This window comes from Capricornis sumatraensis, chromosome 7, assembly GCF_032405125.1.
Source record: "Capricornis sumatraensis isolate serow.1 chromosome 7, serow.2, whole genome shotgun sequence".
Lineage (NCBI taxonomy): Eukaryota > Metazoa > Chordata > Mammalia > Artiodactyla > Bovidae > Capricornis > Capricornis sumatraensis.
In genome coordinates this window covers 94275805-94419983 of record NC_091075.1, presented here as the reverse complement: position 1 = coordinate 94419983, position 144179 = coordinate 94275805, and the positions used below count along the sequence as shown (strand labels likewise).

The 144179-nt window shown below is 42.3% G+C and overlaps 2 protein-coding genes and 1 pseudogene across 4 annotated transcripts; 2 read left to right on the top strand and 1 right to left on the bottom strand.

Moving 5' to 3' along the window:
- Positions 1-25330: 25330 nt before the first annotated feature.
- On the top strand, positions 25331-60682 carry CCNI (cyclin I). 3 transcript variants are annotated; one of them, XM_068975163.1, is made up of 7 exons: positions 25331-25862; positions 32364-32520; positions 47128-47256; positions 50074-50148; positions 50299-50439; positions 51019-51249; positions 58878-60682. In XM_068975163.1, the coding sequence occupies exons 2-7, from the start codon at positions 32407-32409 to the stop codon at positions 59211-59213; spliced, it is 1026 nt and encodes a 341-aa protein (XP_068831264.1). In that variant the 5' UTR covers positions 25331-25862; positions 32364-32406; the 3' UTR covers positions 59214-60682. The 3 variants fall into 3 exon arrangements, with proteins under 3 accessions (XP_068831264.1, XP_068831262.1, XP_068831263.1); XM_068975161.1 differs by having other exon boundaries at positions 58770-60680; XM_068975162.1 differs by lacking the exon at positions 32364-32520 and having other exon boundaries at positions 58770-60681.
- Positions 60683-68414: 7732 nt separating this feature from the next.
- SEPTIN11 (septin 11) lies at positions 68415-116927 on the bottom strand. The gene is made up of 10 exons (XM_068975160.1): positions 116878-116927; positions 116300-116421; positions 104843-105038; positions 96975-97161; positions 92613-92774; positions 90033-90129; positions 86923-87091; positions 78374-78506; positions 76025-76212; positions 68415-72521 (listed from the first exon to the last, which is right to left on the bottom strand). Exons 1-10 carry the CDS (start codon positions 116925-116927, stop codon positions 72506-72508), a joined length of 1320 nt encoding a protein of 439 aa, XP_068831261.1. The 3' UTR covers positions 68415-72505.
- Positions 93636-96077, top strand: LOC138082220 (small ribosomal subunit protein eS24 pseudogene; annotated as a pseudogene).
- Positions 116928-144179: the final 27252 nt, after the last annotated feature.

The following is a 144179-nucleotide window of genomic DNA, read 5'->3' as shown; positions in this document are numbered from 1 at the left end:
TATACAGACTGCTTTTAGTAACCTGATGATCCATGGCCATCTGAGGAATGCAAAGAAAGCAAGACCTCCCCAGTAAAAAACAAAGAAAAGAATGAGGCAAGGTCATTTGCCGAGAGCGATGGAAGAGGATGTGATTGAGTGCTTAGTTGTGACCTTGGAAGAAAAGATATGGAAGTTTTGAGGAGAGTTAGTGGCTCAGCTGGTAAAGAATCCACCTGCAATGTGGCAGACCTGAGTTCGATCCCTGGGTTTGGAAGATCCCCTGGAGAAGGGAACGGTTTACCCACTCCGGTATTCTGGCCTGGAGAATTCCATGTACTGTATTGTTCATGGGGTTGCAAAGAGTCAGACATGACTAAGCGACTTTCACTTTCTTTCTTTCTGTAGAGTTGTGAGAAAGGATGAGAAAAAACAAAGGATGGCACGTTCCCCCAGGACTAGTGGGCAGGAGAACTGTTACCTTTCCCAGGCCTAGAGAAGAGGGAGAAGAGAGCACTTACCCAGAGAGAGCTTTTGGGAGAGGACCCCATGCAGGAGCTGTAGGCCTTTAGGTAAAGGGACATAGCCAACTGGCAGGACTGGTAAGGAGGAAGCTGGGGGTATAAATGATCTGACCTTATTTTCTCTTGCCCTGCAGATTTCAAGTAAAGTTTGAAACCTAACTGGTATCTAGAGGACCAGGGAGCCAGATTGTTGCAATCTCATGGGACAGCTTCTTATGGCACATGCGTATGTACATGCTAAGTCACTTCAGTCCGGTCTGACTCTTTGCGATCCTATGGACTGTAACCTTACAGGCTCCTCTGTGCATTGGATTCTCCAGGCAAGAATACTGGAGTGGGTTGCCATGCCCTTCTCCAGGGGATCTTCCCAACCCAAGGATTGAACCCAAGTCTCTCACGTCTCCTGCATTGGCAGGTGGATTCTTTACCACTAGCATCCCCTGGGAAGCCCTTCCTAAGGCACAGGGGAGGGTAAAGATGGTGGGAAATGGATCCAGTGAGACTTTAAAAAGAGTGGAGAAGGTTTGGCAATGCCACTGTTAGAATGGAGTCGCAAAGAGTCAGATACAACTGAGCAACAAACACACACACAACACTGTCAGAAAAGAGATGGGGAGCCAAGAGATGAAAAAAGAAACTGCCAAGCTTCTCTAGAAGATCAGTTTGGTGGTAGTCAATACTTTAAAATAAAGGTACTTATAGCAGAAATCAACACAGCCTTTAAATCAAATATACTTCAATAAAATAATTTTTAATTTAAAAATGAAATAAAGGTAGTTATTTTTATCTTATTACAAGGATCACATGTAGTCATTGTAAAAAATTTCAGAAGTATTAAAATAAAAAAAGAAAATTAAAATTACCCCAAATCCCACTCTCCAATGGGAATCACTTCTAATATTTTTTGAACATACATCCATTCTTTTTTATATGCACAAAAAATTTTTAAAACCAAAAGAGATTATACTGTATGCCCCTGAAACCATCTAAAGTTCTTTGGAAATAATAATAAGCAGAAATCAAATCAGATCAACTTAAGTATTTATTAATTAAATGTTTATTGACTGCCTACAATGCATAGTGTCTCATAGCATTTAAAAAGATAGATTGTGATTTTATGGAATTTACATTCTAATGGAGAGAGACATTAGTAAGCAAATAAATCATACATAATATTTTAGGGGGTCATGCTGCTGCTGCTGCTGCTGCTGCTAAGTCACGTCAGTCGTGTCCAACTCTGTGTGGCCCCATAGATGGCAGCCCACCAGGCTCCTCTGTCCCTGGGATTCTCCAGGCAAGAACACTGGAGTGGGTTGCCATGTCCTTCTCCAATGCATGAAAGTGAAAAGTGAAAGTGAAGTCGCTCAGTCATGTCCGACTCTCAGCGACCCCATGGACTGCAGCCCACCAGGCTCCTCCGTCCATGAGATTCTCCAGGCAAGAGTACTGGAGTGGGTCGCCAGTGCCTTCTCCTTCAGTTCAGTCCCTCAGTCATGTCTGACTCTTTGTGACCCCATGAATCGCAGCACGCCAGGCCTCCCTGTCCATCACCAACTCCTGGAGTTCACTCAAACTCATGTCCATCGAGTCGGTGATGCCATCCAGCCATCTCATCCTCTGTCATCCCCTTCTCCTCCTGCCCCCAATCCCTCCCAGAATCAGAGTCTTTTCCAATGAGTCAACTCTTTGCATGAGGTGGCCAAAGTACTGGAGTTTCAGCTTTAGCATCAGTCCTTCCAAAGAAATCCCAGGGCTGATCTCCTTTAGAATGGACTGGTTGGATCTCCTGGCCTTCCAAGGGACTCTCAAGAGTCTTTTCCAACACACAGTTCAAAAGCATCAATTCTTTGGCACTCAGCTTTCTTCACAGTCCAACTCTCATATCCATACATGACCACGGGAAAAACCATATCCTTGACTAGATGGACCTTTGTTGGCAAAGTAATGTCTCTGCTTTTGAATATGCTATCTAGGTTGGTCATAACTTTTCTTCCAAGGAGTAAGCGTCTTTTAATTTCATGGCTGCAGTCACCATCTGCAGTGATTTTGGAGCCCCCCAAAAATAAAGTCTGACACTGTTTCCACTGTTTCCCCATCTATTTTCCCCTTCTCCTTAGGGGGTCATAAATGATGTAAAAGAACAAAGCTGGGGCTGGGGCTTTTTTAGTGGTCCAGTGGCTAAGATTTTGCCTTCCAATGCAGAGGGTGTGGGTTCAATCCCTGGTCAGGGAGTTAAGATCCCACATGAATTGTGCCCAAAAAAACAAAACATAAAACTATGAGCAGTACTGTAATGAATTCAATACAGTCTTTAAAAAAGAAATGGTCTGCATCACACAAAAAAAAAATCTTTAAAAAGTAAGTAAATAAAAAAATAAAGCTGGGGAAATTAATAGAAGCTAAATCAGTTGTCCAGGTGAGAAACAGTGGCTTGGATCAGGAAGGAATAAGGGAGGAAGAGCATGAGAGCTGGATTCTGGATGTATTTCCAGCAGAGCAGACGGACTCACTGATGAGGGCACACAGGGAGTCCAACTGTCCCTTCAGATCCACCTGCTTCTCCCTCCTGGGCACCAGTGATCTGACCTCCGTGGACCACACACTTCGATTCTCCTATCCTCTTTTGGTTGGGTTCAGACAATGAAGTGAACTGGAGGGCGGGAGAACAAGACAGAAATGTTTGTTCGCCTGACACCAGCCCTGCCAGGCTACAGTGTGGCAACACTGCCCTTCTCTCCTGTCAGGCAGCTGTCTATGACACCACAGCTCTTGCTGGTTCTGGTGAACCTTGCTCATCCCTGCTTTGTTCCAGCTTCGGGTAGCAGTGGCTTCCCACGGTGATCCCCTTTCGGGTGCTTCATCATTCCTTATTACTTTCCCTGACCACAAGGACTTCCCAGGTGGCTTAGTTGTAAGGAATCCACCTGCAGTGCTGGAGATGCAGGAGACATGGGTTTGATTCCTGGGTCAGGAAGATCCCCGGAGGAGGAAATAGCAACCCCGCTCTGGTATTCTTGCCTGGAGAATCCTACAGACAGAGGAGCCTGGCAGTCTATAGGCCATGAGGTCACAAAGAGTTGGATGTGACTGAGCAACTGAACAACAACACCTTTTAGTGTGCTAACTGTATTCTGCCAGGACTCTGAGTGACACAGGATGTGAGAAAAAAAAGAATCAGAGATGACACCCAAGTTATTGATCTGAGCAGCTAGAAGGAAGAGTTGTCATTTGCTGAACTGAAGGAAAAATTGATAGTGTAAAATGAATTCATGGGAAAGATAGGGAGTAGCTCACAGAACAGAATCAAAGGCAGAAATGCAAAGGAGTGGGTTGAAGCCCCTGGCCTGCTGAGAGCTCAGGATGGAAGCTGGCGATGATTGGTCAGAGCTTCTAAAGGGAAAAGGAGTTCAAAGCCTTTCATTGAAGGGAAGAGGCCAGATGTAGGCTCTAACTGCTTGAAGGTGGGAACAAAACTACTGTTGACTGCTTGCCTGGGCTGCGGCATTTAGCATGCTTGAGGCATCAAGGAAACTAGATACTGCTAAACTTCCTTCAGTGCATGAGACAACTCTTTGACAAAGAATTACTCAGTCTATAGGTTATTACAGAGTCATAAAAAAGCTTAGCTAGATGTATAACTGAATCACTTTGCTGTACACCTGAAACTAACACAATATTGTAAATCAACTGTACTACAATATAAAATTAAAAAAAGAAAGAAAACTTCAAAAATCAAAATAGATGACAATGAAAAATAGATAAATAGGGAATTCCCTGGCAGGTCAGTGGTTAAGATTCTGCACTTTCACTGCTGAGGGCATGGGTTCAATCACTGGTCAGGCCAAAAAATAAATAAATAAAAAGAATTAGCCCAAAGCATCCACAGGGTTCAGGCTGAGAACCCCTTCTCTGTATGAAGGTTGCCAAGGACTGTTTCGGTTCCTTTTTTTTGGCCGTGAGGCATGTTTAAGTTCCTCAGCTAGGTATGGAACTCATGCCCCCTGCAGTGGAAGCAGAGATTTAACCACTGGGCCATCAGGAAAGTCCCTGTTCTTCAGTTTCTATGTCTTAGAAGACAGGTCAGATTATTCTAGATAGAGGGCCTCAAACTATTGGAAACCAATTTTTAAAGTGACTGTGGCAAATACATGGGTACTGTTGAGCAGGCCCAGTAAACAGCTGGAAATTTTTGTCTGAGAGCCTGGAGCTGAACTTGACAACACTATGGCAAGGTGCAAGTGTGCAAACAGACACAAACCTCCTCAGTGTAGTGCTGGTTTATTCATCACTTTAACAGAATTCTGTATGCGCTCAGTTTACAACTGAAATTAATAAGGCTGTAAATCACATTACAGCTTTCAAACTCATGCAGGAATCTTTCCAGGGAGTGGAGAGCTATGGCATTGTCTTAAGACGGGTTTTAAAGCAAGCCTGCAACAAGGCTGCATTCATGGGGCGCAATATGATTTCTGTGTCCCAAGGATTCTCCTGGGACAGCCTGACTTACCTGGAGGAGGTAGACAGACTCACTGGAGAAGGCAGGCTACGCTCCAGACGTGCCTTTGTTCTTAGCACGATGGTAGGTCTGAGAACCTGGGCCTGGCCCAGGGCCAGGGAGGCTCTGAGAGCAGATTAAGAAGGTGCACTCTGCCAACGAGCCTCAGGGCTTAGATGGCTCAGTGGTTTCCTAACCTTCTGGCAGAGAGAAATACTTTTTAAAGTAAGATTTTTTTTTTTTCTTTTTTGCCATTTGGAGCTAGAAAGTTTTCTGTTGAAAATAAACAAGATTCATGTCCCAAGAAAGCTCCGTTCTAGAGAATGCTACAAACTTCCTTGACTGACATATCTCCCCAAACACTTAGAATCTGATTTTCGATTCCCAACTCCGAGGTGATGGTTCTTCCCTTTATTTTCCTGGTCCAGGAAGACCTGAATCCTCAGGAGGAACCAGTGTTTGAGATAGAGAATATGCAGCTGTGTCCCAAGAATTTGAATTCCAATTATTAGAAAAATGTGATAATATGATGGCTTCCCCCCGTCTCATTTTTGCTACCTCTGGAAGTCCCCTAAATTTACTCAAAAGTATTTCCCTGAAGCTATAAGGTCAGGCTTTCCCCCTGCCCCCCCTTAACACGAGAATGTTTTAACTGTAAATATGAATTCTACAGAGATTGTGCTTGAGTACTACAGTTAACCCTGTCAAATTAGTTCTGTAAATCAGTAAACTCCATTAACTGATATTTTTCTATCACAAATAAATATGTAGGTGATTTCTTCAGATATGTATGTTTTGAACTTTATGCACATTAGCAATCAGTTAATGTGATAAGACCATTAATTCACTCACAAAATTGTTCTTAACTCATAAGACTAAGCAAAGTTTATTTATACTATTATTAAACTGCTGTGGGTGTGCATGTATTATACATATACATAAAAATTTGTGAAACACATGTGATAAAGTACAATCATCACAGTATTGGTGTTTTTTTTAACAGTCTCACTTTTTAAAAGTTATATTTAGTATTCATATGTTTACTCTTATTTTATGATATGGAAAAATGACATCCTTGGGGCATTTTCTCCTTCAAATAATGTAAATATCCTGTGAAATATTATGATATTCATTATTATCTTTGTCAGCTTCTGGTTTTCCTTCTTTACATTGGTTTATTCTTTCTGGTTACAAAACAGCTAAATTAAAATATAAGTTGATGACAAATTTCTATTAAACCTTGTATACAAAATTTGTAGTCTTTCTTTCATACAGTAAGAATAACTGAAATTCCTAGTAAATGCACACACAAAAATATGTCATTAAAATCTTATTAATTCACTACAATAGTCACTTCGTTCATTTCAAAATGCGGCCTTCAAACTACCAGAGGATGCAGGTGCTAATATGTAGGTTTAGAAACTTACCCCAGAAATTTTGATTTAGTTGCTCAGGAATGGACCCAGGAATTTGCTTTCTTTTTTATTTTTTCTCTCAGTGTGCTAAGTAGCACTCTTACAATATCTTTTGTGTGTGTGTGGGTTTTTTTCTAACTTAATTGAGGTATGATTGACAAATAAAATTGCAATGCATTAAAAGTACATAATGTGATTTGATTTCACTTTAATTGTGAAAAGATTCCTACACTCAAGTTAATTAACACATCTGTTACCTCACAGGGGCTTCCCAGGTGGCGCTAGTGGTAAAGAACCCACCTGCCAATGCAGAGGACCCAGGTTTGATCCCTGGATTGGGAAGATCCCCTGGAGGAGGAAACGGCAACCCTCTCCAGTATCCTTGCCTGGGAAATCCCATGGCGGGCGACAGTCCATGGGGTCGCAGAGAGTCAGACATGACTGAGCACATACACACACGGCTTATATCACTTAGCATAATTCCCTTCAGGTTCATTCACGCTGTCACAAAAGGAAGGATTTCCTTCTTTAAAAAGGCTGAATAGTATTCCTGCGTGTGTGTGTGTGTGTGTGTATGTGTGAGTATCACATTTTCTTTATCCATTATCTGTTGTTTAGACTCTTAGCTTGTTTCCATACCTGGCTATTGTGAACATTGTTGCAATGAACATTGCTCTGGCTAGGATTTCCAGTACCATGTTGAATGAAAGTCGTGAGAGTGGGCATCCTTGTCTAGAAATCTGTATTTTAAGAAAATGACTGCATTGTATGCCCAATGAAACTTAAGTACCATTTATTTAAAAGATTTCTGTTGTGTTCCTTTGGTCATTTGAAACAGAGAATTAATTTCATACCTAATTTTGATAACTTAACTTTATATTCTTATGTTTCTTCAAAAGAGTTTCTAAAGCTGTATAGATTTCAAGCCCACAGAAACCTCAATCTACTCCTGCTATAGGTAAGTTTGTAATATATACTTTTGTGTTTCTAAATAATATCCATGGGTAATTTAAGAGAACATGATGGAAAACACGAGAGATTTCAAAAGGAGATATGAAAAAGCAGTGTCCAAAATAAGAAATAAGCCAGGGTTTAAATGTACCACATGTCCAGAAGCTGATAACCATTTATAAGGATCTACAGCTGCCAATTCTTGAACATGAATGTATGAAAGCAATAGGCAGCAATTATCTGGTCAGGGGAGCAGGTGACCTAATTCCTTTGAAGGATCATCCCCGGGTACCAGTTATGGTAGTTGGTCAGATGATATTCTGCAACAGATGCTTAACTCTCATCATCCCAGGACTAACTCTGTTCAGCCCAAATTTGGACTTGAGTTAAAAACATAAAAAAGATGATGTATTTTCTAGACCTACTGGTCACCTTTCCACTCACAATCCATTCTAAGAGACTGCCTTCTGGGCTTTGGTCATGATTATTTCAGATGAATCTACTTTCCTGGTTACAACTGCTTGAACCAGGTAAATATAGGATTCAGACTGAGCTGATTGGATGTTCTCAGTTCAGAAGCTGGACCAAAATATAGAGATTGAGGCTGTTCATATTGTGCAGAGGAGCTCTCAGCTGTGGGAACATCGGTGCAAACATGATGCTGTGGCAAATAGAAGCCTCGTGTGAGAACTGGCAAGGGGGAGTGAACCTCAAAAAGCCTCAGAAAAATCAAAAATGCCTGGAGTAGAGGAGAAGGAACAAATGGATACACCCAGAGAAACAGAGATGAGAGACCATCTGATCCCAGAAGTTACTGGATGACTTTCTCATTCCTGTGAAGCAGGACTCTGTATTCTTCAAAGTATAGATATCCTTCAGTAAATACCCTTTCCACCTCTACTTAAAATGCTGAGTTGAGGGAATTTCTGTTCCCATCAGCAGAGATCCCTCATGGAGACAATGGTATACTTATCAGCCTCCGTTTTCAGAGTAGTTAAGGAAGGAAGCATGCATCCTGTGGAATGTGCTAACGTCTGCAGGCTTCCTGTGCAATGCAAGTAGAGTGCTGAAGCTCGCCCTGATGAGCATCAAAGAAGCAGGAGGTTGAGGGTCAATAGGGCATGAAGCTAGAATAATGAGGACCCCAAACAGGAAGGCTCCCTACCTACAAAAAATAAAGTGAAAGACATTCAAAAGTATGGAGATTTCAGTTACATTAGCAAAGGGACACATTCAGCTTCAGAGTCTTACTTGTATTGGTTATATCTTTAATATGTTATAGTGTTAATGTATTGGAGAAGGAAATGGCAACCCACTCCAGTGTTCTTGCCTGGAGAATCCCAGGGTCGGGGGAGCCTGGTGGGCTGCTGTCTATAGGGTCGCACAGAGTCGGACATGACTGAAGCGACTTAGCAGCAGCAGCAGTGTTAATGTACATTCAAGGTATAGTGGCTAAAGAGTCATAATCTGGCTCTTTGTGACAGTACAGAGGTTACACTTTTTTGCAGGGAAGTCAGCATGGTTAAAACTCAGTATTAAAAAAACTAAGATCATGTCATCTGGTCCCATCATTTCATAGCAAATAGAAGGAGAAAAGTGGGGAGCAGTGACAGATTTCCTTTTCTTGGGTCCTAAAATCACTTCAGGTGGTGACTGCAGCCATGAAATTTGAAGATGATTGCTTCTTGGTAGGAAAGCTATGACAAACCTAGACAGTATGTTAAAAATGTCCATATAGTTAAGGTTATGGTCTTTCCAGTAATCATGTATGGAAGTGAGAACTGGACCATAAAGAAGGCAGAGTGCCAAAGAATTAATGCTTTCGAATTCTGGTCCTGGACAAGACTTTTGAGAGTCCCTTGGACTGCAAGGAGATCAAACCAGTTACTCTTAAAGGAAATCAACCCTGAATACTCTGGGAGGACTGATGCTGAAGCTGAAGCTCCAATACTTCAGTCATCTGATACAAACAGCTGACTCAATGGAAAAGACCCTGATGCTGGGAAAGATGGAAGGCAGAAGGAAAAGAGGGCAATAGAGGATGAGATGGCTGGATGGCATCATCGATTCAATGGACATGAACTTAGGCAAACTCTGGGAAATGGAAATGGACAAGGAAGCCTGGCTTGCTGCAGTCCACAGGGTTGCAAAGAGTCAGACACTGCTTGGCAACTGAACAGCAGCAGCAGCAGCATAGTTATGACTACTGCACCTTGGACTGAGATCAGATCAAAAAGTTTTGCTTTACTTTTTTCTTCCTACCTGCACCCCCTGCTGCTGCTAAGTCACTTCAGTTGTGTCCGACTCTGTGCGACCCCATAGACGGCAGCCCACCAGGCTCCCCCGTCCCCGGGACTCTCCAGGCAAGAACACTGGAGTGGGTTGCCATTTCCTTCTCCAATGCATGAAAGTGAAAAGTGAAAGCGAAGTCTCTCAGTCGTGTCCGACCCTCAGCGACCCCATGGACTGCAGGCTCCCAGGCTCCTCCGTCCATGGATTTTCCAGGCAAGAGTTCTAGAGTGGGGTGCCATTGCCTTCTCTAACCACCCTACTCCAAATACTAGTAAGAGTATCAGGGGAACTAGGATGGACATTATGCATCCGCCAAAATGCCAACTGCTAGCTCTTTTATTTTTTGTTTATATTTTAAATTTTATTTTGGGCTGTGCTGGGTCTTCGTTGCTGCCCTCAGGCTTTCCCTAGTTGTGGCGAGCAGGCGCTACTCTCTAGTTTGGTGTGTGGGCTTTTCATTGTGGTGGCTTCTTTTGTTGCAGCTCTTGGGCTTTAGAGCGCAGGCTCGGTAGTTGTGGCAGCGAACGGGGATAGCTGCCCCGAGGTATGTGGGATCTTCTCGGACCAGGGGTCATACGCATGTCCCCTGCATTGGTAGGTGGATTCTCAACCACTGGAACACCAGGGAAATCCAGCTGCTGCTTTTAAAAAAAATTTTTTTATAGATCTCGATCATATTAGTGTGGGGCAGAGTTTGCTAACCATCTTTTCAATATCCTTTATCTCCCATACTACTGATAACAGTTTAAGCTGGATGCAAACATACCGGAAGACTGCATAGGAAATAGAATATAAGCAGAAGTGATGTACGCAACTTCTGGGCTAGGTGCTCTTCACTCTTTCCCCTCCAAATGGGATGGCTTCAGTGTGTGATTGTGAGCTAGCTAATTCTCAAGCACAAAAATGAAGCTAACTCCCTAACAATGGGAAACCAACAGGATGGACAAGGCGCTATATGATAGGGCCTCTGGTGTTTATATTTTTGAGTATGTTGTTTCAACAGCCTAACCAGTGTCCTAAACAAGACCATCATTATGCAGGCCTTCAGATGACTCTCTCCATATATATTGACACCTGACATAAATCTAGGAGACAAGCACAGAATATTTCTAGAGAGATGACTGACATCCCACTCTACAGTGAGCCTACATCTAGGGCAGTAGACCGAGGTCTGGGAGGTGAGACAGATGCGCTAAGCCTTCCGTAGGATCTTAGAATAAAAGAGTATTTAAGAGTCCTTAGGAAAGTGGGAAGTATGTCCTAAGAATATTTTTGGAAATGTGATAAGAGGTGCAATTTTAAGTAAGTTCAATATGACTAAATAAGGGACTTCCTGGTGGTCCAGTGTTTAAGACTGAATTCCCAGTGCAGAAGGCAGTTCAACCCAGTTCAGTCCCTTCCTGGGGAACTAAGACCCCACATGGAAAAATAAAACAAGATTAAATAAGGAGAATAAGAGAACAAGGAGAGTAAAAGCACAAAATAGTTGACAAGCTACATAGTTTCCTGATGATGATAATTTTTTTTTATGATGTCTTGATTTTCCCCTGGGGGAAGAAATAATTTGGGATTGCCAAAAACGTATAACCTAGTAAAGACTCGGAGAAGGCAATGGCACCCCACTCCAGTACTCTTGCCTGGAAAATCCCATGGACAGAGGAGCCTGGTAGGCTGCAGTGCAGGGGGTCGCTAAGAGTCAGACACGACTGAACGACTTCACTTTGACTTTTCACTGTCATGCATTGGAGAAGGACATGGCAACCTACTCCAGTGTTCTTGCCTGGAGAGTCCCGGGGATGGGGGAGCCTCGTGGGCTGCCATCTATGGGGTCACACAGAGTCGGATATGACTGAAGTGACTTAGCAGTAGCAGCAGCAGTAAAGACTAAAGGCCAAGGTCCTATTAGAAAAGCAACAGGAAGCCTTTGCTTTACTTAGAAAAATTTTACACCAGGCCACTGGAAAATAGTAGACTTGCCTATGAGTTTGGGGCCATTTGCTTCCTTTCCATCTGGTCTACCTCCAATTCTGAAGAACAGTAAGTACAACAAGCCCAGTCCAACACTGGGCCAGATAAAAAAATGCCTTCTGAATTAAGAGGTCTATGACTTCCTGGATAATTTTATTCCAGAGGTATACAGAAATTTCTAGTTTTGTTGTACAAAATATTTGTATAGTTGTTCCCAACTTTCCCTTAAAATCATGATCACTGCATATATCCCAAAAGGCATATACTTGTTTCTGTAACATTATCTCCTGGCTTTGTGGTCAGCTTGATATGTAGTTCAAGGCCTTGTAGAAGGGCTTCTCTGGTGGCTCAACGATAAAGAATCTGCCTGCAATGCAGGAGATGTGGTTTTGATCCCTGGGTCAGGAAGATCCCCTGGAGAAGGAAATGGCAACCCTCTCCAGTATTCTTGCCTGGGAAATCCCATGGACAGAGGAGCCTGGTGGAATACAGTCCATGGGGTCACAAAGAGTTAGACACAACTTAGCCACTGAACAACAAAGCCTTGTAGACAGCTGATGCTCAGTAAATATTCAGCTATTTGTTTACTGAGTCAGAAAGAGTCTCACGTAACTCCAGCTTTTATTAGTAAATGTGGCTGGCAAAATCAGCTGAAACCAGCAACAGTCTATACCATACCATGTTGTGTTTCAATTGTGCCTTTGAGAAATGATTGCATGCTGAGTCTCAAAGAATTTGAAAGGTACTTAAAATTCACTTTTTAAAATGTCTAGTCTCAGAAGAAACAGACTCTACCAAAATGACATCATTTCATCGACTTACCAGCAAATACAACATGGAGTGGTGTTGCTCTGGCCAGGATACTTCATCCCAGGAAATAATTCTTCCCAGAAGCTTCTCTAAGGGTCTAATTTAGAAAAGAGACGTGACAAAAAAGCTACTTTGTTGCTGTTGTTGTTGTTGTTGAGTCGCTCAGTCATCTCCCACTTACCCCATGGACTAGTGCACACCAGGCTTCCTTGTCCTTCACTATCTCCCAGAGCTTGCTCAAACTCATGTCCATTGAGTTGGTGATGCCATCCAGCCATCTCATCCTCTGTCACCCCCTTCTCCTCCTGCCCTCAATCTTTCCCAGCATCAGGGTTTTTTCCAGTGAGTCAGCTCTTCGTATCAGATGGCCAAAGTATTGAAAGGACTATAACACCAGCCAAGAGAGGCCCCCTTCTTCACTTTACACTGCCTTTACCTAGAACAACGTAGACGTTGACCACAAGGGACCTGATCCAACATCAGTCAGCCACTGAGAAGGGACGATTGTAAGTCCAAACTCAGAGACAGTGACCCCGAAGTGTTGTGCTGAGGTCAGTACACATCTGAAGAGAGCCTGCAGGGCAGCTGAGCCAAAGAAACCAAGCAGATAACAGAGATGAAATTCTTCTAAAGACTGTCAAAGAGATCAAGTGAACTCCTCTAGGACCTAACAAGAGAAAAGAAGAATTTGGAGTGCTGGAGAATTGGGGTGCCTCCAATTATACAGGGGGAGCTCAAAGCCAGAAATTACTGTTGTCATTACATTTACCCTCCAAGCTGCTGTGGAAGATAAGGATACACACTAACTGCAGTGTACTTTACTGAATTTGTTTGTTTTTACTGAATTTTTAAATGTAAAACATAGACTTTTACATTACATGTTTATAATAAATGTATACATTTACTCAATACAAATAATAGAGTATTGAGTAGACACTGTACCCCTAAAAATCTTTTGAGAACCTTTCCTATTGTTGGTTTTTATACTAATTTAAGGCTTTTCCGGTGGCTCAGTGGTAAGGAATGCAGCAGCAAAGCAGGAGACGCAAGGAGAAGGATTCCATCCCTGAGCAGGGAAGATCCCCTGGAGGAGGGCATGGCAACCCACTCCAGTATTCTTGCCTGGAAAATCCCATTGACAGAAGAGCCTGATGGACTACAGTCCATGGGATCACAAAGAGTCAGACACGACTGAAGCGAATGAGCATGTGTGCACTATAACTCTTAATGTTAGGCATAATTTTAGTCTTATGATAAAGGATCTTGGCATTGTTAGCATGGGAAATTACATTTTTGTCTCACTTCCTCTGTTTAATGTATACCTAATTTATTGTGGCTCAGCTGGTAAAGAATCTGCCTGCAATGGGGGAGACCTGGGTTTGATCCCTGGGTTGGGAAGATCCCCTGGAGAAGGGAAAGGCTACCCACTCCAGTATTCTGGCCTAGAGAAAGCTGTAACTTTCTACAGTAGAGAATATGGTGCATATTTTATAATGCATGTGGGAGTAGCTGTCAAAGGAAGCCTGTTCTATATTCAACAATTCTGAGTGAAAAAAAAAACTGACGTGGCATTCAAATCAATCTTTTAATATTCATTACCAATTTGTATGTACACTGTAAATTCCTGATAGTGGTCAGGAGGCCAAGTTACAATGGATTTATAAAAATTGATCAGTGGGCCTCTCTGAAAGTCCTGATGGAAGAGTTCTGATGTAGTGGGAGGAAGGGAAAGTCCATAGAAAACTGCAGTTTCTTTAGCATAAAGCTCGATTTCTCTCACAATATTTCTCCAGCATTATTTTTTTCTCCTTATTCAACACTATTCCTAAACATTCAGAAGACATTTTGGATTCAGGAATGGAAATTATAGAGTAGTGAATTTGGGGTATGTAATTTTTAACTCTAAAATGCAGGTGGTTATAAGTATATTATTTATGTCAAAATAAGCTGATCATTTTCTAAGATTTAAGTCAAAATTAGCTGGGTTGATGCAAAGAGTATCTTGTATGGTTAGATCTTTGGGAGACCTGGGTTCGATCCTCGGGTTGGGAAGATTCCCCTACAGAAGGAAATGACAGTGTACTCCATTATCTTGCCTGGAGAACACCATGGGCAGAGGAGCCTAGCGGGCTACAGTCCATAGGGTCCAAAGAGTAGAACACAACTGAGTTACTAACACTTTCACTTTCATTTTGGATCTTAGTTTCCATTATCATGGTTCAAATGAGCAATATATTAAAAATAACTTTCTGAAATATGCAAAGGAACAGAACTAAAAGGGGATCATTCCTTTGGAATGGTGAACTTAGAGAATTTATAAATATACCTCCAGTGGCAATCTTTCAAGGCAAAGTAAGAAAACTATCAATATTTTTCCAAGATGGTTTAAGTATAACTATTAAAAATAGAACGATTACATAAACTATCAAAATCTCCTATCATTGACAAATTTGTGTTGATATAAAAGAAAGGAAATGGATTTTGGTAAAACCTTTATTTGGTCTTTCATGCTATTAATGAAGCCCTTATCTGATGATGGAATTCACACTTGACTGAGTTTGTAGGATGATCAGGATAGCAACAGGAAATAGAGGAGAAAGAGAAGAACACAGAGAAGCACTGATGCATTGAATTTTTCCTTTTTTAGGAAACTAGCTTCTCCTTTGAATGGTGTTGATGTCTTCTTCACTCACACAAAATCTGCTCATCAGCAGCTGCTGCTGCTGCTAAGGCACTTCAGTCGTGTCCAACTCTGTGCGACCCCACAGACGGCAGCCCACCAGGCTCCCCCATCCCTGGGATTCTCCAGGCAAGAACACTGGAGTAGGGTGCCATTGCCTTCTCCAATGCATGAAAGTGAAAAGTCAAAATGAAGTCGCTCAGTCGTGTCTGACTCTTAGTAACCCCATGGACTGCAGCCCACCAGGCTCCTCCGTCCATGGGATCCTCCAGGCAAGAGTACTGGAGTGGGGTGCCATTGCCCTCTCCGGCTCATCAGCTAGAACTCACCAAATCACCTAGTGGTGTTATCCACCCGCTGGGTGTTTTGAAGCTGACAAATTATATCCTGTTGTTCTTAAGAAGGAAAGCTGAAAATGGGCTATTATCTAGAGCCCGAACTTTAGCTCCCAAACTCTCTTACCTTGCTTTATGTTTTACCAGCAGGTCTCAGCTCCTATATATTTTGCAAATCTGGTTCTGCCTTCCTTGCCAACTTGTTGCACCCTTTGCCCTATGGGTGTTCTAGATTTTGCTCTTTCCCAGGTGGCGCTAGTGGTAAAGAACCCGCCTGCTAATGCAGGTGACACTAGAGATGTGGGTTTAATCCCTGGGTCAGGAAGATCCCCTGGAGAAGGGCATGGCTACCCACTCCAGTCTTCTTGCCTGGGGAATCCCATGGACAGAGCAGCCTGTCAGGCTACAGTCCATAGGGTCGCACAGAGTTAGATACGACTGAAGCAAAGCATTCTTCTTCTCTCCTGGTAGGCTGTATCCATAGATTTACACTCCATATCACTTTCAGATGGCTTCATAACACTCTCCAGCCCACTCCTTATCTGTGTCATGTCCTCAGTGGGGACTCAGACTGGAGTAGGTCAAAAGAAAAAGTTAGGACCATTGCACTTTTAAACTCTGAGGCTCCACAAAAAAAGTTTCCTGCTCTATGTTAGTTACAAAGAGAAATATCTCCAGCAGCAAGATTGAAACAGTTTTTCTTATGCATCATCAGCAAAGAAGCGATACTTGAACAATATTTATACCTTTGGAATCACCAAGTCCAGCTGGTCTACAAACTGGGTTCTCACCCTCATTTTTGTCTTTTTTCCTGATGTCACATTTCACTGTGGTAGGAGGTATGACTAAAAGGAAACCTCGACGGCTTCCCTTGTGGCTCAGTTGTGGGGAATCTGCCCGCCCATGTGGGAGATGTGGGTTTGATCCCTGGTCCAGGAGGATTCCACATGCTGAGGAGCAGCTGAGTCCACGTGCCACAACTGTTGAGCATGCACTCTCATGCAGGAGAGTTCACATGCAGAACCTGTGAACCACACTACCGAGTTCATGCACCACAACTACTGAAGCCCATACAACCTAGCGCCCGTGCTCCACAAGAGAAGCCGTCACAATGAGAAGCCCGTGCACCACAACTAGAGCGTGGCCCCTGCTTGCTGCAACTAGAGAAAAGCCTGTGCAGCAACAGAGACCTATCACAGCCAAAAATAAATAAATAAAATTTTAAAAAGGAAACCTTGAAATTAGGCATCAAAGGGAAGAAAAGAGAGAAAAGTCCAAACGGGAGAAAAATACTTCTCAAATGAAAGTCATTTTGAAATATGTGAAAGGCAGACTGAGGGCAGGAGGAGAAGGGGATGACAGAGGATGAGATGATTGGATAGTATCACTGACTCGCTGGACACGAGTTTGACAAACGACGGGAGTTGGCGATAGACAAGGAAGCCTGGAGTGCGGCAGTCCATGGGTCACAAAAAGATCAGACACAACTGAGCAACTGAACTGAATTACTGAAAACACATGGACTAAAAAAGAAAAACACTGAAAGGAAAAAATTTAATGTTAATAAAAACCATATTTGTCAAAACACAATTGAAGATCAAGCATGATAGACAAATATTCCAACATACATTTCCTAAATGAATTACAGTATTTCACGGGAATACCCCATTCAGGATCACATGCTCAAGATTATATTGCTCACAGAGCACTATCGGTTAATCTTCTTTTTTAACTTTTTAATATTCTTTTTTACCTTTTTATTTTATATAGAAGTAAAGCCAGTTAACAATGTTGTGATAGTTTCAGGTGGACAGCAAAGGGACTCAGCCATACATATACATGTATCCATTCTCCCCCAAACTCCCCTCCCATCTAGGATGCCACATAACATTGAGCCCAGTTCCCTGTGCTATACAGTAGGACCTTGTTCATTATCCTTTTTAAATACAGCAGTATGTACCCATTGATCCCAAACTCCCTAACTACCCCTTCCTCCATCCTTTGCCCCTGGCAACCATAAGTTCTTTTCTGTGTCTGTTTCTGTTTTGTAAATAAATTCATTTGTATTATTTCTTTTTAGATTCCAAATATAAGGGATATCAAACAGTACTTCTCCTTCTCTGACTTACTTCACTAGAGTATGACAATCTCTGCGGCTCTCTGGATCCATCCATATTGCAACAAATGGCATTATTTCATTCCTTTTAATGGCTGAGTGATATTCCATTCTATATATGTACCATATCATCTTTATCCACTCCTCTGTCAACAGACATGTAGGTTTGGTTAATTTTCCTAAGTCCAACAAACTGCCTAGTAGTATGACATTCAGGGCCATTGTGATCTGGTCCCCAAGTTGTCATCTTTGTAGAGGGTAGTATAATTTCATGTGTTGATTTCATGTGTCATCTTGGGTCAGCCATGGTACCCAGATACTTGGTCAACAATTATTTTGGGAGTTTCTATGAAGATTTTGTTTGTTTGGGGATGAGATTTAACAACCACGTTGGTGGACTTTGGATAAAGCAGATTACCCTCCATAATGTGGGCAGGCCTTATCCAACCAGTTGAACATCTCAATATGACAAAGGTTGAGCAAGTAGGAATTCAGCCAGCAGACTACATTTGGACTTGAACTGTGGCTCTTCTAGAGAGCTGCAGTATTCCACTGCAAATTTTGGACTTATCAAGCCTCCATAGTCATGAACCAATTTCTTAAAATAAATCTCTCTCTCAAAATCCCTCTATGTATATAGAAAAAGAGACACAGATGCAGCCTCTTGGTTCTGTACCTCTGAAGAACCCTGCCCAATACAGGTAGTGATAAGACTGTAGACTCTATAACTGAAATTATATGGATTTAAGATCTGGCTCTGCCATTTACTAACTGCAGAATATAAACTGGGAAAGTTACTTTACCTCTCTAAGCCCATTTTCTCTTTATAAAAACAGGAATAAAAACAGCCCCTTCAATTCTTTAGCCATGGGCCAGATTACATGTCATGAAACTTAGATCTCTCTACTCTTTTGTTTCTACTGCTCCCTGGCCTTTATAAATGTGTTTCTGTGTAGGGAGCAAAATGGTTACTTTTCCTTCCATACCTGCAGTGGTTTTAAAACTATGTTCACAGATTCTTTGATACTCTTCCCTTCAAGTTTAACTCCCCTTCTCTTTACTACAGGCTGGATTTATTGAGTTGCTGCTGCTGCTTTTTTTCTTTCTAGTATTTATTTAGCTGGCTGTGTTGGGTCTTGGTTGCATGTTGCATCATGTGAGATCTTTCCTTGTGGCACATGGATTCTCTAGCTGTGGCTCAAAGGTTCAGTAGCTGCGGTGCAAGGGCTTAGTTACTCCCGAGCACGTGGGAGTTGAGTTCTCCAGCCAGGGATCAAACCCACGTCTCCTGCATTGCGATGCAGATTCCCAACCACTCGACCATCAGGGAGGTCCCTATTGATTTGCTTCTAGTGAACAGAATATGGCAGAAGTGACAGTAGAACATGTCCCAGATTAAAAATGACTGCAGTTTCCATCTGGGTCTCACACTCCGTCTCTCTCTCACCACCTGTGAGGGGGCAGTCATAGGTGACTGTGGTCACTTGAGCAGCCCTATGGAAAGGTCTAGTGGCAATGCCTGAAGCCTCCTGCCCACAGCCGACACTGAACTTGAAAGCAGATTATCCAGTCCCATGATGACGTCAGCTCCTGTCAACAACTTCATTGCAGCCTTATGAGAGATCCTAAATCATAACCACCCAGGCTAAGGAACTCACAGTTCTTGAGCCTCAAAATTGGTGTGAGATACTACATACTTATTGTTTTACACAGCTAAGTTTCAAGGTAATTTGATCAATAGCAAGTAATTAATGCCACATTCAAGTCTATAAAAGCCTTTCCTGACCAACATAAAGAATTTTTCCTCTCTGTTTCTTCCCTTGTACAAGGCAGGGAGCTCACGGAGGGTAAGCCATTTTTAACTCTATCAAGTGGGAAAAAATAACCAAACTCAATCCTGGCACATAAAGGGTTAGAAAAGTTAAGCTAATAATTAGTGTTTTCTATGTGTCCTATGCTGGTCTAAGCCTATTGTAAACATTATCCCATTTAGTCCTCATAAAAACCTAGGAGATATACTATTATTATCCCGTTTTACAGTTGATGAAACAGGTGAAGTTATAGAGAAGCTGATTAACTTGCTCATGATCACATAGCTAATAAATATTGAATTAAGAAATGAATGAATACAAGTTTCTTACAAACAGGACCACATATGCCTCTTTGAATCTCATACAGTTTCTAGCCCAATATTCAACTCGGTCTCAAATATTTACTCACTGTCTGCTAACAAAAGAAGCTGATGTATGTGAGAAAGAAGTCTTGGAAACCCTGATTGTGGATAATTTAAATTGATTTCCCAAATATAATTATTTTCCTTCAGTGAGAAGAAATAAGGATTACAGTAAATAGATGTTGTGATGAAACTAAAAATACACTTTGGAAGATGTTTACCTGTCTCTCCACACCTCCCACATAAATGCTTCACAAGAAATAATCTGCATTGGTAGTTTGATTACATAAGATATACAAAAATACTTTTTGGTGGTTCAGGATTCAAAACAGTTTGTGAGAGTAAAACGGTGTTATTTTAATGGTCTATTTTCTTCCCAAAAACAACAAGGAAAGAATGTTTCTACTGAAGTCTTTTTGATTTATAAATTTCAAATAGCGGCTTCTGGGGCTCCTTTTAGGAAAGCATGCAACCAATGGTCCCTCCTGGTGAAGTCTTTCTCAATAAGCACTTACATACCAAGAAAACTAAAGCAAGTTTTTATTTAGAGTTGGTCAAACTCTGGAAAGCAGCTTGTGGCTTCCTATTTTAGAACTTTTGACTTGTTTTCTCTGAGCACTTCCTCTATATTCAATATCTTGTAATAACCTATAATGGAAAACAATTTGGAAAAGAATATATATATATATATATAACCAAATCACTTTGCTGTGTACCCGAAACTAACACAACATTGTAAATTAACCACACTTCAATTAAATAATAGTGAGTAGGTGGTCTTTTATATTATTTGGTGAACGTGGATTCCTTTTCTTTTAATGTCTATTTGACAGGTTTACTCCTCTTACATTTTCTCTGTAGAGATTAAAGAAAACAAGTAATTTGGAGGCTGTAAAAAGGATCTTGAAGCGCAACACTAAAGATAAGTGATTATAAGAACATTAAATCACTTCTTTCGTTCTTTTGGGATTTCTCTTATAGGATAGTACCTTCATAAATTGTCTGCTGAAAACATTACCCTAAAATTTCATTTAAGACAAAGGAGACTAGAAATTTCTCTCTTTAAAGATTAAACAAAGCCTTATCTTCTATATTCACAAAAAGGCCTGTTTTTTATTAGCCTGTTTCTAATTATTTTTCTTGAAAGATTATAGATAGCAAACGACTTTGCCCCTCAACTTGTCCTAGATTTCTGGAGAGGGGGGTCTCACTTCACTATACTGCATTTCAGAACAGAGCTTATATTTTGAGAGCACTCTGCTTCTCAGCTTCCTCCTTACTCTGTCACTCTATGCTGGAAGCAAGGCATGTTCCTATTTCAAGATCCCATATTTTAGTCATGAAATAAAACAAATGTAAGAAAATGTTAATAACCTGTTTTCAGGCAGAACTCAACTCTCTAGAGACACAAACATGAACTACTCACTAAAAACTTCTGTTTGGATATTTGTTCTAAGATTAAAGGCAAGACAAAAATAACCAGAGGGTGAGTATTTCTGTTCAGACTTCCACACAAGCCAGAAATACCCGTAGGGGAGGCAGTAAAGACTGGTAACTAAAAACACTTCGGACTTGGGAGTAAGACAAGCTGGAATCCTGGCTGTGCCTCTCCAAGCTGTGTGACCCCTCTTGAGGATTTACTTTATCTCTTATTTTATTATTGCTGTTGTTTTTTACTTTTTACTTTACTTCTTTATCTTCTGAAAAATGGGGATGACGAAAATACCTACAGTAGAGGAGTGCTGTAGGAATAAACACAGCAGAATGCAATAAAAGTGCTCAGTGCAATGCCTCGTACATAGTGAGTAATTGATATATTTTATTTATTAGTACTTAACATGCAGGAGCTTCCCAGGTGGCTCAATGGTAAAGAATCTGCCTGCTAAGGCAGGAGACGAGTTTGACCCTGGGTGGGGAAGATCCCCTAGAGAAAGAAATGGAACCCACTCCAGTATTCTTGCCTGGGAAATCTCATGGACAGAGGAGCCTGGTGGGCTATAGTCCATGGAGTCGCAAAGAGTCGGATGCGACTGAGCACACACACACACACCATGTGCAGAAAGATAGTTTATTATTTGGGACAAAATATTCCTAAAAATTTTTAATTGAAAAAATATGAATTTCCTATCAATACAGTATTAAAGTTTTCTTTATATGCCTTATTTTCTCACAGAATTTCAAAGACTTTTCATGTGTTATAACTGCAATTCATTTTTTAAAAAATGATATTAGTTATTAATAAAAAAGTCCATATTTTTTGTTAGGACAACTGAAACAAGTCCCTTACCAATTAATTACTTATAACTATATTTATAGTATTCTAGATTAAACTGTCACTGGCAATCTCACAGACAGTAAGACAGTTTTATTAAAACTAAGCTTCACAAAGGCTAAGTATGTAATGAAGTGAGAGCTCTTAAATACTCCGGGTTGCATTTTAATTGAGTCAACTCTTCTGCCAAGTACTTTGGCAAATTGGTATACATCAAAAGCCATAAAAATGCAAAGAGCCCAGAAAAAGCTTATACTTGAAGATGTTAATTGTTCTTTTTGTTTTTTCCCTTCGTTTTTTTGGTAACAGCTTTATTAATATACAATTCACATCTCAGATAATTCATCCATTTAATGTGTACCATTCAATAGCTTTTAGTAACTTACTTAGAGTTTGCAACCATCACCCCAATCAACTGTGAAATATTTTCATCAAAAAGAAACCCCCAAACTTTTACTCATCATTTCCCAATCACATCTCCATTCTTAGCCTTAAGCAACCACTAATCCACTTTCTGAGGCTTCCCAGGTGGTGAGGTGAGGTGAGGTGAAGAGGTGAAGTCGCTCAGTCGTGTCCGACTCTTTGCGACCCCGTGGACTGTAGGCTTCTCCGTCCATGGGATTCTCCAGGCAAGAATACCGGAGTGGATTGCCATTTCCTTCTCCAGGGGATCTTCCTGGATCGAACCCGGGTCTCCTGCATTGGAGGCAGATGCTTTAACCTCTGAGCCACCAGGGAAGCTAGTGGCAAAGAATCCGCCTGCCAGTGCAGGAGAGGTAAGAGACATGAGTTTGATCCCTGGGTCAGGAAGCTACCCTGGAGGAAGACATGGCAACCCACTCCAGTATTTGTGCCTGGAGAATCCCACGGACAGAGGATCCTGGTGAGCCATGGTCCAGAGGGTCACAATGAGTCGGACATGACTGAAGCCACTTAGCACCTGCACAATCTACTCTTGTCTATAGATTTGCCTATTCTGAACATTTCATATAAATAGAATCATTATGCTAAGTAAAAGCAGCCAGCCACAAAAGACTGCACATTGTTTACAACGGTTATCCATGTTACACCATATATCAGTACCTCCTTTGGCCAAATATTATTTCATTGTATAGACATTTGACCATGCATTCAGCAGTTGTGTGTGTTGTCTGTGTTGTCTCCCTTTTCGGTCATTATAAATAATGCCCTTATGAACATTTACATACAAGTTTCTGCATGGACATGTTTACATTTCTTTTGACTACACACCTGGGAATGGAATTGGTATTCTTACAGTATTGAAAATCATAAGCAATTTCACTGTCCAACAGAGAATGGTATTATGCAAAATAAATGTTGCCTATGTAGAAGGAAGACCATGCAGCCATACAGACCATGCAAGAAAAAGGATGCATGTGTGCTAAGCCGCTTCAGTTGTGTCAGACTCTGTGCGACCCTATGGACTATAGCCAGCCAGGCTCCTCTGTCCATGAGGATTCTCCAGGCAAGAATACTGAAGTGGGTTGCCATGCCCTCCTCCAGGGGATCTTCCCAATCCAGGGATTGAACCCGGCTCTTCTGTCTCCTGCATTGGCAGGGGGGTTCTTTACCGCTAGCGCCACCTGGGAAGTCCGGGGTAAAAAAAAAAAAAGCAAACTACGACCTTCTTAAAATCCTTTCTGGGTTTCCCATCCCTGATCTGTCATAGGGACATGCCCTCTGCCTCTGACCTCAGAGCTCTCCCCCTCAATTCCCTGAAGACCAGCCACACTGCTTTTAGAAATTTTCAAAATATCTAAGATCCAGAGTCTTTGCATTTGTTTCCTCTGCTTGTATCACACTTTCCCCACTTTGATGACCAGTGGTTTCAAGTATCATCTTAAATGTCTTTTCCTCACAGAAACTTTCTCTGATATCCCTAACTAGTCTAGGATTAGGTGTTTCCATAGCAGCCTGCAATTTTCCATCTTAATACTGCTAATTGTTTAGTCAGTGATCAAGTATTGAGAGCCTTTTACATGCAGGAATAGACGGTAAAATAAAACATGCAAGACCCCAGCCATCCTAGACCTTATATTCTACAGAGGGAATGTAACGTACAAGTAAACAAATCACCCTTTTGGGTGATTTTAGTTAATGATAATTAGCTCCACGGTTTTCCTCTGTGTTTGGATAGTAAACTCCACGAAGGTAGAAGCTATTTGTCTTAGTTACTTCCAGTTTGCTAGAGCTTATTAGCACCTAGCTGGCTGAATAAGCTCAAAACAAATTTAAGTGACTGTTAAAAACAGGCATATAAAAAACAGAAATGGAAAACACAAATGCGACTACTTCTGTAAACAGTTCAGTTTGAGGGTTTTTTTCCTTTTTCAAAACTTTCTGTAATTCTATTCTTTTTATAACTACAATTTAAAAAGATAAGCTAAAAATCACCAAAACCCGTAAAGAAACCCCAAATAAAACACATTTACATGTCATCACACACTCATTAACAGACGTGGTAGTAACCCTACTCTGAAATACTCAGATGCGTTGGTTAACAGTATAGAATTTCCTTGGCGCCTTACCAAGTAGGTTCCCGGCTGCCAGCAATGTAATTTAGTTTTAAAAGAAAAGGTGCTTAAGAATATGCCCCCCGCAATTTCTCCGATTGCTAATACACTTGAGAATCTCCCTCCACCCACGACGTGGCAGCAAAAAAAAAACACCCTGCAATTCTATTTTTATGTCAACGATGAGAAGAGAACACAGAACTTTTTGCGAGGTCAACAAAGAATGCAAGACTTTTACGCAACAGATCGCCGGCTTTTTCCCCTAAAGATCCTTTTACAAGCCCCAAAGACAAAGATGGGCTGGTAAAACCAGGTAGCCCTAGGTTTGGCCAGGAGAGCATCCAGATAAAACCCCACCCCCTAGCAGAGCGCTCAGCCTGGTCTTTCTTTCCTCCGGGCGCATGCGCAGCGCATTCTCCTGCCTCCGCACGCCTTTTCCAGCGAGTCAAGGAGGCGCTTACGTCACCGTGCCGTCGAAGAAAAAACCCTTCCGCTGCTCCATGGAAAACGAGTCCACGCACCTTTAGCTTTCTTTACCCCTCCTTCTACCCCAATGCCAAGGACTTTCCCGGCCCGTTGCCAACAGCCCAGCTTTTTGCCGAACTTCTGAGTACGTTCGTTGGACGGAAAAAGCGGCGGAGAAGGAAAAGTTGGAGGATGTGAGACCAAACCAGGGTTGTTTACGGGGAGTGAGCGAGTCTAGAAATCGGTCCGCGAGGGCGGAGCCGAAGAAGCCGGCACTTCTTTCTCTCTTCCCCTCCCTCCCCAGCCTTCCCCGCGAGCGGACGCGGCATCGCCTCTGTCTCGCTTTTTCTTATTTTTCTCCCCCCTTTCCCCTTCCTTTTTATTTTTTTTTTTATTTTTCCCCCTTCCCCCCCTTTCACCATTTCCCCTCGGAGGCGCTTCCCCTGGGCAGGGGCAGAGCCGGTCTCACCCCCCGCCTCTCCCCGGCCCCCGCCGCCCTATGGCGAGAGGGAACCCCCTCCCCACCCGGGCACAAGCGGCGGCGGTTGGAGGAGCGGGACCGGCGGCGGCGGCGGCGGCGGCGGCCTCAGGTCCGTGGGCGTCATGGAACTAATTCGCTGACCAGCCCACCGGCTGCAGCCGTGCGTCCCGCTCGAGCGCCAGCGCCCGCGCCCTCCGGCCCGCTTCCCCCTCTTCTCCCTCCTCAGTCGGCCCGGTCCTGGTCCCGCGCGTCTCGTCGCCGCGCGCAGAGGAAAATGAGGTGGTAACGGGCCCCCGGATGACCCCTCGTCACCACTTTGAGGTCTACAGTTCTGCCGGGGAGGAGGAGGAGGAGGAAGAAGAGGAGGAGAAGGTGAGGGGCGGGGACGGTCCTCGCGATCCGCGCGCGACCCCCTCCAGCGCCGCGCGCTCCGTCGGAGAAACCTGCCGGACACCCCCCACCCCACCCCTCTCACCAACAACTCGGCACCTGCCCAGTTTGGAAACAGCTCCGCTGGGTTCCCTTTCGGGGCAATTTTTTTCCGTCAGCGCGTAACTTTTTTTGTAGCTGCAGCAAATCGCCTCCTAGTGTGCGTTCTAGGCTCCGCGAGCCCGGGGGATACACAAAGAAGGACACACCCCCAACCCGAGACCTCAACGCCCCCAAGGGACCCGGGGGAAAATCGTTCACTTTGCAAAGTAGGCGGTGCTGGGGACGGGACGGGGTGGGGTGGGGTGCAGATGATGGGGAAAACCTGCGGGAAGGCGGGGGAGAGGAACGTTACTCGGGGTTTTGGGTGGGTGGGGAAGATCTGCCGAAGGAGCTGAGCTTAAGAGTTTGCACCCTAAGGGCAGTAAGACCGAAAAGTTGAAGAGGGCGGAAGGCCCTCTGCCGAGCTAGTGATTCCACTGCAGATCGTTTGGGTAGGAGTTGCGAATTAGATAGCAAAGTAGTGGAAGGGTATCTTTCCGGAGGTAGGATGGCATCAGACTGGAGATCTTTGAATGTCAAAGTATTCAACTTTTATTCTGTCGGTGGGAGCCACTCAGCGTTTGAACAACAGCAGTGTGACATTATGATGTTAATAGTAACACTTGTTGAGGCTTACTATTGGACAGGCATGGTTCTAAGTGGTTTGCAACTTACCGAATCTTCACAGGGGTAGGTGGTTCAGAAACATTTTACAGATGAGGGAAACTGAGGCTCCATAAAATTGATTTTTCCTACTAGATGACAGCCAGGACACGGTGGCCAGAATTCCATCCCAGGCAGTCTGACTGTGCTATACAGTCTGTATCTCGGAAAAAATTAAAGTAGTGTTATCTGCTTCTAGCTTTTCCAGGTCATTTGTGGCAGACAAAGTAGAAGGGAACAGACAAGAAAGAATGGACAAGATTCAGATTTGCTAGTCTGGGACCAGACACATCAGAAATTCCGAGCTGCTGAACTAGAACTTTCTAAATACTGGTGAAGAGTAGACTAGTAGAATCAGCGTGTTTTGGGAAGGTGCACTTGGATGGTTTGCAGTTAAACTGAGTTAAGTGAGTTTTCATGGCAGCGTGACATACTAGTTTAGAATGGAACTCTCAAATGTTTCTTGGTTAAGATTGGAAGCTTAACGGTGTGTACATGTTTTATTCTGAGTGTATGCCACGATCAAAGGTAAAATTATTCACCTTTCTGTGCATGTTTCTTCATCTTTAAAAGAGGCTTAATAAAAATACAAACTTAATAATGTGCTTCCCTGGTAGCTCAGTATGTAAAGGATCTGCCTGCACTGCAGGAAACCTGGGTTTGAGCCCTGGGTCCAGAACATCCCCTGGAGAAGGAAATGACCAGCCTTTCCTGTATTCTTGCCCGGAAAATCCTATGGACAGAGGAGCTGGGCAGGCTACAGCCCATGGGGTTGAAAGAGTTGGACACGACTTGGTGACTAAACCCCCACCACCAAACTTAATACCGTTCTTTGAGTTTGGGGAGTTAATATGGCAGTATTTTGAACAATACCTGGCCAAGTGATAAGCACTTACTATTTCTTAGCTAAGCACTTAACAAGTATAAACTATTATTATTATTTACTTAGCACAGTGCTGAACTCTGGAGAGTGTTTGCCATCAAGGTTAATAGGAGAGACCATCCTACAGATAATCAGTTATCACAGTAAAGTTATCCACTTTAGTAAACTTAACATTGATACTTTTACTTTTGTCATATCTGTTGGAATTCTCATTATGTCAGTTGACCCAAAAGTGACCCTCTCTCTACAGGATCCAGATAATGAGTTTATATCTGATCTGCAGTAGCCAGATCAGATAGATACTGCAGTTTCACTTTTCTGTAGCGTGGAAAATCTAGAACATCCCCACGGATGTCCTCCATGCTTGTATTATTTATATCCCATTTTTTTTGAAGTTTAAGGAAATATGACATCTTTGTTGTTTCCCTGTTGTGTTGTGTGTGTTTGTTTTTTCTGTTGATTTGGTGTAGGGCTTCCCTTGTGGCTCAGCTGGTAAAGAATCCACCTGCAATGCAGGAGACCTGGGTTCGATCCCTGGGTTAGGAATATCCCCTGGAGAAGGGAAAGGCAGCCCACTCCAGTGGCAGAATTCCATGGACTGTATAGTCCATGGGGTTGCAAAGAGTCGGACAGGACTGAGCGACTTTCACCTCACTTTGTGGCGTGTTACATTGATTTCTGCATGTTAAACCAACTTGGCATTCCTGGGCTAAATCCCGCTTGGTTATGGTGTATAATCCCCTTTTTATGTTTTCAGATACAGATTGCTAGTATTTTGTTGATGAATTCTGCCTCTGTATTTAAGAGATATATATTGGTCTACAGTTTTCCTATTGTAGTCTTTGATTTTGGTAGCAGGATTATAACTGGCCTCAAAATGAGTTGAGAAGGACTCCTCCTCTTTATTTTTTGGAAGAGTTTATGAAGAATTTGTCTTAATGTTTCTATAAATGTTTGGTAGAATTCACCAGTGAAGCCATTTGGGTATGGGGTTTTCTTTTAGTTTGTCTTACTAATTTTAGAAAGCTGGCAGATCCTGGTGAGAGTAGCTAAAGGAATGAAATAAGTTTTGACAAGAGTTAATCAATTACTGATTAAAATTAGGTTTAGAAGAAGTCTTAGAACCTAAGGAGTTCAGTCTGCATCCAGTATAGGTATTTCTTCTAAATACCTCTCGACAGGTGATTATCTAGTTTATACTCGTGTTTCTGAGGTTGATATTTATGTTTACTTTAAGTGAAATTATAGTGAGTCTGTTTATCTCAGATTGTGGAGACAAGTACCAAGGCAACAAAATTGGAATCTCAGAACATCTCAGCAGAATATAACAGTAAATGGAATTTAACAAGACAACTTTGTTTAAAGAAAGAATGCATTTAAGGTCCTGAACAAAAATGTAATGTCCTCCCCTACCCCCCCAAAAAGCACCAAAAGCCCTCGCACAATGAGGCAGGGAGGTAGAGAAGTTTGCCTAAGAGTGTACCTTAGAAAGTCTTAGAGTTTTAGCTGAGCATAAATTTTGTCTCGGTAATTCAATAGCCCCTTTTTAAAAAAGTAGCTAATGGTCTTAGAGGGCATTAGTAATTGGTGCTAATTTTGAAGAGCTAAAATCATGTCACATGAGGAACTCTTGAATAGTTTTTCATTTCTGCAGACAATGAACTGATGAGCATGATAACAGCCTTCAAACATTTGAAGGCTTGATCTCTGAAAGAGATCAGACTTGGTTGGGTTTGTTTTGGTTATAGTTTTTTGGTTTTGGCCCCAAGGGTTGAAATGAGCCTTTGATTCTATCTCTGTTTCATCAGGACACTGCTGTGGGCCCTGTGCGTTATGAAAACATGATATGAATGCAAAGGAATTTATAGGGAAGATAGTTCTTGGAAGAAATTACCTTTTAGATGGACCTTTCAGGATGGTTTCTATTTTCCACTCTTAAGTTATTTGTTTCTTAATATAAAAAGCACTTCATGCTTGGTATAAAAAATTTGCAAAAACCCAGAAGTTTAAAGAAGCAAAAAGAAAATCACTGTCCTGTTAATCAGAGGTAGTTTGCAGTAGGTTAAGCAGTAAGTTAGTGAAATATGTGGGGTGATTCATAGGGAAGAGGATATTAGCTAGAGTTGGGGCAGAGGGAACACAGAAATTGAAGATGAGGCTTCTATATTTTGTTTTTTTCAAATATTTTTATAAAAAATTAGGGACTTTGTGTGTTAAAACTAGACATTAAAACATTTTTTAAAAGAATCCCTGGAATCTGAAGCAGATAGGTAATACAGGTATGTAGTTGATAAAATGGAATAGTTATTTGAGGTCTTCAGTGAAAAACAGCATTCCCCTGCTACTTGACTTCCCCACTCTCTTCTCCTCTCATTCTTTAGAGGTTAACCACTCTTAGCTCTTAGCTCTTTCTCTTGTTATTTAAAAATCATACTTTCAAATAACTACTGCTGTTTTTTTGATGTTTGAGTTTTAGATATTATTTATGTTTTCTTCTGAAATATAAAGATGAGGCTCTCATTTTGCCTTCTAACTCCCCTCATCTTGCCAGTGTAGTTTTATCACAGTCTTTGTGTTGAAATCTCTATTCAGTATTTTCATTATTATTGCTTTGTAAATATTGTGGTATATTATTATATTTCAGTTCAGTTCAGTTGCTCAGTCGTGTCTGACTTTACGACCCCATGTACTGTAGCATGCCAGGCTTCCCTGTTGATCACCAATTTCTGGAGCTTGCACAAACTCATGTCCATTGAGTCATTGATGCCATCCAACCATCTCATCTTCTTTCATCCTCTTCTGCTCCTGCCTTTAATCTTTCCCAGCATCAGGGTCTTTTCTGATGAGTCAGCTCTTCGCATCAGGTGGCCAAAGTATTGGAGCTTCAGCTTCAACGTAGTCCTTCCAGTGAGTATTCAGAACTGATTTCTTTTAGGATTGACTGGTTTGATCTTGCAGTCCATGAGACTCTCAAGAGTCTTCTCCAGCGCCACAGTTCAAAAGCATCAATTCTTCGACTTTCAGCTTTCTTTATGGTCCATCTCTCACATCCATATATAACTACTGGAAAAACCATAGCTTTGACTATATGACCTAAGTAATGTCTCTGCTTTTTAATATGCTGTCCAGGTTTTCATAGCTTTTCTTACATTATTATATTTTCTTATATTTACTTTCTTGCATAATCTCTTTTTCTGAGTTTAATAACCTTTTTAGTTGCTTTGTTGTTGTTCAGTCACCAAGTTGTGTCCGACTTTTGCAGCCCCATGGACTGCAGCATGCCAGTCTTCCCTGTCCTTCACTACCTGCTGGAGTTTGCTCAAAAAATCTTATCTGCCAGTGCAGGAGACTCCAGAGATGCAGGTCTATCCCTGAGTCAGAAAGATCCCTTGGAATACGAAATGGCAACCCACTCCAGAATTCTTGCCTGGAGAATCCCATGGTCAGGAACCTGGCTGGCTACAGTCTGTAGGGTTGCAGAATCTGAGCATGCATGCACATACATGTCCATTGAGTTGGTATGCCATCCAACCATTTCACCCTTTGTTGCCCCCGCCCCCTTCTCCTCCTGGCCTCAGTCTTTCCGAGCATCAGGGTCTCTTTCAGTGAGTTGGCTCTTCACATCAGGTGGCCAAAGTATTGGAGCTTCAGTATCAGTCCTTCCAGTGAATGTTCAGGGTTGATATCCTTTAGGATTGACTGGTTTGATCTCTTTCCTGTCCAGGGGACTCTCAAGAGTCTTCTCTGGCACCGTAATTCGAAAGCATCAATTCTTTGGCAGTTAACTTTCATCAAATCTAATTACCTTTTTTTGACATCCTTCCACAGTGTCTCCAGTTTTCTACATACAGTTAAATCTCTGTGGTTTCCTTTTTTTTTTTTTTAGCTTTAATGTAGAAATATCTTCTCAGATGATGCTTTGTGCTGATCTAGACTTTGCATTTTAGACTTGCTCATTTTAGAGTGCCAGTTATCTCGCATGCTAAGTCACTTCAGCTGTGACCAACTCTTTGCAACCCTGTGGATTGGGGCCTGGCAGGCCCCTCTGTCCATGGGATTACACAGGCAAGAATACTGGAGTGGGTTGCCATTTCCTTCTCCAAGGGATCTTCCCAACCCACAAATCAAACCCACATCTCTGTGTCTCCTGCATTGGCAGGTGGGTTCTTTACCACTGGTGCCAGTTACCTTACTGTTGGGCTTTCTAGATCAGCATTGTCAAGTAGAAGTTGCTGCCTTGATAGAAATGTTCCTTTGCCGTACTGTCCAGTGCAGTATTCACTAGCCACATGTAGCTGTTTAGTACTTGAAATATGACTAGTGTGACTGAGGAATTTTAACTTTATTCAGTTCTAATTTTAATATTTACTTGTGTAGCTAGTGGATACTGTATTGGGAAGCACAGTTCAGGATGGTTTCATACTTAAGGGGATAGTTTCATACTAAGTGGAAATGGTTTTGTTTTTTTTTTAAATGAAGAGACTGCTTAGCCCTTATCCAGTTAGATTTTAAACAGGAATATTTGGGACAACTAGTTCTAAAAATTTCTAGTTTAAAAAGCCTATGACTTAGTTTTGACACATTGATGTTTTGATCAAAGATTCTGTCAATTACATGGTCATGTTTTTGTCTCTATAACTGAATTTCAGATTTAAAGGGAGAATGTTTTAGATAACCGATGATTGTTGTAAACATTTTAATACATGGTATTTTAAAGAGTTGTAAAATCCTATATTGCCTCATAACATTTTTATTTTATGAATTGCTTAATAAGTACCAACATATTTATACAATGCTACACCTAACTATATATGTGTAATTAAATATAGAACATTGTTTTATATTTGCTTTTATAGGTAGCTACATCAAGCTGGGTGGCAGGCAGATCCATAGGATATCATGAAGTTTCCAGGGCCTTTGGAAAACCAGAGATTGTCTTTCCTATTGGAAAAGGCAATCTCTAGGGAAGCCCAGATGTGGAAAGTGAGTGTGCCGAAAATACCTACAAATCAGGTAAAGATTTCTCTCTTCACTCTAGATAGGTGGCTTTTATTACCACTATCATATGTAACAGTATCTTGACACTGCATTGGAGAAGTATGTATATAATATATAAAGATATTCTTCATATGAGAAAAAAATGAACTGTTTGCTTTTTTGTTTTATCTGGGTTACACCTTTAGGAACATAGGAGTGTCCCTTTCCTTTCCTTGTAGCAAAATACTTAGAGTAGGAGGCCTTCTCTATTTCTAGATACATAGCTCACCTTAGAGGCTGAACATAATCACATCCTTATCTTTAGTGATCAAAAGCTTGTTCCTTCATAAATATTAGTAAAGAATTACATAACCTACTCAGGTCGTGTCAGTGCTGAAAGCTAGGTAGATAATCACCAGCTTACCTCTTAATTACTGTTGGCTATATGCCTTTTGCTGAGCGCCGAAGAATTAATGCTTTTGAACTTTGGTGTTGGAGAAGACTCTTGAGAGTCCCTTGGACTGCAAGGAGATCCAACCAGTCCATTCTAAAGGAGATCAGTCCTGGGTGTTCTTTGGAAGGAATGATGCTAAAGCTGAAGCTCCCAATATTTTGACCACCTCATGCGAAGGGTTGACTCATTGGAAAAGACCCTGATTCTGGGAGGGATTGGGGGCAGGAGGAGAAGGGGACAACCGAGGATGAGATGGCTGGATGGCATCACCGACTCGATGGACTTGAGTTTGGGTAAACTCTGGGAGTTGGTGACAGATAGGGAGGCCTGGTGTGCTGTGATTCATGGGGTTGCAAAGAGTCGGACACGACTGAGTGACTGAACTGAAGTGATATGCCTTTTCTCTTAGAAATTTCATATAATTAGAGTTTTTATTTTTTTAACAAATAGCTGTGAATATGTCTACTCCCCAAAATTTACTGATATAACATGTCTTTACACATCGTTTATCCCTAGTACCTAGCTCTGTGCTTGGGATAAATAATAATGGCCAATAAATTTTCAGTATGTGTAAGCAAATGACAGTATCTAAGCTTCTCTGGTAGCTTAACAGTGAAGAATCCCCCCTGCATGCAGGAGACTTGGGTTCGATCCCTGGGTTGGGAAGATCCCCTGGAATAGGAAATGGCAACCCACTCCAGTATTCTTGCCTGGAGAATTCCACAGACAGAGCAGCCTAGTGGGCTGCAGTCCATGGGGTCATAAGAGTCGGACATGACTTAGCGCTAAATCACCACACCATAGGTTATTGATATCTATGTGCTTTTTCTAATTCCAGCCTACTTTTATCTTCTTTCCCACAAGCTGAAGAAATACATGTTTTGCTTTTAGTGTTACTTGTCATTTAGGGAATTGGAAAATTAGTTAATTTGAATGAAAGCCTTTTATACTAGGAACATTTGCATGTGTTATCAAATAACATTTAATATCTCACTTGATCCTTTGAGGGCTTCCCTTATATAGTCCGTAAGACCGCACACACTTGATTCTTTGGAAAAAGCAATAGTCCCAAATTGCTCAGGATTTCAACTACTAAGTAGTAGAGTTATAATTTTGAACCTGAGGCAGTTTTCTTCCCATAATACTTTTTATTTTTGTGTGCTTGTGTGATTCAGTCATTCAGTAAATGTTTAAGTGTGATATTCTGAGCACTATTCTAGCATTGGGGATATAATTGTGAGAAAAATAGAAATTTCTGCTTTTTATGTTCTGGCATTCTAATAAGCCTCAAAGCTTTATTATATCTGCTTTTAGGACCATTTTTTTCTCCTGTTATCTCAAGTCAGCATGCAACTAACATGCGTGATAAACTTTTATAACATGGTCTTTGAAGGTGATTTCTATCAAGATTATAGTATATTGCTATATTATCACTTATTCTGACCTATTCTTATAGATATTTTAACAGATATTATTGAGGTGTAATACCAGAGAACAGAACAGTATCGGAACTTCTAAGACGGATCTGTTTAAGGTTTTGTCTTTGTAATGCCAAGTAGATGCTCTACGTAGTGTTAGTCACTCAGTCGTGTCTGACTCTGTGACTCCATGGACTGTAGCCCGCTGGGCCCCTCAATCCCCAGAATTCTCTAGGCAAGAATACCAGAGTGGGTTGCCATTCCCTTCTCCAGGGGATATTCCCAATCCAGAAATTGAACCGGGGTCTCCAGCCTTGCAGGCAGATTCTTCACCATCTGAGCTACCAGGGAATCCTAGAAGCCCCACTTAGTTCTTGTAAAATGTGTGTGGGCGTGGTCTGATGGTGATAGGAAATAAGATAGAGATAGGAGTGAAGAGCTATAGGGGCTTGAGCCACTTGACAGAAGAACCTCAGGGACACTTACCTGTTCTAATTCTTTTATTTTCTTCTGCAACTCTCAGGGACTTCTTTTTCTACTTCCCTTTTCACAATTTCTTCTAACCATGATTTCCCTCCTTTTTCACTCTTCATAAGAGAAATAGTCTTGTCTCTAAACCAACGTTTTTATTTTGGGGCTTTTTTTTTTTTTTGGTGCTGGTTAAAGTGAAAAGATAAAATATTTTTAAGCTTTTTCTCCTCTAGCTTTCTTCACCCCACCTCTACTTTCACCTAAACACTACTACAAGGTCATTTTCTTAAAATTTTCATCTCCTGCCTTGTAGTTTAGGACAGAGTGGTCATGTAAGAATATTAGACATCTATCACTTCCCTTCAGTTGCTTCTACAACACTATGTTCTTCACATATGATAGCACACACTATTATAATTTCCTGACGATTTGACTTAGGTTTTAGTTCAGTCGCTAAGTCGTGTCCGACTATTTGTGACCCCATGAATCCCAGCACGCCAGGCCTCCCTGTCCATCACCAACTCCTGGAGTTCACTCAAACTCATACCTTTCGAATCGGTGATGCCATCCAGCCATCTCATCCTCTGTCGTCCCCTTTTCCTCCTGTCCCCAATCCTTCCCAGCATCAGGGTCTTTTCCAATGAGTCAACTCTTCGCATGAGGTGGTCAAAGTACTGGAGTTTCAGCTTTAGCATCAGTCCTTCCAAAGAACACCCAGGACTGATCTCCTTTAGAATGGACTGGTTGGATCTCCTGGCCGTTCAAGGGACTCTCAAGAGTCTTCTCCAGCACCACAGTTCAAAAGCATCAATTCTTCGGCGCTCAGCTTTCTTCACAGTCCAACTCTCACATCTATACATGACCACAGGAAAAACCACAGCCTTGACTAGATGGACCTTTGTTGGCAAAGTAATGTCTCTGCTTTTGAATATGCTATCTAGGTTGGTCATAACTTTCCTTCCAAGGAGTAAGTGTCTTTTAATTTCATGGCAGCAGTCACCATCTGCAGTGATTTTGGAGCCCAGAAAAATAAAGTCTGACACTGTTTCCACTGTTTCCCCATCTGTTTCCCATGAAGTGATGGGACCGGATGCCATGATCTTCGTTTTCTGAATGTTGAGCTTTAAGCCAACTTTTTCACTCTCCTCTTTCACTTTCATCAAAAGGCTTTTTAGTTCCTTTTCACTCTCTGCCATAAGGGTGGTGTCATCTGCATATCTGAGGTGATTGATATTTCTCCCGGCAATCTTGATTCCAGCTTGTGCTTCCTCCAGCCCAGCGTTTCTCATGATGTACCCTGCATATAAGTTAAATAAGCACGGTGACAATAAACAGCTTTGACATACTCCTTTTCCTATTTGGAACCAGTCTGTTGTTCCATGTCCAGTTCTAACTGTTGCTTCCTGACCTGCATACAGATTTCTCAAGAGGCAGGTCAGATGGTCTGGTATTCCCATCTCTTTCAGAATTTTCCATAGTTTATTGTGATCTACAATAACAGTCAAAGGCTTTGGCATAGTCAATAAAGCAGAAATAGATGTTTTTCTGGAACTCCTGCTTTTTCGATGATCCAGCGGATGTTGGCAATTTGATCTCTGGTTCCCCTGCCTTTTCTAAAACCAGCTTGAATATCTGGAAGTTCATGGTTCACATATTGTTGTATCCTGGCTTGAAGAATTTTGAGCATTACTTTGCTAGCGTGTGAGATGAGTGCAATTGTGCGGTAGTTTGAGCATTCTTTAGCATTGCCTTTCTTAGGGATTGGAATGAAAACTGACCTTTTCCAGTCCTGTGGCCACTGCTGAGTTTTCCAAATTTGCTGGCATATTGAGTGCAGCACTTTCACAGCATCATCTTTCAGGATTTGAAAGAGCTCAACTGGAATTCCATCACCTCCACTAGCTTTGTTCCTAGTGATACTTCTAAGGCCCACTTGACTTCACATTCCAGGATGTCTGGCTCTAATACATTAACTTTGTCATTTTTGTACCATCTGTAGATTTGGTAAATAAATACATCTGATTTGCCCCTAGGTTGTTTTCTTTTTTTCTTTTCCTTAAGTAAACAGTTTCTTAAAGTATATATAGATCATAGAGTGTACAGCTCATAAATTTTCACAAAATGGCACTTAACCACATTACCAGCACCTTCAGAAGCTCTTCTTATGTCTTATATTTACCATCATCTATCTTTTCCCCACAAAGAAACATTATCCTATTATCAGAGATTAGTTTTTCTTTATTTTGAATTATATATGGAATAATAAAATATGTCCTGGGCTGTTTTGCTCAGCATTATTATTTATTATTTTTGGTTTAAGATCTCATCATAGGGATTCATTTATCCATTCTGCTATTGATCGTCATTAGGGTCGTTTTTGTGTATGTCGTTTGGTGAACATACTTGTACATTGCTGTTGAGTATATTCTTAGAGGTGGAATTGCTAGAACCTAGAATATGTGTATTCTCAGGTTTAGCAGATACCACCAATTTTATTACTTACCTGAGTTTGTTATACCACTTTTACACCCCCCTTTTTTTTTTCCTACCCTTTCAGCAGAGTATGAAAGTCCCAGGTTGCTCTGCATCCTTGTGAACCTTGATATTGTCTGTCTTTTTCATTTTAGTTATTCTCCTGAGTGTGTTGTAGTGTCACTTTGGGTTTTAATTTGCATTTCCTGGGTAGCTAATGAAATTCCGCTTTTCATGTGCTAGTTGGCCATTGACTATCTTTTTTGGTGAAATGTGTGTTCACATCTTTCACTTGGGTTCTGTTGATTTCCTTTTTAAATTGTTAGAAGTTTTTTTTTTTTGCAGGCTCTGTGTATTATACATATCTTGAGCTCTGTATATGTTGACTTTTGATAAATAGAAGATCTTGATTTTTAATGACCAAATATCAGAAATTTTTTCCTTTTTGCTTAGTCCTTTTAAAGAAATGTTTGCTTCACCTGGAGTAATAATAGGAGTCAAAAATAATTTTTCTCCATTTAGAAAACCAGTACTATTGGTTAGAAATACTGTTTGTGCCACTGCCCCATAATGTATTTTTGTTATTAATGACTGACTGCTGTATATGAGTAAACACATTTGTGGGTCAGTTTCTTGCTTCTCTTCATTGATCTGTTCACGTCTCTTAAATACCACACTGCCTCAGTTATTGTAGCATAATAATGTCTTTGGTGGCATATACTTTGTTCTTTTTTTTTTTTCTTAACAGTTGCCTTGGCTGTTTTAAGCCCTTTGCTCTTCTATATGTATCAATACTTTTAATACACTTGCCAGTTTTCAAAAAACAAAAAAATTGTGGGGTTTTGGTTTTACTGAATCTGTAGATTGATTTGGGGAAGAATGAACATGTTTATAATGAGTCTTCTAATCCATGAACATAGAGTATTTCTCCATTTTTCTTTAAAGAGGGTCTTCAGTTTCTTTTAATAATATTTGATAATTTAGGTTTATTCCTGGGTATTTGAGACTTGTTGAGGCTATTACAAATGGTATCATTTTAAATTTTTTATGTGCTTGCTTCTATATGCTGGTAGATTTTTATATAGACCATACTAAATTAACTAAGTAGTTTGCAGAGTCTCTAGGATTTTCTGTGTAGTATACTCTGTCATGTCAAATGTGAATAATCATGGTTTTATTTTGTTCTTTCCAGTCCTTACAACTTTCATTTCTCCCTGTTTTTCAGAATTAACTAGGGTTTCCAGAATACTGCTGAAGTCTCCATTTGAGGAGAAAGCTTTCAATATTTTACCATTAACTCTAATAGTTGCTATATATTTTTTAATCTTTATCAGATTAAGAAATTCTTTTCTCTGCCTTGGTTTGCTTGGAGTTTTTTCTTTATGAATAAGTGTTGAATTTTTATACATCATTGGATCTTATTAACATTTTGGCTAGGAGTCTTCCATCTAAGGTCATGGGTAAGATTGGTTTGTAATGCCTTTGTTAGATTCTCATGGTAGAGTTATGCCAGCTTTGTAAAATGAGTTGGGAATTATTCCTGCCTTTTTTCCCCCAGCGCTCTCCATTTGTTTAAATTGATACTGTTTCTTTCTTCAATGTTGGATGGTTTCACTTCAAAGCCCCTGGAGCCTAGAGATTTATTTGTGGATAAGGTATTTACTAATTAGTCTAATATCTTTGGTCAGTATGAGGCTAATGAGGTCTTCATTTAAATGTTATCACCGTTTTACACGACTGAAGTGACTTAGCAGCAGCAGCAGTTTTGGTGAATTGTGTTTTTTAAGGAATTCATTTCATCTACAGTTTCCAGTTATTTGTATAAAGTTACTCAAAGTATTCTCTCTTTAACATGCCCTTTTTTATTTGTCATGTGGTTTTTCTTGATCAGTCTTTCTAGAGGTCTGTCAGCCTTTCAATTCTGTTGATTTTTCCCTATTGTACATTTTTTTTTTTAAGTTTTGCTCTTTTTCCATTATTTCTGTCTACTTTCTTTGTATAGTTTTCTGTTCTTTATCTTGAGATATAGATGCTTTATCTCAAGAGAAATGTTTTCTTTTTTAATTCATTTAGCACTATAAAGCATCGCTGTCTACTCTTGCTGAGTTTGCTGTTTAGATTTCATATTAGGTTCTTAATTTGAGTTGTTACATGTCTCAGTTCTAAAATTTCCCTTTTGGATTTTTTTAATAGATTTCATTTCTTTAGTGAACATTTTCATTTTCTCATCTGTCTTCCTCTCTATTTGTGTATCAAGTCCTTTTCTGATAATGCAAAGACCAAGATCTTTTTATTGTCCCCCTTTTTTTTCTCCCTTGTTTTTGATTACTTGGTTCTTTGTCTTATCATGCTTGGTTATTTTTGACTGGTTGCTGAACATCATGAGATTGTAGAGGCTCTAGATGTTTTTTTTTCTGCAGGAGGGCTCAATCTTCCCAGTGGTGGGCAAACTGAAGAAGAAGCTTGAATCCGTTGAAGGACTGTGCTGATGGGAGGCTGGGTTGCTGTTGAGTATAGCTTCGTCTATTTCTGGTTGTCCCCAACTTTAGAGAGTAGCCCAGGATCCCAGCTGAAAGCTTAGAGTGTTTACTAGTGCCCTCATTCCTGGAAGGGCGCTACACTCTTCCCAGAGTTCATTCTTACTTTTCAGAGACTTTCTGCTTAGCCACTTAGATCCTTGTCCTTCCCAACTTCAGAATTTCATTCAGAAAATTAATTAAGAGGAAAATCAGCTGAGTGTCACATTCAGATCTCTGACCCTCCCTCGTCCCGCTAGGTTCTTGGCTCTTCAAGTCACCAAATTTTAACTCTTGCCTTGTAAGACTCCCCAAAACGCTGTTGGTTTCTTTGCTCATACTTTACACCTCTTGCCACTCACAAGATGGGCAGATGCCTGAAAGGGGAAGCTGTGCAGACTCATCTCTATTCGTTGCCTCCTCTCTGGAATCTCGGCTCCGCAAGGCCTGGCTGTCCTAGCAGTTCTGATGCCTTTCTGTCACTGTTAGGGGCCTTTCTAGCTGTTTTCGGCTAGAGTGTAGGTTTGCTGCTCCCTACTCAGTCATAGCCAAAAGCAGTAAGGTGATTTTTTGAAAAAGTATTGAACAGTTGTGACAGGAGATGATGTGGGAGCACAGGAAAGTACTCAGCCCGATTGGAGTGATCAGGAAAAGTGTCTGGGAGGGAGTGATGGCTGAAAAAGCTCTGAAAGGAGAAATAAAAAAGCAAGTAAAGAGCAAGAAGCGTGTTTCAACCAGAGGGAAGCAGCGATATAAAATAGTGTTATAGGAGCAAGGAAGAAACCATAAATAGGAGTACTGCTCTTACGCATTTTAAGGCAGAAAGGGATGGAAGGTGAGTGAAACTGGAGAGGTAGGTCAGAGAGGGATTTGCATGCCCTGCCTGGGGGATTATACTTCATCTTTTAGGTAGAGACAGAATTTGTGTTTTAATAATCATAATAGCAGAAAGCTCTGTGTTTTACCATGTTGAATCAAACCATTATAAATTCTCTTTGGGATTAGTTGTTCAACCACTATACTGAATTCTCTTAACCCAATTTGAGCAATCCGTATAAGAGAAAACAGATCTCTTGATCAGGAAATATGAGTGAGTCTTTCTTTGCAAACTTATCTTCTGTGGGGATTTTTTGCTTTCTGTTAGTTTTGGCTGGTAATGATAATACTAGCCATGCGAGAATGCTTTCTTGGCTCCATTCGCAGATTTTTTAATACAAAGTATGTTAAAGTCCAAAGAGTGTCATGTTTTCTTTCATAATTATTTGCATTATAATTGGTTTGAAAGAACTATTTATAAATAACAGTCTGTAAATTTGTTTTTTCTGGCATCACAAAGCACTAGGTATTTGTAGAGGAAGGAAAAGGGCAAAACTAACATTTAACTGACGTTTGCATTCTATGTGTTTCACACAAGTTAAATCACTTAGTTGTAGTATGTAAATCTCTAGCTGTGTTCCCGCGTGTTATACCTCTCGTTACAGCGCATTATGTCCTTCTTTTGTGAGACTTCTTACAGTTATATGTTTGTGTTATTTGTTTAATGTCAAACACAGATAGTCACATCATGTAATGTAATCTGTTACTTAGGGATTCCCCCCCCCCCCATATCCAACCTGAAGGTATTGAATTAATGCTGTTTTTGCTCCTTATTGCTCTTCTAGATCATTGTTCTTTCACTTCCCTAAAAGCCTACCCACTTTCATCAGATTGTATCACCATCTGCCTCTCCTTGTATTAATTTATTTCATTGTCATTGAATTGTTCAGATGGCTTAATTAACATTGGTATTTTATTTTTTTTGGCGTTTTTAGATAAAAGCTCCCCTTTGTAGAAATTTAATTTCTCTTGAATGTTTAATTGTCTCCATCTAAAAGTTTTGTGGCTGCTTCAGTTGGTTCTCAGGGACCTTTAGGGGCTCCTGGTCCGGCTCTTAAAAGTAACACCTCACGGCTCTGTGGAGAATGGAATATTTTAAAACCAGTACCCAGGGGCTAGCTGTAGGGCTGTGTCTATTTCCTCCTACCTCTACAGAAGCCATAGATCCAGATAGTATTTTGCTGACGCTTTCAGACTCCTTCTGTGAGAGTGAGGATCCATCTGCTGGCTTTAATATCCTGACTGTAAATAACCTAACTCCAGGTTCCTCTGTTAAGTTGGAAAGTAGTCTCTTTAGGACGTTGTTTTCCTGTTACCCCGTATACCCCAAGCATTTCAAGCCCACAACTTCAGTCCCATGAGCAACTTTATTCTTTTCGATTCATTGAATTGTATCACTAGTTGTCAGAGTATCTGTTCTAGCGGTCTTTCCATCCACCTTGATTTTTATTTGCAAATCTGAGGAGCTTAATACTAGGTTATTGTGTTGACATTAGTCCTGTTGACATTAGTTGACTCCAGGTTGACATCAGTCTTGTCCTTCAGAGTAAAGTTCACAGGTTTAAAATACTTAGTACTTTTCCTTGCCTTGCGAGTGATCACCCCCTGCCCTCACTCTTAAGATACAAGGTAATTGCTGTCTTCTCTCAGAGCCTTTTGTCCTGCTCCCACACTGGGCCAGGCGCCCTTCCAGTGTTCCCTGTCACCCTGTGCATACCTCTGCTCTCATCTTACTGTGTTTTATTAGTGATTTCTGATTGTTTGCCTCATCATGAGGCTTTGCTTTAAAGTTTAAACAGGGAGATTGTCATTCTTCATTGTATTCCCATGGCCTGTTGTATGATCCACACTTTTTGTTCATTAATATGAACTAAGTTAAATGCCTTGAGTATCAGATGTTTTCAAATTATTGTTCATAGTCTTAACACCAGTTTGGTGGTGAGATATTAATATAAAAGGTTGTAAACCATCTTTGTCTCATTTTCTTGTCAGTATTTCTTGTGTAGTATTCTAGAGTCAGTTTTTATATAACAAAAGGAATTGACCAGGAGGCAAATATATATGGCAGTTAACCATCATAAATACCAGTGATAACTGAGTTTAGAGCTAAATATAAAAATTGTGTATGCGTGATTGGTTGGTTTGGCCACAAAGAAATACTTTACTTTTTGGGCCCAAGCTGAAAATTGACAGAAAGAGGAGTTGAAATAAAGGAAACTGGCCAGTGCAATATCAGAGGCTACAAGGAGCGCCTGGCACTGTTCCTTGCAACGCTAAAGAAAACTAAGAGGAAGGAGAGAAGAAATTCTAGCTGAAATGCCTATTTGAGGAGACCCACCGTCAAGATGTACAGCCTTTCATACTTTAATAACTCTTAATGCACCTCTCTGTGATAGAGGAATTAATTTCATAAAGTTGACTCTGAGTGATCAGGAAAAAGGTTTAAGCTGTGGTCTCTATACTTTCTGAGGAATGAGATAAATAATATATTCTTAAAGAGATTTCCATCCACAGTGGTTATGATGGTGAATCCTGCAGTGCTCAGGTTAAACCTTTACTTGTCTGGAACCCTCACATTGAAAATGGTCTTTTCCACTAATCACGGAGGCATTTCTGTACTTTTTTGTGTTTATCTGACAGCAGTGCTTACCCACCCCAGTGTTCTTGTCTGCAGAGTCCCAGGGACCGGGAGCCTGGTGGCTGCCGTCTATGGGGTCGCCCAGAGTTGGACACGACTGATGCGACTTAGCAGCAGCAGCAGTACTTACATATATCTGTTCTATTTATTAGTAGTAAATTAAGTATTACTAGGTTTGTTTTGTTTTTTATGGTTCCTGTAAAACTGAAGAATAAATAAATATTGCTTTAAAGTATGTACCTTTTGAAAATTAAGCCTAAACCCAAAACTTAATATGTAGGAAGATTAAAATGATAATAATCAATGTGTGTGTAGTAATCTCTAATGATAAATTCAGATTAATTTCCCCTTCAGTATCCTTTCATCTTTAAATGTATATTCACCTTTTGTCCCTAGTATCTTTCATTTATTCCTGTTCAGTTTAGTTTTGTTTTTAATGGACTGTCAATCTTTTACATGGCCCATTTAAGATAGCTTAATGTCTGTTTGCTGCCTTAGAAAGAAATTCTCTTATTCTTACTAAATTTCTTATTCTCAGGAATTGAGAAAACTTAATTCCAAAATTACTATTAGTTTGTAACAGTGTTATCTAAACTTTAAAACCTTAATTTGATTATATAGATTTGTGGTGTGATGACATTGTGAAGATTTTATTTAATAAATAAGAGAATATTGGATATTGATATTAAATGCTGTAACTAGTACACCACAGTTCAAAAGAATCAATTCTTAGGTGCTCAGCCTTCTTTATGGTCCTACTCTTACATTCATATATGACCATTGGAAAAACCTTAGCTTTGACTATATGGACCTTTGTTGGCAAAGTAATGTCTCTGCTTTTTAATATGCTATCTAAGTTGGTCATAGCTTTTCTTCTAAGGAGCAAGCATCTTTTAATTTCATGGCTGCAGTCACCATCTGCAATGATTTTGCAGCCCAAGAAAATAGTCTGTCACTGTTTTCATTGTTTCCCCATCTATTTGCCATGAAGTGATGAATCCGGATACCATAATCTTAGTTTGTTGAATGTTGAGTTTTAAGCCAACATTTTCACTCTCTCGCTTTTACCAAGAGGCTCTTCACTTCCTCTTTGCTTTCTGCCATTAGGGTGGTGTCTTCTGCGTATCTGAGGTTATTGATATTTCTCCCGGCAGTTTTGATTCTAGCTTGTGCTTTATCCAGCCTGACATTTCACATGATGTACTCTGCATATAAGTTAAATAAACAGGGTGACAGTAGCCTTGACGTTCTCCTTTCCCAATTTGGAATCATTGTTCCATATCCAGTTCTAATTGCTGCTTCTTAACCTGCATACAGTTTTCCCAAGATGGGTATAAGGTGGTCTGGTATTCCCATCTCTTGAAGAATTTTCCAGTTTGTTGTGATCCACACAGTCAAAGACTTTGGCATAGTCAATGAAGCAAAAGTTAGGTGTTCTGGAATTCTCTTGCTTTTTCTGTGATCCAGTGGATGTTGGCAATTTGATCTCTGGTTCCTCTGCCGTTTTTAAATCCAACTTGAACATCTGGAACTTCTCAGTTCACATACTGTTGAACCCTAGCTTGGAGAATTTTGAGCATTACTTTGATAGCATATGAAATGAGTGCAATTGTGCAGTAGTTTGAACATTCTTTGGCATTGCCTTTGGGATTGGAGTGAAAACTGACGTTTTCCAGTCCTGTGGCCACTGCTGAGTTTTCCAAATTTGCTGGCTTATTGAGTGCAGCACTTTCACAGCAGCATCTTTTAGGATTTGAAATGGCTCAGCTGGAATTCCATCACCTCCACTAGCTTTGTTCGTAGTGATGCTTCCTAAGGCCCACTTAACTTTGCACTCCAAGATGTCTTGCTCTAGGTGAGATCACACCATTGTGATTATCTGGGTCATGAAGATCTTTTTTGCATAGTTTTTCTGTGTATTCTTGCCACCTCTTAATATCTTCTGCTTCTGTTAGGTCCATACCATTTCTGCCCTTTATTTTGCTCATCTCTATAGACTTGTGTACTCTGGACATTACATATAAACATGATCATATAATACATGGTCTGTTGTGACTGTCTTCTTTCAGTTAACATATTGTTTTCAAGGGTGTTCCATGTTATGGCATGTCTGTACTTCATTCTGTTTTTTTTAAAGTATGTATTTATTAAATTTGACTGCTCCAGGTCTCAGGTGTAGCATGTGGGATCTAGTTCCCTGACCAGGAATTGAACTTAGGCTCTTGCACTGGGAGCTCAACGTCTTAGCCACTGGACTACCAGGAAAATCCCAGCACTTCATTCTTTTCCATTGATGAGTAACATTTCATTGTATGGATATATCACACTTTATTTATATCCATTCATCAGTTGATGGGCATTTGGGTTGTTTCTGCCTCTTAACTATTGTGAATAGTTACTGCTGTAAACGTTAGTGTACAAATACTTGTGAACATTACAAATACTTGTTTGAATGCTTGTTTTAAAAACTTTTTGGTATATTCCTAGGAGTGGAATTGCTGGGTCATATGATAATTCTGTGTTTAAACTTCTGAGGAGCTGCTAGATTGTTTTCTGAAGTAACCGTACCATCTTTCATTCTTACTAGGTGAATGAATGAGGGTTCTAATTTCTCTATATCCTTGCCAGAATTTGTTGTTATTAATTTTTTTATTGCAGTCATTTTTGTGGGTGAGAGGAGATACTGCCTTTTGATTTTGATTTGCATTTCCCTGATGTGTAATAATATTGAGCATCTTTTCAAGTGCTCATTGGCGAATTGTGTATTTTCTTTGAAGAAATATCTATTTAGACCCTTTGCTCAATTTACAATTTGGTTTCTGTCTCTGTTAAACTCTCAGGAGTCTTTGCATATTCTAGATATAAGTACCTAATTAGATACATGATTTGCAAACATTTTCTTCATTTTTTGAGGAACCATTTCACTCTTCCCATCATTTACATATTGTTTGCTTTTGAAATGCTGAAGATCAATAAAGATGTTTGCTTAGTTATGACTCTGACAGTAACTAAGTCAACTTTGTACTCCATAGCCAAGTTATACGAGTTTTATATTTTCTATAGTTATACTGGAATGACTTAAATGATAGATTGAGAAAAGAAGTACTTGGGACATTTTTAATTCTCTGATTTCACATTTAAAAAGAGCAGTGCTTCATTTACTTTAAAAATTGTGTGAATGACTCATTTATTTATTTACCAAAGTAGCAGAAGGGTACATTTGTAAAGTAATTTAAAGTGAGCTGTCTCGGGTATCAACTTTCGGGTGATACCTTTTTTTTGCTGGTTGAGATATTTATTACTGTGTTATATCAGCATGGGGTTCTTAACTGGGGCCAGTTTTGCTCACCAGGCGACATTTGGAAATGTCTGGAGATATTTAGGTGGTTCTACTGGAGAAGTATCTAGCATCTACTTAGCTTCGCTGGTGGCTCAGAATCCACCTGCAGTGCAGGAGACCTGGGTTGGGAAGATCCCCTGGAGGAGGGCATGGCAGCCCACTCCAGAATTCTTGCCTGGAGAATCCCATGGACAGAGGAGCCTGGCTGGCTACAGTTCACAGAGTCACAGAGAGTCAGACACAACTGAGCGACTAAGCACAGCACAGCAACTAATACATAAGGTTTTATCTTCCTTTATCTCAAGTTTGTTAGATTTTGAATAAACTTAAAAACATTTTCTAACATGTAAACACATATTCCATAGCATTTGCTAACCTTTTATAAGTGAGAATTGCAAATATATCTTGATGACAACTTGAAACTTGTTCTCTTTTATTTTTTAATTGTTCCCTTATAGAATGTTTCTCCATCCCAGAGAGATGAAGTGATTCAGTGGCTGGCCAAACTCAAGTACCAATTCAACCTTTACCCAGAAACATTTGCTCTGGCTAGCAGTCTTTTGGACAGGTTCTTAGCTACTGTAAAGGTAAATATTCTGGAATATGCTTACATACAACTTCTGTTTTAATGGTTTATATGCTGCACCAGGGGCAATTAGTAAAATATTCTACAAGGTGGAAAGGAATGGAAAACCTTCTAAAAGATAATATATATATCTGTAAGAAGACATGATGTCTTCTGTTATTGCTTTAAGTCTTCAGAAATGTTTCCGATTATATTCTGTAATTTTTTTTTGTCTGTAAGTATTCATAGCTTATACTTAACCAATGAAATTTTTTCTGTCTTTCTTTTAATGCAAACCATATAGCATTGGTAGAAAGTTCAGTCATCTTTTTAACACGTTGAATACTAGTTGTAAACAGTGAATCAGACTAGAAAAGTATAATAAGCCTATTGCATATTTTTCTGTCACTACTTATTTATTGAATCTCTTTTGTCGTTTTCTGAACAGCATATAAGTACTTTGTAGCAGCATACATTTGGAGTATAACAAGATGAAAACTGAACTGTTATACATAACTTTGGTGTTTTTTTGTTCAGTGGCAGCATTACAGATAAGTTTTATGTTATCCCTATTGGTATAATATATCATTGGTTATATGATGTGAAATCAGTCATGGGAGGCCCTTAGCAGATTTAAAGCAGAAAGTCAACATTTATTCAATAGCAAGACATGAAACAAAAAAGCAATTCAGTTATCGTTTGTATCCATAGGAATATATATGTTGTAGGAACTATGGGTTCAGTGCTGAGGGTACTGTATTTTTTGTTATTTGGTATAACAAATAGAAGCCAAAGAATTATGGAGTGGAAGAATTTGGATGGCCACTCAGTTACCTTTTTATGTTTCAGACTTCTACTTTTGAGAGACTCAAATTATGATGATCCTAATTGCCTGAAGTCTGGGTTAACTGAGATGCCAACAGTTATTTCAGCATCAAGCCCTCCTCCCCTCTCCCTGTTCCCCTACTCGAGCTAAGCTCCCTTTCACAGAGAAAGATACCATGGGTCCTGATGTTACTAGCATCAGATGCTTACTTAGAGATGGCTAATCTATATTGAAACAATTCATTTAAAATGTATTCATAGTTTAAAGGTGCTTAAAGCAGGTCACAAAAGGGTTGCAACAAGAATGGAGCCTCAAGTCCAGCTGTGCAGAAAAAGGTGCTATGAACTTTAAAAGGACAGACCCTGAGCCCTATCCCAGACCTACTAAATCTGAATCTCTAGTAGGTGAAAGCTGGACATTTTTATTTAAATAAAGAAACTACATAGATGATTCTGATGTACATCCAGGATTGAAAATTACTGTTTGTTTAAACAAAAAAACCCCCACATATTTGCTGTTGTGGTTCTTTATAGTACTAAGTTATTATTGGTGCCCTTGATTTGGGGATTTCATTGCCTACCCAGAGTTGCTAACTGTTGGACTGTCTGTAATGAACTCTGATTTCCTCAATGATATGGGCTTGATATGTTGTTACACATGGAGAAATAAGAGAACCTTAAAAACTGTCAGAGCCACCAGATCTGACTTGATTTTCTGGATCACTTGTGGTATCTCTGTTAACCTCTGAGACTGTTTTCTCATCTGTAAAGCAAGATGTAACATTTATGGCAATGCTTTCTAAACCATAATATTCTGATTAATATTAATGATTACTTTAAAATACTGATAGAATTGAACTGGCTTTTATTTCTCATATGGGCTTCCTTGGTGGTTCAAATGGTGAAGAATCTGCTTGCAATGCAGGAGAGCTGGGTTCGATCCCAGGTCGAGAAGATGCCATAGAGAAGGGAATGGCAACCCACTCCAGTATTCTTCCCTGGAGAATTCCATGGACAGAGTATCCTGGTGGACTGTACAGTCCATGGGATGCAAAGAGTCAGACATGACTGAGCAACTAACCCTTTATTTCTTATACAGGAAGAGGGATGGAAGATTCCTAGACTGTGCCCCTTATACTGAGGCATTGGTTGTTGGCTGGCCTATTTATTAAATAATTAATCAAGGCTAAACTATCATGATTATTCATTTGGCCACACCATACAGCTGTGGGATCTTAGTACCCCAACCAGGGATTGAACCCAGGACACGGCAGTGAAGGCTCCAAATCCTAATCACCAGACCTCCGGGGAAATCCCTGTCCTGATTATTTAAAACTGGATTGGCAAACTCTTACTCTACCAGTAGGGTAGAAAGTTATTATAGATAAGAAAAACAGGCAAACTCGAACCCTCCTAAGGGTGTCAAATCCAAGATTGATTTTCCCCACCTTGATTGATTCTGTATATATTTGGGAGCCTTTCATTCTTATCATGGATTTGAATTTATACTTTTTTGGGTAGACGTTTAATTAGAAAATTTAATTTGCTAGCATGCTGTCACTTTGTAAAGTATGTAAAATATATTAATAGCCTTCATTTTATATTCCTTTCTTAATTCCCCTAATACCTCATACGTTAATCTTAACTGATACAACAGATAAAGAGAATAAAACCAGCTTTAAAAATACACAAATATATTTTTAATTGGGGGAATTTTATAAGTAAAAAAAGGTCTTCTAAAATGAAGCTTACCTCTGATGGATAGAAATTAGCTTTGGTTAACTAGCATCGGTTGAACTTGGAAGAGAATGATCTTAATATTTCTGTAGTGTGTAATATGGCTAGGGTTATAAGTTATCTCTGATCCTAGAAAGCAGTGAATGAGAGCCAGATTAATTTGAATTCCACAGGGTTGTGTGCATACTTGCCTCGTCTGCATATCTAATTTCAAAAAATAAACTCTTAACTTTTTGACAAATCACTGAAGTTGCTTTTTCTCTCGTCCTTGTTTTAGGCCCACCCAAAATACCTGAGTTGTATTGCAATCAGCTGTTTTTTCCTGGCTGCCAAGACTGTTGAGGAAGATGAGGTAACTATTTTCAAGATTAGTCATGTCTCTTTGTTGAAAGTTTTATCCGTTGATTAGCTTGTTTAGTGTTTACCAAAACAAAAACTGAAAAAATGAGTTAATTTTTTTCTGTCCTGCCCTCCCTGCCTCCTCCCCTTTTGCTTTGTGTAGAGAATCCCAGTACTGAAGGTGCTGGCAAGAGACAGTTTCTGTGGCTGTTCTTCATCTGAAATTCTGCGGATGGAGAGAATTATTCTGGATAAGTTGAACTGGGATCTTCACACAGCCACACCATTGGATTTTCTTCACATTGTAAGTTCACCTGAAGTCTTTCAATTTCCTACTTGAGTATATCCTGTTTTAGTAACTTGAAAAGTAGATTGCCTGCTCTTTTGGCGGGGACGGGGAGCTGCACTGAGTCTTTGTCGTTGCTCCAGCTTTTCTCTAGTTTTGGGGAGCAGGGGCTATGGAGTGTGTGGGCTCAGTAGTTGTGGCTCCTGGGCTCTAGAGCTCAGGCTCAATAGTTCTGCTGCACGGGCTTAGTTGCTTTTATAGCATGTGGGATCTTCCCAGATCAGAAATCAAACCCATGTCTCCTGCACTGGCAGGCAGATTCTTCACCCCTGAGCCACCAGCAAAGTCCTTTTTTTTGTTGTTGTTGTTGTTCTGATTTTAGGAAAAGGAAAATTACTGCAGTTAGCCAAGGAAAAATTAGAAATTAAGATATATGTCAAATCATTGAAGCTAAAATTGCCAACTTAGAAACTGAGTAATACCTGAGGAGGTTACATCAACTTCTGTACATAGCTTATCTAGACATTTAAGTAACTAGAATGATGTTCTTGTGATTTGATTTTAATTTCTCATTTTTATTTATTTATTTTTTTTTAGTTCCATGCCATTGCAGTGTCAATTAGGCCTCAGTTACTTTTTAGTTTGCCCAGTCTGAGCCCATCTCAACATTTGGCATTCCTTACCAAGCAATTACTTCACTGTATGGCCTGCAGCCAACTTCTGCAGTTCAAAGGATCCATGCTTGCCCTGGCGATGGTTAGTCTGGAAATGGAGAAACTCATTCCTGATTGGCTTCCTCTTACAATTGAACTGCTTCAGAAAGCACAGGTAGGTGTCAGTCTAATTAAATGGCATTCATTTGTCTCTTACTGGGAAAACAGGGTTAGCAGATAGTTATAAAACTAAGAGATATTTTAATCTTGTAATGGCAGTTCATTTTTAAGGCCAGACAAAGTATTATTACACACTTTAAATGTATAGGCTAGATGTCTTTTTTTCTCTTTTAAAGCCTAGACAGTATTTGCTCGATTCTTTTCATCCCTCCTTCTGGGTGGTGGTGGTGGTTGTTTAGTCAGTAAGTCATGTCCAGCTTCTTTGCAACCCCATGGATTGCAACACCAGGCTTTCCTGTCCTTCACTATCTCCTGGAGTTTGCTCAGAATTCATGTCCACTGAGTCGGTGATGCTGTCTAACCATCTAACCTAGGTTGCTGAAAACCTTAATCTTAAAAGGTTACTAAGATTCTTGCTAATATATTCCATTGGTTTTGTATGAAGAACCTTCTTACCTATTAGGTTTCATTACAGTACTTCTGTAGTTAACTCATTTTTTTAAAAAGATGAGGCAAAAACATAAACTGTAAGAAGTTGCTTTTTAGACAAGCAGATAATTTATTGTTGGCTAGAGAAGGAAGTATTTGGCAAATAGAAAGTATATTCCTGAAGTTCCAGGACTTTCTGAATTAGTTGCCTAAGGTTGGTGAGTAGCTTTATCTGCAAATTGATATAAAATGTTTGAGGTTGGTTAAATTTTTATCAACCATCTATATAAAAACTAAAAATTTAGTGGAAAAAATTCTCATTCAAATGAAAATTTGAAATTCAAATGAAAAGTTAGTAATGGTTACTCTGTTAGCAGCTATTTGGAGAGGATACGTACTGGTTCTGTTCATGGCACTAAATGGAACCTGTGAGTTTGGGTCTGCTGCAAACAATACCCCTTAACCAAATGAGTCCAAATAAGACTTATGAGCCTACTTTCCCTTTTATATGTCCCTGTTTATTCTCATTTGGCAGTAGTTATTCTGATTTGTTTTATTAAATTTTATTTAGAGAAGAGACTGCTAAATTCTGAGCTTAAAAACATTATGTAATATAAAAACCAACTTCAGCAAACAGCTGCAATCTTTGAGCTGATAAAACTTATTAAAGAATTCTATAAAAGAAAAATGAGAATAATACTTGAATTTGATATTTTGTAGGGCAGTTACAGTTGATAGATACAAACTGTAAAAGCTAACAGACCAAAAAAAAAAGTTAGCAGACATATAAAATATACTTCAGGGCAGCCTCTCAGCTCTGAGAATTTCATGCTTTAATTTGTGAACAGAGAAGGGCTGTCTTTTCATAAAAAGAACGATGATAATAGAGCAATATATAAACTAGAGCTATATTCCTCTTAGATGTGTTTTATTCTGTTTTAGCATAGCCCAGCTTGCTTTCCTTTCCTGGGACACATAATGTTAGTGTAATACAGGCTATTTCTCCATACAAGGAGATACTTTCTTTTACTTGCATTTGTTAGATTGAAATAATTGAGAACTGTTTTTTTCTATTGAAATAATGCTATAATGAAAATAAACCCTGGGAGATAGTTGCTATTTGGTGAGAATTTTTCGAAACTAACATCAAAAACTACCACTTAAGGGAATAGTGTGACACAGAGCACTTACTTTGCCTACCTTGAATGTTGGATAAGGAAGTTGAATGTTAATCATTTACATTAGACTGTGGAAGTGGGGGAAGGGACATTAAGAGAACCTCCTACATTTTTCATCTTTATTGGAATGAAGGACATATCTCTAAATGCCTCCATGACTTTGTCTCTGTGCCTGTTTGCAAGTTAGTGCAGAGAAAATTTGCTATATGAAGAGTTACTAGCACCGAGAAAGGACAAGCTTTGAGCCGTAAATAAGAATATTGTAAATAGCATGTATATTCTGTAGCTTGTTATAAGCTTGGAACTTGAAGGAACCTTCTTAAAAATCAGATCATTCAACTCTTTATTTTATAGCTGCAGCCTAGGGAACTTGGGACTTTCTCAGAGACACACAAAACTTAGTAGTAAAGAAAACTGGAAAAAACCTAGTGCTTTATCCATACCGTAAAAATTTTGAAGATTGTAGTCCAGTGGTTTTCAGAGTTTTCTTTAGAAATAGAACTCTTCCTCACCCCCCTCCCCCCAAATCTTATACACGCACAGTCCCCACATCCTAAGTAGTAAAGTATTACTTTGTAATATGTGTTTGGGCCAGAAGCCTTATCAGATGTAGTCCTATTCAACATGGCCTCTCTCTTTCATAAGCTGTTTGGACATGGTCTGAAAACCACAGTTCCATTTTCTTATATATGTATATAGTTATGTTACATTTATTGAGAAATTTATGGTCAAGGCATTGGGGATACAGTGATTCCAAAAAGTCTCTGCTCCATGTAGTAAAGTTATAATGAAGAAGACAGTTAAAAACACACATAAGATCACAAAACTTCAGAGAGTTTGAGACTTGGTCTTTGCAATTCTCTGAAATCCTAGTGGCCCAACTCTGTGTTTAGTTGCTCAGTTGTCTCCAACTCTTTGCAGCCACATGGACTGTAGCCCGCCAGGCTCCTCTGTCCCTGGGATTCTCCAGGCAAGACTACTGGAGTGGGTAGTCATTGCCTTCTCCAGGCCCAAATATGAGTGGCTCCTTGTTCTTTAAGACTCAGTTATCTTTGCTAAGTTCGCCTCTGTTCACATAGGAACACCAAGTCTAGTATCTTTGTAATTAGACCTGTGACAAAGCCATAGTAACATCAGACACTCCTCCTGGATTTCTGGTTGTTGTATGGGAAGTTCTTACATCAGATTGGTAGGATGGTGCCGGAACTACTTGTGATGTGTTTCCCAGTGTTGTGGTTTGAGAGGACTGCTGTTGATCCATCACAGGCATCCATGCTGTGAGGGGCCCCATTGTCACCAGCTCTGCCTGTGTTCCCTCTGGACTTCAGACAAAGTACAGGGAGTGTTTCCTGGTTTGAAAGGCAAGCTTTCTCTCGTCTCTTCTAGTCCCCTCACCCCGACTCTGCTGTCTCATCACCACCCCTCTTACCTCTTGTGCTGCCTTTTGGTCATCATTCTGAGCTGGCTAACCCTCTTTCTTCTTACTCCTCTCATTGCTCTGTTTCTGTGCCTGTACTCGTGTTCTCCTCTTTCTGATTGATGCAGTCTGCCTTGATTATCTCAGGATGTTAAATCTCCCCAGATTAGCGTGGTGGTCTTCCTGTCCATAGAGCGATAAAGCATCTGCCTGCAATGCTGGAATCCCGAGTTCGATCCCTGGGTTGGGAAGACCCCTTGGAGAAGGAAATGGCAACCCACTCCAGTATTCTTGCCTGGAGAATCCCATGGACAGAGGAGCCTGGCGGGCTACAGTCCACGGGATTGCAGAGTCGGACATGACTGAGCGACTTTACTTTAACTTCCTGTCCCTAACCAAGGTCCCTGGTCAAAGTATAAGTTTACCTCTGTGGTGTAGTGTAAGAGTGTGGAGTTCAAGAAGCAGACCTTCCCCACCAGGGTCTTCTAGTCCTTGAAGGTGCCTCGAGTCTGACTCCTTATGGCACTAGGTGTTTTCAGGGCTTTATGCTATCCACTGAACCTAATGGGTCCATCTGAATCAGTTACATCGTGCTATTCCGATCCCCCTTTTCCCATCAGTAACCTGTTCAGATGTCTGCTCTGTAAATGTTCAAGGCTATTTGCCTCACCTCCTTGGTAAGCTGAATTACAGTTGTTTGTTTTTCTAGCAAGGGATACTTTAAAATAGTTACCGTATTTGAATTGAGGGAGATGGTCGTCTTGAAAAATAACAATAAATGTTCTTTTGACACTGTGCAACTAGAACATGTTCATTTTAAATCATTCTATGAGTTTCATTAGAGAACTTGTCTGGTGTCTAAAGTTGCAGTAATTCCACTATATATGCTTGTTTTGTTTCCTCCACTGTAACTCATCAAGGGCCATATTATTTTCTTAGAACAAACTCAGGTTGCAATAGAAGGAATTTATGTTGGTGAATTATTTTGGACAGAGGATTTAGCTTGGGTAGACCATCATTAGATGGTCTGTGTGTGCTTTCGTGCTCAGTCGTGTCCAGCACTTTCTGACCCCCTGGATATAGCCTGCCAGGCTCCTCTGTCCGTGGAACTTTCGAGGCAGTACTGAAGTCGGTTGCCATTTCCTACTCCAAGGGATCTTCCCCACCCAGGGATCAAACCTGCCTCTTGTGTTTCCTGCATGGGCAGGCAGATTCTTTACCACTGCACCACCTTGCGAAGCTTCATTAGGTGGTATTAGTTTACAAAACCTTCAGTGTCTTTCTAGCCCCGTTTTCTGCCAGTCTCACTAAATATAACTCCCTATTTACTTACTACTTCCACAGAGAAAGTTTTTAGTGACACAGTCTTCTTTTTACTTGAAAAACATGTTTTTCTTCAGGCTTCTTCTGTGATACTATGCCCAGTGACTAAGTTATTAGCATATTTGTGATATTTCTACTTTTCTAGGCCATTAAGTGTCATTCATTTGTTGAAGAACAGCATAGTAAACCGGGTACTTTTTAGAAATAATTTTTTTTACACTGTAGTCTTCTTTCCATGTCCCAATTCCTTTTTCTCTGTTACCTCTCTTTTGGAGGCTATTTGAAGAAGTGGGGTCCTGGCCTAGAGAACCAGGTGCCTTCAAGAACCCTGAAGCCCCACCCCTCTCCTGTGTGCTTTGTTCCACGGTCTTTGTTTTTGTGTTTTAATCTGGCTGCAGTAGGTCTTATTTGCAGCATGTGGGATCTACTTCCTTCACCAGGGGTCGAACCCAGGCTTCTCCTGCATTGGGAGCACAGTCTTTTTAGCCACTGGACCACCAGGGAAGTCCCATTCCACTGTTTTTAGCATGGCTTAGCTGGTTTCACATCCCTGGGACATGATAAGCCTTAGCCTACAGTTATAATCTAAAGTTATTATATAACTTTTTTTAAGAGAAGAAAAGAAATTGTAATACTAGTTAATAATATCTTGCCTGTTAGGGTGTTAGCTAGAGCCTTTCAAACTAGGGGGAAAAAATGGTGAACAAAATAGATGAAAAAAGGTCATTTTCATATATAGTTTCTGATAATTTCAGACACTGTTACATTTGTACATGATGACTAACACTAGCCTTTCATCTTTGTATACTTTGCTTGGTAACAGGTAATGAGTTTATTTTAATGCATTTTATGATTATTTAAAAAATTTTTGGCCACACCACCCTGTGGCATGTGGGACCTTAGTTCCACAACCAGGGACTGAACTGTCACCCCCTGCATTGGAAGGTGGAGTCTTAACACTAGACTGCAGGGGAAGTTCCAGCAAGGAGTATATTTAGAGATAAAAAATTTTGTCACCAAATATGTTCTTTCAGAGCATGTTATTTTCCTTTCTCTGTGGTGTTGCAAAGTCATACTGCGTGCTACAGGGTTTTTTAGGTATGAATAAGAATTGGTTGAGAAATGTCCAAAGATACCTATATATAGAATACATAAGCCTGGAAAGTGATTGCTGGTAGTTAGTCAAGATAGACTTCCTAGTAAGAAAGGGCAAGATTTGTGCAGAGTAGAGAGCATGTTTGTTTGACAGAGCACAAATTGGGATATTTTAGGAGGAAATATGGAGAAGGCAATGGCAGCCCACTCCGGTACTCTTGCCTGAAAAATCCCATGGACGGAGGAGCCTGGTGGGCTGCAGTCCAGGGGGTCGCTAGGAGTCGGACATGACTGAGCGACTTCACTTCCACTTTTCACTTTCATGCATTGGAGAAGGAAATGGCAACCCACTCCAGTGTTCTTGCCTGGAGAATCCCAGGGACGGCAGAGCCTGGTGGGCTGCCGTCTATGCGGTCACACAGACAGACACGACTGAAGCGACTTAGCAGCAGCAGCAAGAGGAAATAAGACTGGAAAGGCTTCCTGGGTAAAGAATATGCCTGCCAGTGCGGGAGACTCAGGTTCAATCCTTGAGTCAGGAAGATGCCCTGGAAAAGAAAATGGCAACCCACTCCAGTATTCTTGCCTGAAAAGTTCCGTGGACAGAGGCCTGGGGGCTACAGCTCACGGAGTTGCAAAGAGTTGGGACATGACTGAGCACACAGCTCACACAAGACAGGAAATGAAGGTTGGGCCAGATAGTGGAGAGCCTTCTTAATACCAAACTAAAGAAGTTAGATTATTTCTGGTAGGCACTTGGGGTGCTGAGGAATTAGATAGAGGAATTAATTTAAATTTGTGTTGTATAGGAATTTTGACTAAAGCTATAATTGAAGGGAAAGTAAGGCAGAAAGAGACTAATTATAATCAGACTCCCACAAGATTCTGAAGGCCTTCCATGTAGTCATTGGTGCTAGAAACTTAAGAAATAAAAATGAATATGATACAGTGGCTACCTCTTGGGATCTTATAGTCTGTAGTAGAAAAGCATAAATGGTTAAATAGATTATTCTAATGGGCTTCCCTGGTGGCAGGTTGATAAAAAAACAGATGATCCTGGGATTTGGGGTTTGGGAGGAATAAGGGAAGTCAGGGGTGGCTTCAAAAAGGACTGATACCTGAATTATCCTGAAGGATAAGAAGGAGTTAGTGAAACTTCCTAATTAAACAAAAATCTTAGCAAAAATGTTTTTTGCTAGTGCTGTCAAGCTTGCTGTTTGCTACAGAAATACAACTTGTCAAAGGTTCTCATTTACTCTGTTTAAAAAAAAAAAACAAGTTGTTCAAAATTTCTTAGCCAGACAGCCTTCCCCGTCCCTTATTTAAATTTTTTCTTGCCTCTGGCTGCTTCTCTAAATTCTTAATGGATTTTGTTTATCTATACATTGAATGTGTTAGTCACTTAATTGTGACTGACTCTTTGCGACCCCATGAACTATAGCCCATCTGGCTCCTCTGTCCATGGGATTCTCCAGGCAAGAATACTGGAGTGGGTTGCCATTTCCTTCTCCAGGGGATTTCTTGGCCCAGAGATTGAACCTGGGTCTTCTGCACTGCAGGCGGATTGTTTACTGTTAAAGCCAAAAGCGAGTGTATGTATATGTGTGTGTGTCTGTGTATATAGACATACATATATAATACATATCTTTATAATATATATATAAAAGGGAGTATATATATTCATATAGTTATCTGTATGTTGGTCTTCACTAAAGAGGTTGGAGGAGGCGAAGAGGGTGAGGTGAAAGGCCTTCTAGACAGGGGCGATAGCCTGAATAAAAAGCAGATGTTGGATAGGTATCAGTGAAAAAAAGAATAATTCCTACTTTCCTGAAGATGTCCAGCATATAATTGCAAATACAGAATTCAAGTTCCAAAGTGGTTTATATTATAAATACAGATCTGGACACATATTCTAAAAATGATGGGTTAGGCTGGAGGAATTAGATGAGTTGGAAGTCAAAGATGTGAGGAGAGAAGCCTTGGGGGGCAGGGGGCATGAGGAGAAAAAGTGGCTAGCAGAAATGACAGAGCCACCTCCATTGATGATTTCTTTTTTCTCGCCTGGCTCAGATGGATGGCTCCCAGCTGATCCACTGTCGAGAGCTTGTGGCGCATCACCTTTCTACTCTGCAGTCTTCCCTGCCTCTGAATTCCGTTTATGTCTACCGTCCCCTCAAGCACACCCTGGTGACCTGTGACAGAGGAGTGTTCAGAGTACACCCCTCCTCTGTCCCAGGCCCAGACTTCTCCAAGGACAACAGCAAACCAGAAGTGCCAGTCAGAGGTCCAGCAGCCTTCTGCCACCATCTCCCAGCTGCCAATGGGTGCAAGTATGCCTCTGCCAAACGCAAAGTGGAGGAAATGGAAGTGGACGACTTCTACGATGGGATCAAACGGCTCTATAACGAAGATAACACTTCAGAAAGTGCGGGTTCTGTGTGTGGCACTGATTTATCACGGCAAGAGGGACAGGCTTCTCCTTGTCCACCTCTGCAGCCTGTTTCTGTCATGTAGCTGCAAGAGTTACCTTCAAGGGCAAACTAGGGTAGACGACTCTGGGGATGGGAGCATGGAAAACCAGAATAGGCTATGTAAGGTATATATCTTTTCAGGCTGATTTGAAATGAGCCAGAGGAAAAAACCCAGTTGATTTGTATGACTAATTATAATTCAACAATATTTAAGCACTTAAAGACCAAAAAAAAGTGTAAAATTAAGGTCAAAAAAATTTTAAGTAAAAAATTCCTTTGTAGTATTTGTCAGTTCTACCCTTTTCTCTGCTAAAATGTAATGTGTAGATTGCCTTGTGTCAGAAACTCACATTCAGTGTTTTTTTTTTTATACCAAAATTCCTAGCTAGCAAACCTTTTCCCAGAACCCTGATTTAATTTTCCTCTTGCCTTTGCTTGCTTCTTTGAATACTAAATGAATTTTATGCATGTTGATCTATGGCTGATGAGGAAACCCTCAAAGTTTATTTTTAGCAATTTAGTGAACAGATTATTTCAGTGTGACAGCCATGTTTAATCCATGATTCAAATTCAAATTAATCTGGAAAAGGTACTTCAAAATTGCCCCATATGAATCAGGTGGTAAAAAGGACTCCTATTACCATTGTTGATTTTTGTCTCCTTTCAGTTTCTATAGTTTGGAAATAAAATCATTTTCAGTTTTTATCTTAAATTGAAGCTTAAAAGTGGCACGTGATTAAGACACTCTTAGGTTTGTTGAAAGGATTTTTGACATTTGTATAAAAATTTGTGATAAAGACTATATCCAGGTGCTCACTAAAGAAACATGTAACAGCTAAAGTTAGGTATTTTAAACTGCTCAGTTCACTCATTTATAATCAGCAGGAGAGACTCTAGATGTTGGGGCAGCTCTGTGATTGGGATCTGTAACATGTATTAATATTAACTGAATTCAGTACCCTAGTTTTATGTTAAGCCATTAGGATTTTTCTTGATCAGTTAACCCCCTACCTCCCCAGCCTACCTGTATTTCTTGATCAGTTAATCCCCCTGCCTCCTCTGATCAGTTAACCCCCTGCCTCCCCAGCCTACCTGTATTTCTCTCAATGACTTCTGGATTCTGAGCTCCCTGTGCAGTCTGAAGAAGGAATTGCAGTCAGAAGCATGTACTGATGATAAAAGCCACTGGTAGCAATAAATGTTGTCCTTAACCTTTTTATCTTTTTTTTCTGCTTGTGAAGAGGTACAAATTCTTGATTGGTTAAGCACTGCTATTTCAGCTATAGAAGATGATAAAAATACTAATACGCTTGCAGAAAATAAAACATAAAGGGGGGATTAAATGTGACTGAGTTTAGGGTTTGACATAATTTTTCCTTTCTAATATTTTCTAACTGGTGGACTGTGTCCTTCCAAACAGTAAATTCTTAGCTTAAGGAACTGTGAGGGCAGGCATTTCCCATGTCTTGATAACCCATCATTTTTAACCCACTGATTTTGCTCTGGTTTAGCAGAGCACAAGTATTCTCCAGTCTGCATTTGACTTTTAAATTCTTGTGGTAGGGTTGGCTACCTGCTACAGTCCAATCAAGGGGGAAATGTCTCCTGACATTGAAGTACAGGGAGTGAAGATAGCATGAGGCTGACTTTGCAAATACACATTAAAAAAAAAAAAAAATCCCACTTATCCTAGCAGTCATCTGGTTCTGTTTCTCAACTCACCTCAGTTGTGGGAGCTTCAAGAAGTCTATAACTACACATGTTCATCATTTTTAAAATGGCATTTAATCCCTCCATCCCCCCCTCAACAAATGAGTATTTTTGTTACATATAAATCTACGGATAACATTGAGTCTAGAATCAGAATATTTCCTTAATTGATGGCAAATCAGTTTGGGGGAAAAGGTGTTGTTTTCATGGGAAACTGGATTGCAATGGTTGGGCTGCCAGGTCTCGTGCCTCAAAGCTTATTTAACCCATATATCAATTAAATGATAGTACTTGGGAGACCAGACCCTCCTGAGCATGCACCCTTTCAGTTTTACGTCCGTGCCACCATCCCGGAGACCTGAGCTACCATGAGCTCTTCTATAACTTTGGTTTTCTGGGACCTGAACTTGTGGATTAAGGCATAAAAAAAGCAAAACGTGCTTGAACAGTGAGGAACTTCTCATTAAGGATGTTCCTACTGTTAGATCCTGTTTTACTGGAAACTCTTATTAGCCTATGCTGCTGCTAAGTCAGTGGTCTCTGACTCTGTGCGGCCCCATAGACAGCAGCCCACCAGGCTCCACCGTCCCTGGGATTCTCCAGGCAAGAACTCTGGAGTGGGTTGCCATTTCCTTCTCTAATGCACGAAAGTGAAGTCAAAGTGAAGTCGCTCAGTCGTGTCCGACTCTTCGCGACCCCATGGATGGCAGCCCACTAGGCTCCTCCGTCCATGGGATTTTCCAGGCAAGAGTACTGGAGTGGGGTGCCATTGCCTTATCCACAGAACCTAAATTTTAGCATCACACAATTCTCTTCCGATATCTGGAAACTTGAGCTTTGGGGAATCACAATTGCCTGGTACCTCTTGGTGGTTAGAAAACTTGTTATTCCATGAAGGATCTGCAAAAGCAAAGGAATAAACGTGATGGGATAAATTAGTTTAATTCTAATAAGTTACTCTCTCATCCTCCAACAGAAGTGAATGTGCATGCTCTAGCTCTTGAAGCTCATACTGGGAAAAGCCAGGTGATTTACTTCATTGTCTTTTGCAGGATTGGTGTTAAATTGGTCATCTGTGAAGAACTGAGTTTTTTTTCCCCCCTACAGATGTCTTAGTGTGGAGGGGAGGGCTGGGAAAGGAGAGTACTCTCAAATGCCAGTTAAAAAGACTAATTCTAATTCTGATTTGTCAGAAATGTCTCTGACCCGGTACCTTTGGCTCTGAAAGCAGCTGTAATATAGCTTCTTGCTTGGCCAAGCTGATGAGAATCTGAGCCTACATTCCTACTGTCGAGAGCTAAGACATTGGTATCTGCCCCTGAAGTATTCTTTATTTTCTCCTATGTTGTTAGAACACAGGAGAAATATGTATAGCATATATATATATGCTCCCTATTTTCTACCTACCTGGGTTTTACTCATTTGAAATTCTTGAAACAAGAAAGTAAGTTGCCCTTGAGCATTACTGCCCAGAACAGCACAATGTGATCAAAGCCACTGATGCTCGGCTGTCATCATGGGGAGCCTTAAGGTAGGTTGTAGTTTTCAACTGGAAAGGGAGATAACTGGCCAGTGCCTTCACAACCATCCTAGGACACAGCAGGTTGAGGATTAGAGAACTGTCCAAGGCCACATGGCCAGGAATTTTTAACAAGGTTCAGCTTCTGACATATCAGATATAAAGCTTTGTGATATCATGAAGTTTTGTCTAACATGTAACTGTAACTTTTAAAGACTCAAATCATTGAAATTAGTCTATAAGCTCTTAACAGGAGAATGTCTCCTAAGCCTGTTAGTATTTTGAGCTTTGGCCACTAGATGGTGCTTTTAGAAAAAACATCTTTTTAAGTTTCAGGAGAAACTGAGCTTACTGTGAGGGAATGAGCAGTTTAAGGCCTCACCTCTTGTTTCTAAACATCAGCATCATGTGCAGCTATGAGTTCACATCACTTAAGCCATGGGAGGCCTGTGCACGTGGGACTGATGGGAAATTACCAAGATCTGCCATGTTGGGACTTAGATGTGGCTAAGTATGTCTCAACAACAAAAACATTCTAAAAATTAAAGATCCTAATATTCGGTTAAGTTGTTTGGTCCTGCACCCTAGAAATACGTTTGGGAATACTTGAAAATAAAGTCCCAAAAGCTTGATGCTTTTGTTTTCAGTTGGATTTGACCGATCATAGGACAGAAGATGGAAGTATAGGCCTAAACGTGGTAAAGCTAGGAACAAGGAGTTAAAATGACAGCTTCTCCTCACCGTATTAAGTTTACAGACCCTCCTCTATAACAGAGTTACATCTTGATAAACTCATAAGTTGAAAATATCCTTAAATCAAAATGCATTTAGTGCACCTAATCTGCTAAACACCATAGCTTATGAACATAGTCCACCTCAAGTACTCAATACACTTAACATTAACCTCCAGTTGGGCTGAATCCATTTAACACAAAGCCTGTTCTACAACACAGGAATCACATATCCTATGGAATTTGTTGAATCCTGTGCTTAAGTGGAAAACAATGGTTGTAAGTCTATCAGCTGTTTCCTTTCATGAGTAGCATGGCTGACTAGGAGCTGCAGCTTGCTACTGCTGCTGCTAAGTCGCTTCAGTCATGTCTGACTCTGTGCGACCCCATAGATGGCAGCCCAACAGACTCCTCTGTCCCTGGGATTCTCCAGGCAAGAGTCCTGGAGTGGGTTGCCATTTCCTTCTCCAATGTGAAAATGAAAAGTGAAAGTGAAGTCGCTCAGTCGTGTCCGACTCTTAGCGACCCCATGGACTGCAGCCCACCAGGCTCCTCCATCCATGGGATTTTTCAGGCAAGAGTACTGGAGTGGGGTGCCATTGCCTGCTGCTACTGCCCAGCAAAATTATCCGTACTGCATATGGCTAGCCCAAGACAAGATCCAAATCCAGAACTACAGTTTCTTCTTAATGTATATCACTCACACCATCACGAAGTCAAATCATATTAAGTCAGGGACCTTCTGCAGTGGTTTGCATGATGTAATTCCCATGGGTAGTACAGAGACATACCTTTCTCTGTGCCACCTCTGGATCATTGAACAGCTGTTGTAAGAGGTAACCAAGAACATCTTACCAGATAAGTTTAAAGACAGCACACAACTCTAGGTTTTTCAGGTTCTAGGAGGCTGAACTCCATTTCTCTCAACTCATAAAGTATGAGTTTCATGGCAGATCCAATGTCAAAACTTTTGACCTTACTATGTTACACAATAGTAGGCCAGTGGACTTAAAACTACTGAAAAGCAATCAGGAGTGTGTTTTCCTTTTCAGAATACTATCTCTTGCAGTTTAGCCCAGAAAGGGCTTAGCTCTTACTCCCAGAGTTTGCTGTATGAAGTATACAGAGACATGCAATTCATAGTGTGTGGCTACATCCCCAGTGCCTAATGTTGGCCTAGTGTAGTATAAAAGTATTTGGGGAGAAGAAAGAGTGGCAAGACGGATGGATATAAAGAGCAAGGAGAGCTAGAGCTACAGCTCTTCAACGTTCTAAAAGCCCTGTGCAGGGCGTGGTTAAGCAGAGTTTGTAGAATGCTATTCTGTATCCTCCCCCCGTCATACCCACACACACATTTTTTTTTGGACAGGAACCAACCTTAAAGTAATAGCTTCATGCCTCTTGGTCCCATAATTTGCCAAGAAAAAAGCTTTTCTTTGGTGCCAAGAAAGTTTCCGTAGTGGACTGACAGGCCGTTTCAGCTCACAGTACTGCAAATAACTGATCTGAGGAAGACATGAAATCTTCATCTGTACCTCCTACGATGTTCCACTAATAACCAAAAGATCTCATTTATTTACAGCTACCTGTCAGAATAGGAAGGTTGGAAAACGAGGTGAGCAGATGCCTAGGCTTGCAATTAGTCTTTTCATATGAACACATTCAGCCCTGAGGGTGCTGCGTGTTGGCTAGAGACTGGTCTGAAAGCTACATGGCATCAGTCACAAGGACTAAACACCACAGTCTTAAGGATTCAAATGCAAGGATCTTCAAAGTGAGCCATATTGCCAACAGTCTCCACGGTGGAAAGATGGCAGTCATCTGCAAAGCAAAAGGTTTTGCATAGAACTGTCATTTAAGTACAGTGAAAATTATTTCCTTAGTTTTTCAGATGTCCAGAACTGTTTACTCATGGGACAATGATAAGCAGAAAAGTCAGATTAACTAAGAAGGAAGTTTAGGGTACAGTTGATGGGAAAAAGTACAGTCGAGCATACTGGTATGATGACCTAATTTTCTCACTCAGCTCAGTGCATACTAATTCAGAAGATCAGGTTTCTCCTTTATACACGTTCTGTGCCAATCCCAGAGACCATCTAGGATACACTTTCAGCAGTAAGGCAAGAGTCTGTAGCTGAAGCAAGGTTTGTTTTAAGACTATGAAAAAAAGCCTGTTATCAATCAAAATAGGTTCAGCTGGTTCAGTTCTCCCTGCTTTTCAACAATCTAGCTTGGGACAAGCGAGTAATGTTTATTTTTCATCTCTCTTAGTTGGTCAGCCAAGAGAACTTGAGAACCTACCAGCTTTATCAACACTTGAGAAAAAGAACCACCTGAAGTAAAATGGAGGTTAGCTGTGTGCTTGACCTGTGCTATCCATTACCCACTCTCTGGATAACTGAAGAGAAACCAGCCTGGATGGAACAGCCAGTTCCCTCACCCCTCCCACGAAGATGTCACCATTACACTTCTCTAGCCTGAGGCCTAAAAGGGGAACAGCAGTATTAGATTACACATTTCTCTAGTTAAGGACAAAAATACTGCCTAATTGAGTTTTAAATATTGCTCAAAAAATGTCTTTACAATCTGACACAAAATTTGTTTTCAAAATGAGCGATAGGGTAAAGTTGATATTAAAATATTAAAAGGAGCCTAAAAATAAATCCAATTATTGTGCTTAGTAATCACAGTGGTTTCACACAATAGGATGTCTGTGTTCAACTTATAAGACTGATAGTATGTCATGCTGTAGCATCAGTTAATGAGTTGATACCCACCCATCCATCCGTCAAACCACTGATCACATCTTAGCAGATTTCTATCCTTGCAGATTATAGTGTAATATGGAGGGGACGGCTCTCAACTCATATTTTAACTATTTAATGGCTCAGATGAACTTGATTTTAATAACATTTAATAACTGTCTAAGTAAAGGAAGCCTCTCGCCAGTATGCTTATCCAATTAGACTAAATAACCTCTTTCCAGGAATCAAATGATTCAAGAGGCAGGCACTGTTGCTTCATCATTTCACCTTTCAACCAAAGCATATGTTTACCATTCTTAAATAAAGGGGGGAACTCTCTTGCCACCAATATCCATCTGCTGCTGCTGCTGCTAAGTCACTTCAGTCGTGTCCGACTCTGTGTGACCCCATAGACGGCAGCACACCAGGCTCCGCCGTCACTGGGATTCTCCAGTCAAGAACACTGGAGTGGGTTGCCATTTCCTTCTCCAACTGCTATGGGGCTAAAAAATGATGGAAATAAGCAAAAACTATTGATAAGAAATGAAAAGTTAGCAAATTGCATGTTCATGCATAAAATAGAAATGAATTTGGAAATTGCACCTTGACTACAAAAATTGCCCCTAAGAGGTGACTGCTAACAAAATAACCTACCCCTGAATCCAGCCCATCACAAATGAGTCAGCATTAGAAATCACTGACTCAACAGCCAGAACTGTGTGTTTGCATGTGGGTGTACTTTAAGTGATTTTCAGCATTTTTTTTTCCTTCTTTGGCAAACAGGGTGGAGAAAGCCACCTGGCTGACTGGCAAATGTGGATGAGAACCATTGTTAACAACGCTCCTGTTGTCTGGGACAGGATACGTACTTGGGGGTTTGTTTCCATGGTCCAGGACACAAAAACTCTGGACACGTGGTAAAGAAGAGCTTCACAATAAATAAAAAGGCAAGGATGGGCCAGAAAGTTACTTTAACATACCTTTAAATATAAATTGAGTCCCAGAGGCAGGAAAATCACCTACCCAACACTGGCACATTTTAAACATGATTAAGACTTGCAGGTCAAAATCCCAGTGACAGCACCGGGATTTGTTGCTGTATTTGAGATGAGGAGAGCATCTTAAACACAATTCTATGGCTTAAATGTCACTTAACTTTCTCCTTGAGCTTAAAATTGGCATAATTTTGATACCAAAACTAACTCTGAATAACCTTTACATAAAAACAAACTGGCTAAGTAGAAAAAAAAATTTTTTTTTCCAAAACAGAATCCCAAACCCCAAAAACTTATATATAGGATGCAGGTAACAGAAAGAGTCAAATAAAACAACAGTGGTTCCTGAATTTAAAGGAAGGATGCCCACTTCTCTCTCTCAAGAGGCAGTCGATCAGCTGAAAAATAAAAATATTGTATCAATAGAACACTCCAAATTTAAAACTTGCAGCCATCTTTGTTCATGCAATATCAAATGTTTAGAAAAATACCCCAAACTTCAAAACAACCCATCAAGCTACCAAGAGGAAGGAGAACTGTTGCCCCAATCTTATGACCTGATGGATGGTTGAGGGTCCTGATGGGACTGTTCAGAAGGTCGCTCATGGGACAGAGGTCTGGAGTTTACATGAGATCAAGTTTGTGGACCCTCAGACTAGGGTCCATGCTATCTTCAGTCCGTGAGTTCTTGGGTCAGCAGCTTCAAGAACGTGACAGCTAAGCAAGATCCCAACACATAGCTACTTTGGGTTTTGGCCCAAGTTCTCTGTTTCACTCAATTTCCTTTTAAGGAGTATTATTAAGTATTACTGTTTTTGGTGACGATGAGTCATTTTAGTAACCACTACGGGCAGTGGTTTGTAAACAGACATTGACAAATAGAAACAGCAGTGCAATATTTGACCCAGACTTTAAAAGAACAGGAGGCGATGGTGGAAATGAGGTAACTCTTCCCCAACACGTGTGAACAGACAGCTCCTGCTCTTCTAATGCTCTATGTCCATTAGGAGAGAGTGGGGCTTGTCAACAGGATGGTTACATAAAGAAGAAGCTACAGAAGAGAAAAAAGAAAGGTTCAGATTCAAAGTTGATTCTTAAAAGGCTTTTTTTTTTTTTTAAAAAAAAGGAGCTTCTCTACAACAAACTGAAAGAACAGTGATGTGTCAGTAAAGGGATGATCAGTCGAGGTGGGAGCAACAGCAGCAGAGCTGGCACCAGAGGCCGAGGAAGGAGAGGCTGCCTCGGCTGGGGCAGTGGGGTGCTCATCAGGGTAGAAGGGGACAGAAATGGGGGACAAAGGGTGGCAGAGACAGTGTATGAAGTACAGAACACCACGTGGCAAGCGTCTTGGAGGAGCTGGTGCTGCCCAGATGGTAGCATTTGAAGTCCAGACAAAGCAGGAAAGCATGAGACACTTCCATCCCTATTTCTTTTATCCAGTGTTATAAACACGTGTACATTTGTATATCAAACAGTGACTAAAAAGAACTCACAAAAGGGCACACAATGTTTGGGTAAAAATATATTTTCCCCCACTTTATGTTCTTGGCACTAGTGATATGCATAGATTACCTGTCCACCACGCTCCTACCTCCACAGACACCAAATGACTAAGCAAGTTTGCTACGGGATTACTTTCATACTTGAAAAAAATGATATGCTTCACACCAATACAATTGTTTTAGTTTTTTAAAAAAGACAAGTGTCTAACATGCAGTTTACATATATGACAATTCTGCATTAACACCGAAAGGAGATTACACAACAGTTTTAAAAACACATTGGTTATTTTCCAACAGCAAAATGACAATGATCTACAACTACAGTTTAAGGCATATCAGCATATTTTAAAATTAAGGAATAGACAAAGTTCTAATGCTGTTCACAGCTTAATCTTCCATTTATTTAAAAAATTCCCTTCATACCTACATACAATCTAGACTTTGTACGTCATCAATTCCCCCTAAAGAGTCATCACATATGTATCCTGTCAATGGAACCAAGACTTCTGGAAGTTGAGACTTGACAACTTCAGACACTTGTGAATGGCAAAGCAAAGGGATCTCAACGCACAGTTTTGGTAGGACCACACAGAGACAGTATGAAATGAGTTGGTAACAGCTGAAACCCTGATTCAACAGTCTGTATTATGAAACACTGAGGGATATGTCAAGAAAATGAGGAAACCAAGTCTGTTTGTTTGAGGTGCACAAGATATGAGGTGTTATTGCTGGTGAGATCACAAAGCAGAGAAGGAAGATGAGTAACCTGTGCCCAGCATTATGTTAAATGTTCCCCTGGTTGAGGTGTCCTTTCTGGACAAAACCTTCACCAATTAATAAAGAGCCTAAGCTGGGAAAAGGTAGTCTCTCAACTGCCCATAAATTCTCACAAGTGCTTTTCCATCACATCCTTCTTGAAACTGTTATAGGTATCTAAAGTCCAGAAGAAGCAAAAGCATGGTCATAATGGTTGAACAAAAGATCTGGGGAAGGGCCAGCAAGTGCTGTCTTGGCGGGTTAAAAAAAAAAAAAAAAAGGTGATCCTTGGTAGTAATTAGCACAAGGAACAGATCCGTAAACCAGGACCACCAAAACACTAAGCAGTCATAAAGGCAGTGTAACATGAAAAAAACTTTCTCTTGTTTTTCTCTAGTGGAAAGTAGTAGTTTCTCATTCTAGCTTTACTTACACAGTCAGAACCAAGGGCCCTCTGGGACTTCCCTGGGGGTCCAGTGGTTAAGACTTCACGCTCTCATTGCTGAGGACTCAGGTTCAATCCCTGGTCAGAGAACTAAAGTCCTGCAGATCACATGGCACAACCAAAAATAACAAAAAAAAAAGAACCAAGGACCTTCTATAATATCCAATGAACCCACAGTACTATGTAGAACACAGACTGGGACTGATAATTTCTGACTTCCACACTGACACCAAGGAAAAGGCAAATCTCTGTGTTTCTTGTGAAAAAGAGATAAATGTGAGCCATTTAAAATATAGTTTTCTTTCTTTAAAAAAAAGAAAACAAAGGATACTCAAACCAATACCTCCCTACCCCCATCCAGGAAAAAAAAAAAAGAAATAATTCCACCTATCCCATTTGTTTCTTTAAAAAGCCAAAAAGATCTCAAAGGTTGCTTACTACTGTACTTACATGCAAAGGCGAAAGCACATCCAATTAGATTTGAGGGTATCATTTACTCCGTGCAGAGCCAAGGACTACTGTGAAAAAAGGCACAGATACAGAAAGAAGAGAGGGCAGCAATAACAAACCAAACAGGGCCGGGGAACAGGGGCAGAAAAAAGTTGAGAAGCAATGCAGTTTAAAAAAAAAAAAAGCTTTTATATGTTTCTTTTGACTTTTTATTCCCTGACTCTCCATGATTTGTTTTTCTGTGAAAAATTTAATGGGGGAAAAAATCAATCAACAATCTTGGAATCAAAAAGTCAGCTGGATGCCTTTCGCGGTTGGGCTCACTTTAAAAAGGCTTTAGCGATGCATGTAAAATGGTCATTTTCAAGGGATGCATTCTTAGGATTTAGAAGTGTATTTCCTGTTACAAGGCACAAAAATGCGCACACAAGCAATGGTTGGAACAAGCATACAGCACTAGTATTCAAGCTTCTGTGTGGTGCACAGCGTCTGAGCAAATTCAGCCCACGGTTAGAATCAGCATGCCACCTGATGTTTGGCTGCTGCACAGCTAGCTTCAGACTAGAATCATTCAAAAACAAAAGCAGAAACACTGATCCAGGAGCTTCTAAAGCCTGTCTTTACACCTCTACTGCTGCTTCTGGTTTGCAGTTTCTATCCCAGCTTAGTTTGAGCTTCCATGAAAACTGATTCCTTGCTTTGCCTAATTAAGCCTAAATCAGTTCATTGGAAGCCCATTCCTTCTTTTCCTAAGAGTGTCGTTGAGGATAAAGAGAAGGTTGAAAAATTTACTGAAATCAACTAGAGACTTAGTATTTAAATTAAAAAAAAAAACACACAAAAGTGTGTATGTGTGTTCTATTTACTTAATGTATGACTGAATGAAAACCCTTCTCCAGGGGATCTTCCCAACCCAGGGATTGAACTTGGGTCTCCTGCATTGCATGTCATTTACCATCTGAGCCACTAGGGAAACCCATCTAATGGATGACTAGGGAGGGCCAAAAGGAAAACGCAGGGGTGAAGGGTCAGATTCATAAGAAAGGTTATTCTTTCAAGTAAGAAGTAGGAGACTATGGAGTCAGAGAGAAGCTGGGAGTGTTTTGTTTTTATGGGGGGGAGGGGGATAACTAAGAAACTGAAAGGATAAGCCTCAAGAAGGAAAAGTATAGAAAAGAAATTAGGTATGCTCCTTTCCATACAAATCTGGCATATGTAGTCTATGTCCTGAAATGTGACTAATTCCTAATTCTTGTTGATGGGGCAATGGGTCTTAAACATAGAGGGCATGTTGAGTGAGTCTTGGTGAGGCCATTCCTTCAAGACAACTGGATTTGAAAGACTAGATGTTCTATTCCTTCATCCCTCTTTTGGCCAAATATCAAAATACGCCAGGAAACTGGGATGTGAAGTTGGATTTCTGCTTTCTTGACTCGTGGGTTTGTGTTATGTCCCTTCTCATTTCTATCTTAAAATGACAAAGTCTCCTCAAACTTGTGCTGGATGATGATACAGTTTATAACAAATTTTCTATTTTAAATATTTCTGGAAAATTTCTCCTTGGAATTATTGAAAAATGTTACTCGAAGCACTGATACCCTGGAGTCAGTCATTAGGCGCTCACCCTACTGAGAGCAGATTTAGGTGCGTTTATGAAAAGACAGGGTATTGTTAGTAGCAAACAGGTTGCAAAAAGCCCATTAATCTTAGTAGAAGACTCTTCTACTAAGAACATTGTACGATCAGCCTTGGAAAGGGCTATCAGTGAGAGGGCCAAGGCTGCCCTGAAACAAGTAAATAGAATCACTGTTCTCTTATTACAGTCCAGCTTGGCTAGGACTTAAGATAGGGGTTCAGACATGTTTTTAAAGCCATAAGAGGAGACAAACCAGTCTGAACAGATCCACAATCCAGGCCAAATAATGTTATTAAAGTAATAAAAATCCACGCAAGGGTAAAAGTCAGGTAAAGCTTACCCACCGTTCTGCCTACATACAAAGCTACCTTGGTTTGGGGCAGGTGAGGAGAAGAATCAGAAGGTGTTCAGAGCCTTTCCATCATGGAGATGAATAATCAAGAAAAGCAAGTTGTTAGGGCTATTCAGGTTTACAGTTCAGCTGCTGAGGTGGTGAGAAGTTTTCCTGTCAGACATACATGGAGGAATTTAGCCTCCTTCCCTTGGTCCCAAGCAACACACAAGTCACAGGACAGGCATGCTTGCCGCCACCACTCTGAACAGGCATAAACGGCAAGTCATTTGCGTTTCCAGAAACAAAGTCCCACTGCACATAGCTTTTGCTGTGACTCCCTTGCTCTATCATTTTCCACCACCCAACAACATTCAGCAAAATGAGTTAATAGTTATATGGTGTCTGGGGAAGGGGAAAAAATAAAAATAAAACAAAATAAAAGGACACAGATGGCAGAGATACAATATTACTGCAAAAGCAGGTGAATGCGGACCATCCTTGGCTTGCCAGGCTTTATGTGAAGCTTGCACTGCAAGTTAAAAAACAAAACAAAAAAGTTAGAAATAATAATAAATTAAAAGAAGGAAAATTAGGAGCGCCAGCACCAGCATTCGGTGATGGTGAATGCTCATGCAATGATTATGGAATCGACAGAAATTAAAACCAAAAATTTGAGTAAGCTATATACTACATGACAAGCAAAAGCAAAATTTTAATACTGAATTAAAGAACACATGGTTAGTTTCCATTTGCAGGTCATTCGGAATTCACGAGTGACTTCTTGAAACCATTACATGTTCTACTGGAAAGATTTGTGGTTTGATTTTTCATTTTCTCAAATAACACAAAACCAGGATCTATTAGATTTGGGCATCACAGCAGTACTGAATAGGAGTTGAAAATTCCATTTCTGAGCTTCTAGAGTCAGAGAATAAATAAATATACAATAAACATCTTTGAACAAATAATTTGGCAGTTGGAATATAGTGGATGGAGGACATGCTACTGATCTATTTGGGAGGGGAAAAAAAAAGGACAATCATTATATGGTTATAGCTATAGCAATGCCAGGAGCCTTCCCCCTCTTAGGTATAAAGCAACGCCAAGTTCAAGATCCACATGTCTAATTTTAGGCAAATCCAAAACATGCAACTTCATTCCTTAGCAAGAATCAAAATATGTTTTAAAAAAGAAAAAAAAATGAGTGGATGATTCTGTGAACTGTCATTATCAGATGCCAGGTATAGTTTTAAAATGAGATTTTAAAACTTTCTTTTTGGAATGGATGCGTCTTTAAACCCCCAGACTGCCGGCTGACAAAGTTTTCAGAAAAGACGAACACTGTCTACTGAACAACTTACCCTCGGGCACTCCCACCACTGAGGTGTAGCCGCGAGCAAGGAAAGTGACTTGGTGGCAGGAGGTGGGGTCCAGTTAAAGGCAGTACCAGGGTTAGTTCTACCTTGTCTATAATCTTAGGACATGTTATATGCTCTCATGCCACTACAGGTCAAGGAGAAAGTACAAGGCCTTACCTATGTTAAAGAGGGAGCATGTCATTAGAATAGAAAAAAACAAAGAATTTCAAACTATTAGAAAAACTTAGTTAAGCTCTGAGGTGGAAGCATAGCAGGTGAATAAACACGCATCTCTTTTTAAATTTTCTCCCTTGAACAGCTCCCATGCTCTTCCTCCAGCTACACAAGGAGGAGGAAAGAGCCTCCCATGTATTTTCAAAGTACTGTTCTCGTTACCCTGGTCACTGTCTGTCTGTGGTCCTCTCTAACCAAAACTCTCCACTGGCAGTAAAAGAAGTGGTTTTTTTTTTTTTTTTTTTCCACTTTTCCACTTCTGGCCTCCAACTGGCAATTGCTTTCACTGTTCAAATGGGAAAGTGAGCTTAAGTGCCTTTAAGAAGTTACCAAAAAGTTCGTGCTGTTGTCAAGCACAAAATCTGGTGACTCTCGTGCACCAAATTAAGTCTAACTCCATTAATAATAACTGAGAATGTATAAATAAGGCTAAAATAGAGTTCACATACACTTCACATAAACTTGAAAAGCATTATACATCGCTAAGGCCCAAGGCTGGGAAGAAAATAACCTAAAACGTTCTAAAGGATAACAAAAACCTCCTTACACGGAGAAGTCTGTTATTAGAGGGACGGTTGAAAATGGAGGCACGATGCTGATCAGCTTTTGGAATATTTATTGCTTAAAGGCACATCCAGTATAAATGAGATAGCCTTGGAACATTGTTGGTCTTTTATAAACATGTTTAGTCCTAAAACGTGTACCTTTATGCACTTTGTGCTTCAGGGTAAGAAAACTTGACTTTGGGTTTCCTAAACCATGACTCAGCAGCTTTTTTCTATTTCATTCCTGCCTATAGATGTGTACACACAAACACACCCACACACAACCTATTTTTATCCTGGGTTGGTTTGGATCAACAAGGGTATGATGCCAAATGGCTTTTGTTGTGTCTTCCCTAAAGGAATCACTAATCTCTGACTCCGCATGGGGATCGTCACCATTAGTGACCGACACTGCCCCCAACGTGTAGAGCTACTACAAAGCGCGTTCTTCAACTGGATTATAATCTAGGCAGCTGTCACTCAGAATTAATCCAGCATGACTCAGTTTTCAGCCCCTGGAGCCCTTCGATCACTTGGGTCTGTACCAACCCCATTTAACACCACAGCTCACCTACACTGACTACCTTCTATTGCTTAGAAAATCTGCTTGCTCCCCTGCTCCCTTCACACACTGCTTGCTGGCTCAGCGCTTGGAAAGTCAAGGTCTACAGAGGAGAACTGCAAACTCTCTCTGCACGTCACTGGAGCAGCGCATGCTGGTCTCTACCACAGGCCACATAACACTATTCCTTGCGGGGGCAGGTCTGCACATTGACGGAGATGAAGTGAACACCTCACTACTGTGCTCACTGTCCACTGATCAGACTTGATGACCACGCAGGCTCCCGCGTGTCTGCCGTATTACGTCTAAGAACGTAATTTTCTGCCTGCTCCGGTACCAACATTTTTAGTGTTTACTTAGTTGTCAGCCTCTCCCCTGGCACCTTAGCATCTGAGGGTGGAGAGCAAGAATCTGAAACATGCTCTGACTTGTCTTCTCACTGCCCTCAGAGGGTCACGTATTAAACAAAGAGGGTGGCACCCATGGGCTCACCACCTGGCTGCCACTAAGGTTTTCTTCTCAGGTAACGTACTGACCTCTGTGCTTACTGTCAGACCAACAGTAATTGTCGTAAAATGGCACCCTCGAGCCTTTCAGGTGATTTGCCTTAAAGCGTCAAATGACAGAATTTCAAGGCAGGCCCAAATCTCCCACTGGCTTCAGGCCACTGCTGTTGGAATGTCATAGGGAGTGACAACTCGAGCAGAGTCTGACCCCCTGGCCCATTAAATCAAGGCTATATTAAAAAAAAATTTCTTTGTGTGTGTGGATACAGGTATGTCTTGAGAGCTGGTGGAAGTGTCTTAATAGGATGGGCATTTTGATTTCATTTTCACAATAAAACAATTCATCATCTTGTTCAGAGGAAAACTAGTGGCCACTGGCAGTTCTTCTGAATCTTTCATTTTGGGAACAAGACGGTCAATGACTGGCTTCTCAAGCCTTACAAGAGAGAATAGAAAAATAATTCTAACAATCATAATTTTAGGATGCTCTTTCATCAAGAGCCAGGAGGATTGTCTCCAGAGAGTAGTGAAGAGAAATACACTGTCTTCTCGAGAGTCCTAGTGTCGGTTCAGAGATGCTACTGGAGACGACAGCTGGCTCCAGTCCTGCTTGCTTGATCGTGTGGTCAAGTTTTAGACATGAGTGTTTGTGTACCCTTTAGAAATACTTTAAAAACCTTTATCGTCTCCCCTGCACTGTAGAGAAAATACTCGCTTTTATCTTTCTGGTAACAGACCAGTTTCCAGTCTGCAAATGGGAAAAGTAGAGACATGCAAGAGGAATAAACTGTTAGAGACCCCGCTGTGTGGGGGCGACACCCGCTTACTTTTTCTTATCCTTGTCTTTCTTGGTTTGCTGGGCCCCAGACTGTTGGGCCTGGGATTGGAGCAACTGGGCGGCTGCCTTCTTCTTCTGGAAATTGTTCACCTCCTCCTCCAGCTCCTTCTTCTTGTCTTCCACCTTCTTCTTCTCTTCTTGGTGTGTCCGCTTGAGGAGGTCGAATTTCTCGTGGAGCTGAAAAGGAGAGGAGGAGAACAAGCTTGAGGGAGGGATGCTGGCTGGTCTAAGGCTGCTTGTGTCTGTTCAGAAATACACATGTGGTGCTGCCTGCGGTCCAGTTCCCAGAGGGGATCTGGATCTAGGGCTGAGCCAGGCAGAGGTGTGAAGAGCATCCTGTGGAGCCCTGTGCTCTATTGAGACTTGGATCCCTTAGGACTAAGAGAAATCTCCGTGCAGTTGTTCGGATAATAAAATACATATTCATTGTAAGAAGCATAAAGAAGAAAATTAAAATCATCCATGCTCCTAGTAAGAAACTCACCTAACGGTAAGAGTAGTTCTTTTCAAAACAGATAATACATGTTTACTTGGAGACTTACATAATGACTACAGATAGACGTATACTTACTATTCAAATAAAAAGAGCATGTAGGAAAAAAAAAGAGCATGTAGAAAAATTTCTGAACCTTGACAAACTAAATTTAGAAAAATATCACACTGCAGAAACAAAAACGGGGAGAGGGAAGAAGCATGGGTGGGGAGGCAGGAAGAGAAAGGGAAGGAGCAACGGAGGGAAACGTCCTGACTGAATGATTCTAGATGTTTTACCCAGCATTCACTTGATACTGAAAGCCAACAGCAAGTAAGACTCAACTTTCCTTTCTCTGCAGCGAAACTATGTTGAGTACTTAGCTATTTAAGTAAACTCTAGGTTTTTCATTATCTACTATCAAGGCAAACCTATGTCTTTCTCTCAGTGGGAAGTGTTACTCAGAAATCCACGGGGCCCGATTCCAATTGATGTCCATGCAAAAAGACTCATAAATTTTAATGTATCTCAGTTTATCTTTTAACAGGAGAAAATGAGTAATATTCATTCAGCTATATCAGCTAAAGAATTGGGTCATTTTAAAATCCGAGGAGAATTGATTCCTTCATTGTGAACTCTGTGAAAACTCTTACTGTAATGAAAATATTACTTAAGATGAAAACAAATTACTACTCATCACCATGTGAAATAATTCATATATCTGAAAATGTTCACTGTTACTCATTTTACAATATACTATCCAGTAGTCACGTATGGATGTGAGAGTTGGACTGTGAAGAGGGCTGAGTGCCGAAGAATTGACGCTTTTGAACTGTGGTGTTGGAGAAGACTCTTGAGAGTCCCTTGGACTGCAAGGAGATCCAACCAGTCCATTCTAAAGGAGATCAGCCCTGGGATTTCTTTGGAAGGAATGATGCTAAAGCTGAAACTCCAGTACTTTGGCCACCTCATGTGAAGAGCTGACTCATTGGAAAAGACTCTGATGCTGGGAGGGATTGGGGGCAGGAGGAGAAGGGGACGACAGAGGATAAGATGGCTGAATGGCATCACTGACTCGATGGGCGTGAGTCTGAGTGAACTCCGGGAGTTGGTGATGGACAGGGAGGCCTGCCGTGCTGTGATTCATGGGGTCGCAAAGTCGGACACGACTGAGCGACTGAACTGAACTGAAGCACACATTTAGCAGTATATTTAGGGTATTATGTATAAGAAACAAATGCAAATAAAAAGGATACATTTACATTTAATTAAGTGATCTTAAAAGCTTCCACACTACATTAACCTAATGGCAACTAAATTAAGTTCGTGATTTAATTTTAATAATAGGGGCATATGTTTATATAATCAAATATATGTTAATCTGTACAGTTTTAGGCATATTTTGTGTGCTTAAACTATTTTAAAGTGGTAATGTTTTAGTGTGTATGCTTAATTATTAGAAAGAACTTCCATATCAAAAGTGATAGACCAAAAGCTTTAATTTGTGTTTTAAGAAACTTCTCAAAATAAAAGTAATATAATCAATAAATACTGCTTAAAAAAATTTTTTTAAAGAAATAAAAAAGAAATCCAGGAAGCAGTTACCCTGGCCTGGAACTACAGGGCTTTGGGATCAGGCCCAGAGATCTAAGATTTAGCTTTAGTCTTGGCTTTGCTACTAAGTTGGTATGTGACTGCATAAACCCCTTAATCTTTAGGACACTCAGTGTTCCCATCCGTGAAATAGGAATGAGACTGGCCGTCCTACTCTTCACAGCAGGTTGGTAGGCCACTCCTCTGATAGAATACACGTAGCAAGCGTTTATCTCCTCTGTGCCTCCCCTGGACGCAGGACAGATGGCTCACCTCTTTCTCCGCCTCTTTAAGTTCAGCTTCTTTCTCCTTCACTCTCATGACAAACATCTGTCTCATCTCTTCTTCTTTCTTCTGAAGTTCTCCCAGAAATTCATTCCTTTTTGCTTCATATGTCTCCTGAAGACTACTCAAAAGCCACAAACCAAGGACAGTGTTGTGAAGTTGCATGATAAGAAATTTCAGTTCAGACAATTTCTAACCAACTGCTTCCTCAAAATAGATAAGGCTGCCACTTACCAGGTTCAAAGACACACAAAACGGCACCACCTCTTTTAAATTATGTGAGGATCAGAAAGACAAGCATACAGGAGCCGGAGATGTGGCAGCAAGCACAGTAAGCGCTAACGTTGATGTTGTTTAGTCGCTACTCTTTTGTGACCCCATGGACTGTGACCCCATAGCCCGCCAGGCTCCTCTCTCCATGGGATTTCCCAGGTAAGAATACTGGAGTGGGTTGCCATCTCCTTCTCCAGGGAACCTTCCCCACTCAGGGATCAAACCCGAGTCTCTTACACTGGAAGGTGGATTCTTTACCACTGAGCCACCAGGGAAGCCCTGAGCACTAAGGGGATGTCTCTTACTGCCCAAGCTGTCTGCTGGGTATATTCACCCAGGGCCAGCCTGGGCGGGCCAGTGTCTCCCAGATCAGTACACTGAAGACATGATTAGAATTTTAGAAGGTTAGAGGCGGTGTGGGGAGAGACATGCATTGGCACTGGAGCCAGACAGAGCCATCAGGGCTGGTTTGAGGTTCCCAGCAGTTTCCTGACTGATCTGAGGAAGGGCACAGCCTCTCAGCTCAATGTTCTCTATATGAATGTGGACACAATGCCTTCCAGGGATATGATTATGGGAGGTGAATGTGGGCAGACGGAGGAAAGCATCTGACATGACATTAGCGCTGGATAAATGTCATCTCCCCCAGTCAGCTCCCTCCAACCCCCAGTTCAGAAAACAGACTCAGTGAACCATTTAAATAGACAATAGTATATCTAAAGATATTATAGAAAATTACTACTCTTCAAGTGATATTATGAATTGTAAATAGAGCAGGGAGGAGTTTTACTTTTATTTTCAACCTCATCCACCTCCTGACTGTCTACAGACCTTAGGGCCTGATATTTTAAAGCAGATGCCATGGACAGTTTCACCTCCAAATCAGAACAAATATATTTACAGAAAAAGCACCGTTGGTGACACAACTTAGCAAAACAGACACCCTCACCCACTCACACAGAGAAACATTTGTGGGTAAATTATTATTATTTCTAGCTCTCCCTTGAACTATCCCTAGAACAAGAGTTGTTACAGTAACACAGGTCTGCAGAACTGTCCGCCTTTATCCAGGGACCAATTTCATCCATAGAGCTGGTTCCAAAATGAAGAGCACCTGTGGGTGACCCCAGGCTCCAAGCAGAGCCACCCCAGCATTCACACTTGTCCATGCAGAAGGAGGAAAAGGCCATGCAAGTTGGGGGTGGGTGGGAGGGGAAAAATAGCAACATACTTACAAATATCTTAATTAGGATTGTTTCTATTCCCATGATCAGTGCTTTTACTGGCTGCTGAAAAAATAAGTTCTCCCGCCCTCAAGTGTACCAACACTACCTACCCAGTAATGGACAATTAGGTGTCTCAAGTTTCTGGAGGTATATTTGGCTTTCACATTATCTTAGAACACAAAAGCAAGTGTAGCCAACATTAGTGCTGGCTAACAATAGCAATATTTGGGCTTGACATTTAAACTCTACAGCCACCGAAACAGAGAAATGCATGGGATAATAAAGGTACAAAATAATTTACAAATTTGATTTTGTTTGTTGCTTCCAGTGAACTCTTCAACAGCATTACTTGGGTCAGAACTGCCAAAGGCAGAGGATGACCTGTCCCTGCTATTACATTCTGGGAGGGAACCCAGTTTTTGTTGATTTTAAGATAATGAATATGTCTCCCTTTCCTAACAAGCAGTGGAACACCCACTTGGGTTTGCCAAAAAGCTGCATTTGGGTTTTTCCGTTAAGATGTTAGGAACAAATCCAAATGAACCTGATGGCCAAGCCAATAGTATAGAAACACTACCAAGAAACATGACCCAAAATGTGTTCCAAAGACCACTAATTTCAAGAAATCTTCAAAAGAAGGGATCCCAGGCTGAAAGAACAAAAGGAAGGTGCAATGTGTGACCTTGACCTCTCTTTGGAGAGCCCCAGAGTGCAGGGGCTCCCAAGACCTACAGCACGTCAGCACTGCCTGGGCAGGGTTTACTGGACTTTTCTAGACTCCACTCCTGGAGATGCTGGCTCAGGATGTCCGACAAAGGCAAAGCAATCTCTTTACTTCTTAAATGTTTCCAGGTGACTGGACAGTAACTAGTATGCCAACCAAGGGTTGTCTTAAGTGCTCTGAAAAGGCCTTTAGTTTAAAAACAAAACAAAAACCTGTTTAAACTGATTAACTTAGAGCTGCCCAAATCTGTTTAATCATGGAAAGTTTTGTTAAGTGACCCACAGAGAGAATCTCATTTGGGTAACACTACTTGGAATTCTGAGAACTCTCAGAATGACTCTGCCTTCGCAGTCCCAGACACAGCCTAGCCTAGGCTCCTGTTTTGGGAAATCCACTTTCAAATTGAGTCATGACCCAGTTGAGGGTCTTAATCTATCTGTTAAAAATAAAAAGTTTAGAGACTAGGACAGAAAAAAAAAATGCAGTGCAAACACGAACAGCAGAAATTCTTTCCTGCAATGTATATACTAGATCATGATGTAGAATGTGTTTCACAGGGAAGTTTGCAGCCTCGAGTTGGAAAGTGCATGTCCCAGAGAAAGGATAGAGTGATACTGCTGCAGCCAGATGATCTGCACACCGGCTGCTGATGAGATGGCTGCATCCGGGCACAGGAAGTGGCTCTAGAGCTCTGACACTGGAGATGACAAGCAACATGCTAGAAAGAGAAACCCCACGCCGAGGAGTCCAGTGCAGTAAATTTCTTAGATATGCATTCACAGATGACACTCCCCAGGCACCTGCAGAAATCCATGTGTGAACGAGAGACTGGACACCCTCCCCAATGCCTCCAGCCAGTGAACCGCCCTAGAAGGAACTGGCCCTATAGTATCCACTCAGACACCTAAGGGGATGACACCTTTTGCAATGTTTAGCTCTTCCAACTTCATTTGTAATTGTACTTACTAACACCCTCTTCCAAGGGAGAAGTGAACAATATTTTCACGAGGCTTTAAGCCAGCTTGAAACACAGGCTTTTCTCTTCTCATTTTCTCACAACAGCTCTGGGTAGCAGACGGCTCTGCCCATGGAGGTCAAGGCAAAGGAGAACAAGTGCTGACACTCCAGCCCATCCTTCACTCAGGTAAGTCACGCAGCACGGCTCTCTCCCTGTCACGTCTCGTGGACCACCAGGGAAGGGCAGGCTGGAGTCCCACACGTCACCCGGGTTAGTGGAGGAATTTACACACGAAAATGCGTCATCCTTACAACCACACAGTGAAGTGGGTATTATTATCACCACACATGTCATGGATGGAGAAACTCAGACACAGAGGAGCTTAGTAATCTGTGTGGGTCACACGATGAAGAAATGATAGAGCTGGGACGTGCACCTCGGCCACCTAGCTCAGGTGGGAGCTCGCCTCCTATGGCCGGATAAGCAAGGCTTTGGTGCTCCTAAAAACAAAGAAGTCTCAGGGGACTGCAAGGTGTGTGACCTCGAGAGAAGGGCAGTAAAGGAGCACTATATACGACCTGACAGGCAGAGCGAAGGAGAAGGCGGTGTTTGGAGGCGTGCAAGGAGTGCTGGGAAGAGGGCAGCAGCGTCCCAGGAGACAAGCGGCAGAGACAAGACCCATCCCCTCTCCAGTGCGACATCCCGCCCCCGCTTCTTCCCCAAATGCCAGCCAGAAAGCGGCCCGGGTATGGGGGGCCTGAGTCCTGGGAAGGCACGGGTGCTTTGGCTGGAGTGAAGCCGTGAGCTTCAGGTGTAAAAGATGCACACCAGAACAAGCAGGAAGGGACTTTCCGGGTGGTCTCCAAGCTCCCAATGCAGGGGGCCTGGTTCGATCCCTGGTCAGAGAACTAGATCCCATAAGCTGCAACTAAGACCTGGTGTAGCCAAAATAAACATTTAAAAAACAGAAAAAGCAGGCTGACACCTGGAGATGTGTATGCATGGTGACAGAGAGAAAGAGTCTGCCACAAGGCAAAAGAGACAATACTCTGAATGCGGGCAGGTTGAAGGACAATACTGGGCACAGACTTGGCTTCTGTGCCTGGGACTCACTTCCAAGGCTCAAATGTGGCCTGTCCCTGAGCTCGCCTGGCTCCTGGTTTGGTGTAATACTCAGGGGAGCTGCCACTCATCAGCCTCGGCTTTACAGACCTCTATTTTATGAACACGTGCTATAAACACACGTGGCGCCCAGAGGGGAGGATGGCCTTCACTGTACACCTGAGAAGGAATCCTCTACTTTGAGAACATAAAAGCCTGGAGTCCTTCGCTGATACTCCTCCAACCTCACCCTAAATGCACAGGGAAAAAATGTCTTCTATGAGCATCCAGCGGAGAAGGCAATGGCACCCCACTCCAGTACTCTTGCCTGGAAAATCCTATGAACGAAGGAGCCTGGTAGGCTGCAGTCCATGGGGTCGCTAAGAGTCGGATATGACTGAGTGACTTCCCTTTCACTTTTCACTTTCATGCATTGGAGAAGGAAATGGCAACCCATTCCAGTGTTCTTGCCTGGAGAATCCCAGAGACGGGGGAGCGTGGTGGGCTGCCGTCTATGGGGTCGCACAGAGTCGGACACAACTGAAGTGACTTAGCAGTAGCATGAGCATCCAGGCGTGATGATTTCGATGGTGAAATTCCAGGAAATCCCTCAAATTATCTGTGGCTTTTGCTTTTCCTTAACTGTGTCATCATTCACGCAGTGAACCCTCAGGGTCAGGCCCACAGGAAGTGAGTGCCCAGAAGGCTGGAAACTCCTCCAGAAGAGAGGCTGGGCTCTTTGTAAAGTGGTGGTTTGCAAGGAGAGGAAAACCAAGTTCATTTCACCTTACAACCTGCCAAGACTTGTGATCAGAGTTGACTTTTACATTCCAAGGATCTTGCCTGCACCAAGAGGGCCACCTGAGGTTGAGTGAATGGGTCTCTAAGAGGCGAAACTGCTTCCAGGGTTCCCAGGAACTGAGGTGGTAGGAAGTATTTATTTTTAGAAGGTCTACTTCTATTTCTTATTTTCTTATACAGGGAAAAGAGTAAAGGCTCTGATGATGCAGATATATTGGGTTGGCCAAAAAGTTCATTGGGGTTTCCATACTATCTTACATAAAAACCCAAATGTTTTGGCCAACCCAATATTCTGTATTTCCTGCTTTTTTTGTCCTCAGAAAGAAACCCTAAGGCCAGTAGAAATGGATCCAAATGAGGAAGGGGAGATGTGTGAATAAAGCATGTTCTCTTCAAGTCTCAAGGACCTCCACCGCCGGACTGGGAGGCCGAAGCAGTGGGCTGGACCCCGCTCTGCCAGGAACAGCCTGCTGGACCCACCCAGCAATGCTCCTCGTGGCGGGCACTACCCTGGCCTTGCAGGAGAAACTGTCGCTCAAATGCAGAGATGGGGCAGCAGCAGGAAATCCTCACCATCCAGGGGCCTGCATTACAGTCTTCAAATTCCAGAGTTGAAAAGAACACGGCTGTGCTGAATGCTGGGGATGTAAACTACCTCTAACAGACTTCAGAGATAGTCACACGCAGTCTAACCTCCGCAGGCAGCTCACTGGCTCCAGGTAATGATCTAGAGGTCTAGGGGCTGCCAAATTAGAGCCTGAGGGGGGAAATCTCGCCCCTCCTGTTTTTCTAACTACAGTTTTATTGGAACACAGCTGAGAAATGGAATATTTCCTGCCCTATCAGAAAACACGGACGTCACAGTCATCAGCGATTACAGCCCTTCAAGGTGAGCTGGTGAGCCCTGAGGGAACTCAGGAAGGGGAATACCTGGGATCTAGCAGCCACCAGACTGCAGCCACCCCCCACTGTGAGCCCCAAGGGAGCTCCGGATGTGAAAAACACAGGACCCTGGCCTGGGACAGCCAAAATGCAAATGAGCGGGATGACTTCAGTGAATCCAGACTCTTGCGTCTTCCCATACATAGAGAAGCACTAAATTCCTTCACTTGGGTTATCTGGTTTCCTTTAACTAACAATGATCAGTTCAGACCAGCTGCCCTTTGTGGCAAAACTTCCATATAACCTGATGGGTCCTCCCCTCGTCTCCTCAGAGCAGTTCTCTCAGGGTTACTTGAGATGCTGTCTTCTGGGCTTGAAGTCTTAAAAAGTCCCACCAAACATTAAAGCAGAACCCTCCACTTTTAGGATGTGAATATCTTTTTTACAGCCATGCAGCCACACTTGTTCTTTTAGGGTTTCGGGCTGCTTTCATCCTCTAAGGGTGGAACTGAATGACTGGGACAGAGACTGCATGGTTCATAGAACCCACCGCATTTATTTCCTCGGGGGCACATTCTGGAAAAAGTACTCCTACTAGATCTTACTATCCCCAGATCCAGCCCAGTTCCTCATTTTACAGATAAAGAACCTGAGGCCCAGACAAGTCAAGAAGTCCAGTGGGAGCAGGACCAAGACCGGAACCCACACTGATGCCCCGTCACCCTTCAACGCTGTCTGGGTTTGAATGAGGGTGGAGGCACATGGGTCCCATTGTTCTGCCGTTCCTTCTGTTCCATGTCTACGGGGATTGGGGGTGGGGGAGGGATGAGGAGAGAAAACCTCTATGAAAAAATAAAGATGGCCTCTGCCACTACCAACTACCATTTTCCTCCAGCTTAATAAGCAAAGTAGACTTGACTGTGTTGAGGCTATTTTGGGGTCAAGTTTCTATCAGCTGAACCTGTATACACAAAAAGGGATCCTCTACGCTGCCTCGGAAAGCACATTCCCATGGTTGAAGACAGTCAGTTTCACAAGCCCCCAGGGCAGGACTAAATGGTGCAAACCCAGCTAAAAGTGAATGTCTCGGTTAGAAGCCCTTTGTCTGGGGTCTCTACTCATTCTCAGGATACACAGGAGCACCGTACCAGGAAACCAGCCCAGATCTCACAAAACTATCTCTAAAGCGATTCCAAGGAAAAAACCTCCTCCTATCCTAAAGGCAGCTCAGATCCCAGGGACAGTCTGCCCACACTGCACGCAGGCTGCCTCGGGCACATTTTAGGAGGTAAATGTGTGGCCAGCTGGCTCCTAGACATCCAAGTGTAAGTTACAGGTCAGCCACAAAAGCAAAGGAAAACAGTCTTTTCCAAGGAACTGTAGCCCCCAACTGGTACACCTCGTATCACCTCAACTCAAATCCCCATTAAGAAACTACAAGAGGGCCTTCCTTGGTGGTCCAGTGGCTGAGAGTCCGCCTGCCAGTGCAGGGGACACAGGTTCAATCCCTGGTCTGGGATGATCCCAAACATCTCAGGGCAACAGGTCCTGAACCTGTTCAGGCAACTACTGAACTGGAGCGCCCCAACTGCTGAAGCCGGTGCGCCTAGAGCCCGTGCTCCAAAATGAGAGAAGCCACCGAAATCAGAAGCCCGTGAACTGCAACTCGAGGGCAGACCTCGCTCAACGCAACTAGAGAAAGCCGGTGTGCAGGAACAAAGACCCAGCACAGTCATAAGTAAGTAAATACGTTTTTAAAAAGGAAAGAAACTGTATGAGTTTCGTATGGAAAAGTGATTCTCTCCTGTACCAGGAGGTGGCAATTCTAGCCCAGCAGCCCACCCTCCTCTGCCTGGCTGACCCTTCCCCACCACTGGGTTCTGACTGGGCCTGGCCTTTGTTGGGCCACTAACTCTCTGGCACACCAAGCCTGGGATGCAGAAGCCCATGGGGTTGCAAAGAGGCAGACACGACTTAGCAACTGAACAACAACAACAAAACTCTACACTGGTCTCCACACTCTCCCCTTCACATCTTTCCTCTTCATCTCCATCCATTAACAGTGTGGGGAAATATACATGACAGAGGTCCTGTAAGCTATTCCCTCTCCTACCCACTCCTGTTCTTAGAACTGTATGGATTCACTGAAATCCAGTAAAAGCATTTCCAAAATAAGACTGCTGGCAAGGTTCAACCTTAAATCTGTCTGGCAAAAATGAACAGGGCCAACTGTAATGAGCAGCAACACCTTTATAAACACCTGAACCAGGTCCTATGCTTCTGTGAGTATAACAGGGTTCAAAACTCACGCCATCACTTCCAACTTGGGCAGGTTGTGCTGGCTTTGCTTCCTCGACTGTAAAATGAGGAGGCAGTAATGACATCAGGAACATCAGTTACTCGAGGTGATGCAGAAAAAGTGGTACTGCAATGCCTGGCAATACGTGCTATTAATCTGCCCTCGCCTGAGCCCTCCCCCTTGGATATCTCAGTCCAGTGAGTGTTTCTGTGGTGCGCCAGCACATCCCAGAGACTGCTGCCTGGGGGAGCTGACTGCTGGGTGCCCGCATACCTGAAGGGCTTGCTGTCAGGGTCCGTGTCCTTGAAGCCCATCTCCTCGAGCTTACAGCGCCGATACAGTTCATAGTGGCGGGTGTGAGTCTGTTCTCGTAAATCTTCCATGTTCACACGGATCAGCATCTCTCGGAGTTTCACAAAGTCACAGTGGTTTTCATTCTCCACTGTGAGAGATGGGGAAGAAGGCAGGGAGGGTTCTCAGCAGCCATGTCATTAAAATCTGAAGTGATGCTTCTAAGATGTTGTTACCATGGCTACTGAATCCTCTAAGGTCTCAAGGTCACCCGAGGATCCTCTACTGGATCCTCCGTCCACCCCTAACATAGACAGGATTTCTGACATTGGTGATGACTGATGACGAGGGCGACTGCTGAGTGCATACTGACTGCTGAGTGCAAGGCACCCTGGAGGAGCTCTGCAAATACTGTCTCGACTCTGTAACAATTCTGCCAAGCAGGCTATGTGACTCCTGCCACCCAGAGGCAGAGCATGGTTCTGATGAGCAGGCTCACCTCCCAGACAGATGGAGCAGAGGCTACATCCAGACCTTGTCACATCTGGCGATTTCTACCCCTCCGTGCTGTCGGGTAATCACAATGGTGTGATCACTCACCTAGAGCCAGACATCCTGGAATGTGAAGTCAACTGGGCCTTAGAAAGCATCACTACGAACAAAGCTAGTAGAGGTGATGGAATTCCAGTGGAGCTCTTTCAAATCCTGAAAGATGATGCTGTGAAAGTGCTGCACTCAATATGCCAGCAAATTTGGAAAACTCAGCAGTGGCCACAGGACTGGAAAAGGTCAGTTTTCATTCCAATCCCAAAGAAAGGCAATGCCAAAGGATGCTCAAACTACCGCACAATTGCACTCATCTCACCCGCTAATAAAGTAATGCTTAAAACTCTCCAAGCCAGGCTTCAGCAATACGTGAACTGTGAACTTCCAGATGTCCAAGCTGGTTTTAGAAACAGCAGAGGATCAAATTGCCAACATCCGCTGGATCATGGAAAAAGCAAAAGAGTTCCAGAAAAACATCTATTTCTGCTTTATTGACTATGACAAAGCCTTTGACTGTGTGGATCACAATCAACTGTGGAGAATCCTGAAAGAGATGGGAATACCAGACCACCTGACCTGCCTCTTGAGAAATCTGTATGCAGGTCAGGAAGCAGCAGTTAGAACTGGACATGGAACAACAGACTGGTTCCAAGGAGGAAAAGGAGTATGTCAAGGCTGTATATTGTCACCCTGCTTATTTAACTTCTATGCAGAGTACATCATGAGAAACACTGGGCTGGAAGAGGCACAAGCTGGAATCAAGATTGCCAGGAGAAATATCAATCACCTCACATATGCAGATGACACCACCCTTATGGCAGAAAGTGAAGAGGAACTAAAAAGCCTCTTGATGAAAGTGAAAGAGGAAAATGAAAAAGTTGGCTTAAAGCTCAGCATTCAGAAGATGAAGATCATGGCATCTAGTCCCATCACTTCATGGCAAATAGATGGGGAAACAGTGGAAACAGCATCAGACTTTATTTTTCTGGGCTCCACAATCACTGCAGATGGTGACTGCAGCCATGAAATTAAAAGACGCTTACTCCTTGGAAGAAAAGTTATGACCAACTTAGATAGCATATTCAAAAGCAGAGACATTACTTTGCCAACAAAGGTCCGCCTAGTCAAAGCTTTGGTTTTTCCAGTAGTCATGTATGGATGTGAGAGCTGGACTGTGAAGAAAGCTGAGCGCCGAAGAATTGATGCTTTTGAACTGTGGTGTTGGAGAAGACTCTTGAGAGTTCCTTGGACTGCAAGGAGATCCAACCAGTCCATTCTAAAGGAGATCAGCCCTGGGTGTTCTTTGGAAGGAATGATGCTAAAGCTGAAACTCTAGTACTTTGGCCACCTCATGAGAAGAGTTGAGTCATTGGAAAAAGACTCTGATGCTGGGAGGGATTGGGAGCAGGAGGAAAAGGGGACGACAGAGGATGAGATGGCTGGATGGCATCACCGACTCAATGGACGTGAGTTTGAGTGAACTCTGGGAGTTGGTGATGGACAGGGAGGCCTGGTGTGCTGCAATTCATGGGGTCGTGAAGAGTCGGACACGACTGAGCGACTGAACTGAACTGATGCTGTCGGGACCTGAACAAGGCAGCTTTTATGTACCACCTTCTTTAATTTTACCAACAACTGGTTGCTGATGTTGTTCAGTCACTAAGTTGTGTCCGACTCTTTGCAACCCCATGGACTACAGTACACCAGGCTCTCCTGTCCTTCACCATCTCCTGGATTTTGCTCAGATTCACGTCAACTGAGTCAGTGATGCCATCTAACCATCTCATCCTCTGCCATCCCCTTCTCCTTTCGCATCAACAATATGAAGAACATCTTCTTATTGCAGAGAATTTAGGAAGATTCATAAACACTAGAATTTTCCTATACATCTCAAAGGCACTGTGCTTTCTCAGGTCTCATAGATTTGCTGCCTTTATTCAGAACAACGAGGACTGATATATCTTAAACTGATGAAGGAACTTTCTTTCTGCAGCCACCCTACTTAATCCATAGCATTGGATAACCTCCTTCACAACACCCAAAGGCAGGCAACAGAATCAGAGACCTTGCCCAACAAAGTGACACAGGAAAAAACGTCTTCAGGTTAGAGATTGTGGTCATGTCCCCCGAGCGCCAATTACAGGTCACTTATTCTCACAAGTCTCAGATGCTGACTGAGAAAATATTTCATTAGAAGACAATTTTTCAGGAGATAATGGAGAAACAAGTATCATCTTGTTTGCAAGAAACTCTTTGCAGCTTTCTGATACTTGGCTGATGAAACTGGTTCTAACTCCCAGGGAAGAACTCTCTTTGCTCAGGAATTTATAGTAAATTCCCCACACCACCCAGCATTCCTGACGGGCTGCCTCATGGGCACAAAGGCTCTGCAGATACTTCTCTCTGTCGTGGACCAGCCTCCCCATTTCTTTCCTTCCTCCGCGACTGCCAGCGGCCCCCTTCCATCCGCCCATGTCGAGTTCCCGCATGGTCACCCTGGGGGTGACAGCTGAGGAGCGCCTTCGCTGTGATGCCCACGTACATACCCTGCACCACACCCCAGGGGTACTGCCTGGCCTTCGCCATCTTGTTGCCGATCTTCACCTCTTCGGTGCTGCCGACCACGGCGAAAGGGAGGTGGACCTGCCAGCAACAGAGGACACAGAATGGTTACCCTCCCCAAGCGGCAAAGATGGGCCCCCGCTGCCTCCACACGCCCCCTCCTCCCACAGGCGTCTCCTTGGGGACAGAGGAAAGGCGGAATGAGGGCAGACAAGGGAGGGGGCTCGACAGCCCAGTGGGGGTCGGTGTCATGGATCCGACCCCCCTGCAACCAGCTACCGAGGCTCTGACGTGGGCTAGACTCCAGGGGAGGCTGGAGTCTTTGCAATTATACGCATGGCAAGTGAGGGACCTCCAGTGTCTGACAGTAGCCACTGATCTATGCTCATCTATGTGATTAAGAGCACTTGACGTGAGGCGGGTTAAGAAGAAATTTTTAATTTTATTTACTTCTAACTCAATTACACTTAAAAGGAAGCAGTGTGAAACAGTTTTCCCTTAATTACAACTTTATGGTTTTGATAGGACTGCACTTCACTTGGCATCAAATTCAAATCTTCTCAAAAAAAAGAAGAGGAAGAAGCAGTTATGTCAATGTGGACGTAAACATGAAGGAAAATTATCTTTTTGGTACTTATTTCATACTGAAAAACTTTGAAGTATGAGAGGAGTAAGTTAGGTAGGTGTCCAAGTTGGGATGTATGTAACTGTAAGATGTACATTGGGGAATTTCCTGGTGGTCCAGTGGTTAGGACTCTGAGCTTTCATTGCCATGGCCTGGGTTCAATCCCTGGTCAGGAAACTAAGGTCCTGCAAGACTTGCAGTGCAGGCAAAACAAGAAGAAAAAAAAGAAATACACACAGAGAAATGATATTTTTGACAAATTAGGTTAAATAAGTTCTTAAATTTATCTTCTTACTTTTTAAAAATGTGGCTACTGGAAAATTTTAAATTCCTTGTGCGGCTCATATTTTATTCCTATTGAAGAGCATTGCTTTTGACAGGTGATCACTGCACAAAATCCAACTGAGAAAATTACTGGCTCAGGCCTTGCACCCAGACTCACCTTGAGCAGAGCTGCTATAGAAGATACCGGGCTGTGCCATGCTCTGTGCTGCACTGGTTTATTTGGTAACTATGGCTACCTTCTGGGGAGAAAACAGTGATTCCATATTTTTCCTATTGGCAGGTAAGAATAACATTGAAATGGCTGCTCTGGGATTTATTGCTGATAAATAATAAATCAGTAATTATTTACTGATTTACTGCTCCCTGATGCAGGGTCCTTCTGCTACAGATAAACTGAGAAAGATGATGCTTTTAAAGTCTAATCCTCTCCCACAGAGAGCTTAGCAGAACCCTTGGCCCAGGCTGCCCAAGTGCTATTCTGTTTGGTGCTCATGGTACTTATATTTTCCAGTTGATTTCTCACTGTGGATGAAGGGAAGAAAGCACATCTTCTTCCCCAGCATCTGGAACTGCAGAGTGTTCCCTAGAGCTGGGGCGGCAGGACCCTTGCAGCCCACACTATGATGTCACGACCTAGGAAACCACCTGCTCCGTGGGTGCTGATGGACAGAAGCCGCCACTGTCCCCTAGGATAACCTTCTTTCACACGCTCTCATGGCCGTTTCCCAGGAAACATCTCTCTTGGGTTTCTTCCAAGGACTCCAGACCCTTTACTATCCTAACCACAGCAGCACGACAGCCAGAGGGGCTCACACAACTCAGGGTGAGCAGACGCGGGTGGAGCAGAGCTGGACTGCCTCTGCAGGAATGAGATCCTTCAGTGTTAAAGGCAATGCTTTCCCAGAGAAGGAAAACATCCTATTCCCTTCCGAAGTCCTGATCACGGTGGGGATGACCAGAGGGAAACGTTCCTCCCTAAATGATAACAGCCCTGTCTAGAAAAGTCCATATGCTGAACAGAAGGAAGAAGAAGCAGTTCTGAGGAATTACTCTCGTCTCCTAATTATGATGGCAAACAGCACAAGTCTGGTTGAAATTTTGGGTAGGTTGAAATCTCAGTGTTACTATTCACTAGATGGCTTTCACCAAATCATTTAATTCTCTAGCCAAGCTTCAGTATGACTTTCTTTATATAAAATGCCCAGAATAGGCAATTCTACAGAGACAGGAATGTACAGACTGGTAGTTGTCAATGTCTGTATAAGCGTATGTGCTAAGTCACTTCAGTCTTGTCCAATTCTTTGCAACACTATGGACTGCAGCCCACCAGGCTCCTCTGTCCAGGGGATCCTCCAGGAAAGAATACTGGAGTGGGTTGCCATGCTCTCTTCTAGGGGATCTTCCCGACCCAGGGATCGAACCCAAGCCTCTTATGTCTCCTGCACTGGCAGACAGGTTCTTTACCACTAGCGCCACCTGAGAAGCGCCCACCAATGGCTGGGATGGTTAGAAGGCTGACATCTAAAAGGTACACGGTTTCTTTCTGCGGTGATAGAAATGTTCTAAAATTGACTGTGGCGATGGTCACACAACTCTGTGAATATTAAAAACCACTGCACCATCATCACGGGATGGCCCTTACATGAGGACTTACACTCATCGTTGCGTTAATCTCTGCCACCGTTTCTTCATCTGTAGGGAACTGATAGATCTGGACTCCATTGCTGACTAGCTCACTCATGATCTTACTCTTGAATTTGTGCAGTTCATTCTTGGCAATGGTGTCCGCTTTTGCAATTATTGGGATGATGTTCACCTGTAAACCAAACACAGCCATTTTTATTTAATTCCAACAGAAGAAAAACAGACAAATGAATAAAATACAGAAAACACAGAAATGGAAATTGTATAACTTCACTTAGAAAATAGAGATATTATTAAAAATTGCACTTTCTACCTAGATGCAAAATTCAGAAGATATTCAATAATCTTTTAATTCCATCTCTGAACACTTTACTTCCTCCCATCTGGCACTGAAAGCAAGCATCCTTGTAATTTCCTCTTCTGTGCCACCTCATTCTTCCTTACGGTGTAAAAGGAAATGTTACTCTATGACAAAGAACGATAACAAAGAAGCCTATTCTTTGAGTAACCAGCCACTCCTCTGTGACTCCTCCCAGCTACTTTAGGAGCTTGATTTTTGTATGTTTCTAACAGTCTAATACCAAGGTTTTCGGTAGTTAGAATAGTGGAACATTCAGCTCTATGAGGATAGCATCCTTTCTTTCTCCTGATGACCTGAAAACTGCTAGGAGCAGGGAACCTAAGTATTAACCAAAACAAAAATGGTTTCACCTACTTTTAAATTTTGCAAAATCACATCAACTAATTATCTTGAGAACCAGCTTCTATCAGATTACTTTGTGCCAGAATGAGATCTAGTGCCAAAGACAAAACTCGCTTTCAGAGCATCGGATACAGAGAGCTCAGGATTTGACAGCAACGGCAGAAAGCCCAGGACAAGGCCTGAGGACCCTCCAGCTCAAGCCCTAAAGCCCAGGGTGGGCCACTCTTCCCCCAGCTTGCCCTGGTGCTATCCACAAGGCACATTTTTTGAAATTCACTTTTAAAGAATAACTTCCTTCCACTCCCTGCTTGGTACAAAGGTTTCACTAAGATGCTATTGACATCTGATACCGAAGACCACGTGCTTCACCCAGGTCAGTTGAAAAGGGAACAGAAAGTGGTCCCAGCCAGAGAAAACAGAGACTTCTGGGAGGTTTTCCAGGTCATGTCCGCATTCCTTTGCTTCTCCTTTCATCCCAACAGCCAAACCAAAAATCCCTGATAAACCAGAATGAGATGATCCACTGATGGAAAAAAACCTATTCTTCCCTATTCCTTTACCCACTCCTAACCTTATCACGCGTGGGCTTCCTCCAGCAAGTTGCAGGCTGAGGCAGACATCAGTGAGGGTTGGTGAATGTCTGAATCAGGACCTGGGCAACAAACTCCTCCCTGTTTTTCATATTGGCTAACTTTTGTGCACATTTGGTATTCAGTTAATATCAACATGCACAAAATGGCAGAGGGTCATACTTTCCTGGCCAATTCGATGAGAGTAGACAGAAGAACCAAGCAAATTTAGATTTAAAATCTCTTCTTCTTCAGAGGCAGGTGCTTAGAAATCTTTTCTTTAATTATCATATGTTTGCCCTAATTCTTCACTTGTACCAACAAACCTTTAACGACATCATTTTCAAATTCTCTCCAGCATTCCATCTCTACAATAATATTAATCCTTTGAAAGCAGTTCAACTTGCTTTATAGTGATTTTTTTTTTTTTATTAGCTGCATTTGCCTTTTCCTTCCCCTTTGACATCAACTCTACGAAGCATAATCCTACTGTTGGATATCACCCTGACGTGGTGTACAAGCTCTGCCTTAGTCAGGAAGCCACCTCCCTCTGCCTGCCTCCCAGCCCTGCTTCCAAGGACCTGAGAGGGCAGGGAGCAGGGTCCTCCTGCCCAGGACTCCTCACCCTCAATGGCTCACTGCAGCTGAATCAAATGAGATGAGAGAAGGTTTCCATTTATTCTCCCAAGAATACTCTAGCTGCAGGAGTCGTCTTTGGCTGGTAGAATATGTTTGTGTAAAGCAGTGTGCCTGTGCAGGCTGGGGGCTGGGGAGCCTGGCTGTATCAGCATGCGGACCTCCTGTGGGCTGGTTCAGGCAGAGGCCTTGGGGACAGGCAGATCTTCTCAGTGGTCTCTATTATGTCCCTCCAGGGAGAAAGCATCCTTTAAACAGAATTGTTGGGACAGAAAATAACACCCAACAAAGCCCCGTAAAGATATTAAGACTTGTTACTGATCTCAAAAGCAGGTTAGAGTCTAAGAGGAAACACTACAGCGGATTTCTGTGGCTGTTCTTGTTGCCGTTTGCTGCTTCTTTATTTCACAATGTATTGTCTTCCTACTTATTTCAAAATGGAAAATCAAATTAGTCATCAAGTACGTCATCAAATGCGGTCAAACTTAGCAGCCCCTCTCTCAAATGTTGTGAAGGAGAGAGGTTACACATGTGCAAAGATTAGGGGTCAAACGCATTCTGAGACACTATTTCCTTTGAACACATGGTACAGATCTGTTTTAAAATCTAAGAAGTTAGACCAACCTTATCACATAGATAAAGAACTAACACTTTTAAAAAATTTTTTATACTTTAAGTTAAAGCCAAACCTATACAAACCCTTCAAAGAGAGGTTTAAAGTAAGTTTCTTTAAAAAAATAAATAATGAATTATTGTTCAATCTCCCTAAATTTAACCCTTCCTACAACCCTTTAAGGAGAAGGCAATGGCACCCCACTCCAGTACTCTTGCCTGGAAAATCCCATGGACGGAGGAGCCTGGTAGGCTGCAGTCCGTGGGGTCGCTAAGAGTCGGACACGACTAAGCGACTTCACTTTCACTTTTCACTTTCATGCATCGGAGAAGGAAATGGCAACCCACTCCAGTGTTCTTGCCTGGAGAATCCCAGGGATGGGGGAGCCTCATGGGCTGCCGCCTATGGGGTCACACAGAGTCGGACACGACTGAAGTGACTTAGCAGCAGCAGCAGCATGGCCCTTTAAGTGTCTCCACTATCCGATTCCCCAACGCTCAACAGAGCACACATTAGTGCCAATTTAAGACCGGAAGCTCTCTTTTCCTCCCTGGCTGCTTGAAGATCAGCTGCCATCACAAATGACACAGCAACTATCCGGACCCGTAAGTTCACGACCAACCAACTACTTCAGCAGAAACGATGTCCTTCACCCTGGAAAGGCAATAGTCTCTAAGACAGAAATTCGGGAAAAACTGGCCAAAATGTCCAAGATCAAATGTCATCTTTGTATTTGGATTCAGAACACATTTTGGTGGTGGTAAGACAACTGGCTTTGGCATGATTTACCATTCCTTGGATTATGCGAAGATGAATGAGTCCAAACACAGGCTTGCAAGACATGGCCTGTGTGAGAAGAACAAGACCTCAAGAAAACAGTGCAAGAAACACAAGAACGGAGTGAAGAAAGTCAGGGGGACTGCAAAGGCCAGTTTTGCTGCTGGCAAAAAGTGAGCTGGATCTTGGACGACAGAAGGACTAAAGATTCTGCAGTGACTCTATCTGTGGTGATTGTACAGATTTTTCATGAAAGACAAAATAAATGAAGACCTCTTACCTGAAAAAAAAAAAAGAACTAAAGATACTTTGTAATAAGCTACATCATTTTGCTTTGTCCTAATATCCAGAGGTGTTGAAACATTTTTTTTTCATATTGTTAAACCTTATGGTTCTGTAAGCCAGTGAAAATATAAATACAGGGTTAGGAAGCAGAGGTGGGGATGAACAGGTGGAGATTTCTAGGGTAGTGAAACTACTCTATTTGATACTCTAGCGATAATTACATGTCGTTATAAATGTGTCCAAGCCCACAGAACGTACAATATCAAGAGGGAACCCTCATGTAAACTATCGACTTGGGGTGACAGGGATGTGTCAATGTAGGTTTTTTGACTGTATTAATAACAAATGCACCGTCTTGGGGGGATGTTGGTAATGGGGGGCTATGCATGTGGAGAGAAGGGAGTCTATGGAAAATATCCGTACCTTACTCTTAATTTTGCTGTGAACCTAAAACAGCTTCCGGGGTGGCTCAGATGGTAAAGAATCTGCCTGCAATGTGGGAGACCTGGTTTGATCCTTGGGTTGGAAAGATCCCCTGGAAGGGGGCATGGCAACCACTCCAGTACTCCTGCCTGGAGAATCCTCATGGACAGAGAAGCCTGGGGGGCCGCAGTCCATGGGGTCGCAAAGAGTTGGACATGGCTTAGCGACTAAGCTCACACAAAACTACTGTAAAACATAGTCTTTAAAATAAAACACCAAATTACACCGAAAGCAGAGGTCCCCTGGGCCTCTGGATAAAGGTGATCTTAGGGGAGAGTGGACGGCACCCAGAGCAGCAGTGAGTACCTTACTGTCCAGCTTCTTCATGGTGACCAGGTCCAGGGACTTGAGCGAATGGCCAGTGGGGGCAATGAAGTAGAGGCATGCGTGGATCCTGGTGTCATGGTAGTTGAAGAGAGAACGTTTGATCTTCAGTTCCTCTTGCAAGTAGGCCTCAAACTGGGCATCGATATATTCCACGATTGGCTTATAGCTAGAATGCAGAAGAAAGTTATTAAAACATATTTTTAAATCAGCATGTCGTTAGTCTCAAACCTCTTTGTACAATCCTCCAGGAAAGTCCTTAGTGGTTCCCTGTTCTCTAAGAGCTAAAGTCCAAGCTCCTTACCTTGGCCATATGGCCCCTAAACATCACCCCAGGCTCCCCTATCCTTCACCTCCCTAGTTCATGCTCTCTGCCCCACATGGCAAGCTCCCGCCTGCCTCCAGGCCTTTCCTCATGCTAGATCCCCACTTGGAACGGTCTTCTTCCTGTTAATCTCCTGGCTAACATCCATCCTTTAAAACAGCGATTAGAAATATGTAGGACACACTGTCACTGCCCCATGGCACCCATGAAAGTATTGCTAAGAGACTGCGGCATTCTTCCCTGCTGGGCCAAAACTGAGCCTCAAAATCTGTCCCCATAAAGTGACTTTGACAGGCTCTCCCAACTGACTGGCATTGGTGCCCAGAGTGAAACTCCTTTGCGGTTTTAGGATGTGGCACCATCTCTGGCTGGCAGCCTCTCCCCACTCCTCTGGCCAGTCCTTCAGGGAGAAGGGCTAGCTACTCTGTGCTCTCAAAGAGCCCAGCGCTTGCCATGACCTCATCTATAAACGGAAGTGCCTGGTCAATTAGGATCAAGGTTCCTTCCAACTCTCAATTTTATGATTTGAAGGTAAACTGTCTTCTCACCAAATCATAATTCAAATCTGTTTTGAATAATTATGCATGACTCTGTGAACTGACCACAAACACTATCATTAATAGCATATGTGGGATATATATTCAATAAACCACATGTTCTCCAGGGACAAAGTAGTTCATTAGGTCACTATGGGAAAGCCACGAATTCTTCCAGGTCTCCACAGGGACTGCTCAGAAGCTAGTGTCAGCAGCAATGAGACAGGTAGATTAGGAATAAAATGGGTTAATCCTTCCCCAGACTTACTACCTTGCTGAGGGATGATTTAAGCTTTAAGAAAAATAAAAACCTCTCAACACTCAACTCACAAACCCATAAATTAAACTGAAATCCCTGAAAGGGAACTATAAATCTTTTATAATGAGGATGACAGCAGATGTCCTAAAAGGAAAAAAAACATTATGACCAAAACTGAAAACAGAAAAAAAGTTTTCTTCTATTTTCCTTTGGTTATTTACTACAATTCATTGATTCAATTTGAGCAAAGCCTCTAGAGGTTTAAAGAAAAAGTAGACTGTGCCTGAAGAAAATCCTTAACATAATAGAAATCCTAATGAATTCCAATGGAAAGGATGAACAAGTAATAAGATTCTTCTACATGTTCCAACTTTAAAATATAGGCAGGTAGGGCTTCTCTGGTGGTTCAGTGGTTAAGAACCAGTAAAATGCAAGGGACACTGGTTCGATCTCAGATCCGAGAAGATCCCACACGCCATGGACCAACTAAGCCCCCGCCATAGCTACTGAAACCCACATGCCCTAGATTCCGTGCTCCGCAACAAGAGACCCCACTCATGAGAACCCCACACACCACAACTAGAGGAGTCCCCGCTTGCAAAGACCCATTGTAGCCAAAAAAATTAACAAATACATACACTATTTTTAAAAATATAAGCAGGTATTATATAACAATATTAATAATCATTATTATGATAGGATAATTATGTAAAATGGTGGTTAGAAGCACGGACTCAAGTCAAACCAACTAAGATCAAACTCCAAATCCACAACTTTCTAACTTGCTTTGGACAAGTTACTAAACCTCTCTGTGTTTCAATTTCCTCACAGGTAACATCAAGGACAAAAATATCACCTATATCAGAGCTACTGTGACAAATACATGAGCTAGTATATGCAAAAAACTAGCACATAAAACTGTGAGATATATCTATTTCACAGTAATTTAATAAACCACAAATACGAGAAAAGCAAGCCTGTTTTCAAAAAAGACAGGGAAAAAAAAGAGAAAGGAACTTTGTACTGACCTAGATCCACGGTAACTCTTCTGCCACTGACTCATGCCCTGTAGGGCAGTGGCCCAGGCCACTTCAGTGAGGCCCACTCATGCCCTGTGAGTCCAAGGCCAGACTTTCGGGTCCCCTGACACAGGCAAATGCTTGGGGAACCAAGGACCGCCCCAGCACCCTCTGAGCCCAGAAGGGAGGAAAGCAGCTCACGGTAGTTGCTCCTTCCTGTCCCCCCAGTTCCTGATTTGCAGCTTCCTGGCATCTCCCCCAACAGTGGTCCAAGAATGTTTCTTCTTTCTAGTAATTTCCTTTTTGCCTTTGGTTTTGATTCTGTTCCTCCAAGATTATGGGAGGCATAGCACCTCTCCTTTTCCAGTGAGGAGCACTCTCTGCCCTGGATTCAGCATCTCCAAAGCCATCTCTTGTTCTCCTCTTATGCTTCAGGCTTCCTGCCGCCTTCCCCTGTTTAGGAGTTTGGGCCAATCTTTTCAATCTCCTTCTTTTCCGTGTATGCAGTTTCCTTGGAAAAATCACATTTCCTCTTGTGTTTCACTTAACCAGATCTCCTACCTAAGTTTCAGGCCACTGCATCCAACTGCTTACCAGATATTTCCACTTGCTCTTAGCTAATGTGCCCCAAATCATACTTCGTCTTGTCCGCAAACCCTACTAGCCCGTATTCCTTAGCTCAGCAGATGGCATCTCCATCCACACCACTGCCCAAATCAGAATCCTAGGTTCAATCCAGAGCCTACCTCCCACACATAACCAAGTACAAGATCCCATCTGTTCTAGCCTCTATAGCATTATAAACAAATAAATGTATTTCAGGAAAACTATTGACCAAAATCACTATTTCCTCTGTTCCAGATTTCATTGTGTTGATGAAACAGCCTCTCTTGATGCATATAGTAAGTCAGCCTAGTGGCTTTGTTCTCCCTTCACATTCTTCAAATAAACTCTGCCCTCTCTCCATCTCCTGTCCACGTGTTATCTACACTCAAAGTCATAAAAATAAGGAAACTTCATCCTTATTTTTGCCTTTTGCTAGTTTCCATTCTTATAGTGAGGATACCTATTTATATTCTGGTTTTGCCAATTCAAACTTCTCTGGATTATAGCCATATCAAGCAGAGGAAAGGGGGCAGGTAAACCAAATCAAGTTGTACGTTTTCACATAATTCCCTTTTAAGGCATAGGGATATCCCTTTTTATCCTCAACTCTTTTTTTCCCCCATAAATATCCAGCCATTAAAAAAAAAAATTTTTTGGCAGTGGTTAATCCTAAAAGTGATGGGAAGAAATATCTTATACTAAGTTTTCTAGCCACCCAAGGTACCCGTTGATCATGCTTGCAAAATAGCCCATGCCATTGTTCAGGGACTGACTCTCCACTTTGTATGTGAACAAATAAACAGATACTTGCCATATATTTTTTTCTCTCTTGCTATCTATTAGCCAAAGCTAATTTTCCTTATCCTTCAACTACCTCTACCAGAAAGTGTGACTAAGACAGAATTTAAAGATCAAACAGACTACTCCATTACCACTTCATAACTCTGATAAAGATTTGGTGAGTTTGAGGAGTCTCTCAGTGGACTTCAATTAGTCATGCTTTTTTGTGCTATCATCATAGTTCGTAAGACGCTACTGACATTCTATCTCCCACCTCCTAAATATGCAGCAAACGAACTCTTCTACTTCCAGCAGAAGCAGAAGAATTCTTCCAGTAGAAGAATCTACTATAGCAGATTGCAGTTTCCCTTCTCCTGTAGACCTCCTTCCTTCTTCACTGAATAGTAGAGACAGCAGAACAAGAATGTCCATAGGCCACGAAGAGTTAATCATGCTATTAAACAAAACAGGAAACCTTACCAGACCTCTCTTCCTGCCTCCTTCTAGCTAGCCTGGTCCAAGGCAGATAGTGATGCAGGAATGCTGACATGTCCAAAGCCTACATAAACAAACTGGGACATTCTTGAAGTCTTGCATCGATGGCAGAAAATCTTGCCTAATCCTCAAAGTAGTAAAAATAATCATGGGTTTGGAGAAACAACACATCCCTTCGCATATGTTTACAGACTGATACAAAAATGCATACCCCACTTCCAATTTTTTGATGGAAGCAGACCCTATCTGAATGAGTTTTTTTTTTTTTTTTTTAACAACAGGCATTTGGGTTTATAGTCAACAATGTCAACAATCCTTCTGGAGCACAGAGTTCTAAATGCCACTCAAAGAGGTTATGCAATAGCTGTCAAGAAATTTCAGAAGAAAAAAAAACACTTGGTATCTAGGTTAGGTTAATATCACACTTCCTCTCTTCTAAGTCTCCTTGGAAACTATTATTTGACCCAAATGAGTCAGGAATTTTCTTAAAGAGGCCTCCAGCTGCAAATGTGTGGATCAGCCTTGTACTGGCCACCTGCTGCTCAGGGCTGGCGAGTGAAAACCCACCAGAAGGGTAGGAAGTTGCCATTTAAAGGAGAAGTGAAAAATGTAGTGGCAGTGCTGGGGCGATGACGGAGCAGGAATAGCTCAAGGAATCTTAGCAGCAAAATGCAGGAGGATGGTTCTCATTCCCGCCAGAAGGCATCCCGAAAAAGTCCGGCTGCTGCCTGCCCGTCAGGCAGTGCACACGCCTGGCATTCCGCAACCCCAGGGAGAAACCTGCACAGGTCAGAGACGGAGATGGGTCCTCCTGACCACACGAGGACCAGGAGCCCCCTGGCTTGCTTCCCAGCTCCCACAATGCACTTGCGCTCTACTGCTTGTCATCAGGGTTTCTCTTCATCTGTTTCACTGAGCATCACATACAGCATTCAGACAAGAACCTCTCCATCGTTCCTTGGAATTGAAGTCATAAATCAAGAGCAACTGCTCAGCTGCAGGAGCTGTGCTTAGCTGTTCCCCACTCAACACAATGTACAGATAGTCCATTTTGACAGATGCAAAATAAAATCTTTCTTACTGTGTCTAACAATTGCTCCTGTTATTCCAGGCCAACGTTTACTGAAGAGCATATAAACTGCTCTATAGATAAACTAGAGCTCAGTGCTCAGCTAGAGCATGCCTTAAATATTTCTGTCATTACTATGGGTCCATCTTTATATCAGAGACAGTTAAAATGTATCTAGACAATACATAGCTCTAGATTTTTAAAAAATGGTTAAAATTCCTCTTTAGAAAACACACACATATACCATACACAGCTCAGAGGAAAATGAAGCAAACAAATAAACAAAACCTGGTCTGATACAAATGAAGTGTCTGAGCCCTAAGCAAACAGACTGTAACTTAAAGTTCCGGTTGTCTTATTCCCATTAAGTTGTCACTGCACAAAAATGTCTCTGGAAGCCTCCTTCTAGAATTATCTTTGAGCCTGGGACAGTTTAGCTTTCTCAAACCTTTTTTGGAGAATGAACATAAATATTTAAAATAACCATAAGGGATTCAAAGATTAGTGAAGAAGGATGAGTGATCTTGAGATGAATGCATGGGTGCACACCAGGAAGGTTTAAAAATGTAAACACTTCCCTCAAATAAGGACTACAGAAACTCAAAGAGTCGAACTTGCTTGGCTTTATCAATTGAGAAGGTTTGTTTTATAAAAATAAAACTTCACAGTATTACTTTATAATTAGGTGAAGTTTATGTCAACCAGTTTTAGTGAATACCAAGATGGACTTATGGGCTTCCCTGGTGGTTCAGCTGGTAAACAATCTGCCTGCAATTCAGGAGACCCCAGCTTGATTCCTGAGTTGGGAAGATCCCATGGAGAAGCGATAGGCTACCTACTCCAGTATTCTTGGGCTTCCCTGGTGGCTCAGCTGGTAAGATTCAATCTCTGGGTTGGGAAGATCCCCTGGAGGAGGGCATGGCAACCCACTCCAGTATTCTTGCCTGGAGAATCCCTATGGACAGAGGAGCCTGGTGGGCTGCATGCAGTCCATGGGGTCACAAAGAGTCGGACACGACTGAGTGACTAAGCCCAGCAAGACTGACTTATAGCTAATAGCTTCTGTCTATATATAAACTATAGGATCAAAATTTTGAAGAAGAAAAAAAAAGATTTTATTTCTTAAGCAGGTTAAACATGTCTGTTTTCTACACTGACAAAGAAGTTTCTTATAAATACATTATCTGGTTAGCTTAACAAACCCTTGCTGGATAGAGAATGATCTGAATTCCTCACTAGGCTCCACTGAAACCACACTCATTATGCAGACTCAATGTGGCCATTCTGCACCCAGCAGGCCACCCAACTGTGAGCAGCCTACAGGAAGACCCGGACAATGCACAAAGGAGCCACAGTGCTCACACCACAGCTCTAGCATCAATATTAAGATCCTGTGCCGGCTGGAAATCAGCTACGATATTTCCCATTGAGCTTTCACAAACATGCTTTCTTCACTTTGGGTTTTAGAAGCAGATACCCCTGGCTGCCAAAGCCATCAAAATACAGGATTACTCCCTATGATTACCACACCCCTCCTCCAGGCTCAGCCATTCACAGTGCCCTTCCTTAGACCCCAGCTGAAAAGAGACTGTATGCAGATCCCATTGGAAGAGGCCTGAGAGTATCCAGTGTTATTCTCTTAGAGGGAGATAAATTGCCAAGGAGCCCATAGCTGGTTATTGGCAGAATTCAGACCACAAACCGGGTCTACTAAATCCTGGGCTCTAGATTCTTGGGCAAAATCATTATTGACTCCAAGTTTTCACTCAGAGCTGTAGGAATTTGGGGATTAAGTCAAATATCCCAATCTGTCTCAGTGACTAGGAGAGCATGAGTGCCTGCATGCATGCTAAGTCATTTCAGTTGTGTCCAACTCTTTGAAACCCTATGGATTACAGCCCGCCAGGCTCCTCTGTCCATGGGACTCTCTGGGCAAGAATACTGGAGTGGGTTGCCACTTCCTCCTCTAGGGGATCATCCCAACCCAGGGACGGAAACCGTGTCTTACACCTCCTGCACTGGCAGGCAGGGTCTTTACCACTATTGCCACCTGGGAAGCCCTAGAGAGCAGGGCAGATGCTGATTCCAAACTCCTCTTACTTTTTAATGCCTGGTTTTTGTTTTGTTTTCTTGGCAGAGTTAAAGTGACAACATCAACAACAACAAAAAACAAACCAGAAACCACATTCCCCAGACCCTCTTGCAGCTAGTGTTCAGATGTGGCCTACTTTGTGCCAAGCAGCTGCAGGCATACAAGATCTGGAGGCAGAGGGCATGTCACCCAAGGCAGAGGCCACACACAGGAAAAGGGGTTCTTCTTGCAAGTGGCGATGAAGGCATTCGGTTAACAGGGACAGATTCAGTGGAGGTTCTAGAGACCTGTCCCCAGCGTCACAGGTACCAAATATATACAGTAATTTGTGGCAGGAGTTCCATTAACCCTAGATGTTTCTCTAGACTGCTTTTCTAGATGGGAAAGCCCCCAAACCTGGTTCCATGACTTCTCCAGGAAAAATCATAAGCTAGCTTATTCCTTCTAACAAATCTCTTTTCTGTTCATACTAGCTGGAATCAACTACATCGGCTGATTCTGACCTCAAGAACATTCTAAGACAATTTCTCAGAGGACAACAATGTCTTATCTTTTAGGTGACAGGAGACCAAGCCCTACAACGAGCTAACATTTGGTCTTTGCATTTACCCAGGATGAGTCTTGTTACCTCCTCATTCATTTACATCCCCACAAAATCCCAAGATGTACCTGTCATCTTTATTGATCTGATCTCCAAATCCCACAGTGTCAACGATGGTTAACTTCAGCCGCACATTGCTTTCCTGAAGCTCATAACTTCTGGCTTTTAACCGGACACCTGGTTCATTGTGAGTCGCTGGGTCACTTTCAAATTTGGTGTTGAATAATGTGTCCATTAACGTGGATTTGCCGATGCCCGTCTCGCCTGCATGACCACAAGAGAGAAATCAAAGGAAGTGTCAATGCCTCTGAGACATCAGTACACATCACCAGGAGTGTTTTTTTCTTTTTTTTAAATCATCATGTTAGGAAAACTTTTTGAAAAGTCAGTCTCACCAGATATCCCACCACAAAAAAAATAGCTCTTTCCATGTGTGATCTATGGACTACCTCTCTAGAAATGCCTTAATGCATTTCAAAAACCATTTGGCAGAGAAGATCTTGAACTTATAGATCAAGATGCTCTTTTTTTACCTCTGAATAGAGAAACAGAACTTAAAAGCTTGCCTGTGGTCAGTTTGTGGTCATTTCAAAGACATAAACTGTAGCTCTTCCTTCTCTAAATGTTGGCATGTAAAACTATCAATATAGTACTTTAAAAAAAAATCTATATTGCTGAATTTCTGTTACTAGGAAAATGTAAGAGACTGATTGCATTTATATTGGAGTATCTGATACCATCTAATGTTGTGGGAAAGAATTACATTTTTTTCAAAACAACACTCTTAACAAATAACAACAAAAATAACAAACCCAGCTACAATTATTGAGCACTTACTTTGTACCAGGTCCTGTGACAAGAGCTTCCGATGTACTATCTCATTAAACCCTAGTACTAATTCCTATGGAATAAGTACTACTGTTTCCTCCCTTTTACAGATGAGGCATTAAAGCTTAGATAAGGTTTAAGTAACTTGTCTAAAGTCATATTGTTAAATGGCAAAGCCAGGTTTCTAACTCGGGTTTGTGTGGTTCTAACACCTACATTCATTCAACCAATTCTGGCATTGCTACAGAGAAAACTGACTGCCTAATATTTTCAGGTATGGTTATGAATCTGTGAGAATCCTTTGTATATCTCCGTTTGCATTTCCCTATTCAGTAGACGGCAAGCATTTGTTAGATGTCCTGGTATTCAGGCTGATGTTTGTGACAATGAAATTGAATGATGTTAAACGACCTGCAATGATGGCCTTATTGGTTCACATTATAGTTCAAGTCATCAGGTTTCACTGAGCCTTTAATATATGCAAATCAGTGGCAGGTATTATACTAAATCAATCAAATGGTAAGACCCAAATGTGGAGCCATGGAGAACTTTAACCTCATCTTTAAAATAAAGCCAAGAAAAACTTTCTCTTGATACTAATTCTTGAGTCAAAAATAGTTGGCAATGAGAAAGAAGCCATCCACTTCTGTGGCCGTGGTTGAGTGTGTGGGTAGAAATCAAGAAACATTATCTACAGGAATGCATTTTTTAAAACAACATTTGGAAAATTTCCCCAATTAGATTTTCAGCTCAATTTAAACATACCAGTATACTGTAGCCCTTTCAAAAAATCTCAATCCCATGATGTTCCTAGGGACAATGTCTCTCTTCTGAAGGGTTGCTGTAATGCCTTTTAGGATGGTGACAATTCTATCGGAGAAAAAAATAGCTCTGGGATTGGCAGCCTTAGGGCAACTTTCCCATTGAAAAGACAAAATCCACTTACTAATTAGAAGTTCTGTATTACTCATTGCTCTCCAACATAGTATAAAAATGAAGTAGAACGGAATCTCTCTGTAACTGAGCTTTCTCTAATTAGAAGAGTCTGTGGTTTGCCACTGACTACCATGATTCATTTGTAGGATAAAAGTTGGTCAAGAACATTTGCCCAACTCTTCAGCTTTACCCATTGGACTTGATACACCTAAGATCAAAGAACTTCCTCCTTCATCAGTCTTCATTCAGCCAGTGTCTTTTCCAGCTTTGTGCCAAGTGTTGGGAATATAACAGTCAACTGGCTGGATATGGTGCGCACCCGTAGCTTAGAATCTGATCTGGAATGTGACTGAATACCAACCAGACTCTGATTTACTATCATGGGAATGGTATTTACATGTCTGCCATAACCACCTTCCTCTTACAAGCAAGACCATAGTTCATCCCTTGGACCTTGCTAATGACCACAGGTAACTGGACCAGTGCTACCCCCCTGTTGTCTCCTGGGGTATCCCCAGGGCTGTACCCATGGAAGTGCAATTATGATGTTGTGAAAATGCTCCACATTGAACAGTGATCTGTGTATCTAATCACACTTCTCTCTTTGGGGCTTTGAGTCTGCACACAGCATGATGGCACGAGAAAGAAAAGATATACTAAGAGAAGTGAATAAGCAGAGGCCATGAGGCTATAAATACACAGAAGACATGTTGACAGACCATTAGCCAGGCACATAGGAGAAAGAGAGCAGACAGACACAGTAGACTTAGTATCCGAAACTCATTCATTTATAATACTTCGGTATTTACTATGTAACAAGCACAGGTGCTGGGGGTAAAATGGTAATTAACGACAGCAACTGAAATGTTTTGAATTTCTGTAATATCCTGAATGTTGTTCAGAATCTCCATGAAGTCTGGCTGTGTAGCAGTTAAAACTGCTTCCTGTCTTCCTTACTTTCTTTAATATTCTAACCAAAAAGACCCATCAATAAACATAATCAAAGTAGGCTCTGTAATGCTCCACAAGCACATACCCATGATTGGTAACTTAACAAAATAACTCTTGAGCAAAATAAAGTTACGAAGCAATGGATACAGAAACAAAACAGGGTTTTCACTCATAAGATACAGAGAATCCAGACAGCAATTCTGTATTGAAGGTACTCCAGTCATTTTAAGTACATGAGTATCTTTCCTGATACAGCAAACTTCTTTTCAGAATTTACTGGAGTGGGTAGCCTTTCCCTTCTCCAGGGGATCTTCCCCACCCAGGGATTGAATTCAGGTCTCCTGCATTGCGGGTGGATTCTTAACCAGCTGAGCCACAAGGGAAGCCCAGAGTAAAGACAAAGGAAGAAGAGAAGAGCTACCTTATAAAATTTCCTCTATAAGGTCAAGGTTCTGACAGTGGAAAAGTGACCCATCTTACTTCCATCTCTTTCCCTCAGAATAGCCATAAAGACTATAATTTACATGGCAAGAATTCTAGGTTACCTGGACAGCACTGAAATTACCATGTACTAAGTTGAGAATTAGTTAAGCATATGTGAATCAAGAATATGATGCCTTTTTTTAAGGCAACATAATTTTAATTATTATTTGCATTAAGGTGGACTTTATGAACAATTAGCATTCCAGGCCCTACTTATAGCACAGGGTTAATCAACAGGTTGGAAAAACCACTGTTCCTCTAAATTTCAGAGTGCTTAACTTTCCATTTCTACGCTCTGTGCTTTTAAGAGCCCTAATTAGACACCGCTACCCTAGCAGCAGTGCAATTCACCAAAAGTATTTCACGAAGAAATGACAGTTTGCGGAATAAAAGGAATTCTAGAGAACTAGGAGAGCTTTTCAATGCGTTCGTTGTTGAGGTCAATCTCTAGCCTCAGAAAAGAAGGCATTTGCTATACTTTTAAGGACATGCAAGAGCAAAAAGGCTTCCTTTGAATTAAGAAACTGAAAGCCTACCTGGCGTAAGTTACAACTCAAACCCAACAGCCACAATATTTCGAGACAATTAAGACTAACAGCAACTCTAAAACATCTCAGAACTCCTGGCTCCGAGGAAACTTTCCATAAAAAGTAACTGGAAAGTGGTCATAGTGATCACTTATACTGAGATTTGCCACTTTGGTAGATTTTTCTGAGTCTGTTGTTTATTCTGTGATAAGTTCATCTGCCTCAACAGTTGTTAGAGTAATTAGAGATTTCCTCCTGAAGTGCTTGCTATCTGGGGCTTCTGCTTCTGCCCCTGCCAGTGCTGGTAAGCTGGACACCCACAGCACAGTGGAAAGCAGGTTCTTCCATTCTGTTCTCAGGCTTACATAAATCTCAAGCTCTAAGCTGGACACTGTTTAAAAAGAAAAAGAAGGAAAACAAGAAGAGCACAGAGGAATGTATTATTAATTAGAAGGTAATTAATTGTAAACTGAGCAAATAGTTCATCGGTGATTCAGCATTTTCACTCTGATTGCCAAAACTGGCTACTTGGATAATTATTATTATACCTAATCAAATAGCTGTGAATGAAGGTCTGTTTGTCTCCTCTAAACAGTCGAGGTTTTATTCTTGGATGGAGCCAGATAATCAGAGAGTTATGTTGTGTTATTTTAACTCCTCATAGAATCCTGTTTGATGAAGCACGCTTTGGCTAATACCACCAGGGACTTGGAAGACCTGCATGTGACCCTCAGCATTGCATAGCTCAATGACCCCCAAGTGGGGGAAGCTCAGGAACCCAAGTTTAAATGGAGCGACAGCCACATATGTCTTTTCTGAAAATTTACAAGAGAGATTTTTCCAGGTAAACTGTATTTTATCTGCAGCAACCCTTTTGTTTTTAGTTTATAATTCCTATAAGTCTGTCCTCATTAAACATTTAACTTGTGTTTGGCACATATGTGTTTAACATATATCCATAGACTGATTGGGACCCCCATGCTCTGGCCACACTAGCTAAGAGATAAATGTGTTCCTGAGAGAATCAACTGCTATAGGCAGGTTTTTGCTCTGACTCCAATCTTCACTTTGTTTTCTGGGGTTAATTTTATCTTTATTCATTCATTTATTCATTCTACCCTTAAACCACTTATAGCCTTTCCTGGAAAAGCAAGCTGGGATAAAAATGTTTAAGATCTGACTGCAAAATTCCACAGCTAATGATGACACTACTGCCTTAGCTAAAATGATCTTAAACTCATCTGCCTTCTATTTCTCTTCTGCCATTCTCTCAAAACAACCAGTGAAATTATTTTTTAAAATTCTACTCTCAAAATGTGTTATTAATTTACTTTGACCCTACTATTGAACTGGTTGCTCTTCAAAAGCCAGGATGTCGCAGTATTTATCCCTCTGTGTAGGTGCACAAAGAACCACACACAGCAGGATCAATGGTGTAGTTTCTCACAGAGCTGGTGTCATTTTGGAAAGAGAATGACAACGATCAATAAATTCTGAATTGTGAAAAAAGGCTGGGTACTAACTTAGAAATACAGTGTGGATAAGAAAGAAAAGCTTATTAAAAAGAATGACATAACGCCATTTGCAGCAACATGGATGGACATAGACAGTGTCCTACTGAGTGAAGTAAGTCAGACAGAGAAGGAGAAATATTGTATGACATCCTTATATGTGGAATCTAAAAAGAAATGATACAAATGAACTTACAAATCAGAAAGACTCACAGTCTTAGAAAACCAACTTATGGTTGCAGGAGAAGGGATAGTTAGGGAGTTTGGGAAGGTCATGTACATACTGCTATATTCAAAACAGGGAGCCAGCAAGGTGGTATCCATTGTATAGCACATGGAGCTCTGCTCAATGTTACCTGCCAGCCTAGATGGGAGGGATGCTGGAGGAGAATGGATACAAGTATATGCACCGCTGAGTCCCTTTGCTGTTCACCTACCACAACTATAACATCGTTAATTGGCTATCAGTTCAGTTCAGTCGCTCAGTCGTGTCCGACTCTTTACAACCCCATGAATTGCAGCACACCAGGCTTCCCTGTCCATCACCAACTCCCCGGAGTTCACTCAAACTCACGTCCATCGAGTCAGTGATGCCATCCAGCCATCTCATCCTCTGTCGTCCCCTTCCCCTCCTGCCCCCAATCCCTCCCAGCATCAGAGTCTTTTCCAATGAGTCAACTCTTCACATGAGGTGGCCAAAGTATTGGAGTTTCAGCTTTAGCATCATTCCTTCCAAAGAACACCCAGGACTGATCTCACTTAGAATGGACTGGTTGGATCTCCTTGCAGCCCAAGGGCCTCTCAAGAGTCTTCTCCAACACTACAGTTCAAAGCATCAATTCTTCGGTGCTCAGCTTTCTTCACAGTCCAACTCTCACATCCATACATGACCACTGGAAAAACCATAGCCTTGACTAGACGGACCTTTGTTGGCAAAGTAATGTCTCTGCTTTTGAATATGCTGTCTAGGTTGGTCATAACTTTCCTTCCAAGGATTAAGTGTCTTTTAATTTCTATACCTCAATACAAAATAAAAAGTTTTAAGTTTAAGAAAGAAACACTTTATTTAAACTGAAGTACAGTTTTGTGGATGAACTGGCGTGTTACAGGCAAGATGGAGGGTAAAAGAACTATGAACCCTTGGCTGTCTGATACCCAATTTAGCATCAAGAATTCTCTTCCAGACTTCAGTGGTTAAGAATCTGCCTGCCAATGCAGGGGACATGGGTTTGATCCTTGGTCGGGAAGATTCCACATGCTGCGGAGCCACTAAGCGCATTCGCAGCAGCTACTGAGCCTGCACACCCTAGAGCCCACGCTCCACAACTAAAGAAGCCACCACAATGAGAAGCACACGCACCACAGCTGGAGAGCAGCCCCGACTCGCCGCAACTAGAGAAAGCCACGAAGAGCTAGTGCAGCCAAAAACAAAATAATTCTCTTCCCAGTTAAGTGAACACTACTCTCCTGCTGTTACATTCTCTCCAGGACTGAGAGAGATAGGCTCTAACAATATTTAATTCAGTGCCTCTAAAACGAAACGAAGCGCACACCAGGATTAATTTCTGCCCTGGTTTGTTTCCTCTCTCTTTGCAACCTGTGGGCTCTCCCCACAAAACAAACTGATGATTCTAAGACCTTTTAGAAAAACATCAGCTGCCTTACTAGGATCATAACTTTTTTTTCAGTCTTTAATTTCCTTCCCTATCGTTCACCCAAAATAATGATGCTATAAACACCATGGGCGCGCATACTGTGTAAAACACATAAACGCACAGTAGGATGACAAGGAGAAGAGAAAGTAGCAGGACACTCAAGTTAAATATGACACCCACTTCTCTAAGTGGCTGTCAAAACATTTGCATCAACTCGAATGCTTCCCGTAGACTCTTCCTTTAAAAATAGAGCATTAATTGACACTGAGAACTGTCTTCTACGGATATTTTGCTGTAAAGTATTTGTGAAGGGATTTGATGCATTTTATCCTCTGAAGATAAGTACATTTAACTTAATGCTGACACCCCGTTTCTCAAAGAACTAAAGCTCGTTCCAACCAAAGGGCTCCAAAGTGAAAGTGAAAGTGAAGTCACTTAGTCGTGTCCAACTCTTTGCAACCCCATGGGCAGTAGCCTGCACCAGGCTCCTCTGTCCATGGGATTTTCTAGGCAAGAGTACTGGAGTGGGTTGCCATCTCCTTCTCCAAAGTGCTGTGCAAAAGAACCCGGATTGCTAGATATACAGGCAGAGAAGGAGGGGGAAGGACTTACTATGAAGTAAAAAAAGGAAAATGCGAAAAGCAGAACAGCATGATCTCATTTGTATAAAACCAAAACAGAACAGTGCTTATCCAATCACGAGAGACCTGTTTATATCTGCCCAGTGTGTGGCTCCCCCTGTGCTCTGCCTGCCTTCTGCCCATGTCTCCTCTCCTCGGGGACCCTCGTGTGTTTCAGGGTAGATAAACCCCATCTCCCACCCCGGGTGGGTGGATGACTCAGGCCTGGTGGATCAGACAATCCCGTGACTATTGAAGAAGCCGTGTCAGGAATGGCTTCTTCTTCCCCCTGAGGTTGCTGAGCTGGAGACACTGCCGGCGGCCCCACCACCTCAGGGAAGAAAAAGCCCAAACACAGTAAAAGCCGTGCAGAAGCCAGCAGGATCAGAAACTGGAGCCCTGGAAATGCTCTTTGAATTCTTAGACCAGGCTGTTCTTAATTACACAACTCGGTATAGGATCTTTGCAGTGTGTTTTGGGGTTGAGGAAGAGCCTTAACTCAGTTTAAACTAGATTTCTGCGATTCTCTGTGGAAATTTTCCTAATCCAAGACCAGTCAGAGAGAGGTGCAACACTGCTGGCTTTGAGGATGGAGGAAAAGGTCCAAGTATCAGGGAATGTGGGCAGCCTCTAGCAGAGGGGAAAAAAGGAAGTGTCTTCTCCCCTTGAATTCCAGAAAGGAGCACAGCCTTGCAGAGGCCTTGATTTTAGCCCTGCGAGACCCATGTTGGACTTCAACAAAACACTGACATGCTCAACGCTCTGTGGTGACCTAAATGGGAAGGAACTCCAAGAAAAAGTGGATACATGTATACCTGGGGCTGATTCACTTTGGGGTACAGCAGAAACTAATAACACTGTCAAGTAACTATACTCCAATAAAAATTAATTTTAAAAAATTAATTAATGAAAAAGCTGTAAAATAATAACTGGTGTTGATTTCAGCCTCTGAAAATAACTTCCAAGTGTAGGAAGTTTGTAGAAGGATTCCACAGCTTTATCTCTGTGGAATGAAAATGAGGGTGGGAGGGGAAAAATAGGGATACTTTATAATTTTTTAACTAGAAATACGCATTGTATTAGGGCATCCCTTGTGGCTCAGATGGTAAAGAGTCCGTCTGCAATGCAGAAGACCTGGGTTCAATCCCTGGTGGGGAAGATCCCTTGGAGGAGGGCGTGGCAATCCACTCTAGTACTCTTGCCTGGAGAATCCCATGGACAGAGCAGGCTAGTGGGCTACAGTCCACGGTGTCACATAGAGTTGGACACAACTGAGTGACTAACACACACCCATGCCATATAATGGACTTCCAAGATGGCGCTAGTGGTAAAGACCCCACCTGCCTATGCAGGAGACACAGAAGATGTGGGTTCAATTCCTGGGTCGGGAAGATCCCCTGGAGGAGGACATGGCAACCCACTCCAGTATTCTTGCCTGGAGAATCCCATTGACAGAGGAGCCTGGCGGGCTAAAGTCCATGGGGTCTCAAAAAGTCAGACACGACTGAAGCAACTTAGCACTCATAATATTAAGTAAGTGAAAAACTAATTTTAAACGTGGTTACGAATGGAGTCCAGGGGGTCTCAAAAAGAGTCTGACACAACTTAGTGACTAAACAACAACTAAGAATGGAACCAGAGTAAAAACCTAAGAATCTCAGGAATCATCACCCACCCAGGGGAATCGGAATACCAGCTGCTTTCCAAATGCAACAGCACAGCATGGATGTGTCTTGTGAGGAATTCCAACTAGTATCACTAATTGCACTAGTAACACAATGGTCAGCCAACGAGCCAGCACTTGCATACCACACACCAGGTCAAACCAGATCCTTCCAGTCTGGTTCCACTGGACAAGACAGCGGGGGCTGGATCGTAACTCTCAAATGCATTCTAGAAGCTGATTTTGAAGGCAGGGCTGGGGGAGACAGACAAGAGAAGCTACAATAGTAACTGGCCTACAATTTAGCATACTTTTCAATAGAAAAATCAACAAATTGCCAACAAATCACTATGCTAATGAAGAATCACTCTGCTCTGCAATGAGCATTTAGCAGAAGAGAAAAAACAACTCATTTATGCCACTCTGTAGAGCAAGCTGCCATTCCAGGGGGTCCCCTGCTGAATTTTAATGTGGGGAAAACAGAAAAAAGGAGAGCTGGTGGCTCTGCTCATGTTCCTCTCTGGTGCTCGAGACAGAACGCCAAACAGTGAGCTGGCTGGGGGGCAGGTTGGCGGTGGCTTTCAACGCCCATGCAGATACCACATTCAACATGCTCCTCTCGAAGATTTTCAGAAAGGAAGATATCTACCCCTCCCTCTCAACAACTGACTTCCACTGAACACACACCTTTCTCTGCTAAATTCACTTCATTTTACTTAGACAAGAGAAGTCAGTCAGGTACATTCTGCTAAGCTTGTAGGGAGGAGACATACAGAATACATATTGGCTACAGGTAGAATTCCTTTTGGTTTGTCTTGAAGTCTATGCCCAGAAGACAATGGCCATGAAACAGTGTAACCCGAGCCACTTCTCTGCTGGGCAGCCTGGTCCTCCATCAAGAGTGACAGGGAAGCTGAAGGAAAGGCCATGATCTATTTCAAGGACACGTCTGCTTCCAATCAACAGGAGAGCCTTGTTTCCACTTTCCTCTTTTTCTCCACCTTCTTTCCTACCTTCCTCCTCTTGGTTTAAAAAAGATATGGCTAAAGAAGAAAAATACCGAGACCAGAAGCACAGGCCAATACATCACATTTAAAGGCTATGAATAAAACATAGTGGAGATGCAAACATGTAAGTCAGATCTCTTTGGCCTTTTCCCATTTATCTACCAGGAATAAATGGAGATCAATTTCAGACTCCAACTGAAAGACTAAAGGTTAATTCAGTAATTCAGGTGGAAATTTTATTTCATGTATAAAATAGGATTTAAGATTGTCTTTTACTCTAAAAGCAAAATTTTCAAGTATTCTCAGTTTATCAAAGTGGTTAAAGTAATTGCGGATTTTACCTGCAGTAGGCAGAAGCATATCTTTAAAAAGATTTCAATGGAGATTACTGCTAAGTCACTTCAGTCATGTCCGATTCTGTGCAACCGCATAGAGGGCAGCCCACCAGGCTCCCCCGTCCCTAAGATTCTCCAGGCAAGAACACTGGAGTGGGTTGCCATTTCCTTCTCCAATGCCTGAAAGTAAAGTCGCTCAGTCATGTCCGACTCTTAGCGACCCCGTGGACTGCAACGCACCAGGCTCCTCCATCTATAGGATTTTCCAGGCAAAAGTACTGGAGTGGGGTGCCATTGCCTTCTCTGAATGGAGATTACTACTGCACCCTATTCAGAAACCCTGGAAACACATTTTTAAATGCTTTTGAACGATCTTCCTGTGCATGTGTACATCTGTTCCCTCCCTCAACTTCCTACAGTCTAGTCATGGGCTTCCCAGCAGGCTCAGTGGTAAAGAATCCGCCTGCCAATGCAGGAGACACAAGAGATGTGGGTTCAGTCCCTGGGTCAGGAAGATCCCCTGGAGAAGGAAATGACAACCCACTCCAGTATTCTTGCCTGGAAAAGTTCATGGACAGAGGAGCCTGGTGGGCTACAGTCCACGTGGGTGTAAAAAGTTGGACATGATGGGAGTACTCATAGTCTAGTTAGGGTCTAAGTCCCTCCCCTGTGAAAAATTAAAATAAGTGATTCAACAGCAATATTAAACTGATCATTGCTTGACCATGTGACATAAATAAAAATAACAATTTGAGCAACACCACAAAACTGACAAAGCATTTATGTCTCTATCTTTGAGTTGGCCAAAAAGCTTCTTCAGGACGAACTTCTTGGCCAAGCTAAGAACTGTGTGGCATATGTGGAGTAGAGATATTATTGTCTTGCTTTACAGATAATAAAAGAGTGAAAATGTCATTCCCTTATTTCCCGAAACATGCCCCTCTGACAGTCACCTGCCGACACCTAAGAGTCAGACTCGTTGCTCAGCGGCAAGCGATGAGCCACTTACCAACACACAGGATGTTGAAACAGAACCCTTGAGAAGTCGACTTGTTGACCAGCTGGTCGGGGAGACTGTCAAATCCAACATGGCCAGAAAGGGATAAGTTTCGAAGCTCTTCATTCTGAAATGTCAGAAGGGAAACGTTTGAGAGCCCGTGACGACACCCCCTGGGCACCCCTCCCTCTCCCGTCCTGTCTTCTTGGCACATGGGGAAAAAGGCGACCCCTCTGTGCCCACCCCCTCCCTGGCATCTACACAACCAAAGCCACCAACTCTAGACCCATACTCCTTATACAAAAATCACACCGACTCCCAAAGCACACCATCTCCTGCCCAGGCAGCTCAGGAATGCTTACAGGTGCGCCAGTTCAGGGGAAATACGCTTTCCAAAGGGGGCTGATACCGACATGCTCTAAGTGACACTGAAACTCCAACACTTTGGACAGCCTCAAGCGCTCAAGAAAACTTTTCAACCCAGAGGGAAAAAATAAAGGACTCTCTTCCAGACACAGGAAGGAGCTTTCAGAAACTCACAGTGGAAGATGCATTCCTGTTCCTATGCAGAAATTCTGCAACCACCATATTGAACATATTGAAAATGGCACAACACAGGGCTTGGTTCCTTCTCTAGCATGAACTGGACAGGCTTTGTGGGGCCTCCTTGCTCTCCCCCACCGGCTCTGCACTCCCCACGCCTGCTCAAGAGTCTACTGAAGGAGAATGGGGCTAAGGTAGTTATCATATTTCAAAAGCTGGATGACTTAGGCTGTATTATACGGTGCTAACTTCCTCCACTCCACTATCTACTGCTGCGGGCAGGAATCCCTCAGAAGAAATGGAGTAGCCATCATGGTCAACAAAAGAGTCTGAAATGCAGTCTCAAAAACAACAGAATGAACTCCTTTCGTTTCCAAGGCAAACCATTCAATATCATAGTAATCCAAGTCTATGCTCTGACCAGTAACGCTGAAGAAGCTGAAGTTGAATGGTTCTATGAAGACCTACAAGACCTTTTAGAACTAACACCCAAGAAAGATGTCCTTTTCATTATAGGGGACTGGAATGCAAAAGTAGGAAGTCAAGAAAAACCTGGAGTAACAGGCAAATTTGGCCTTGGAATACGGAATGAATCAGGGCAAAGGCTCATAGAGTTTTGCAAAGAGAACACACTGGTCATAGCAAACACCCTCTTCCAACAAGAGAAGACTCTACACATGGACATCACCAGATGGTCAACACCAAAATCAGATTGATTTTATTCTTTGCAGCCAAAGATGGAGAAGCTCTATACAGTCAGCAAAAACAAGACCAGGAGCTGACTGTGGCTCAGATCACGAACTCCATATTGCCAAATTCAGACTTAAAGTGAAGAAAGTAGGGGAAACCACTAGACCATTCAGGTATGACCTAAATCAAATCCCTTATGATTATACAGTGGGAGTGAAAAATAGATTTAAGGGACTAAATCTGATAGATAGAGTGCCTGATGAACTATGGACGGAGGTTCATGACATTGTAAAGAGACAGGGATCAAGACCATCCCCATGGAAAAGAAATGCAAAAAAGCAAAATGGCTGTCTGAGGAGGCCTTACAAATAGCTGTGAAAAGAAAAGAAGCGAAAAGCAAAGGAGAAAAGGAAACATATGAGGATCTGAATGCAGAGTTCCATCCAAAGAATAGCAAGGAGAGATAAGAAAGCCTTCCTCAGTGATCAATGCAAAGAAATAAAGGAAAACAACAGAATGGGAAAGACTAGAGATCTCTTCAAGAAAATTAGAGATACCAAGGGAACTTTTCACACAAAGATGGGCTCGATAAAGGACATAAATGGTATGAACCTAACAGAAGCAGAAGATATTAAAAAGAGGTGGCAAGAGTACACGGAAGAACTGTACAAAAAAGATCTTTACAACCCAGATAATCATGATGGTGTGATCACTCATCTAGAGCCAGACATCCTGGAATGTGAAGTCAAGTGGGCCTTAGAAAGCATCACTACGAACAAAGCTAGTGGAGGTGACGGAATTCCAGTTGAGCTCTTCCAAATCCTGAAAGATGATGCTGTGAAAATGCTGCACTCAATATGTCAGCAAATTTGGAAAACTCAGCAGGGGCCACAGGACTGGAAAAGGTCCGTTTTCATTCCAATCCCAAAGATAGGCAATGCCAAAGAATGCTCAAACTACCACACAATTGCCCTCATCTCACATGCTAGTAAAGTAATGCTCAAAATTCTCCAAGTCAGGCTTCAGCAACATGTGAACTGTGAACTTCCAGATGTTCAAGCTGGTTTTAGAAAAGGCAGAGGAACCAGAGATCAAATTGCCAACATCTGCTGGATCATGGAAAAAGCAAGAGAGTTCCAGAAAAACATCTATTTCTGCTTTATTGACCATGCCAAAGCCTTTGACTGTGTGGATCACAATAAACTGTGGAAAATTCTGAAAGAGATGGGAATACCAGACCAGCTGACCTGCCTCTTGAGAAACCGATATGCAGGTCAGCAAGCAACAGTTAGAACTGGACATGGAACAACAGACTGGTTCCAAATAGGAAAAGGAGTATGTCAAGGCTGTATATTGTCACCCTGATTATTTAACTTCTATGCAGAGCACATCATGAGAAACCCTGGGCTGGAAGAAACACAAGCTGCAATCAAGATTGCCGGGAGAAATATCAATCACCTCAGATATGCAGATGACACCACCCTTATGGCACAAAGTGAAGAGGAACTAAAAAGTCTCTTGATGAAAGTGAAAGAGGAGAGTGAAAAAGTTGGCCTAAAGCTCAACATTCAGAAGATGAAGATCATGGCATCGAGTCCCATCACTTCATGGGAAATAGATGGGGAAACAGTGGAAACAGCATCAGACTATTTTTCTGGGCTCTAAAATCACTACAGATGGCAATTGCAGCCATGAAATTAAAAGACGTTTACTCCTTGGAAGGGAAGTTATGACCAACCTAGACAGTATACTACAAAGCAGAGACATTACTTTGTCCACAAAGGTCTGTCTAGTCAAGGCTATGGTTTTTCCAGTGGTCATGTATGGATGTGAGAGTTGGATTGTGAAGAAAGCTGAGTGCCAAAGAATTGATGCTTTTGAACTGTGGTGTTCAAAAGTCCCTTGGACTGCAGGGAGATCCAACCAGTCTATCCTAAAGGAGACCAGTCATGGGTGTTCATTGGAAGGACTGATGCTGAGGCTGGAACTCCAATACTTTGGCCACCTCATGCGAAGAGTTGACTCACTGGAAAAGACCCTGGTACTGGGGAGGGATTGGGGGCAGGAGGAGAAGGGGACGACAGAGGATGAGATGGCTGGATGGCATCACCAACTCGAAGGACATGAGTTTGGGTAAACTCCGGGAGTTGGTGATGGACAGGGAGGATGGCCTGCTGCGATTCATGGGGTTGCAAAGAGTCGGACATGACTGAGCGACTGACCTGAACTGAACTTCCTCCACAATGCTGAGTGCATTCTGTGGGTATTGGAGATCATCTGTAAAACCCTTCCTTCCCAGGGAAACAGAGGCTACCTATGGTCCTTCAATTAAGAACCACAGTTGCGGTATGGGATTCCAGAAACTAGTTATTGAAAGTCTTCCTGGTTTCTGGATATGTTGCCAATGAGCTTTATACTCAAGATACTGAATTTGGGGTAAGAAAACGAGCCTCAGAGTTCCCTTGTTTTAAATAAAGAAGGGAAAACCTTGCACAGAATTAGTTGGTCAATAGTTTTTAAAAGACGGTTCTTCGTTATCCTCCTATGTGTATTCCACAGTAACGAGAGTGATATCTTTGAATACTCAAAGGCTGAAACTCCATTTCCAAATCATTTCACTAAAGAGAAGGAGAAATGTGACTCCCTAACTGTTGGGATTTTAGCGCAACGTTTTATGGACAAAATGACATCTAAGGGCCTTGCAAGCACTAAAATTCTGATTCTGTGAAGTAAGGTTGGAAACCACCACCACTCCCCCTGAATACCATGGTGGCAGCTGCAGGTTTGAGGTCACTGGTACAGAGAACAGATGCCGAGGCTATGAATAGCCTCCTTGAAACCTGCCAGCAGTGAATATGAGACTCAAGAGCGGACTCTTATCCTTGAGCAGGATGGCCTGGCCGACAGCGCACCCAACAGCTTGGGGAGCGGCCCCCGGGGGCAGCAGCTCTGGTAGCTGGCCAGGCCTCCCAGCACCACCAGGAGGCCCCAAGGCTACCACCTGCCCTTTCCTCTCCAGATACCTCAAAGGTTCAGGCAGCAGGTATTTTTAGGCTGTTTACCACATCCGCCAAGACTGAAGGAGAAGATCTGAAACGAGTCTGGGTTATATTTAGAACTCTTTCCATCACAGCTGTGCCGTGGCTGCTGTGAAGCCCGCGAGGAGACACCATCACACCAGCCTCTTTCCTGACGTACCACGGCCTTGAGCAGGCAACAAGCAGCAGGAAAGGAGGCCAGGCAAGGAAGAACTATCACCCTACACCCCCTCTCCTTTTTTCCCCACAATAATTCTTTTAATTTCTGGGGCGGGGGAGGGAAGAGTGGTTTATTGCTCTGGATTCTGGACAGTTGTTGGGTTTTTAGATTCAGATATTCACCCAGGCCAATCCGGGGAAAGAATCAGAGTTAGTAATTATAGCTCTCATCCCAGAACCCAGTGCTCAGCATCTCATATTCTCACCATTTCCAAAACACGAGAAACCACCCACACACCCACCGAGTATTTTTATACCCACTGAAAACCACATACAAAATGAAAGGTTATAAAACAGTTTGGTCTTAAAATTTTTTTTTTTACTTTGAATTTATGTCTTCAATGTCTCTGTCTTCTTTGTCATATAAAATATGTAAATTTTATAATGCCACTTCAAAAGTCCATTAAAGGACTGCCCAGCATTAAAGGAATCTTGAGGGGTGTTGCCCAGCAGGGGGTGATGGGGCAATGGGAAATGGGAGGCTCCTCCTTTGGTTCACGAACAGGCTTAAACACTAAAATCACTGCAGGATATGTGAGGGGAGTCTATTTAACTCACGCACAGCAGCTGAAATGAATTCCTGCACTCGGCATCTCATAGTACCAAGCCTGTAGCTCTATGCCTTAGTTGCCTCGACCCAAAGAATGTGTGAAGGGCTCGAGTCTAGATATGATCGCAGGGAATCTCAGATATTCTAATGTCTTTACTGCTACCATATATTAGCAACGACTCGAATTTTCTGTCTAGTACCGAGCTCTGTCTGCACTCCAGTTCTGAATTTCTACCCCAGAGGCAGTTCTCCTAGGTTGTCCTACTTGTACCTTAAATCGTTGTTCACCAAACTTGAAATCATCTTCCTTGATTGCAAACCCACCCCTATTCCACGGTTTCCTACTTCTCTTAATGGCACTAATCTGTGCCTGAGTCCCACCGTCTCATTCATTTCAAAGTGTTATTAATGCTGCGCCCTCCTCTTTATTCTCACTAATTCAACAGCCTTCCAACTGGTCTCCGTGCTTGGATCCCACTCCCTCTAATTCTCTCTCAAGCTACTTGGCTGCCAAAGGGATCTTGGTACTCAAAGGCCCTCAATCCAAACTTCTTACTCTGCCTTCTCAGGAGCTTCTGTAGGCTGATATCAAATCTCCCATTCCTCCCAGAGGAGGACCTTCCACTGAAGTTAAATGGAATTACTTACAGTTCCTGGGAGACCCCCTGGTTTCTCCTCATCAGACTTTATTCATATTATGATATTTCCTCTATCTGGGAAGATCTTATGGCCTCCAACACATCCAAACCTTCCAGATCCCATAGAAATTTTATCTCCAGTCTTGTCTTTACTGGGCTTCCCTGGTGGCTCAATTGGTAAAGAATCTGCCTGCAATGCAGGAGACCTGGGTTCGATCCCTGGGTCAGGAAGATCCCTTGGGGAAGGGAATGGCTACCCACACCAGTAGTCTTGCCTGGAGAATTCCATGGATACAGGAGCCTGGTGGGCTACAGTCCATGGGATCGAAAAGAGTCAGACATGACTGAGTGACTAACACATACCCTTGTCTTAACTATGAAATCTCAGGGTGAATTTCAGTAAACATTCCCTTTACCAATAAAAGGAAAAATGATGATTGGATAAAGGTGCCTTGAGCTATCTGGCATTCCACCACCATATGATGGCTCATGTTTATTGATCAAGGTTCTAAGAAAGCCCTAAACATGAATAATCTAGAGAATTTAACAGTTCTATGAGGTAGTTAACTACTGTTACCCACTCTCCACTGCCAGATGAGAAAACAGAGGCCCACAAAGTTCAGTAACTTTCCCAAGGTCATACAGCCAATTAGGTGAAAAGCTGAAATGTGGACCCAGGAGGTCAGATTCCAGAGTCACTGTTAACCACATGATGATCTAAGTTCCTAGGTAGTTCCTTGGTAGACAATACGATGACTTTAGCCACTATTGAAAGCCAATATATTAAACTAGAAAGAAAAAAAAAATGTTCTCTAAAATAATTCTCTGGGAACCATAAGAGGTGGAAGTTGAAAATTAGAATTGGCAAAGGAGCTCTTAAGTATATTTTCACGGGTCCTGGCAATGCTGAGACTTTGATTTTTTTTTCATCTACGGCACATGAAGCCAATAATAAAAGGCTTAGTTTGGACCATTTCTGAGATGCAAGTGCCAACTTGGAGCCACCAAGTCAGTAACTGTAAGACCTTAATTGATTCAGCCCTCCATTTGCTAAGCTACCCAGGGAGGGCTGTACTTGGATGATTTCTAGGCCCAATCCATCCTGAAATGAGTTATGACTAAATTCTATAGTATAAAATAACCAGTTTTTAACATGACAACCTCATTTTTCTCTTCCCAGATCATCGTGACATGAACACCCTTATTTATTTATTCATTCAAAAAAACACTGCTCAAAGCACTAAGGGAACAAAAATACATTACTTTTGTTATTCATTGATAAATGCTTTTCCTGCCCTTCAGAGGTAGTAGTAGAGATAGGACACAAGTAGTATTAAGAATAAGAGAGATAAATACTATGGGATGACTAAGGGGAAACAGGAGCTTTTGGCTAGGGAAATTCAGGGAACATCTTTCAGGAAGGCTGGAGTTCTCCAAACCTACCAGGAAAATACAAGTCCAGCTTGCAGAAGGCTGCCAGATAAACACTATCTTCTGCCCAAAGGAATGTGGGTACTCTGAAGATTACAGTCAACAAGTTTTGCAGAAGATGTCTAGCTGACTTCATTATGGAAATAATTATAAAACAAATTACATAAGAATGTGCACCAACACCTACATTCTGAATGCTGCTTTAAAATATGTTCCACATTTCCAAATCTTGCTTAGCCAAAAGGAGGATGGCACAAAGCTTGGAGTCATGGGTCTGAATCCCTACCTGTTTTAGTCCCTGTTCCTCCATCAGTAAAAATGGTCCACTTGGCAAGGTGGCTGGGAGGAACTAAGGAAATGGTACATACGGGAGAGCCAGCATTTAATAGGTCATCAGGAAACCTGTGTCTCCTTTCCCTGAATTAGGTGGGAGGAAGAGAGGAGCTCTCCTATTGCTGCTGGGCCCGCAGAGTCAGAGACACTTCACACTTCATGCTGGGAGACTCTGTAGATGGGCAAAGCCCTCAGACTACCCAGGGAGGAAGAATCACTAAGGATGAACAAACAGGAAAAACAGAACATGGAAGAATGGGACTCTAGCATGAAGAAAACCCACCCTAAATAGGATGCTCATTTACAAAGCTGCAGGAAAAGCCACAGAATTCCATTCCTGTTTGCAGGCATCAACATTCTCCAGGGCTGGAAACCATTAAGGATTCCTCAGCTTCACTCTTCTATTTTAGCCCAGCCCTCAGCCTCTTGAAATTAACAAACTGGCTGTGCCCAGATGGATTCTATTCACCATATTCAAACTGAAGGGGTAACCCAAAGTTACTGGGTTCCTTTTAAAACCAAAGCCTTCAGTAGATGTGGTTAGTAGGTAGTGTACATCTGCTGATCTTAATCAGCCAGTGGGAGTGGGGGAGCATGTTACCAAGGTGATATGTTGTATCTGTTTTCATGTGTATTGAAAACAATTAGACTTCATTTTCCGGGGTTTTGTTTGTTTGTTTGTTTGTTTGCCTTTAAAGACAGATACTACAATTGAAGTTTAGAAAGATTCTGCCTCTTTATTTTTTTAAGAGATAAATTTTATTATGTATTAGACAGCTGGAAATTATATTCTTCTCAAAGCCTCATTTTATGGAGAAAGAATTATATTGATCCAAGTCAATCTCCAGGTTTACGTTTCCTCACCTGTAAAATGAGATTTAATCAAATGGCTTCTAACAATGTCTTTGGTTTGCTAATTCTAAGATTTCTTGAGTTTGGAAATCAGAGACACATAAATCTAACTCTCATTTTGCTCGAGGAAAGGCCGACACGAGGCAAAAGCTTCTTGTAGTTTACCTTCCCTTGTCAGACCTAAGATGGCTCAAGTTTTACATGACCCTTAAAAGGGAGCTTCTGTCAGTTACCCTGGTTAACTCCAAACATAACAGAAATCTGTGTGTGTATCCCCGTGTTTTCCACATATATTTTTCATTTTTGCTTGCTTAACTATGGACCCACTCCCTATAACTGTCCTGCTTAAAAACTACCTTTTTCTTCAGCTGTATCTGCAGTCTCCCAGAAATTTTTCAAAAAGTAGATTTATATAGCCTTAAGACAAAACACAGAAAATTCTTCTTTGTCAGTTAATCATCTGTCTTCATGAAAAGAAGCAAATCTTTTTTTCATGCTTTCATTCATTCAACAAATATTTATTGAATACTAGCACGTGCTAGATACTGCAGTAAATGCGAAGGTGATGATGGTGAGAAAACAGCATTGGTAACTCATGGAACACATGGGGCAGACAGCAATGTTAATCAAATAGTCACAGGGACTTCCCTGGTGATCCAGTGGTTAAGATCATGTACTTCCAATGCTGGGGGCACAGTTTCGACCCCTGGTTGGGGAAATAAGATCCCGAGCTTTGCAGCTCAGCTATTAAAAATCAAAAACAGTCACAAATGTATAATCATAAGCTATTGAAACTACAGGATGCAATGCAACCTTCGAACTCATGTGATTAACTAGTTATCCATCCAGTGAATCCACCAGCTTCTAGGATATAAAAACATGTATTTAGTCTGCAGTACTTTTCAATATTAATTTAGTAGACAACTCTAAGTACAGCTGACTTGCAAGTCTTATATATTCAGATGAATACAAAGAGTCATTTTGCCCAGCACTGCCCGAAGGGAGGAGGCAGAAACAATGAAGACTCGAGTCTTAAGAAAACGAATGTCCAATTTTAAATAGAGCTGGGATGGAATCATGGGCATACTCCCTTTACTCTGTCTGTTCCCATAAAGAAGATGCTCAATCAGAGGAGAGGTACATATCTCTTCATTAATCTTTTTTTTTTTCCGGGCTCTGTTTCAGTAGGACAGATGCCACCCAGCTGGAGACAAAGAGAAGAACCTGTCTTTCCTCACACAAAACCTTTGACTGAGCACCAGCCACTTCCCAGTATTTGGAGAAATCCTGGCCTCACAAACTGCCCAAGAAGTAGGTTCTACCCAAGTGCCTGACTGTTTATTTTTGTAACTACATACATTTATCTAAATACATTCTAGAGAGCATTCAACTGGTTTCATATTCTCTTGTAAAGAAAGGAAAGTTAGTGGGAAGATGGGAAACGCCCTTGGTTCTCATGCAAAAAAGGAAAACACTGGAATGCAAAGTATCAACCCAAACCACAACTATGAAGCCTGCTTTGGGCTGTTTTGAAGGCTAGGCATGGCTAGGGTCACTTCCATAATATGAAATAATATAAAACATCTGAAGCTTCTCATTACCAATGGGGATCACGTTCTTTAAGGATGACTTGGACAATATTTGCTACTCTGCTTGTCATCTATACTATAAAATCCCAAAATCAGAGCCAAGAAAGCCCCCAAGGAAATTGTCTCACACTAGCAGCAGAAGAGACAGCCAGGAAGAGGAGACTGTCCAGAGGAAAACCATAGGAGGAAAGAACTTGAGTGCATTCAGCAAGAAGTAGGGACTGAGAAAAGAGGCACCCAGGGGCCAGTCCCCAAGTCACAGAGCCAGGGGTGTCACCTCCACTACCAACCCAGGAGCCAGCCTTGAATCAACACCAAGGAACCAGAAAAGGTCTTGATTAATATTGAGTAACTGCCCCAAAATCAAGTACCGTCTCTAAGCAACTGTCTCCAAAAGACTCCTAGCAGAAGGACAAATTTTGCTTTTTCAAATCCTAACAAAACTAATACAGTGGAAGGGTTTTCTCTGGGGATTGCAGGATTATAGGGAAATTTTACTGCTATGTTTCTGTAATATTTGAATTATTTTTTTTAATGCTCACATTTTTATAGCAGAAAATAAATATTAATACGATTTTAAAAATCAGGAAATGTGAGTAACAATAATAAAAATCTTTTCAAAGGGGCTAAGACTACAATTTTATTGCAGCTAATAGATGGGCCTGGCGTGCTGTGATTCATGGGGTCGCAAAGAGTCGGACATAACTGAGTGACTGAACTGAACTGAAGATAAAATATGAGTATTTATTTTTTCTAGTAACAGAACCAAGTCACATAGAAAGCAATGAGGAGTAAGCAAAAAAATCAGAATAAGACAGTAGAAGGTACTTGACAAGTCAGGAGACTTGGGGCAACTCTGCCATTGTTTATCTGGGTGACCTGGGCTAAGTCATTTAACTTCTCAGCCTCAGTTTTGCCAACTTTTAAAAAAACTGAAATATAGCTAACTCACAGTGTTCTGTGAGTATACAGCACAGTCATTCCAATTATACACACACACACACACACACACACAGACATATTCTTTCTCGGATTCTTTTCCATGATAGATTACTATAAGATATTGAGTGTAATGAAGGAAATGGCTTCAACTCTCTACAGTATTTCTTGCCAGGGAAATCCCATGGACAGAGGAGGCTGGCGGGCTACAGTCCATGGAAGCACAAAAGAGTTGGACGCAGCTTAGAGACCAAACCACCACCCTGTGCTATACAATAGGTCCTTGTTGTCGGTCTATTTTATAGGCAGTAGTGTGTATCTATTAATCCCAAACTTCTAATTTATCCCTCCTGCCCCTTTGGTAACCATAAGTTTGTTTTCTATGTCCTGAGTCTATTTCTGTTTTGTAAATAAGCTCCTTTGTATCACTTTCTTAGATTCCACACACGTGACATTATGTCTTTCTCTGTCATATATCTTCACTTACTTCACTCAGTATGACACTCACTGGGTCCACCCATGTTGTTGCAAATGGCATTATTTTCTTCCTTTTTTATGGCTGAATAATATTCCATTGCATATATATGGCACATCTTCTTTATCCATTCCTCTGTTGACGGACACTTAGGTTGCTTCCATGTCCTGGCTATTGTAAATAGTGCTGCCAGGAACACTGTGGAGCATGTATCTTTTTGAACTATGGTTTTATCCAGATACATGCCCAGGAGTGGGATTGCAGGATCATATGGTAGGTCTATTTTTAGCTTCTTAAGGAACCTCCACACTGTTCTCCATAGTGGCTATGCCAATTTTGTCAAGTCGAAAATAAACTAGCTCACCAAGCTGTTGCAAGAATTAATTAACATAATTCTCTATCCTCAGCTCTTTTGACACACTTTTCTTGGATGACCTCATCCCTGCCCACGATGTTAGTGACCAATCACAGGCTAAAAACTCCCTAGCCACAACTTGCAGCCCTGCATCCTTCCTGGGCATCCATAGTCCAGGTACCTTAAAGCCAACATCAAAAGTGGAATGCACCCTACCCCCAATTCTCAATTCACATTTGTCCTTCCTCTTATTTTCTTGGCAACCTCATCTACTCCAAGGTAATTAGAGGTCTCTAGAATAACATCAATTAGTGTGCATACTGTTTAAAACCTACATGAATGTATAGGCCTCCAATCCCTTGCAGAAAAAAAAAAGTCTACTTTTAATCGTCTTAAACCCTCCACTGTCCTCTGAATTAGACGGTGAAGACTTCGGGAAGCTGTCAGTCTCAGGTTAGATTTTCTCCTCTCCGCCTAGATGTAATAACCACCCATCGCCCTTTTTTGGCTGAACCTCGCCCACCCAGCATTCTTTACTGACAAGAGTGCATCCACTCTACCAGCTGATTTCTATTTCCGAGCCTGGAAATCCATGACTCGGATGGCCCTTTTTTCCTAACATTACCCCCGTTAAACCCCACCCAGATTTGTATCCAGTGTGATGTCTCGTGGAAACTGTATTTTCCAACCTCCTCTTTCTTAGATAAGGAGGCAGGTCCGGCACGATGCACGGGGCCGGGTGCAGGGGCAGAGGGGCAGGGAACACCCACGGCTCTGGCGCCTGGCCCACCCCACCCCGCTCCATGAGGGTTAGAATGCACACTGCGGCTGAGTAAAGCCGGACAGCACAGGCCTGAGGACACGCAGCCCTTGCCTTCCTCCACCCAGGCCTCCTGTTCTCTCTGTCTTTTCTACATCCTCCTCTCGAAGAAAACAGTCCTTGCCCACACTTCCTCCAACATCCTGCTGCTTTCTCTGTGATGAACGGTCTCACTTTTGTCCCATTAGATATCAGATCTCTCACCTTAACAACTGGGAAATATCCTGCTTGAAAGCAGACTGCAGAAATGGGTATCTGAAGTCAACAAAACCCCCAGCGGCTGCCCACAGCCCTGGGTCCTGGGGAGGTGGGGGGAAGGGCCGCAGGAGGGGGGTCGGGTACTGGCTTATTAGTAAAACAGCCTTGCAGCCAGGAACTACCAAGTGTGACATCCCCAAATTGCAAAAAGGAGCAGTACTTTTTCTTACAATGTTTCTTTTCTAGAAGCCCGTGTAAATTCTGAAAGGCTAAACCTAACTGGATGCCAAGAATTAATGACAACAGCAAAAGAGGTTTTCTGAAGTTTCCAAAGAACCATCTTTCTATTTGAGTCAAAGTGACTAATGCCTGTAAGAGCCTAACGTTACAAAGTGCTGATCAGCAGAAAGTCTCCTGTTTGGGAATGAAGGGGCCCACATGTGCATTCCAGGGACTCTCACAAATTCAGCAGTGCTGGGGTGGGAGGGGGGACGGCGGGGAGGTGGGGAGAGCAATGTGACAAGAAGGCCAGAATACTCAGAAAGGCACGATCTGATTAGAAACACATGCTACAGCTGCTCCCTCACACCACTCTCTCCCCTCTCACCCCAAGATAAAGAGAAGCCCTTCGCTCAGCCAACACCAAGGAAAGTTCAAGAAAAAACCCTGAAGGAGAGTCATTAACCTTCTCCAAACCCTCAGCTTTCCAGGGGGATCCCAAAGAGCCCAGCACCCTCTCCCAACACGTCACCTACCTCGAAGGGGAGAAAGCTATGCAAATTTACACAGCTGTGTGGTATTTTGGGGGGCCTTTGGCCCTGCCTTTTTCGCTTCCCAGGTGGCGCTAGGGCTAAAGAACCCACCTCCCAATGCAGGAGATGTAAGAGACAGGGGGTTGATCCCTGGGTCAGGAAGATCCCCTGGAGGAGGGCACAGCAACCCACTCCAGTATTCTTGCCTGGAGAATCCCATGGACAGAGGAGCCCGGTGGGCTACAGTCTATAGGGTTGCAAAGAGTCAGATACAACAGAAGCGACTGAATACACACACATGCCCTGCCTCTACAATATGCTAGATTTCCAGACAAGCTTTCTCAAAACAGTGATGCACGGGAGGTCTAAGATAATCAAGGGCCCAGCTCACTTGGCAGTTTCGTTCTCAACTCTGTATGTACAGTTCTCCTCCTCGTATTCATACACCGATTCCTCTATTCTTCCTGTCTGAGAAACAGTGTGGCACGGTTCACATACTTCTATTCACTGAACATATTCATCAGCAAAAAATGAAACATGGATGGGACACTTCCTTCCCTTTGCCACCATTTCTATCACCGGATATAAATTAGCCACTTCCTTTTTGAAAGACATCATTTATTTCTGTCCCTTTTTGATAAATGGAAGGGGCTTTCAGTGACTGTAAGGACCACGTAATGGCAGATTCTGAGAAAGAAGAAACTGCCACCCAAGCCGGTTCTACAGCAGTCATAAAAGCACCAAGGATCTCCTCCCAAAGCATCTTCAGTCACTCAGCCAGGCTGATCTGGAACATCTTTGCATGCCTGCTAAGTCACTTCAGTTGTGTCTGACTCTTTGAAATCCTATGGACCCTGTAGCCTACTAGGCTCTTCTGTCCATGGGATTCTCCAGGGAAGAATACTGGAGTGGGTTGCCATGCCCTCCTCCAGGGGATCTTCCTGACTCAGGGATCAAACCCGCATCTCCTCCACTGCATGCAGACTCTTTACCGTTGAGCCACTGGGGAAATCTGGAACATTCTTGAGGGAAAGGATTCATTTCTAGGCCCTCAAAATTGATAGACTGTACCAAAAATGACCCAAGAGCCAGTAAAGATGTTCTTAGGAAATAAACATACAAATTAACATCTGATATCACTCTGCAAATATTACTAAAAAATCCTGGCCAAAAGCCATCAAGCCTTCCTAAGATAAATGTAGCATCTTAATCTCAGCCCTGGCCGAAATGTGATCAGGATGCAAGAGAGGCTGTCTGCATACACCTGGGGTGTATCTTAGTCTCTTATTGCCCTGCAACAAATGACCACAAACCTGGTGGCTGGAAACAGCACCTATTCATCAGCTCTTGGTTCTGTAAATCAGAAGTCTGGGTGTGGCACGGCTGGATTCCCTGCCAGGGGCATCACTGAAATCAATGCACTGGCCAGGCTGAGAAGCTTGGCCGGGGGGTGGGGGGTGGCGGGACGGGGCTGGGGAGGTATAGAATTCCACTTCCAATCTCCTTCAGGTTGGGAGAATTCAACTCCTTCCAGCTGTAGGAGTGAGGGCTGCCTCTTCTTGCTGAATGCCAGCTGGGGTTGTACTCAGCTCTAAAACGTCACCCACAGTCACTAGCCATATGGCCACCTATCTTCCAAGGCAGCAACAAAAACCCCTCATGTCCCTCTCAAATTTCCAATCTCCTTTTTCAGAAAGAATCCAGTCCCTTTTAAGGGACTGATTGAGTCAGATCCCCCCAGGAAAACCATATCTTAGAGCCAACCGTGCCATAACATAAGCTCATCAAAGGAGTGACTACCCCCTCATACCCCCAAGTTCTGGGGGTATACAGGGCATGGAAACCGAGGGCTCGGATCATGCGGCCACCTTAAGATTCTGCCAACCCTCTCTGCACTAAAATGTTCCTATGTTCTCCTGTGTCATTTTAAGATAGAATAAAATAATTAATATTAGCACTTCCCCAACTCAAAACACAACTAAGTCTCCAGGGAGGAAAAACACAGAAATTAGTAAAAAAAAAAAAAAAAAAAAGTCATAGTAAACTAGATCTCTATCAGGTTACCAAGGCATTTCCACCCTCGTTTACAGCAAAAGTGATAAGGCAGCTAACAAGGACTAGCGGGAGCGTCACTTTGCCTTTGGAGGAAGTCTTCCCCAACAACAAAAGCAAACTCTGCAAACATTTAGGGGGGCTGCAACATCACAAGAATTCTAGGAAATGCAAAAGTTTTTTAAGGAACTTAAGCGTTATTCAGGAGAAAAGTCATTTATACAAAACAGAAGATGACTGTGACTTGTTTGATGATGAAATACAGTACAAAGGTTATCAGGGTAAGACAATGGAGAGCAACATGGACCACGGCAAGAAAGTAAGGCTTATCTTAGAGGGGTCAGACCTCATCTACCTCATGATAAGATGAAATAGATTTGGTGAGTTGCAGAGATGGTCAAAGCTATGGTTTTTCCAGTAGTCATGTATGGATGTGAGAGATGGACCGTAAAGAAAGCTGAGTGCCGAAGAATTAATGCTTTTGAACTGTGGTGTTGGAGAAGACTCTTGAGAGTCCCCTGGGCTGCAAGGAGATCCAACCAGTTCATCCTAAAGGAAATCGATCCTGAATATTCACTGGAAGGACTGATGCTGAAGCTGAAACTCCAATACTCTGGGCCACCTGATGCAAAGAACTGACTCACTGGAAAAGACCCTGATGCTGGGAGTCTGAGCAAGCTCTGGGAGTTGGTGATGGAGAGGGAAGCCTGGCGTGGTGCAGTCCATGGGGTCGCAAAGAGTCAGACATGACTGAGCAACTGAACTGAACTGAGCTGAGCTACAGAGAAGGAATGGAGATGGGAGAAAAGAAAGGAGTGGAGTCGGTCAGGGGAGGCACCAAGAATAGAAAGAGGTCCCATGGGCATGGAAATCAATGAACTGGAAATAGCAAAGAATAATTCAGTATAGAGGATATAAGACTTTAAATAAATCTGGCTCACATTCTCGTCTATTGGAAATAACCCTTAAAGTGAAGCATTACAAACACACATCTAAGCAACACATAAGTAAACACATGTCCAGGCTCTGTCACTGGGTGTCCCAGTGCTGAGGGAGGAGGAATGAACACCAGATGATCACATCATGAGAGCAAGAAAGATTTTTCTGTTTCCTACCCCCCAGTGCACTTTGAATAGATCTTCCCACCAGAGCAGCGGCCCAAGGGATCCTGGATACAGTACTGCCTGCTAGCCAAGGTTTTAACCCAGATTACCAGCCTGGGCGATCATCCAGCGGTAAGCTATTTGATGCAAACGTTCTTCAGAACATTAAAAAAAAAAAAAAAAAAGTGTATCTTGCAGAAAACCTAACAGACTGGCTCCTTCAACTATGGCTACAATTTCTGCCATCCTAATCAAACTAAAGCTTTCTTATTTCTTCCTACTCTGTTCTCCTTCTCAAAAAATAGAACCAATTAATCCCTAAAATAAATAAATACTCCCACCAGCAGAACAGACAATTTTCTGCCTTCTAGAAGACATACATCATAGAAGAGTCTGCTTAGCTCTAAGAGAAAGTTGGTGCAGGGTTTTTTTTTTTTTTCCCCCACACCTATTGCTTAGGAAAGCAGACCCAAGAGGCTATATTACAATTATCCTCTACTCTCAAAAGTTTCCTCTTGTTGGATGGCTTTAGAGGCTGGCTTTCTTGTCTTGATCAGCTAATGCAAAACAAACCTTCTTTTCACAGGCTGTCACAGAAGAATGTTCCCACAGTCCCCTCCGCCCCTCCAATGCCTCTTAAAGAGCCATTTTCATTATCATCATCATCACGTTATTTCTGAAGAATCAATAAGAACCCAAGTCAGATACTGGGAAACCTCTGCTACATCCAACAATCTGTTACAAAATCCCATCAGCTTTCAAAACTAGATGATTAAATACATGCAACAGCGAAGGTTATGTTTTCTCGATGTTGTTCCCACAAAGCCCAAAGGGGTTGGGTCAGCAACCCAGATTCATCACTAAGATGGGGTCCAGTCCCAGTTCAATGCTCCTAGGTTAACAGATGAAGAGTCGTGGGATCTGTGAATGGGAACATGTTTCTGACAGTCTTTGATAGCATGATTACAGGGAAGCATTAAGCTGAAATCGAAACTTGAAAGACTGTAGCTTGGCAAGAGATCCTTGTTGTAATTCATACATTCTGTAGGAAGAAGAAACTGAGAAAGTTCAATGAGACCCGGGGTGAAAGAACAGAATTAGCAAAAGTCCTTGGCACTGATCCAAGTCGCTGCCATTAACCTCTTCCAGAGCCTTAGTGGTTCATTAGAATAATTATTATTCACATAGTGAAAATGAAAGGCAGGCAGGGAAAATAAGTGATAATTACACTGGCAAAAACAAGAGCAACTTTGGCCCTCTGGAGTTGAGAAAGATCCAAGCCTCAAATCCCTCCCACATAGAGAGGGTCAGACCATATATCTTACTGTAATCATGGCTACACAGAGTTAAACCCCTCTGGCCACAATTGCACCAACTGTACATACTTAGGTTGGTTATTACCAGGAGTGGGTTTTGTGTAGTGCGGCAGCTGCAACCACGAATGTAAGGAAATAAGGCCTGAGAGCTCTACCCCAGGATTCCTTCTCAGTTCAACTTCCTACCTGCTCTTTAGACCAGATATTAATAATTCAAAAGGCAGTGTGACAGCCCCAAGTCATCTGGCTGCTCGCATGCCCAAATACTCAAGAAATAAACACTGTAAACCCAGCTCTATCTGGAGAGTGGTGTGAACGGAAGTTTAACCCTCAAGAAGACTGCACCTCCTCTTTCATTTCCTATTCTGGGATCAACATGGAAAAGGTGATTGATATCTTTTAAAAGTATGAATTCAAAGCTGCCTGGAATACCTGAATCATTGTTGGCTAGTTGCCGAGTTGTGTCTGACTCTTTTGCGACCTCATAGACTGTAGCCCACCAGGCTCCCCTGTCCATGAAATTCTCCAGGCAAGAATACTGGAGTGGGTTGCCATTCCCTTCTCCAGGGGATCTTCCTGACCCAGGGTTTGAACCTGGGTCTCCTGCATTGGCAGGTGGATTCTTGACCTGCCACTGAGCCACCAGGGAAGCCCAGAATAGTGAAGGTTAAAAATTCAGAGTAGGAAAAGCGGAAACAGGCTCTACCACCCTTTTAGCCAGAGGACTACAAGAAAGTTCTAACATTTCCTTTGATCAACCAACCAAAAATCAATCACCAAACACGTACACAAAGACCACAACGCTAAGTACAGTTTAGCAGAAATGAATGAGATACACCAAGGCTGCCTTACTTGGACTGACCTTCAAGCTTTTCAGTATCATCCTCCTTCCACTACAGCCTGGCGGTTTGAACACTAAAGAATCTGCTTGCAATTCAGGAGACCCAGGTTCAATCCCTGGGTTGGGAAGACTGCCTGGAGAAGGAATTGGCAACCCACTCCAGTACTCTTGCCTGGAGAATTCCATGGACAGAGGAGCCTGTCCTCTAACTAACTTTTCACTTCTCTTTTCCACTGCAACCATCACTTAAGTAATAATTTCGTAAGCAGTTCTGTGCCATACACCATATCTAGACCTTTAAAACATCTTCCCATTTATTTAATCCTCATAACTCTGTGAAGTAGATACTTTTGGCTCCGTTTTATAGATGAGGAAACCACAGCTCAACTGAAAAGTAGAGGCAGCATTCAGACCAGTTTTTCCAGATTCCAAGTCCACCACCACCTACCTAGACTTTAAACTGGGCAGCTGACTCTTTTCAAAGTCCACCCAACTCTGCACAGAGAATGTCTCATCCTCAGTTCCACCTGTCAAATCCTACTCATCCTTAAAGCCCCAGGCAAAATGCCACCTACTTCATTAAGCCTTCCCTGTTCCTTGAATTAGACACCACTGCTCTCTATTCTACAAGCAGTCACTGTATCTGGGTCACCCTGTACCTAGCACATTACTTAGTTTTCCACTGGTCCAGGCCCCTGGAAGAATGCAAATTTCCTGAGGACAGGAACTCCATCTTATGTGTCTTACTTTGAACTTCACTTACCATAATGTCACCCTTAGCCTGGTCTGTGTTTTAGGATGAACAAATGCAGAGAATCAGATCTCACAGAGTTAACAGTCGTCCCCTGTCTTTCCCAAGCAAAACAACTGCCTTGCAAGAAGGAGCATCATTTCAAGATGGGGGATGTGTGATGGAGGGAGTGAGGTTGAAGACAGCCCTTGGGAATTAGCAAAGATAGACTTAACACTCTGGCCACATGCGTCAGTTTGATCCCTTCCCAGCACCTTGAAGGGTTCCCTGATAACTCAGTTGGTAAAGAATCTGCCTGCAATGCAGGAGACTCTGGTTCAATTCCTGGGTCAAGAGGATTCCACTGGAGAAGGAATAGGCACCCACTCCAGTATTTCCTTGTGGCTCAGCTGGTAAAGAATCCACCTGCAATGCGGCAGACATGAGTTTGATCCCTAGGTTGGGAAGATGCCCTGGAGAAGGGAAAGGCTACCCACTCCAGTATCATGGCCTGGAGAATTCCATGAAGTGTATAATCCATGGGTCGCAACGGGTCGGACATGACTGAGTGACTTTCACTTTTAGCACTAGGAAGCAACTCATCGTGCATGAAGCTAAACAGTATAGGGCACTTGGTCTCAAGAAATATATTTATTTATTTATAGAAATATATGTGGGCTTCCCTGGTAGCTCAGCAGTAAAGAACCATCCTGCCAATGCAGGAGATGTGGGTTTGATCCCTAGGTCGGGAAGATCCCCTGGAGGAGGACATGGCTACCCACTCCAGTATTCTTGCTTGGAGAATCCCATGGACAGAGGAGCCTGGTGAGCTATAGTCTGTGGGGTCGCAAAAGAGTCAGACACAACTGAGCAACTAAACAAACCACAACATATAAACACATATACACACAGATAAATATATGTGTGTGTGCCAGGCACCATCCCGAGCACTTTACATTGATCCTACTTATCTCTCATCATCTCCTCTGATATTATTCCCATCTTATAGTTGAGGCAACTGATGCTCAGAGATGTAGCTGCTCAGGGACACACAGCAAATAAGTGATGGTTTAAAGCCAGGCAGGCTGCTTCCAAAGCCCTCGCCACTGCATTAGCAAGGCCTGAGAGCCGAGAAAAGAAACTTCTGGTCAACCTTTTATAAACCACAGAATGGTACATGTGTGCTGGCCACTGGGGAACAGCCACAGCCTCACATGAGCACATTATACTACCATCTCCTGAGATCAGTAAGAGCCAGGAAGGCAGGCCTACCACAACACTTGTGCCTGAACCTACCCAGTGGAGCAGAGAGAGAAAGTGGTGGGGAGACAGGGAGGGGGCGGAGGGGGGAGGAGGGAAAGCAGGCAGCAAGGGGAGAAAGGATCGGAGAAGAAATGCCTTTCCATCCCTGGCTGTCGAGCACGTTCTTGTATTTCTCACACAGAAGGAACACATCCACTGGGAAGATTATAGGTTAAAGTTATGCAGCCTACAGCCCTCGCTCTCTTGCTCACCTGAAAAGCAGCAAAGATTATCCAGCCTCCCTTCTTTGTTTCCTCTGGAGATGCTACAAAAACCAGCTGCAGAGAAAAAGCAACTGAAGCTTACACAGAAGATGCAAAGAAGATGCATCAGAGGCGGAGAAGAAAGACAGGATGCAGTCAGCAGTCCTGACGGATTAAAACCACATGGCTCGCATGCCGGATAAACTCCCATCACTTCCTCCTTAGCCTCTCCGAGAGTGCTGAGGGGTGCACACACGCATGGCTGGCCTGCCACAACGCTTTCACGAAAAGGGCACAGCGAGCATTTTCTGGACCCCTGCTACCATGTGCAAGGAACTGGCGAGACACCAACCTCACTATCCTAAAAAGAGATGCCCCTTTGGGGATGAGAGAACATTTCCAGATTCATTCCCTCATCCTGTCCAGAGGGGAAGGCTCATCGCCCAGGGATTTCAGATTAGACGAGAGCTGCTAAGTTGCTTCAGTCGTGTCCAACTCTGTGCGAACCCATAGAGGCAGCCCACCAGGCTCCCCCATCCCTGGGATTCTCCAGGCAAGAACACTGGAGTGGGTTGCCATTTCCTTCTCCAGTGCATGAAAGTGAAAAGTGAAAGGGAAGTCGCTCAGTCGTGCCCGAGTCTTCACAGCCCCATGGACTGCAGCCCACCAGGCTCCTCTGTCCATGGGACTTTCCAGGCAAGAGTACTGGAGTCTACATATTGTAATATTTTCCCATGATTATCTCCTGATTTATTGATGGAATGCCATTATCCACTTTGTCTGAGCTTATATTAAAAAATAAAACTTTTAAAACTAGTGATAATTTTACCCTCAGGGAAACTAACATGATTCTAAAGCCTACCCTGAGCTAGGCATTCGTTGGCAATTCCACTTAAGATTTACTTCGACTCCCCATTCTGAAGACATTTTAATTGTACCCATATTCCTTTACACCCACTTGTCTGTGGCTCACAATTTGGAACACATGTTCAAACCACCAGCCATGGTGGTATCAACACAAGACACCTGCTTTTTGCTTTCCTAACAATCCATGAGGTTATTACTAATATAGTATTAGTTAATACCAATAACAGACCCAAGGAAACCATACTCAGATGTCATATATTTAGACAATAATATTTCTGAAAGTGCAACAAATGGCAAAGCATTCTAAAATCAAATGTTAATAAATTCAAAGGCACATATTATTTAATACCATTTTCTCCCCCTCCAATAAAAGTTGTTGTCCTCTTAAGCTTTTTCTTATGGTCTAAATTTCTGTCCCACCAAATATGCTTTCTTTACTTACAATACTACACTCTTCTTTCCATCTCATCTCACATTATATCATGAAGCTGGACTTAACCAACCTTAAAACAAGTAAGCACCCACAAAGAAAAAGCTACTTTAGCCATTACACCAAAAATCCTCCAGGGCTGGCAACCATACATGAGCTAGGAGCCACTTTAAATGACAGCAAGTACCATTTCTCTCTGCTTTGGTTTCATCTTCTGTAACACAGATAAGGGGACAGGGGCTGCTGGGGAAGGGTGCATGAACACTCTCTAATTCTTAACACTAGTTCTTATCACTCACAATGGGGAAAGAAAAGAAAAGGATGCCAGCACCCACAGAGAGTAGATATCAGGCTCCAAAATAAAACCCAACTAGAAGCGATCAGTCATCAAAACAGAAGTAAACAATACGAACCCAAAGGAGAAGACACAACAGACACAGGAATGGATCCAAGTCCAAGTCAAACAGAGTGCTCGCCTGTCCAAGAAGCAGGACTTTAGCTTTTGAGGCCACAAAACCAGTCTATTATCTAGCAGAAAGCAAAACAACCCTCCAGCCCTTGTGGGCCAAGATCAACATGACACAGAAGGCCGTGGGGGCCACTGCCACCAGACCATTCCCACACCAAGAGCGCTCACAACTCTGGCCCCACATTTGAGCTTGAGAGTTTCAGATTTTCCTGATTCTTACAACAGTGAGGGAATCATAAGCCTTAGACCCTGAGTAAACACAAACATAGGAAGTGAAAAGTAACTGTGATGGATAGAGTCACAAGTCATGTATCCAAACAGGTGTTTTTTTAGACCAGAAGGATTCAAGCGCTCCAAGCCAAAAAAGCAGAAGAGACTGAAGAGGGAAAAAACAGTTTCATTGTTTCCCCAACTGCTAGAAACCGGAGCTCTCTTTAAACTATGTCTATAAAGTATCCTTATCATGTAAAGATAATAGAACACACACCAACATATCTAACACTCAGCCCAAGAGACAGAACACCATGGAAAGCTTTGAAGCCCCAGAGCCCCCCACATGGAACAGTATTCCTCTCCCTAAAGCCCACCACTACAGGCAGACACTTATCTTGAATTGGCATTGAATCATTTTCTTCTAGGTGCTGTTGTTTCACTAGAGTTACTTTATACACCACTATCAGCACACAGGAAGAGTCCTAACTTTACCGTAAGAAAAGTGCCCACTTTCTTCTCCAAACCATCTATCAGGAAATTCAACACTCCTCCCTAGAGGGAAATGAATGAGGATTCAGAGCAGGGAGAGCTACTCTAGAGTAGGGTGGGAGGAATCGGGAGGTTGAGATTGACCCACATACACTTACTGATACTATGTATAAAATAGACACCTAAAGAGAACATAGTGCATAGCCAGCGAACTTTATCTAATGCTCTGGGGTGACCTGAATACGAAGAAAGTCCAAAAGGAAGCGGATGTATGTATATGTAGGGCTGATTCACTTTGCTGTACAGTGGAAACTAACACAGCAGTGTAAAGCAACTATATTCCAATAAAAATTAATTTAAAAAAGTAGTTCTCCAAGTGTGGTCAGAGACTTTCTGGCGGCTTTCCAGGAAACTTTTAAGGGTGTACAAGTTCCTTCTTTTCAACCACATTCTCTATGAAGCTGGAACTTCTTCATGTACTTCAACCAAAACAATATATTGCATCAGAGTAAATGAAGAGCAGACCTGAAAACCCAGCTGTCTTCTATTAAGTCAACATTAAAAAGAATTACAAAAGTGTAAAACAATGCATCTCATCTCACTGACTGGCTTGAAAAATTTACATTTCATAAAACCATTATTTACGTCAACAGGCAATACAATTATTCTCACATAAAATGAATTAATAAGTAATTTTTTAACATGTAAAAAAATTAATATATAAGTGGACTGAAGTTGCAACAAAGCCCCATGGTAATGGCTACAGGAAGCACTTGGTTTTGACATAAAGTATGCAACTAATAAAAAAAAAGAGGCCCCCAACCGCCACTGTCACAGAATGCACTTGGGATGGCAGAGAGCTTTCAGACGGTGTCCTGGGTCGTCTGTAAGGCATTAGTTCATTCTCTAGTCCACAGGCTGGAGGTGTGCACGTGTGCAGCACCAACAGTAACTCGAGCTGTGTTATGTAAGTCTTTCACAAGGACTTTTTTTTTTTTTTCTACAAAGAGTGACTCACCATAAACATTCAACTGCATTGAAGACCCAAGTTAAACTGGAGTCATTGCATCTGTAGCTCCAAAACTGTTAAGGTTTTTTCTACCACAGTCGGTGACCAGGGTCCCAAACATGAGATCAGCAATTGGAAAGGGATTTGGGCTTTCCTCTGCTGGGTCATGGGAAACCAAAGAATATGCCTACAAACTAGAACGCCTCTGTTCTGCTGTCCTTGGGTTTGCAGGATGAACAGAAGTCAGAGGATTTGGCTCCTGTTCTGAGTCTCTGGGCCGTAAGCAGGTCACTGACTCTCCTGGGTCTGGGCTCCCTTCTCTGTACACTGAAAGGGCTGGATGAGATGGTTTCTTTCAAAGTCATTCCTGCTTGAACGCTCTCTGAAAACCCAAGCTGCAAAAACCTGCAGTGGTGTTCAGTTTGCCCTCCACAGCATCTAGACAGGGCTTGGCGGAGAGTCAGTGCTCAACATGGGTCACTGAACTGTCAACAGCCTGCAACTACCAGAGCTAAAGGGGCAGGTTTTATTGAAGGGAGGAGGAGGGAGGGAGAGTCCACACGGACAGCCAGGATGTTTTAATCCTGATTTCAGCTGCTAGGGTAAAAACTCTTGGACACACTGCCAATTCTAGATGGAGGAGAACCTATTTTTGAGGCTTAAATGGGGGGCTACACTTAGGTGATCAAAGGGACATGGCCATCGTAAGAAAACATGACCAAAAGCCAGCAGCAGTCTTCCTGGGGCTCAAATAAACTTTTCTATTTTTCTAGAGGCCGCAGAGATGTCTTCATCTACAAGGGGAGGGAAAAGTGATATCAATTCACCAAAATTCTCAGAGATAAGAATGTAAGATTTCCCTGAGGCACAATGAAATAGTAACAGGACCACCACCCTGGAAATAGTGACTTATTGCTTGAAATCTATAAAATAGCGAACATTCAGAAGGTACCATCTATCCACCAGGCACTATTCTCAATGCTTTCCATGCATTCAAGTTTACATCCTCAGAATCCTGTAAGTTAGATGATATCATCCTCATTTTACAGAGGTGGACATTAAGTCATAAGGATACGAAGAAACCTGGCCAAGGTCTCATAGGAAATAGGCAACAAAACCTGGATTTTTAACCTGTGGTGTTGGAGAACTCGTGAGAGTCCCTTGGACTGCAAGGAGATCCAACCAGTCCATTCTAAAGGAGATCAGTCCTGGGAGTTCTTTGGAAGGAATGATGCTAAAGCTGAAACTCCAATACTTTGGCCACCTCACGTGAAGAGTTGACTCATTGGAAAAGACTGTGATGCTGGGAGGGATTGGGGGCAGGAGGAGAAGGGGACGACAGAGGATGAGATGGGTGGATGGCACCACTGACTCAATGGACGTGAGTTTGAGTGAACTCCGGGAGACGGTGATGGACAGGGAGGCCTGGCGTGCTGCGATTCATGGAGTCGCAGAGTCGGACACGACTGAGCGACTGAACTGAACTGAACAGGAGGGAATTATGTCAGTGACTCACCTCAGCACTAGTTCCACATAAACAGACTGCAGTTTCCTGTTTGCTTGCTATGTGTCACATTTTCACTAAAGTAGAAGGCTATGGGACTCCCCTGGTGGTCCAGCGGTTAAGACTCCATGCTTCCACTGCAGGGGGCTTGGGTTCAACCCCTGGTCGGGGAACTAGGACCCGCATGCTGTGTGGTGTGGACAAAAAAAAAATTGTTTTTAATTAAAATATAAACAAAGTAAAACAGTATGTTTGGGTCGGCCTGACGAAATATGTGCTGAGGTGGGGAGTGGACTGTTGAGGAGCCCTGGGGAGATGGCCATGCTGAGTGTCCCCTCAAGTGTGTGTGGACACACGCAGGGCTTCCCTGGTGGCCTAGTGGTTAAGAATCCTCCTGCCAGTGCAGGAGACCCGGGTTCAATCCCTGGCCAGGGAAGATCCCACAGGCTGTGGAGCACCTGGGCCCATGAGCCAGTTCTGAGCCCTTGCTCTAGAACCCAGGCAACTAGAGCCCATGCTCCACAACAAGAGACTCCACCATGCTGAACAGCCCATGCACCACAACTAGAAAGGGCCCCCACACAGCAATGAAGACCCCGCACAGCCAAAAGAGAATACATAAATCTTAGAAAAATTAAAAAAAAAAAAATACACACACAGAGAAGTTCATCCAGTCCCCTTGCACCACAGCAGCATGGAGCTGACCTGTGGCCTGAGTAGAGGGCTGCTGGAGAGCCAGGCCAGGGCTTGGAAGGAGAGAATAACCCATTCGTCACCTTGCAGACCCTTCACTGATGTCAGTGGCACTAGTGGTACAGAACCTGCCTGCCTATACAGGGAGACGTAAGAGATGCGGGTTCGACCCATGAGTCAGGAAAGAACCCTGGAAAAGGAAATGGCAATCCACTCCTTGGGTTTCTTGCCTGGAGAATTCTATGGACAGAGGAGCCTGGTGGGCTACAGTCCATGGGGCTGCAAAGAGACACAACTGAAGTGCCTTAGCACACAGACACACACACACACACACACACACCCTTTACAGAAGGTACCAAAGCCTGCATAGAAAAGCAGGGCCCCCAGAAGGGAAGTGGCTTTTTTTTTTTTTTTTAAGGGTTTCCAGTGAAAAAGCCCTTCAGAAACTTCTCCCTCCCACTGAGAGCAACGAACTCCAGCCCTGCCAGCAGCTGCTTGATAGAGCCCAATTTCACGGCAGAACAGCCACGGTCATCAACGACAAGGACTCATCATGCATCACCTTCACAAGTACTTTATTATTAAAAATGTGTAACAATCACATCTAATTGGCCCTGAGGTCAGAAAACACTGAATTCAAATCCTGGTCCCATTTACTTACTTACTTTGGGAAGGTTATTTATCCTTCTTGAGCCTGTTTCCTCATTCAGAAAATAATACACCACCTGCTCAGGAGTTTATCGACGAAATGAGATAATGCATATAAAGTGCTTAGGCACAGCACCTGCTGTACAGTGAGTGTTCAACAGTATTACTCATTATTTTCAATAAAATACTTAGATCAATAAAGCTGGAAATAACCCAAGTGAAATGAACGTTAAAATGGGATCTCTTCCCCCTCAAACAACACGTTTCTAACTCAGAGACCCCATCACTAACTCAAGGCCTCCCTTGCTTGTCCTCCATCTAGTCCAGTGTGTACTGAACTGCTAATGACAAGTTAGGTGTTAACTGTCTCATAAACGTTTCTTCAAATCACAGAGCATTAAATGCCTGTGCCCCTCCAAAAGGCCTGGATCTTGGGTTCCTTGTCACATCTTAGGTTCCAAGCTCTTCCCTTTCTGTCTCTTCTTTGAGTTGTTTCTAATTTATTAGTTCAGGACATCTCCCACTGGATGAATGGCCTCTGTTTCTCAACAGTTGCTACATTCTTGTCCCCTTTAAATTACTGAGCAAAAGACAAAACAGT

What these genes read in the sequence shown, in the direction of transcription:
- CCNI (XM_068975161.1), top strand. Translation starts at nt 32,407, where the DNA reads ATGAAGTTTCCAGGGCCTTTGGAAAACCAGAGATTGTCTTTCCTATTG. An exon ending in AGACTGTTGAGGAAGATGAG is followed by an intron (nt 50,149 to 50,298) that starts GTAACTATTTTC and finishes TGCTTTGTGTAG; the next exon opens with AGAATCCCAGTACTGAAGGT. An exon ending in CATTGGATTTTCTTCACATT is followed by an intron (nt 50,440 to 51,018) that starts GTAAGTTCACCT and finishes ATTTTTTTTTAG; the next exon opens with TTCCATGCCATTGCAGTGTC.
- SEPTIN11 (XM_068975160.1), bottom strand. Translation starts at nt 116,927, where the DNA reads ATGCTAGAGAAGGAACCAAGCCCTGTGTTGTGCCATTTTCAATATGTT. An exon ending in CAGATCAATAAAGATGACAG is followed by an intron (nt 97,162 to 104,842) that starts GTACATCTTGGG and finishes TCTGCATTCTAG; the next exon opens with CTATAAGCCAATCGTGGAAT. An exon ending in TGAAGAAGCTGGACAGTAAG is followed by an intron (nt 92,775 to 96,974) that starts GTACTCACTGCT and finishes TTTGGTTTACAG; the next exon opens with GTGAACATCATCCCAATAAT.